Genomic DNA, 144,179 nt, shown 5'->3' with positions numbered 1-144,179 from the left:
GGATCCAGAAACCGTTCTGGCCCTGTTTCACAAGAACTTTAATATCTGTTAACTTATAACTCATATGACCATTTCGTTTCTTCTATATAAAAGTAGATTCATCAAGGTACATTTACATAATTTATTTACTATTTAATACCATTCCTACTATTTTTAGTGATTTTTCAATCTCACGTTACTGGTGCTGCCAGCACCTGTCACTAAAGCAACTATGCCTATTTCATGATTTCCTTTGATCTAACTAGTGATTCATCATACATGTCACAAATCATGATCATGACTAGCCATACCAGAGGCTAATCATTATCCAACATCTCCCTACTACACTATTGCCATAACATGCATTTTAACACCAAAATAATCAACCATGGCATAAGGCATGGAAATCGAATTACCAAGACTTGTGACTTAACATTTGAGAACTAAATCCAACCGAGCATTTATGCCATTTTCGCATGGCTAAAAGTTTACATACCAAAGTTCAACAAAGCATATTAGCCTATACATGCCAAAATGTTCTCCTAAACCGACTACACAAAAAATACCAAAAGTTGCTAGCGGTGTGATGACTCCAATGACGATCACGAGCACGCAAAAAGGACGAGTCCGAGAAACCTAAAATGGCGACAAGCAAACACCGGGTGAGTATATAACTCAGTAAGCCATAAGCACTATATTGCCGTTCAGTAATAATATACCATAAAAGAAAATAATTAATGCGGGATTAAAATCCTCCATCCGCACCCCAAATGGTACTATAATTCTTTAGGCATTTCGGTTTGGTCACATACCAAGCCCTACTTGATATTTCATACATTACGCCATATGACATTGCATGCATTTACTTTCGAGCATAATCACCATATAGATCAAGACTTACCAAACCAAAATTCCAAATATAAATAAAATGTCCATTCCTCATGAGCTCAAGGTGTTTACTCGCATCACTGTCCATGATTGACTCGGTAAGGCCGCACATAGAACATGTACGTTTATTAGAGGATGTGCAATAAGCCCGCACACTTAGTGCTTAATAGTCGAACTCGCACACTTAGTGCTATATAATCAAACTTGCACACTTAGTGCTGTATAATTTGAACCCGCACACTTAGTGCCAATTTGTGATTATAAATGTTTACACCCGCACACTTAGTGCAAAACCGATCATTCAATACATCTCACCTCCTTTCTTTCAATTCAATATTTTTATCACCACATACATACATGTTTATATATATATTCTACCATTCCATTCAGCATCATTACTTGGACATTACGACCCTTTAAATTAGTACAAAATAAGTGCTTAATGACTTACCTTATATCGGATGAAATGATTCCCAATCTACTACTCGATTATCTTTGCTTTACCTTTGCTTGGTTCTCCTCTTTGATGTCTTGATCTAAAATGAATACATTTAGTAGTTTAATCTTCTTGCTGGATTTTTATGTGTATAACTTAATGGTTTTCACCCCATTTCACAACTATCTTTGTTCAAAATATCAAAATCTCAACCAACATTTGTTTAATGCTTCAAGAACGAATGCATGGTCACCATTAAGCTAATCTAGTCTCAAGTATTTTAATCCTAACATACAACATCATGAATCAACTCAACCTTATAAGCCAATATTACTCCTACAACCGATTGTAAGGAGTTAACAAAGAAAATATATTTTTTACAAACATATACACCCATATGGCCGATTTTACCAAATCAAATTTAACCTTACTTATCTCAAATTTTCATTTCATACTATCATCCCCATGACATAGCAAGGTTTTAAATCATGGACTAATTAGAACTAAAACTAGCAACTAAGAACATGCATGAATCTCATGGCACCATATTAAACATACCTTAATCTAGCTACAAGGATGGCCAACCTATTCCAAACCAACTATGAGCAAGGACCCCTTTCTTCTCCCTTGAGATTTTCGGCCAAAAGGATGAAAAAAAAAGATGAACAAAGCTTTTTTTTTTTTTTTTTTCTCACTTGCACGGCAATGGGGAGGGGAGGGGAAAGCCTTCACACACACACTTTTTTTTTTATTACTCATGCACCTTATTTTATTTATTTCAACATAAAACACTCACCCAACATGTTTCATGACATGTCTTGCCCATGCTTCCTTGTCATGGCCGGCCACTAGCACTTGGGGGATTTTGACATGCAAGTCCTCCTTTTGACTACATGTACTATTAGGTCCTTATAGATTAGCCTATCATTTTTCAAAAGTGACATACAAGTCCTACTAACTGAATTCACATGCAATCGACTAAACCGAAGCTTGAAATTTTCACACATTCGTAAATACATATTCTAGACAATAAATATTACGTTCAAACATTTCGGTGACTCGGTTTAGTGGTCCCGAAACCACTTCCCGACTAGGGTCAATTTTGGGCTGTCACAAAGTATCTATTGTAGCAAAAAATATATCCATTCGATAATGATGCTCCACTGTAACATCTTCCTTCTTATTGCGACTACGACCCACAATGTATTGGGCATTCATATCTAGAAAACCCAACTCTCAAGTTTCACAAAAAGATATCACATTTTTCAATAATTCATTCCATCCATCATCTCTCAACTTTTGAATTAAATCTTTCTTTGTCAAAACTAAACTCATGACATTTAATATATCTCGAGAACGACGTTACAGAGCTTGACAAAGGTTATCAGTAATCCCTAAAACTTCTTTCATCATATGCAAAATAAAAATAAACTCAAAAGATCTCAATCTATTGTATACGTTATGAGCATCTCCTCACTGAGAATAGTTAGAACCAGTATTTTTTAGATTTTCAAGAACTGTGCTGGTAGCATTGTACATCTTCAATAAACTAGTAACTGAATTTAAATGGGAACTCCTTCGAGTCTCACCAGGACGCTGTAAAGTGCCAATCTGATTTATTCCTGTTCCAGTTGCTAACTCATTGATGGATACCAAACGAGTTGTTTCAGCTGTTTGGGATTTTTGTAATTCATCGTGTCGTTTGGAAGAAGCCGAAGCAATATTAACAATATCAGACAAGTCTTTAAAGAATTGATATACTTCAACCACCTCTCTAGCTGCTGCAATCAATGCTAATTGAAGACGATGAACAAAACAATGAACATAATAAGCATATTGACAATCATTCAAAATCAAACCTTACAAGCCGTTAAATTCCCCACGCATATTGCTTGCTCCATCATATCCTTGACCTAGGATATTTTGTATGTCAAAACTATGTTGCAAGAGAACATTAAAAATCACATTATTCAAAGTCAATGATGCAACATCTTTAACATGGACTATATCAAAAAATCGTTCTTGTATCTATCCTTATTTATCAACAAATCTCAAAATAATTTCCATTTGCTCTTTTTTTGACTTATCTCCCGCTTCATCCACAATAATGTTGAACTTTCTGTAACCAATTTCTTCATGAATTATATTACGAACTCTACTGGCATAAATTTGCAATATCTCTTTTTGTATTGTTGAAGTATAACTAGTATTTTATGGAGCACTTTTCAGAACATCTTCAACTTTCTCATCATACGATGCTAATAGTGATAACAATTCAAGAAAGTTCTCACGATTTTTTGATCCCGAGCTTTCATCATGACCTCCGAAAGCACACCCTTGAAATGACAACCATCGAACAACATCTATACTAGTTTTCAGACGTAGACGATTAGCTGAAATTTGTTGTGTAGTTTGTCTATCAAGTGATACTTCAATATGTTGAGCTTGATTCATTAAATCTACATAAGCTCGTTGTGCATTGTTATACAGCGAATCCAGATCTTTTCCCATATATGTCAAAAAAGCATAATTGCATCTATCGTGTATCTTTTTCCAATTACTAAAGCCATTCTGAGTAAATGCAGTTGATCCAAAACGACTACTTGAATTGCTATTAAAAAGAAAACAGGGCAAACAAAATACTGCATCTTTAGAAGGTGAATATTCTAACCAGGAAAATTGTTTAAACCATGATGGTTGAAAATAACGAGAATGCTTTTTTGAATTGGAAGCAGGATATTTTAAAAGAATAGGTTGATATGGTCCAACATTAATATAAGCTCTTCGAATTTCATCACTCATATTAACCGGATACTCATATATTTGCTTACGTAACCCAGGTTCACGTTCTAAGTTAGATAAATCAAGTGCCTCATCTTCAACTCTAGGAATTTTAAAAGGACGAGCATCAGAGTTTAAAGGAACAAACGATGAAGGTGGTACCATAATTTGTGACGCTTCTAAAGGTGATTGTGTAGTCTCTGTACGTTTCTTTTTTAAAAACGAATTAATTGTTTTCGACTTCATAACTACAATATCTTAAAAGATATAAAAAATTTAATAACTATAAAATAAAATTAAACTAGAAACTTTAAAACACAATAAAAACAATTGTAAAATTACAAAAAGATGAAAAGAAAAACCTTAGAAGATGAACTCGAAGCTGCGTTTGAAGGACAAACGTTGATGACAATAGTTGTTAATAGCAATAGGAAAATAAACTTCTTTTTTCACTAGTTAACAAATTGAATTTTAACCTAAATTCACATTTAATATTATATTAAAAACTATCATATAAAAAAGAAAGTTAGAAATATATCAATATTACATTTAATGTTATATTAATGTTGATTACAATAATATATTATATAAATATTTAAAGTTAAAAAGTTAAAAATATATTATATGGATAAAATAAAAAATAAAGATTTTTTTAATGTTCAAAGTTGGAAAGGGGCCAAACAACAATTTAAGGGGCCAAAGTTTTCAAATTATAAGAGACTAAAAAATAAATAATTTTTTATAATTTTAAGGGGGGGGGCCATTGCCAACCCTCCAAATTCGCCACTGTTGATATTAATACATAACAACACTAATAGAAAATGATACATCTATTAATACAATATTGATTACCTTAATTCAAATGTATCTGAAATATCAAAATAATTAAATGCGAACTTTGGATAAATTTGAATTTATAAAAAAATATATCTTCAAAACTATATGGCCCTTTGAAGTAAAAGTTACTTATTCTATGAGATCAATTTATATAGAGTTGAAAAAGAATATGGTGGGTAGATTAAGAGTGTTTAAATGGTTGGTTTGGTTAATAATTCGAATTAAATTATCATTAATTGAATTACTTGAAATGTAAAAATCTTTAACCGCTAATTAAATAGAAGTTTTTTTCAAATACATTAATCGAACAGAAAAATTTCGATTAATTCAATTCAGTCGGTTAACCGAATTAACCGAAATTTATATGTTTTTGTCTTTTGGCTAAAATAAATATAAAACATATAAAAAAATACATTGCTAATGTTAATTTTTTTTAATAATTCAAAAAATTTTAATATGAGGTAAAAATAATAAATAAGACATTAGAAACACTACATAAGTGTTAAAAGTTAACAACCAAACACTATATTATATAATATATATTATTTATTTATGTTAATTGGTTAATTCGGTTAACTATCCGGTTTCAAACTGAGTTACCTGATAATCAAAATTTCAAAAAATTATTAACCAACCTCCAATCGAACTAACCACCAACCGATTAACTGAATTAGATCGGTTCGTTCGATTAATTCAATTTTAATTGGATTGTGAACACCCCTAAATTTATCATGGTTTGAATATTAATATTAATATATTATAATTTAAATAATATTAATATTAGTTTTTTTCAAATTATTTATTTTATATATATTGTTAATTTAATTTATTTTAATGTTAAAATTTTAATATTCATTTTTTGTAATTTTATATTTATCTTTACTATACTTTAATCAATGAATGTAATTAACACTCACTATGTTTAAAAATTATAATTTAATTTGATAAATGATATTTGTATGTGTTTTCTTTTAATTATATTTTAAGCATAACAATTCAATATTCATTAATTTTAATATTATAACCTTTAATTTTAATTCAATTAAGTAAAACTTAAAATAAAAAGATAAATAAATTAAAATCAACTTTATTTTCATATAAAACAAATTCTAAAGAAAATTTTTAACTAAAAGGCATGGAGTAACTTTAAAAAAGGGAGGAGTAAAAGAATAATTTACCCAAAATATAGATAAGTGCTTCAAATAAAAAGTGTCATTGCTCAATAAACTGCAATGTCAACATCACTTTTGTAACCTCATATTACTAATGTGGGGTATGAAATCAATCATAAAATAATAAACAAAAAAACTGAAAAGAAGACACGAATAAATTTCAAGCAAAGTTAGGCAACCATTGTGCTTCCAATTTTGCTCATTCTTGGTTGTGGTATGGGAATATAGCCTATTCGGTATTGTATGATAACTTATGTCATGTTTGGTTGGGGGTGTAGGAATAAGTTACAGCCCAAACCGGTGGACCCACTACTAAACCCATGTTTGATTTATTGTAAAAGTTTATTACATCTGCTTTGAAAGCAGGTTTATTCCATGAAAATGCTGAATCCCTAAGCCCTTCACTCACAACTGAATAACGATTCAACACAGGTGAGACTTTCCCTTCTTCTTTTTTCCATTTCCAATTTACCCCTCATCTTTCTGAAACCATTCTCCCTACTCCCTTATTTGCAACTGAAAGCTAAACCAAGGTTTGTAACTCTCTTTTGCTCTCATACTGCTTTAATGTTTATTAAAATTATGACTGATTTTTTTTCCCTTCTAGTTTTTGTAACTCTCTTTCACTGATTTTTTTTCCATGTTTTCTTCAAGTTTTTTTTCCTTCAAAATTGATTTTGAGTGGTTATTTTCATTCTTTACCATGTTTTAGTTTGGTTGCTTTACTTTGATGGTTTTGTATTATTGGATTAAATTTTATGAATTTCTATATTTTAATTAGCTTAAAGTTCCGATTAGAGTTTTATTTCTTGTCTATATTAGAAAATTCAAAACTTTCTGTGACTGCAACTTTCTCTGTTTATTGGTCTGCAACTTTCTGTATTTTTATTCTTGATTTTTATATGTTCTTGGTCTATTGATCTGCAACAAAAGGCGAAATTGGTCTACAGCAATGAGGTTAATTTAGTGACTGCTTTTTGTTTAGTTGTAGTTTAAGTATATTTTAAGTTTTATTTGTAATTTCCATTTCATTTTTTCATTCCCCACAATTGTTTGACAGTCTCCTTTTTTGCACGTTTTTGTTTGCTTTAACATTAAGCACTTGTTTTTTTATCACAAAAACCCATCCTCTATAAGTATTACATCCAATTGCTTCTTTAATGCTTTTGGGAAGCTCAAAACTCTACTTTTAGACCTAATAATCATAGTGACCAAAACGTGAGCATACTCCCACTATACTCTATGAACAATTGTAAATATTGCTTGGCTAGGTTTTTGAGGTAAGCTATTTTGAAGGTAAGCTATTTTCAAATAAAATTAGGAGATGCAAGAATAGGATTGAACATAAAGGAGAAAATTACGCCGTCACATACCTCTCCTATAAATTACACAATTGTATATTTGTTGTCAATTCCAGATGTTCCTTCAAAAACCTAGCCAAGGTGACATATAGTTAGAGCTATGAAGGATAAAAGAATCTGCTATTAGTGAAGTTGCAGCACCAGACATTATTCATTTTAGCCTGATATAAAGGTGCATATAATAGGAAATCATAGTTACAAAGGAAAGGTAGAGAATTTTAAACAGAAAATACCTGAACAATAGCTTTTTCTCCATCAACTTCAAGGACTTGACCAAGTCTGATTGTCCCATCCCCTAAACGAATATTAACAATTTCTTGATATTTGGGTCCCTAGAAAAAGCATGAAACCTCAAACAATTTTGGAAGTGAGAGGGGAAGGGGTGTTCTACGCTATTAAAGCAATCCCTAACAAACATTGCCTCTTATTCTGACCTACATTTTAATTTACTGTAAGGAAATCACAACACACCACAATTGTTTTAACTCAATACTCTCCATTAATGTCATTCACCTTCTGTTGCTCTACTGTCTCCTTTATATATACATTCACATTTTTCCTACACACAACTCCTTGTTTTTCTTTTTCTTTTTCTCAAGGAAGGAGGAGGTAACGAAAACTCTATACTATACATTTGTTTTTTTTTTTTTTTTTGAGAAAACTCTATACTATACTTAATACTAGTAAATTCATTTATATATACAGCAACAACAAGAGGCTTTATATAAATTTATAACTGTTAAATTAATGGCACCAGCCCATCTCTTCGGCTCTTAATTTTCTATCAATTGGAATGACTAATTTCACATTTTTTTTATTTAAATTAATATGTTTAAAGGATAATTATCTAAATTTCTCTAAACTTTTGAAAAAGGTAATTACAATTAAAGAAAATTTTAGATTTAATTCATCAAAATTTAATTATTTTATGAACAATTCTATGATTTTGATTGCTTGATATTTAATTGCTTTGTTTGTACTTTTAAATTTCTTTTAGCATATTTACTGCAAAAGCAGGGGAAAAAAATCTTGATGTATTGATTTATGTGAAATATGGTTAGTGAAAAGAAATGTGATTCTTTAATTTTCACAAACATGTTTGGCCTTTTTTTCTTCTGTTGTTTTCTAGGTAGTTTCTTGGCAATGGTAGCCATTGATTTAGCAGTAGACTTAAAGATTTGGTCTTTGCTGAGTCTTTTTCTGTGCGTGGGTGGTTTAGATTCAACATGACTGATATTTAGACTACTTATAACATATTTCCTTCACTGCAATTTTTAATAATTGAATTATTTTTTTTCGAGATTTACGGTTTTCTATCTCAACAATGCTATCTTTAAAGTTTGAATATAAGTTTCTCCTTAGAAGTATAATGCAGATTACAATTCTACTCAACTCTTATTAGTAAATTCAATTCAATCCCTTTTTTTTTTTTTTTAGAAAATTCGATCCCCTTTTTGGTCCTTATTTGTGCCACTTATGTCATATTTCTAGCTTTGTATATTTTACAAGTTGAGACATAACTGTCAATTTCATTATTTAAATTTTGTTCTATTATTTAAAATTTATTTTATTCTATATTCTATATTTTTATTTTTATTTTGATGTATATAAATACTTTTATTTTAAAAATATTATTTCTATAATACCTATAATTGATTAGCATATTTCCTAAATAATACATACTCACACATTCTTCATGATTTTTTTATTTATTTTGGATATACATATATCACAGCAATTAGACAACAATGAATACCATAAAATAGCATACAATTATACCATGATGAACATAAAATCTAGGGTTAATTCACGCATATCATATTAATTTTAAATATTAATATATTTGATAATTTATATCATATTTACACAATTTAACAAAAAAAATACATCTATTCATGGATTTCCAACTATATAATAGAAACTATCTCAAAAAAAATAAAAAAATATATCTATTCATGGATTGCCAACTCTATAATAGAGACTTCATTGAGTAATTGGTGTAGAACCAGTAGAGTAATCATGGTTCAAATGGGCATTGTTGAGTCTTTTAATTTAGTTATTAAAAACTACACTGAAGGAAATATGTTATAACTAGTTCAAATATCAATCAAGTTGAATCTAGCAATACTTCTTAGGAAATATGTAGTTGTAGTTGTCCATGGCTTCGGACTATTGCTAGGCTAATGATTATGGTGCTTTTTATTAGTATTTATAATGCATAATATAATACATTAAAATAACAAATTAGTTATTCTTTTTAGCTTTACGTTGTGTGCTTTGAAGATATATGCATCACATTCTGTTTTGAGATTAATTTATAATGTTATTTGAAGATATCTAAACACTTTAACATCTTGCAGTAATGGCTCATTTGCCTTTAATAGTATAAAGTGAGAGGCGAAAAAGAATTGGTCTTGCATTAACAGTATGGTTGCAAATGTGTGCAGTTGTAGGTTGGTTCTTAGTTACATTGGGTGTCGTCTCTAGCCTATATACTTATAGACCAATGATTAGATCATATATTTTAGATTTTTATGCACAATGAGATTATGTAAAAAGACTTGTGCATGCCAGTAATGAAACTTGTATTGAACAAGTTAGGATGAAACTTTAGGAGGATTGCAGTTGTCAAAGAGCTTGTTGATGAGCAAGTAGTAATGTTTTTACATATCATTTCTCATCACCTTAAAAAATGAGTTATCAAACATCACTTTAATAGGTTCGGGGAAGCCGTTAGTAGATCATTTCAAAATGTTTTAAATGTTGTCATACGCTTACTAGATGTGTTATTTAAAAAGGAAGAGCCAATTACAGCTAATTCTACAAACCCAAGGTGGAAATGGTTCAAAGTATTGGAGTGAATTTCATATATAGCTCGTACATAACTCAATTGATTTAGATTTAAATATAGTATCTTAACTCAATATTTTATACATGTGATGTAAAATTGCTTAGGTGCTTTAGATGGAACCCATATCAAGATTAAGGTTCCAAAAGTTGATAAATCTAGATTTTGAACGTGAAAAAGTGACATAGCAACAAATATGTTAGGTATTTGTACACCTAATATGCATTTTATTTATGTTCTTTTTGGTTGGGAAGGTTTTATTGCTAATGGACTATTCTTTAAGATGCCATTAGTAGGAGACATGGACTAAAAGTTCTTCATGATAAGGTGTAGAATTTAAGGAATTTGAATTAATTTTTAAAATCATACTTTTTTGGGAAAGTTAACCATGATAAATAGTTTTTTTTTTCATTTTTATAGGTTGTTATTAACTAGTTGATGATGGTTACACAAACTATGAGGGATTTCTTGTGCCTTTTAGAGGACAAAGATACCATTTGAATGAGTGGCGTCAGGGTTACCAGCTAAGTACTCCAGAAGAATTTTTCAATATGAAACATGCTTCAATGCGCAATGTTATTGAAAGATACTTTAGGTTATTAAACCTTAAATAGAGAATACTTAGGAGTCCATCATTTTATCCTGTGACAGTGCATAATAAAATCATTATTGCATATTGTTTGCTCCATAACTTTATTTGAACCTATATGAGTCTTGATCCTATTGAAGCGGAGTTGGGGGAAGGATTAAGTAATAATGTGATAGATGACGATGAACCGAATATCATAAATATTTATCCATCGGATACATGGCTATCGGAGGATGGAACTAGCCAATCAAATGTTTTGAGTGGCAAGAATCTAAAAATTAGTTAGGTTTATTAAAACATAGTAGATGATTAATTTGATAAAGTTATTTCATTTATCTATTTTATGAAGCTTTGGTGTTGTTTAAATTTTCTTTAAGTAATTGTACTAAACTTGTTGAATTACAACATTAATTTATTTCTTTTGATTTGTCATGTGTTATAAGTTTATAAAATGTCAACGTTCTGATTCATAATATTGAACTTAATTCTAATTTGTGTTTTTTTTTTAAGATAATTATGTTAGGTTTTTCACAATCAAGTGTTTCTTCCCAAAATTCTCGAGGAACCAAAAGGAAATGGTTTCTAGAAGAAGATGTTGCATTGGTTGCCTATATGGTTGACTTGTACAATGCTGGAACTTATAACGAGATACGGGATTTAAGGCCGATTATTTAAATGAGCTAGAAAAAATGTTAGAAAATTTTTTACCTCATGCTATATTGAAGGCCAAACCTAATCTTGAATAGATGATTAGGTCATTGAAAAGGGATTAGACAACTCTTTACGACATGCTTAGTGGAAAAGAAAATAGCAGCTTTGGTTGGGACGAGCATAGGCAGATGGTTGTTGCTGAAGATGCTGTGTGGAATTCGTATATAAGTGTAAGAATTATTTTCTATTTTTTATTATATTGTTTTGACCAAACTTATTTCTAATGTGAATTCTTTTTTTTTATAGTCATAAAGTAGTCGGTCAATTCAGACATTATAGTTTCTCTTATTATGATCAACTTACTTCTATATATGCAAAAGATTGAGCCATTGGAAAAGATGCTCAAACAGTTGCAGATATTATTGAAGAAATAGATGCTGAGGGTGTAGCTACTGCAAATAATCTTGATGAAGGAAACAATTACCAGGGATGCGAAGATGATGTTTCCTTGGATGATATAGATGTCTCAGCTACACAACCGCAACCGTCAAAGCCAAACCAAGATAGTTCCACATCTTCAAAGAAGAAAAAAAAAAAGATTTATGATGGAAGTGAACAAATTTCGACTTCAATTACTGGTGCTGCTATATTTTTGGTGAAAAACATATGAACAATTGGCCTTGAAATTAAGTAGGAGCATTGCCTCTGAGAAAGTGATTTAAGAAAGTGTTCAAAAATTATATTCAGTCTTATGTGAAGTAGAAGGAATAATTGAGGATAAGGGCTATCGTGCGTTGAGCAAAATCTCAAACCATCCAACGCAAATGCTAATTTTTTTCAGTTTACTTTCTTCTGTGCAATTGGAATTGGTGAAAAGATTTCTTATTGATCATTAAAAATTATGGTTGTGTTGGTAATATTTTGATAACTTTTGTATATGTAATATTTGGATGGTAAGATGTCATTAGTAGAATGCTATAAACTATTATAACTTTTGATATTGTAAAATTTAACATATAAATGATGGCGAGATAAGTTAATAATATCATGTAACTTTTGTTAATGTATAAACATTATGTTTGGATGTAAAATATAATTTTCAAGCTATTTATTACTTTTAATCTTTTGCTTTTGAGTTTAGAAGATAATTAAAATATTTGTTTTGCTAATCATATTTTAACACATAAAATATGTATTACAAAGTTAAAAATAATAATGTAGGTTATATATTATTTTTCTAATTTTATATATTATATTTTTATTAATTCATATTTTAATAATAATTATATTAAAAATATTATTAAATTATATATTATTTTATTAAATTATATTTAATAATAATTATGTGAAAATATGATTAAATTATTTATTTTATTTTTATTAAATTATATTTAATAATAATCTTATTAAAATTTAACAATAATATTCATCATCTACCTAAAAAATTATGATAAGGATATTTTGATCATTTAAACATTTTTCCTTATGCTATTACAACATTTATCCCATCCAACCAAACATAAGAATACTATTACAGCTCTATTCTATTCCATTCAACCAAACAATTGAATTACTGATGACAACTCTATTCTATTCCCCCAACTAAACATGGCATTAGTGTTGGACTTGGCTTAGATTAAATAGTAATAACTCGTGTTTCCAATGCAAGATCCTCTATTGAGTGCTACTTTGTAATACCTATGAAAAGCTTGTTCAATATTATTTCAACTTTAGAGAATCTCATTCCCTTCTAAATCTCAATGAGAAAAATTGTTAAATTGTTGGAGATAAACCTGGTTAAGTAATGAACGAGTAAAATAACAAAGAAATTGAAAAGATCGAACATAAATATTTTACGTGGAAAACCCCTCCAAACAGGATAAAAAAAATCACGGGCAAAAATAAATTTACTATAATGGAAAAAACAAATGGTACAAAAGATAGAGATGAAATGAAACCCTAAAACCCAAAATAAGAACCCCTAAAACCTAAACACAAAATTCCTTGAAAGCTTGTAAAAGCTAATACTAAATGTGTAATATGAGTTTTATTTTTCTAGAGTGGAAAAGGGTCTATTTATAGGCTAAATTTATAGGTAAAATAATATTAAATTAATGTACACTAATCAGAGTTCGAATGGGACAAATAATCAGAATTTGAATGGAAGAAGAAAATCAAGAAAATTGCAGAACACATTGCCTTGTCGTGACGTGGATGCTACCTCATTGGGACGTCCTTCATCACGTCGACGGGAAGCCAACTCTATTTTGGCTAAAAATACGAGGCATACTCTACAAATCTCCACATTGACTTGTATTTTCATAACGACTTCTTTTTCAAAACCCGCCACAGGCCTATCTCGAACTATACAAGATATTAACTAAGTCGAAGTTGTGCTTGCTTGAAGCTGGAAGACTTTTAGTCTTCGACTTGTGCACTGCCAAATCAAAATTGACTCGATCTTATTTCCACAAACGTAGTGCCCTATTTTTTTAAAACTTGCACCCAAAAGAGAACCTCTCTTATACGAAATGGTCATACCTTTTTCCCTTCTATGAACAAGTTGTATTTGTTTCAAATGAATTGACTTCAAATCCTTAATAGACTAGGGAATACCTGTTTCACCGGTCACCATTGATCCTTCCAGAACATAAAGACTACCAATCTTTTTACCTTTCATCAAAATGAAAGTGCTATGGGATGCCTTCATGTCGCTTAACTCGATGTTAATTCTACAACCTTTTGAGTCCAAATTTCCCAATGAGATGAGATTTCTCTTTAAATCAAGTACATAACTTACATCTAAAAGTGTATTGATTTTCCTTTGTGCATCCTGATCTGAGCAGTACCAATATCAATTACCTTACTAGGTGAACCATTCCCCATACACACAACTCCACCTTCAACTGAACTGTATGTGAAGAACCATTCCCTGTTAGGACACATGTGGAAAAAACACCTCGAATCTAGGACCCATTCAGACTTAAGCTTAGAGCTTTCGCTTGTTGACACCAACAAGAAATCATTGCTCTTGTTATCGGTGAAATTAGCACCAGCTAAATCTTCCTCATTACTCTCATCAACCTTTTTATTTCACAGTTCGTAACAATATGCCTTGATGTGACCTAACCTTTTACAATAACGACATCTCTTGTCTCGCTTCCTTGATGCTACCAAAACTGAGACTTATCTATCTGACTTGCTATTCAAACCAAACTCATTATCAAGTTTGTCTTTACTCAACAGATGTTCATTCACTTCCTCGAATGAGAGTTTATCTTTACCTCAAATCAGGGTCTCCTTAAAAGACTTGTTTGAAGGGGGTAAAGAGCACAATAATAGCATAGTCTAATCTTTATTGTCAACCTGAACCTCAACATTTTTTAAATTATCCAAAAGAATAATAAATAGGCTGATGTGACCTCTAAGGTGCTCACTTTCGTCTATGTAGAACGTGTATAGACGTTGTTTCAACACCAATCAGTTAGCCAGAGACTTTTTTGAGTAGAGGGTTTTTAACCTTTTCCATATGTGAATGTCGTTTTCTCCATCAAAACCTTCTAATGTCGTTTTCTCCATCAAAACCTTCTATAACACATTATTTGTTAGACATAATTGAATTGTGGATAGAACTTTTTTTATCTAACCTATCCCATTTTAATTGATCCGTGTTTGAAGACTTTTTCCTTGTTAGAACCTACTCAAGATAGCTCTAAATTAGAATTGTCGTCATTTGAACTTGCCCCAGATTGAAACTTGTGATGCATCTAATTTACCAATATCAAATCTTATTACTGCCATCTTTGAAAGAGTTGATTGCGGAAATCGACCAAGCTTTAATACTAGTTTGTTAGGGATAAACCTGATTAAGCAATGATTAAGTAAAATAACAAAGAAATTGAAAAGATCAAACATAAATATTTTAAGTGGAAAGCCCCCCGTAAAGAGGATAAAAAACCATGGGCAAAGATAAATTTACTATAACAACAAAAATAAATAGTACAAAAAGATGGAGATAGAACAAAACCCTAAAACTCGAAATAAAAATTCTCAAAACTTAAACACAAAATTCCCTGAAAGCTTATAAAAGCTAATATCTAATGTGTAATATAGGTTTTGTTTTTCTAGAGTTAAAAATGGCTTATTTATAGGCTAAATTTGTATGTTAAATAATATTAAAGTAACCTACAATAATTAGAGTTCAACTGGAACAAATAATCAGATTTTGGCTAAAAGAATAAAACCGAGAATATTGTATAACACGTTGTCTCGTAGTGGCGTGGGTACTGCTTCATCGCGACACCCTTCATCGTGTCATCAAGAAGAGATGTCTCTTCTCATTAGGACGTCAGTGGTCGCGTCGTTGGGATGACGCCTCTTCTTTGCCAGGACGTCAACTCTGTTTCGGCCAAAAATGTTAGGCATACTCCACATAAACCCATAAAAACATTACTTTTTAATTTATGTTTGTAGTTTCCTTTATATGGTATGTAATAGAGAAATTATTTAAATAATTATTTATTCAACAAATACTTTTAAAAATTACAAAAAATCAACTATTACCCTAAATCAACATAACATAATGTTTGCAAACTAAATTTAATTATACGAAAATTGGTATTTTAAAAATTATATTTAATATTAAGTAATATGTGGAAGAATGCCTCTATTCGGCCCAAACAGTAGGTCTTGTTCCAACGAGAAACAAAGTCTCGTCCCGACGATGCGACTCTCTTAACGTCCAAATGAGCAGAGAAGCAGCGCAGCGATGACCAGTCCAAGTTTTTGGTTTTTCTAATCCTTGTTAAACTCTATTTCAGCTTCCCATTTAAACTCTGATTAATTTTGAAGTATTCTAGTCATAATATACTTTGAATTTTAGGCTATAAATAGGCCACAATTATTCTAGGTTAATGACATAACTGAATATTGAGATTAAGAGAATTCTATTCTTTGTTTTAAAGGGTCTATTCTTCTGGGTTTGAGTTTTCCTTTAATTCTCTCCATCTCTTGTACTCATTATTTATTATAGTGGAATCTTCTTTTGCCCGTGGTTTTTTTTCCTAATTGAGGGGCTTTTCCACGTTAAAATTTGCGTGTTGATCTTTTTTATTCTTATTTTCTTCATTTTGTTCGTTGCTTAATCAAGTTTATCCTCTAGAAACTGGTATCAAAGCTAGTTTGATTTTCACAATCAACTCATTCAAAGATGGTAGTGTCAAGGTTTGATATTGAAAAGTTCGAAGGAATTGCAAATTTTGGTTTGTGGCAAGTTTGGATGACGATAATATTAGTTCAAAACGGTCTGAAAAAAGTTGTTATAAGGAAGAAGCCCACAGATATGGATCAGTCAGAATGGGAAGAGCTCGATTAAAAGGCTCTATGCGCTATTCAATTATTCCTCACGAATAATGTGTTACAAGAGGTTTTGGTTGAGAAAAAAATGTTTATGTTATGGGGAACCTAGAAGCCTTATATATGACGAAATCTCTGACCAACTTATTAATATTAAAACAATGTCTCTGCACATTTAGAATGGCCAAAGGTGAGTTTATTAAAACTCATATTAGTTAGTTTGTTACCCTTCTTAATGACTTAAAGAATCTCGAAGCAGAGATTAGTAATGAAGATCAAGTTGTGTTATTGTTATGCTTTTTGCCTTCTTCTTATAAAACTTTCAAGGAAACTCTAATTTTTGGGAGAGGTCATCTCTCATTCGAGGGCGTGAAGGGAAATTTATTGAGCAATGATAAACTTTACAATGAGTTAGGCCCAAACAAAAAGTTAGACAGACAAGCCTCAATTCTAGTTGTAAGAGGCATACAACAATCTAGAAATACAAATCACAAAAGGTCCAAAGCGAGATCCAAATTCAAAAACTATGATAAGTTCTATGGCTATTGAAAATAGAAAGGCCACATTAAGGCAAAATGTTAGAAACTCCAAAATAAAATCAAAAGGTATGCCGAAAGCGACGAGAGAGATAAATAGAAAGCTGATATGGCTGATGCTAGTGTAGGTGAAGATAGAGGTGATGATTTCTTAATGGTGTCAACGAGTGAAAGCTCTCTTCTTACTTCCAAATGGATCCTAGATTTAGGGTACTCTTATCACATATGTCCTAATAGGAGCTGGTTCTTCACGGTTAGTTCTGTTGAATGTGGAGTTGTGCTAATGAGGAATAATTCTCTGTATAAAATAACTGGGGTAAGAACCATAGTTATTCTAGGTTAATGACATAACAAAAAATTGAAATTTAAAGAATTTTGTTCTTTATTTTGAAGGGTTTATTCTTATGGGTTTTGAGTTTTCTTTTAATTCTCTCCATCTCTTGTTCTCATTATTTATTATTGTGGAATCTCCTTTTGCCCGTGGTTTTTTATTCTCAATTGAGGAGTTTTTTCACGTTAAAATTTGCATGTTTATTTTGAGTATGATCCTACTAATTTGGGTTATTTTATGATATTTTATCTTTTAGGGCTAAATTGGAGGAAAAAGGAAATTTAAAGGCAAAAAGTACGAATTTGAAGATATAATGGGCCAACATGCGAAGAAAGAGAGAAGTGGTTCCAAAAATGCAAACATGGAAGACTCAGGGACTAAAATGCAAAAGAAAAGATTTTATAGCACAAGACTCTATTTTAATTTTAATTATATTAGGATAATTATTAAGGATTTTCATTTAGATTTAATTTTAGGATTTATTTTCATTTATCTTTAACTATTTTTATTTGTATTTATCATTTAGTATTTAATTAGGAATAAGTTTTCTAGTATTATAAATAGGGGATGGAGTGGCACATATTGTGGATCTCTTTTTTTCTGTAATCACTCTCTCTCCCAAAAACTCTGTCTTTTGTTCTCGACATCTTTTCTTTAATAAAAATCCCATATCTATTTTATTTATTTCTTTATCAAAAATCATGAGCCACTAAACCAATCTAGCCGAAGGTTGTCAAAATTCCCCAAAAAAGTTCATGAGGTTTAGAATTCGCGCTTAGCCTTCTCAACAGGGTATTCATCGCTTCTTTGCATTACGGGGCTGACACTTCCATACATGTTCCTTAATAGGTGATCTTTTCAACTTGTGCAAGGAACAGCCACTTTGTACGTTTTGGGAAGGTTACACAATCAGTTCGTTGGCTTTCTGCGTCGGAGGTTGGTGAATCCAAGAGACAAAACGGTGTGGTATTCGTCGCTTGGAAGTGGTGATCTAGCAGAAGATAGTCCCACAAAAGCGATTATTGGCTAGAGTCAGGTTCCGCCAAATCTTAAGTCTACATCTTTGGAGTTGGTAGTTGTTGGCGTCCTCTTCCACTATAACTGGCTTATCATGCTCGAGAAGGGTTACCTAAAAGCCAAAGATTGAACCCAAGGCGGAATGAGGCAACCGGAGGCTGGAATCTAGCCACATAAGAAACTTTCCCTTTTCCCAAATCTATTTATTTTTTATATTCCTCATTTTAATTTCTGCAATTTATTTAATTTCGCAATTTCAATTCACTTTAAATTCTGTTTTTATTTTTCCATATTCTTAATTCTATTTTTTATTTCTCAGGAATGTAGGTTTTCTTGGCCAAGAAATTGTCCAGGATTTCAAGAAACGAGCATTCGTACAATCCGGTCCCTGAGGATTCGACCCTACTTCCCTTTTACTTTTATTTTTGCTATTTTATAGGGAGTAGGATATTTTTGGTGCTCTCAATGACGCATCAAATTTTGGCGTCGTTGCAGAAGACCAGTAACGTACTAATCTTGTTTTTTGTTTCTTATGACCAGATCTGGTCCAAGAATTCTTGCATTTGATTCGGAGATTGAAAAGACTGCAAGAGCTAATCGTAAGGAAACAAAGCTAAAGAAAAAGCAGTCAGCGGTGGTTGGGACTCAAAGTAATCCACTGCTAGAAATCAGAATCGACGACGAAGCAGAGTCTAGGGTTAATGAAAACCTTACTCAAACTTTGAAGGCAAAAAAGTAGAAGTCGATTTCTTAGAAGAAGTGCTTAACGCTAGGGTTAACGAAAACCCTAATTTAGCACATCAACATATGGCTCAAATAATTCGACAATTGGCCAAAGATCTGACAGAACAACCGCCACTATGCATCGCGTATCCTACTATGGATACTGATTTTAAATTAAAGTTAGGCTTGATCTAGCTACTGCCAACTTTTCGGGGGTTGCAAAACGAAAATCCCCACAAGCATTTGAAAGAATTCATATGGTTTGCCTTAGTATGAAACCTCAGGGGGTAACTGAGGATCAAATTAAATTTCGTACATTCCCTTTTTTCTTAGCAGATTCTGTTAGGGAATGGTTATTTTATTTACCTCATGAATCTGTAACGACTTAGGCTGATCTGTCTTGTTTGTTTCTCGATAGGTTTTTTCCAGCGTCACGTGCAGCCGAGTTAAGAAGAGAAATTGTGGGAATAAGGTAAAATGATGCAGAGTTTTTGTATGACTATTGAGAGCGATTTTAAAAGTTGTGTGCAAATTGCCCACAACACGGTATAACGGAACAATCTCTTCTCCAATATTTTTATGAAGGCCTGAAACCCATGGAGATGAATATGGTAGACGCCGCTAGTGGAGGAGTGTTGGTTAACATGACTCCCCAACAAGCAAGAGACTTGATCTCCACGATAGCTGCAAATACTCAAAAATTTCGAGCCAATCTTGAGCCCTTTAGGAGGGTTCATCAACTAAGTAATTTAACTTTAGAAGATAAAGTTGATAGCCTTACTAATATTATGAGCTTTCTTGTTGCAGAAAAAGCCAAACCAACCTGAGTATGTGGAATATGTGCTACACCTGAACATACAACTGATGCATGTCCTAGTTTGTATGATGATACTATGGCTCATTTAGATGCTATGAGAAATTTTCCTAGGCCACCATAAAGACGATACGACCCTTACGCTAATACCTACAACCCAGGATGGAGGGACCACCCTAACTTGAGTTATGGGGCCAATCTACAAGATAACCAGCCATACCAAAATCGGGTTCCACAGCAGCCACAAGATTCAGGTAATTCTTTAGAAACTTTGGTCAAAAAATTAGTAGCTAATATGCTTTATTTTCAACAGAAAACCGAGGCATCTATAAGAGAATTTACCATATCAATTGAGAAATTATCGTCACAAACAGAACCTAATCCAAGACAACACGCACATGCAGCGACATTGCAAATTGGAAAGATACTGGAACCAATTCCTGATAGGAATCTTGGCCAAGAAAACGCCCAGGAAAATCCCGAAAATGACGTACAGGTCCAAGCGAAAACTCCATTTTTGAAAATCCAACCTCCATTTTCAGGACGGTTAAATTAGTGTCAAAAAGGTAAAGAAGACAAGGAGATCCTCGAAACATTTAGAAATGTCGAGATCAATTTACAGCTGTTGGATGCCATCAGACAAATTCCACAGTATGCCAAGTTCCTTAAAGAACTCTGCACCAATAAACGAAAATTAACAGGTAATGAAAGGGTAACTGTTGGTGAAAATGTAGCAACAGTATTATAGTGAAAAATGCCAGCGAAATGTAAAGATAGAGGTATATTTGCAATACCATGTAAGATAGGCCATTTGGGAATTAAGAAGGTTATGTGTGATTTAGGGGCCTCCATCAATGTCATGCCTTTTTCCGTTTATGAATCACTTAACGCGGGTTTTTTGACAAAGACAGGTGTTATCATTGAGTTGGCAGATAGGTCCATTGTGCATCCTGAAGGAGTCCTCGAAGACGTATTAGTCAAAGTCAATGGGCTTATCTTCTCTGCAGATTTCTATGCGATAAAAATAGAGAAGGATAACGCTCCTGGTTCTTCAGACATCTTGTTGGGGCGATTTTTCCTTAGTACTGCAAATACTAAGATTGACGTACGAAGTGGAACCCTCACGATGGAGTTTGACTGGGAGATCGTGAATTTTAACATTTATGGCACTATTAGTCACCCAAGTGAAGTCTTGGACAAAAACCATGTCGACATAATTAACTCATCAGTAGAATAAACTTTTGAGTCATCTTATGGAGATAAATCCAACATAATGTTTGATGATTTTTCTGTTAATAAATTATTGGCTCCTATGAATACTAAACTTCTACCTTATGTTGTGCAGGCACCAAATCTGGAATTAAAACCACTTTCTGAGCATCTCAAATGCACATTTCTGGAAAATGATGGGACCATACATTACTCAAAAGGGATTGACCCCTTGATGGGCACATATAAGAATTTCTTGGAGAAAAAAAAAATCAAAGAAAGAGGCGCAAGGATGATTGAACCTAAATATGGTGGATGTGGCAGGAAAGGAGAATTCCCAAGCTCATACAAATGAAAGAATTCAGTTGGAACAGCTCCAATACTAGTTGAGACGTCAAGTTAGTGATGTTAAACAAGCGCTTATTGGGAGGCAACCCAATTTTTATTTCTCTTTATTTTTTTATTTTTTATTTTTGCCTTTATTATTTTATTTTAATTATTTACTATTTTATCTTAATGATTTATTACTTAATTATTTATTTTATTTTGGATATTAATAAAAATTCTCTTCTTCTAATTAGGTAAACTGAAACGAAGATAGGAAGAAAAAATGAGAAAAGACAAAACTTACAACCTAGAATAGCACGTTCCTTCGATGACTGTTGAGCAACACTTAGAGCGCATCAAGGCTCGACTCTACACTTTTGGACAGCAACTAGCCGAACTCATTGCCATTATGCGCGAACAATAGTAACTACACGAGGAGTTCTTCTAAACTTTTCTTCTACCTATTTATTTATTTATTCCACATCGAGGACTATGTGTTTTAAGTGGGGGGAGGCATTCCTTATTATTTCTGTCGTTTTATATGCTATTTTTGTTACTGCTGCTGCTTTGGTCGTTGTCGCCCATATAATTTTTTTTAAGTATATTCTGCTTCTTTTCATGCCTAAGAATTTGACCACAACTTGCCCACAATTTGACCCAGATGCATGCTTCTTGTCTACTAATTTAGTTATGATTTTGCCTGTTTGATTTCATCTCTATTGTTTTATTTCTTTTAGGCTGAATAATTATAATCGATAAAGTCAACCCTATTTTACTTTTAGTAAAATTGATTAAGTCTAAATACAAAGAGGACACTTAATACAATTGCAAGCTTAAAATATGTTCATGACTATTAAGGTGGTTACTGAAACTTATTTTTGACACTTGATTATTTTTCCTAAATCTTCCAAAATTAAAATTTTGTTTAATAATAATAATGTTTCCGTGGTTATGCGTGTAGCTTAAGACGTGACTAGCTGAGTAACCGGGTAGAGTGCTTGGGTTGTCATCCTATTTCGTGTCGAAAGGTTGTGTGACGTGTTAGGTAAAACTCCGCTAGTCGAAATTAATTTCTAAGAATGTGTTGGGCTGAGTAACCAGGGTGAGGTGCTTGGCTGTCATCTCTCTTTGCGTCAACAGGTTCGATATGTTCTTAGGAATAATAAAATTAGGAATGTGCTGGGCTGAGTAACTGGGGTGGGGTGCTTGCGTTGTCATCTCTCTTCACGTCAAAAGGTTAAGTATATTCCTAAGTGAAAGTAAATAAATAACATTGAAATATTAATTAAAAAAAAGAGAGAAAGAAAAAGAAAGGAAAGATGCATTAAAAAAATTTGGAGACTAAAGGGAGAAATAAATAAAATGTTTTGATAGGTTTGGTAAGTTACCTAATTTTCATGAAATAATCCGAGTCGAACCTAATTTTTGTGTGAGTTAATTGGAACACTTTTTCAATTTTACTTAAATCAAACAAAGGGTTCTCTTTATTTTTCGTATGCATTTTTTCTAATTTTTATAAAACTTTGGAGTAGTATTTCTTTCATGACAGGATTTAATTTATACAATAGACGGGAACCATACTTGAGAGCAAGAATGGGATAAGTAGGGGGAATTTGATAATACTCTAGAACGACATATTTTATGTGCAAATTGCATGTTTATTTTGAGTATGATCCTACTAATTTTGTTTATTTTATGATAATTTATCTTTTAGGGACTAAATTGGAGGAAAAAGGAAATTTAAAGGCAAAAAGTGCTAATTTGAAGGTATAATGGGCCAACATACAAAGAAAGAGAGAAGTGGTGCCAAAAATGCAAACATGGAAGACTTAGGGACTAAAATGCAAAAGAAGAGATTTTATAGAACAAGACTCTATTTTAATTTCAATTATATTAGGATAATTATTAAGGATTTTTATTTAGATTTAATTTTAGGATTTATTTTCATTTATCTTTAATTATCTTTATTTGTATTTATCATTTAGTATTTGATTAAGAATAGGTTTTCTAGTACTATAAACAGGGAATGGAGTGGCACATATTGGAGACCTCTTTTTTTCTGTAATCACTCCCTCTCCTAAAAACTCTGTCTTTTGTTCTCTCTATCTTTTCTTCAATAAAAATCTCATATCTATTTTATTTATTTCTTTCCCAAAAATCATGAGCCACTAAATCAATCTAGCCGAAGGTTGTCAAAATTCCCCAAAAAGATTCATGAGGCTTAGAATCCGTGCTTAGCCTTCTCAACAGGGTATTCATCGCTTCTCCGCATTACGGGGCTGACGCTTCCATCCATGTCCTTTAATAGGTGATCTTTTCAACTTGTGCAAGGAACAGCCGCTTTGTACATTTTGGGAAGGTTACACAGTCGGTTCGTTGGCTTTCTGCATCAGAGGTTGGTGAATCTAAGAGACAAAACGGTATGGTATTCGCCGCTGGAAAGTGGTGATCTAGCAGAAGATAGTCCCACAAAAGCGATTATTAGCTAGAGTCAGGTTCTGCCAAATCTTAAGTCTAAATCTTTGGAGCTAGTGGTCGTAGGCATCCTCTTCCAGTATAACTGGCTTATCCTGCTCGAGAAGGGTTACTTAAAAGCCAAAGATTGAACCCAAGGCGGAACGAGACAACCGGAGGCTAGAATCTCGCCACATAAGAAACTTTCCCTTTTCCCAACTCTTTATTTTTTATATTCTTCATTTTAATTTTTGCAATTTATTTAATTTCACAATTTCAATTCACTTTAAATTCTGTTTTTATTTTTGCTGATTCTTAATTCTATTTTTTATTTTTCAGGAACGCAGGTTTTCTTGGCCAAGAAATTGTACAGGATTTCAAGAAACGAGCATTCGTACAATCCGATCCCTGAGGATTTGACCCTACTTCCCCTTTACTATTTTTTTTGCTATTTTACAGGGAATAGGATATTTTTGGTGTTATCAACGACGCCTCAAATTTTGACGCCGTTGTCGAGGACCGGTAACGTACTAATCTTGTTTTTTTATTTCTTATGACCAGATCTAGTCCAGGAATTCTTGCGTTTGATTCAGAGATTGAAAAGACTACAAGAGCTAATCGCAAGGAAACAAAGCTAAACAAAAAGCAGTCAGCGGTGGTTGGGACTCAAAGTAATCCACCGCCAGAAATCAGAATCGACGGTAAAGTAGAGTTTACGGTTAATGAAAACCCTACTCAAACTTTTGAAGGTGAAAAAGTAGAAGTCAATTCCCCAGAAGAAGTGCTTAACGCTAGGGTTAACGAAAACCCTAATTTAGCACCTCAACCTATGGTTCAAACAATTCGGCAACTGGCAGAAGCTTCGATAGAACAACCGCCACTATGCATTGCATATCCTACTATGGATATTGATTTTGAATTAAAGTCAGGCTTGATCCAGCTATTGCCAACTTTTCGGGGGTTGCAAAATGAAAATCCCCACAAGCTTTTGAAAGAATTCCATATGGTTTGCCTTAGTATGAAACCTCAAGGGGTAACTGAGGATCAAATTAAATTGCGTGCTTTCCCTTTTTCCTTAGCAGATTCTGCTAGAGAATGATTATTTTATTTACCTCTTGGATCTGTAGCGACTTTGACTGATCTGTCTCGTTTGTTTCTCAACAGGTTTTTTCCAGCGTCGCGTGCAGCCGAGTTAAGAAGAGAAATTTTGGGAATAAGGCAAAAAGATGCAGAGTTTTTGTATGACTATTGGGAGCAATTTAAAAAGTTGTATGCAAATTGCCCATAACACGATATAACAGAATAATCTCTTGTCCAATATTTTTATGAAGGCTTGAAATCCATGGAAATGAATATGGTAGACACCGCTAGTGAAGGAGCGTTGGTTAACATGACTGCCCAACAAGCAAGAGACTTGATCTCCACGATGGCTGCAAATACTCAACAATTCTGAGCCAATCCTGAGTCCTCTAGGAGGGTTCATCAACTAAGTAATTTAACTTTAGAAGATAAAGTTGATAGACATACTAATATTATGAGCTTTCTTGTTGCAGAAAAAGCCAAACCAGCTTAAGTATGCGGAATATGTGCTACACCTAAACATCCAACTGGTGCATGTCCCAGTTTGTATGATGATACTATGGCTCATTTAGATGCTGTGGGAAACTTTCCTGGACCACCACAAAGGTGATACGACCCTTACGCTAATACCTACAACCCAAGATGGAGGGACCACCCTAACTTGAGTTATGGGGCCAATCTACAATATAACCAGCCATACCAAAATCGGGTTCCACAGCAGCCACAAGATTCAGTTAATTCTTTAGAAACTTTGGTCAAAAAATTAGCAGCTAATATGCTTGGTTTTCAACAGAAAACTGAGGCATCTATAAGAGAATTTACCATATCAATTGAGAAATTGTCGTCACAAACAGAACCTAATCCAAGACAACACGCACATGCAGCGACCTTGCGAATTGGAAAGATATTGGAACCAATTCCTGATAGGAATCTTGGCCAAGAAAACGCCTAGGAAAATCCTGAAAATGACATACAGGTCCAAGCGAAAACTCCATTTTCGAAAATCCAACCTCCATTTTCAAGACGGTTAAATCAGTTTTGAAAAGGTAAAAAAGACAATGAGATCCTCGAAACATTTAGAAATGTCAATATCAATTTACCACTGTTGGATGCCATCAGAAAAATTCCGCGGTATGTCAAGTGCCTTAAAGAACTCTACACCAACAAATAAAAATTAATTGGTAATGAAACGGTAAGTGTTGGTGAAAATGTATCTGCAGTATTACAGCGGACAATGCCAGCGAAATGTAAAGCTAGAGGCATATTTGCAATACCATGTAAGATAGGCCATTTGGGAATTAAAAAGGTTACGTGTGATTTAAGGGCCTTCATAAACGTCATGCCTTTCTCCGTTTATGAATCACTTAACGCGGATTTTTTGAAAAAGACAGGTGTTATCATTGAGTTGGCAGATAGGTCCATTGTGCATCTTGGAGGAGTCCTCGAAGATGTATTAGTCAAAGTCAATGGGCTTATCTTCCTTTCAGATTTCTATGTGATAAAAATAGAGGAGGATAACACTCCTGGTTCTTCAGACATCTTGTTGGGGTGACCTTTCCTTAGTACTGCAAATACTAAGATTGACGTACGAAGCAGAACCCTCACGATGGAGTTTGACGGGGAGATCGTGAAGTTTAACATTTATGGCACTATTAGTCACCCAAGTGAAGTCTTGGACGTAAACCAAGTCGACATAATTGACTTATCAGTAGGATAAACTTTTGAGTCATCTTATGGAGATAAATCCAAAATGATGTTTGATGATTTTTCTGTTAATAAATTATTGGCTCCTATTAATACTAAACTTAGCACCAGATCTGGAATTAAAACCACTTTCCGAGCATCTCAAATGCACATTTCTGGAAAATGATGGGACCATATAGGACTCAAAAGGGATTGACCCCTTGATGGGCACACATAAGAATTTCTTAGAGAAAAAAACAAAATCAAAGAAAGAGGCAAAAGGACGATTAAACCTAAATATGGTGGATGTGGCAGGAAAGGAGAATTCTCAAGCTCGTACAAATGAAGGAATTCAGTTGGAACAGCTCCAATACTCGTTTAGGCGTCAAGCTAGTGACTTTAAACAAGCACTTATTTAGAGGCAACCCAATTTTTATTTCTCTTTATTTTATTTTTTTTCCTTATTATTTTATTTTAATTATTTATTATTTTATCTTAATGATTTATTACTTAATTATTTATTTTATTTTGGATATTAATAAAAATTCTCTTCTGTTAACTAGATGAACCGAAACGAAAATAGGGAGAAAAAATGAGAAAAGACAAAACTTGCAGCTTGGAATAGCACGTTCCTTCGATGACTGTTGAGCAACACTTAGAACGTACCGAGGCTCGACTAGACACTTTTGGACAGCAACTAGCCGAACTCATTGCCATTATGCACGAATGACAGTAACTATAGGGGGAGTTATTCTAAACTTTTCTTCTACCTATTTATTTATTTATTCCACATCGAGAACTATGTGTTTTAAGTTGGGGGAGGCATTCCTTATTATTTCTGTTGTTTTATATGTTGTTTTTGTTGCTGTTACTACTTTGGTCGTTGCTGCCCATATAAAAATTTTTTAAGCATATTCTGCTTCTTTTCATGCCCAAGAATTTGACTACAACTTGCCTACTGTTTGACCCACATGCATGCTTCTTGTCTACTAATTTAGTTATGATTTTGCCTGTTTGATTTCATCTCCATTGTTTTATTTCTTTTAGGCTGAATAATTATGATCGATAAAGTCAACCCTATTTTGCTTTTAGTAAATTTGATTAAGTCCAAATACAAAAAGGACACTTAATCCAATTGCATGCTTAAAATATGTTCATGACTATTAATGTGGTTTCTGAAACTTCTTTTTGACACTTGATTGTTTTTCCTAAGTCTTCCAAAATTAAAATTTTGTTTAATAATAATAATGTTTCCGTGGTTATGAGTGAAGCTTAAGACGTGACTAACTGAGTAACCGGGGTAGGGTGCTTGGGTTGTCATCCTATTTCGTGTCAAAAGGTTGTGTGACGTGTTAGGTAAAACTCCGCTAACCAGAATTAATTTCTAAGAATGTGTTGGGCTGAGTAACCGGGGTGAGCTGCTTGGCTGTCATCTTTCTTTGCGTTAAAAGGTTTGATATGTTCTTAGGAATAATAAAATTAGGAATGTGCTGGGCTGAGTAACCGGGGTGGGGTGCTTGTGTTGTCATCTCTCTTCGTGTCAAAAGGTTCAGTATATTCCTAAGTGAAAGTAAATAAATAACATTGAAATATTAATAAAAAAAAGAGAGAAAGAAAAAGAAAGGAAAGATGCATTAATAAAATTGGGAGACTAAAGGGAGAATTAAATAAAGTGTCTTGATAGGTTTGGTAAGTTACCTAATTTTAATGAAATAATCCGAGTCGAACTTAATTTTTGTTTGAGTTAATTGGAACACTTTTTCAATTTTACTTAAATCAAGCTAAGGGTTCTCTTTATTTTTTGTATGCATTTTTTCTAATTTTTATAAAACTTTGGAGTAGTATTTCTTTCAAGGCAGGATTTAATTTTCACAGTAGACGGGAACCATACTTGAGGGCAAGCATGGGATAAGTAGGGGGAATGTGAGTGTGATACTACTAATTTGGGTTATTTTATGATATTTTATATTTTAAGGACTAAATTGGAGGCAAAAGGAAATTTAAAGGTAAAAGGTGCGAATTTGAAGATATAATGGGCCAACATGCAAAGAAAGAGAGAAGTGGTACCAAAAATGCAAACATGGAAGACTCGGGGACTAAAATACAAAAGAAGAGATTTTATAGCACAAGACTCTATTTTAATTTCAATTATATTAGGATAATTATTAAGGATTTTTATTTAGATTTAATTTTAGGATTTATTTTCATTTATCTTTAATTATCTTTATTTGTATTTATCATTTAGTATTTAATTAGGAATAAATTTTCTAGTACTATAAATAGGGATGGAGTGGCACATATTGGAGATCTTTTTTTTTTTTTATAATCACACTCTCTCCCAAAAACTCTGCCTTTTGTTCTCTCCATCTTTTTTTAATAAAAATCCCATATCTATTTTATTTATTTATTTCCCAAAAATCATGAGCCACTAAACCAATTTAGCTGAAGGTTGTTAAAATTCCCCAAAAAGGTTCATGAGGCTTAAAATTATCGCTTAGCCTTCTCAACAGGGTATTCATCGCTTCTCAGCATTACGGGGCTGACGCTTCCGTCCATGTCCCTTAATAGGTGATCTTTTCAACTTGTCCAAGGAACTGCCGCTTAGTACGTTTTAGGAAGGTTACATAGTCGGTTCGTTGCCTTTCTACGTCAAAGGTTGGCAAATCCAAGACACAAAATAGTGTGGTATTCGCCACTGGGAAGTGGTGATCTAGCAGAAGATAGTCCCACAAAAGCGATTATTAGCTAGAGTCAGGTTCCGCCAAATCTTAAGTCTAAATCTTTGGAGCTGGTGGTCGTAGGCGTCCTCTTCCACTATAACTGGCTTATCTTGCTCGAGAATGGTTACTTAAAAGCCAAAGATTGAACCCAAGGCGGAACAAGACAACCGGAGGCTGGAATCTCGCCACATAAGAAACTTTCCCTTTTCCCAACTCTATTTATTTTTTATATTCCTCATTTTAATTTCTGCAATTTATTTAATTTCACAATTTCAATTCACTTTAAATTCTATTTTTATTTTCGCAGATTCTTAATTCTATTTTTTATTTTTCAGGAATGCAGGTTTTCTTTGCCAAGAAATTGTTCAGGATTTCAAGAAACGAGCATTCGTACAATCCGGTCCCTAAGGATTGACCCTACTTCCCCTTTACTGTTATTTTTGCTATTTTACATGGAATATGATATTTTTGGTGCTCTCAACGATGCATCAATAAAATAGCTGGGGTAAGAACCATAGTTACTCTAACAAAAAATTGAAATTGAAAGAATTTTGTTCTTTGTTTTGAAGGGTTTATTCTTGTGGGTTTCGAGTTTTCCTTTAATTCTCTCCATCTCTTGTACTCATTATTTATTATTGTGGAATATCCTTTTGCCCTTGGTTTTTTATTCTCAATTGAAGAGTTTTTTCATGTTAAAATTTGCATGTTTATTTTGAGTATGATCCTACTAATTTGGGTTATTTTATGATATTTTATCTTTTAGGGACTAAATTGGAGGCAAAAGGAAATTTAAAGGTAAAAAGTACGAATTTGAAGATATAATGGGCCAACATGTAAAGAAAGAGAGAAGTGGTGCCAAAAATGCAAACATGGAAGACTCAGGGACTAAAATGCAAAAGAAGAGTTTTTTCACGTTAAAATTTGCATGTTGATCTTTTCGTTTCTTATTTTCTTCACTTTGTTCGTTGCTTAATCGGGTCTATCCCCTACATAATGACTGAAGAATGTTTATACAAATATATTTGTTTTCGACATAAATTGATTAACATTGTTACAATTTAGAAGGCATTAGATTATTAGGAAAAAATATTTTCAACAAATATGTAAGAAATATTAAAAACATGTGATATAAAAATAATTTGTAAACAACATTAAAATATATTTTAAAAGTATATTTAAATATTTAAATATATATTTTAAATTTTTAAAAATAATTTAAAACTTTTAAATTTTGTATAAAGTTTATTTTAAAATTATTTTAACATTATTTAAAAATGTTAAATTTTATATAAATTTTAAAATTTATTAATTTTATTTTAAATTTAATAGAACTAAAGGTTGGATACAAATAATTAAAAATAATAGAAATTAACATTTTATTATGTTTTTAATATAATTTGAATTGTAATATATTTAAAGTAAATTATAAGAAAACAATAATTTAAATTAATTTCTTAATAATTAACATTTTACTTACTAAGTGACAGATATGTGTTTAATTGTTTTAGTCGATTTAAGTTGAATTGTTTTAATGTATACAGGTAAGAGGAAAATATTCAATTTTTTTTCTTTTAGATCTTGTTTAAATTAATGTAAAAAATGTCATCCAATTTTTTTAATATATTTTTAAAATAAGTATGTAAATTGAAATGATTCTAGATCTATTTAATAAATAGTTTTAAAAATATTTATAATATGTAACAATTTTTAAAATAAAATTAATATATTTATTTTTAATAGATAAATTTGCATGTTTGTATTAGAGGACAATAACAACTAATATTTATGTTTTATTATTTCTAATTTAATCATTTCAAATTTAGGGAGTAATGAATATATTTATATTTTCTTAAAACAAAATTCTAAAATAAATAATAATGTTTATTTTATTTTGATAATATTATTATGATACAAGGGAACCGAATATTTAAACAATATCATAAAGGTTTTTTTTAAATATTATTAATTATTTACTATTTTAAAATAAATGTTTATTAAATTAAAAGAAATGTATTAATTTAAAGGTAGGATATGTAAAGATAAGGTATACTAATAAAGACACTTAATTCTTTAATTGATTGCTTTTATTTATATCATAATTTAAAATCATGATTCCTCAACTTATTGAATGCAATTCCACGTGGAATTAATTTGTAGTGACAAACACTAAAAATTTAAGGATGTCGTACAGAATTACATTCCATAATTATTATTTCAAATTGCTATAATATATATAATTATACTTATTTATGATTTTAAGTGTTATAAATGTGTTTATATATGTCAATTTGATGGATGATGAATGGTAACATGTTGGCTTAAGTTAGGGTTGTTTAGGAGTTCATTTGATTGATATATAGTGTGAATTATAGGTGAAGTTTTCATTCGGTATCGAGATATTAAAAACATGTCTTGAGACATTATGAAAAAAATGATTAAATTGTACATTTTTAGGTGTAGTTCTCGAGACGTACCAAGTAAATCTCGAAACATCATGATTCAAGTCTCGAGCCAACAAAACATTGAAGCTAAACTAGATTTTCTTTGCTTTAAGTCTCGAGACAAGAGCTTCATTGTCTCCAGACATCTAAACATCGAAGCTGAAGGTTTGAAATAGAGAAACTATGTTTGGAGACAAGATTTGAGAAATGAACCCTAATGTCTCAAGACAGTCAACTTTGAAGAAAAAATATGAAAACATGGTTGGTATGTCTCGAGACAAAGTTTCACTGTCTCGAAACACACTGTTGAATTTTGATACTTAGGGTTTGGATTCGAATCCTGACTCCACATATAAACGCATATAACCCCAAATCATTATGTGTGGGTTTGTTTGAATGTGAATTAGTATAGGGGCGAAGTCAGAATTTTTTTTAGGAGGGTTAAAATGTAATTTTACTTTTAGTTATGCCCCTGAATTAGTACATTTTTCCTTTGCATAATAAAAATCTTATAATTAATCCTTATATGCATGAATAATTATTATAAAATGAGTTGAGATATTTTGAGTTGTTTTGACAACGTAATATAATGTTACACATTCGAATTCATCCATGGATTCACATAGCTAGCACAGAATGGATGGCAAGATGGTCCAAGGAGAGAGCTCTCCTAATGCAGCAAGGATCAATTATGTGAATGTCGCAAATAAGCAATTATTACATAGAGAGAATAAAATTAATTGTTGGTCTTGTTTTTGTCTATAGCGAAGCAATGTAAGAAAATGTGCTTTTCATGAATGAATAAAAAGAGTATTTATTAAAATTTAATTTATTCAAATTTCATTTTACAAGGAATAACTTTAGCATTTTAAAAGTTGTTTATAAAAGGCTCTGATGGCGAATTGTGACAACTCTGATTTCTCTAAGGATCGTTCAACCAAAAAAGTCGTTTCAAAAGTTTGAATACTGATAGAGATTCTAATATGGCTATGGATTTAGAACCGGAGTTTACACTTTCATGGAAAGACAGACTTTTAGGGTGTGTGGAAGGTGGCTCTTTGAATAAAGATAAAGATGAGATCGAATTTATGGATGGAGATATTATAAGATCTTTGGTCAATGGAATTCCCACGATTAGCTTTTTTGAGAGGGTCAGTAAGTTATTGATAAAAAATATGGCTACTACGGTGGTTCTAAAACTTTTGGGTATCTCCATTGGATATAACACATTGCAAAACAGAGTTAGTACTCTATGGCGACCTTCATCTCTGTTCTAGTTAATAGACATAGAAAATGGATATTTTCTAGCAAAATTTCAAAATAGAGAAGATTATGAAAAAGTGCTTTCTCAAGGTTCGTGGATCATCTACAGGCAGTACCTTACGGTGCAACCTTGAACTATGGATTTTAATCTGATGCAGACCTATTCAAGTGTTGTTAAGGTGTGGAGCAGACTTCCAGGGCTTCCGGGATTTCTATATAAAAGAAGGATCCTTGAAGAGATTGGAGGGATGATTGGTAAAGTAGCTAAACTTGACTTCAACACATATAGCTGAATGAGAGGGAAAAATTTGCGAATGGCGATCTATGTTAATCTCGATAAATTGTTGGTCTCTCAAGTTACTATTAACGACACAATCCAGCGAGTAGAGTTTGAATCCTTGCCGGTGGTGTGTTTTGCCTGTGGGCGTTATGGGCATATGAAAGAGGTTTGTTCGAGGCATGGTTTAGAGGTTTCCTTGCCGGATAAGAAGGATGTGGCGGAGGAAACGACGATTTCAACAATGACTGAAATACAACATGCGGAAGAGACGACTGCCGATGGCCCTTGGATGCTTGTAGTGATAATAATTTTTTGGTGCCTTGAATTCTAGATATTTAATTAAAGGGGATTTAAGGATTGAAAATAGACTGGTGTTGAGTGGCCAGGAAAAATTAAAAGGAAATTTTATGGTGGCTGATTCGAGGGTTTCAAATAGGAAGGCTAAATATAAGGCCGGCCCATCTAAAATTGGTCAGAAACAAAATTTGGTTGCAGGGCTTGTTGTGTATGTCGGGCTTGGGACCAATGAAGAAAATTGGGCAACGCCAGCCTAAGCCTGGAGAGGAGAAAGCTTCTGGATAATGCATCTAGTAAGCGCCCCAGCGGTAACTATAAATTGAATTCAGCTGGTAGTAGCCTGGCTAAGTCAGACGCAGCCCAAGAAAGTCAACTGTAGGCCGTCACTTCTAATGAGCTACTCCATTCAAATTTTGGTGCTGCTGCCAATTCATTTGGGGAGGCTATTTCGAGAGGTACCAGTCCTAATTCAATGACATTTTCTAACCCAATTTTTGCAAGACCAGCAGGTATGGAGGTTTCTTTGCAAAATGGAGTGCTTGACCAGGGAGACACTCGGTAATTTCCTTTAAGGTAAATAAAGATTCTTTAGATGAAAAGCCAGTAAATAAAAATAATTTGGTTGAAACAATGAAGGGTATCCGTGTTGGTAAAGGTTGTGGGACTGGAGGTAAAGTTTATTCGAATAAGAATGGTAAGGTCCTTAACCAAACTCTTCGGGGTCGTGGAGAAAGGTTCAAGGCTTCTGGAAATTCCTGAGTTCCACTCTCGGATACCATAAAATCCATGGTTGAACTTATTAATTCACAAATTGATGGTATTGGTGACTCAGGAATTCTGATAGGGAATGGGAAAGGAGCACAAAACCCATCTCCCTCTATTTAGTAAGGTTTGGTTTTTTTCTCCTGTTTCTTTTTTTTTTTACTATTATTTTGATATGAATTTGTCAATTTTTTTTCGTGGAATTGTCAAGGTTGCATTGGTATAAATTTCTGTTTATTTTTCGTGAGTATAATTTGGATTATAAACTGGATATCATCAATCTACTAGGGACTAGAGTTAGTGGTACAGAAGCTTATAACATCATTGCCAAATTGGGATTCCATTTTTCGCACTGAGTGGAAGCAATTGGATTTTCATGGGGGATTTGGGTAGGTTGGAAGGACTTGGTTAGTGTTGAGGTTGTTCATAGCCATCCACAATTTATTTTGGTTCGGGTCTTTGGTCAGTCTCTTTGCCAACCTATCTTTATTGTTTTTGTTTATGGCAGTCTTGACAGACAAAAACAGAAATTGCTCTAGGAAGGGTTAAATGCTACTATGCCTTTGGGGGTGCTCTTTGGCTCACTATTGGGGACTTCAATGCCATCTTGTTTGGCAGTGAAAAGAGAGGGGGACAGGTTAGAAGGCGAAGGTGCTCTCTATTTGGTAGTTTTATGGACTCTACTACTTTATATTATTTGGGCTTTAGAGGCCCATCCTTCACTTGGTGTAGATAGGGACTTTTGAGAGGTTGGATAGAATTATTAAGAATGGTGCTTGGCTGAATATATTCCCTAATAGTTTGGTTACTCATCTTCCAAGGCTTAAGTCTGACCATAGATCACCTTTCTTATCTTTGAGACTGGATCTTTAAACTCCTAAGGAGAGACCTTTTAGACTTTTAATTGGTTGGTTGGAGCACTCGAGGTTTCTAGACTTTGTTAAAGATCAGTGGGATTTTAATGGAAATTTAGCAAATCTTTCATCTTTCGAGTGATCTCAAGAAGTGGAATACAACTGTTTATAGAACCGTATGACTACTTTAAAGGGAGAAAATGATGAATGGATTTATGATGCTAAAGCCCTTCAACTAGAAGCTATCAAGTTTTTCCAAAAGTTATACGGCGAGTAACTTGAACTCATGAGAAATCTGCCTTCAAGTTTCTTTCCTAACCTTGAAGATTGTCATATTCAACTTCTAGGAAAGGAGGTGACAAATGATGAAATAAAACCAGTACTTTTCGATATGACTCCTTTGAAGGCTCCTAGGAGTGATGGTTTTCAGGCAATGTTCTTCTAGAATCAATGGAACTTAATTAGACCGAGTATTTGTAAGTGGGTTAAATTGATCTTTGTTGGTAAATGTATTGAGCCAGAATTAAATAATACTTTGTTAGTCATCATGCCTAAAGTTCCTGGTCATGAGAATTTCTCTCAATTTCACCCTATTAGCCTCTGTTCAATGATGTATAAATTGGCGATGAAGGTTATTGCTAATTGATTTAAAATGGTGTTTCTTAACATTTTTGGTCAGGAACAGGCAAGTTTTATTGTAGGATGTAATATTATTGATAATATCCTTATTGTTCAAGAGGTCATTCGTTCATTGAAAAGCAAGCATATGAATAGAAATTGGATAGTTGTCAAAAATGATCTCGAAAAAAGTTTATGACAGAGTTCATTAGGAGTTTATTGAGGCTACTCTTCGAGCTACATGTATTCTTGAAATTCTTATTAATGTTATAATTTCTGCTATCCTGAGTTCTACTATGTAGGTACTTTGGAATGGGAGCCCAACATTGAAGTTTAGACCAGTGAGGGGCATTCATCAAGGGTGCCCATTATAACTGAATTTGTTTTTTCTGTGCATGGAATGGCTTGGACATAGCATTTTTCATGCCATTGATGGTAATTATTGGAGGCCTATCGTTTATCAAGATCTGGCCAATTTCTATCACACCTTTTCTTTGCAAATAATCTTATCATTTTTAATCAGGTATATCTTCAGCAAAGTATGGTTCTCAAAAGTCTCTTAGAAAGATTCTGTGAGTATTCTGATCATTGGATTAATGCTAGAAAAACTTATATTTATTTCTCTAAAGGAGTAGATGATGCCACTGGTTTGCAGTTGAGTAGTGTTCTTGGCTTTCATAGGGTGCATAATCTTGGTATGTATCCAGGTGTGCCCTTCCTTTTTGAAAAGATTTCAAATAGTACATTGCATTTTGTTGAAGATAAGATCCGCAATAAATTAAATAGATGGGATGCTAGGAAATTATCTATAACTGGCAGAGCCACTTTAACGCAGACAGATCTACTATTTATTCCTAATTATTTTATACAGTTCATGATAATTCCAAAAAGACTGTGTGATGAAATCGAGGGGATTGTTAGACAATTTATTTGGGGCTCTTTTGATGGCCGGCAGAAGATGACGTTAGTCAGTTGGGATTCTGTTTGTCAACCCCGTTCTTGTGGAGGACTTGGTTTTAGACACTTGATAGACTAGAATATTTTGTTTATGATGAAATTTGGGTATAATTTAGTCTCCAAAATGGATGCTCTTTGGGTTCGTATTCTTAGATCTAAGTATGGTTTGAAAAAGGTTTTATCGGACAATATATCAAGGGGAAATGCTCTTTTATTTGGAGAGCCATTTCCAAGACTTCGCCCTTACTTCATGAGAATTTGTTGTGGTCATTGGTAATGGGGACACTGTCAGATGTTGGAAGGACCCGTGGATCCCGGATATGGGCCCTTTGATCCATAGAATACCAGACCAAGCTAATATCAATTTGGACTCTTTGCGTAGTGAGATGATTAATGATGAGGGTTATTGGGATTTGGAACTATTTAGTTTTTGGCTCTCAGAGGAAATTATTAAACGTATTGTGGGTATCCCTCCACCACATCCGTTTGCAGGTCTTGACAGGATCATTTAGGCTTAGACTTCAACAGGAATTTTTTCCCTTAAATGTGTTTATTGGAAAATATGAGGAAGGTCATGGAAACCAAGGGATAGAGAGTGGAATATACCGTGGAAATTTGAAGGACCCTATAGAGTCATATTTTTTATATGACTTATTTTAAATCAACATCTACTTACTAACGTAGAACAGGTTAAGTGGGGCACAGGGTCTGATAACTCTTGTGGTTTATGTGGACACCACTCTAAAGATATTTTGAATGTTATCAGAGACTGTCCTGCAACTAAAAAAATTGGAGGTAGGTTCTTCCAGATGAAGCTAGTGGGTTTCTTTGTAGGTGACCTTATTCAATGGGTTAAGTCTAATGTTCACAGTTTTGCCAATTTCGTCATTGGTAAGGTGGCTTGGTGGAGCTTATTTGGTTTACTAGCATGAAGAATATGGAAAAATTGAAATCTTTTTATTTTTCAGGGGGTTTATTGGACTGCAAGTGAGATAGTTAGAGTTTCATACACTTGGGCAAAACAATTCGTTTCTTTTTGTATGAAGGAATTGCCTAGGCAATAGTCACCAGGACCAACAGACCAGATGCTGGAGAATTGGATTAGCCTTTATACTGATGGTGTAGTTCAAGTAGAATTTGGAAAGGCTGTAGTGGGAAGAGTCTGGAGAAATGGAAACAAGGAGTGGATTATGGGATATAATAGGCACCTAGGAGTATGTTTTGTCTTAGATGCTAAACTATGGGGTATTCTTGATGGTTTGAAACTTTCCAAGATAGAAGATATGCCAGAGTTATGATTCAAACAGATAATTTGGAGGTGGTCAAGGCCATTTAGGAATCTTTTCTGACGAATTCAAGCTCTGCCCTTATTAGACTTATCTATTATATGTTGGCGAATATAGGATTATGGGAGTTGCAACATATTCATAGGGACTATAATAAAATTGTTAATTGCATCGCTAAAATGGCCTTTGATACGAACCATAGTTTGAAGGTGTTTATAGAGATTCCAAGGGAGGTGTTAACTATCTCTACTGTTGTTCAAGCAAGAGATAATTATTTTTGCTCAAAATTTTCTTGTGTAATTAGTTTAATTGCTAGCTTGTTTTTCTTTTTACCAAAAAAAAAAAAGAAGAGTATTTATTGAACCAAAACTTTTCCAATAAATTGTAACTTTTTAAAGGAATTAGTAAAAAATGGAATCTCTAAAGGCAATTTTGGATTGGTAATAGTCTCAAAGACTTGTCTTTAAAAACCCCATTTATTATTTTATTTTAATATAATTAAAAATATTTGTAAATAAATATATTTTGATATTTAAGTAACTAAACTAAAATTTGAAATATAATCTACCCTAATATAAATTTATACAAATATGAATGATAAAAGTGATAAATAAACAAAGTGTTTGATTTTTCTTCATTGATCAAATTAAATAAACATGAATTCATAAACATCTTCTTTTAACAAATTAAATATTATATAATTATTTTTATTTTATTCTATTTATTAGTAATATAGTTATTAATATCTATGTTTAATTATCTTATATTTAAAAAGAAACATGTTTATTTATGGTTTGTTTGTTTATAACTCATTAATAGAGTTTTAATTGTTTCTAAACATGTATATATATATATTCATGAACATATCCGTTTAATAGTTGAACATGTTAGTTTAATGTTCATAAATATATTTGTTTAATTTAATAAATAAATATGGACATGTATTTAAAATAAATGAACATTAATACAAAATTTGAAATTCTTAACAAACATGAGTATATTTAAAATAAACAATAAATATTAACAAGGCCCATTCATTCAAACTCAATTCATTTATGGCGTTAATAAAAGTATTATTGTTAATTTTTTTATTAAAAATTGAAAATTTAAATATTTTTAGTATGAGATAAATATTAAATTTATACATTAACTTTGGTCTAATGTATAATTTGATACATGGATTTGTTTTGTGCAATTATACGCATAGAACTTTGATTTTAATTTAAGTATACACATTTAAATAAAAAATACATACATTTATTTTTATATTTGATTAATATAAATTTTGTGTATGCAATATATCAATGTAAAATAGTGTTAATTCGGTAATGTTTTTGTGATTTGAGAAAATTGAACCAAATCAAAATTTTATATATAGAATTACATAAAATCAAAGTTTATGTACAATTTTGATATTTTTCCTTTTATTATTTATAAAATTGATCTAAGTTATAAGTAAAATGTTTAATTTCTTCAAAACATTTTCATTAAAGGGATATATTAATAAATTTTATTCAATTAACGAGTAAGGAGTTTAATTCAATTAAAGAATTTTTTGATAAAAAATAAAATATCGAATTGATTTTAATTTTTAAAAATAAATATTTTTTGTTCGTTTTACGTTTTATTAATGTTATTTTAAAAATAAATTCTATTTGTTAATTTGTCATCCAAAAATAATATATATATACAAATCAATTATAATCCCTAATCATGTGGAGATTATCTCCATTATGAGTAGAGATTTATTTTAAGACAATGCACTAAAATTTAAAAAAAAAGAGCCAAATTTTGAATGAGTCAACCAAAATGAGGAGAACAAAAGATGAGAGTTTTAAAGTGTTACTATAAAAAATAAAATAAAAGTTGAAAACAACAACATGAAACAATCGATGGGAAGCAAAATTGTGTATACAACAATTTTAGTCACAATCACAAATAAGGAAACTCAATTTTTCTTGTGATGATCCTCAAACTTTGAGCTAAACTCTAAAAAGTTTGAAAAAAAAAATGAAACACTAAATGAAATGCCCTAAGAAAAATACATTATCTTTGTCAAAAATATCTATTATTTACCTTTTTTACCAAGTTTAGGATTGCCTTCCTGCATCATGGCTACAAATTCGTTGTAATCAATCCGACCATCCTGAAAAAAAAAAAAAAAAAACCCTAACATAAAATGAGTCAAACATGGAAACCTGTTCACTAGGAATTCGATTACTTTTGCAGATTGAATCGTTCGAAAACACACAAGTTCACATATGAATGTAGGAGAAGTATTAGAGAGATGTTTACGTTGTCTTGATCGACTTCTCGCATTATTTCGTCGAGGTGGATGTCTTGAATACCAAACTCTTGACAAGCTTTTTGAAGCTCATCCAGAGTGATGTAGCCGCTGCTGTCTCTGTCGAAATACGAGAAGGCTGCCAACAGATTGTCTTCCCTCTCAATCTTGTTTAGATGCAATGTTGCAGTTACGAACTCTTCGTAATCAATTGTACCACTGTTATTAATATCTGCCTGTGATTCCCAAAAAACAAAATCATTTCAAATTGGTAAGATAATGGTCTCGATTTACTTCAAGCTGTTAGCATCTATGTTTGGACTCGAGTGTGACATGGATTCTTTATGAAAAAAAGTCAAGAGTAACTTACAGCCTGCATTAGAGCACGGAATTCGGATTCAGCAAGATTAGCACCAAATCTTTTCAATCCTTCTTTAAGTTCATCATAGGTGATTTGGCCACTATTATCAGTGTCTATCATCTTGAACATTTCTTTCAACCCGGCAATTTCTTCTTCAGAAAGCCTTTGGGCGATGACCTAAAAAAAACAATGAAATAATGGAGATTCGAACCAAATAAGTTATCATTTGCAAGTGGGATTTCTGCACTGAAAAGAGTTTCCATTTCAGTATCTTTTCTGGAGGCCGTTGTCAATGAGAGAAACTTACTCTCAAGGCCATTTTCTTGAGCTTATCCATTGCAGAAAATTGTTTCATGCGGCTTAAGACAACGGAATCAAGTGGCTTGTCGGGTGCTACCCCATCAACCTGAACCCAAGGGTGGCCTGCAAGTTACCAAAAACCTCAAAATTCCATAGTGAAAACATAAAAAGATCATCAAGCTTAATCCATTAGTCTCGAGAATTCGGATGATTTTGATTAGTGACATGAAATTATGACCTGCTAATAGCCACACATGACAAGATCAGAAAGGAAGACAAACTGAGATTTTAAGTTTAAACAATCCTTACGTAGTACTTCGTGAGCCTTTATCCGCCTCTTCGTATCTCTGTCGAGCATTTTCGTCACTAAATCTTTAGCACTTTCGGAGATATTAGGCCAGGGATCAGATGAGAAGTCAAGCTCTCCATTCAAAACCTCATTAAATATTTCTTGTTCAGTTTCTATATCCAAAACAAAAAACCCCGAAATAGAACAAATATTCAAAATAAAATTGCTCAAAAAAAGTGAAGAGTTCAAATGGTAATAAGAATATTACATCTGATGAATACTTACCACCCCAAAATGGAGGCACCCCACTTAAGAGAATGTAAGTGATCACCCCAGCACTCCACACATCCGCTTCTGGACCATAATGCTTTCGTAAAACCTCAGGTGCGACATAATACGGGCTTCCAACAACATCGTTTAAGATATCCCCTAAAAAGTTTTAAGACCTTTAAGAAACACAACATAGTGGGGAAGTCTAAAGACTAAACTCTTAATTCCTATAAATGAAGCAGACCATCTAGTGGGCTAAAATTTCATACTAAAATAAAAGAGAGTGGTTTTGAAAATACCAGGCTTGAAGAATATGGATAATCCGAAATCAATGGCTTTAAGAGGTGAATCCTCCTCATTATTCACAAAGAGAAAATTTTCAGGCTTAAGATCCCTATGCATTACTCCCATGGAATGGCAAGCTTCTACAACAGCAACAATAATCCTTGCTATCTCAGCTGCCTTTCTTTCACTATAATGCCCTCTCTTTACTATCCGGTCGAAAAGTTCACCCCCTGCACACAACTCCATCACAACATGAACAGCCATGTTATCCTCATAAGACCCTTTGATGGATATAACATTAGGGTGCCCTGCCAAGTGATGCATTATCTGAATTTCTCTCTTCACATCATCCACATCCTCAGTCGTCGTGAGCTTCCTCTTCGCGATCGACTTGCAAGCGTACTCTTTCCCGGTACCTTTCTCGATGCAAAGGAAAGTCGTCCCGAACTGTCCTTGACCTAACTTCCTCCCCAAGTTATAGTATTCCTTCAAATGACCTGTCTTGGTTTGCAAGACAGAGCCAACCTGCAACCCTGCACATGATTGCCTCTTCACATTATGAGCTTTTCGGGTTTTATTCCCGGTCTTGGACCCTTCCTTGTTAAATCCTGCAAGTTGGGAGGGCTTGGAGTTAAGTCTTTGAGGGTGAGATTTTGATTGTTGTCTTTGGGTCATTTCAGCGGCTTTTTCAGTGGATTTTGATTCTTGTTCCTTCCCTGTTTTGTCTTCTTCCCTAACAATCTTCATTTCTTCCGGAGGTTGTTTCCGAACCGATCCGGATTCCTCCGGTTCTTTACTTTCAGACTGACCCGGATCTTTAGCTTCACCTTCATTACCATCTTGTTTGTTATCTTCATTTTCATCTTCCTCCGTTGCGGCCGATTTGGCACAGCTATTCCCCATTTGACCTCTTAATTTCTCACACTTTCTTCTTCCTTAACCATCCAATAATATCTAAATTCACCCATTAACTATAACCCCATTTCTTATCTCCCTAAAGGCTCTACTTTTTTTGAAACAAAAATAACACCCAAAAGAATAATGGAGCTTTAGCCAATCTAAACCACCCTTATATCTTCACACCAATGATTGAATGATGAATGTAATGAATCAAAGACAAGAATTATCCCTCTAATCTAAATCAATTTCATTAAAAAAAAAATGGGATCCTTTTGAGGGCTTCCTAATATACTAAAAAAACTCCCTACAATAACCAATGATCATTAATAAAAAAGAAGAAATGCCCAATAACCCAATGTAAATAAACAATCAGAATCGACAAATCCTGTGCCGGAACAAGTATTTGAAAATCATAAACAATGGAGAAATATGAATTTGACAAATAATTAAAAACCAAATGAAAAATAAGCAAGATGAATGGATTTGGGTGTTTTTAATAGTAGAAGGATTATATATGAAAAATAATGTACTTGTTCAATAATTTGTATAATCAAAGAAAAGGAAAATGTTGATTTTTCTGCTAATTTTTTTATTTTCTTTCCCCATTCAAAAGAGAAAGAAAATGGAAGGAAAGAGGAAGAAAGAAAAAAGAAAAAGACAGGTTTTTCTGTTAGATTTGTTTCAAACTTTTACGGGTTTAAATGGATTTGATAAGGTATAACTCACGACCAGCCTGGTTTCAGTGGTTATAGCTTGATCATTTACCAACATTGTATTGACGGCTCAGATTAATATGACATTAATGTCTTAGTTGATTTTTTTTTTCTAGAACAGGTAGGGAATAGGGTTGTGTTGTCCACGCATTGAATTATGTATGGAATATTGTCATTTTATTTGATACCTAAATAAATTTCTTCAGCAATAAATTGATTTCTGTTAAAAAATTTCAACTACTTTAATTAACAACAATTAATCATTGCGATAATAATTTTAATATTATATATAATTATAAGGTAATTAGTATATATATGTGGTCCACTTGATAAATTGTAGGAAAATATGGATATAACATATATAATATAATTAATTACATGTTATTATCTACTATCATAAAATGTTAGCCTAAAAGTGATTTGATTTGGTTAAGGTTTATTGAGATTTAGTTATTAAATAAAGTATGGGTCAAATATACGTAAACACTCTAGTAACTAATTTCTAATTGATGATGGACTGATTAGAAATTAAGTTCATGTGCAAAAGTTGGTTATGGTCCCCAAATTACACATAGCTAACTTTTTTATTATCCCATTTTTAGAAAAGAGTCAGCCACTTTCTCAAAATTACTTTTGTGTTAATTTGGAAGATTAAAACTACAAGATTCGTAAATTTCAAGAAATCGATGAATTTAGGTACGGTTTCGCATCTAGTTTTGTTCTTAACTTATTCTTGATGATTTGACATAATATATTCTGGTTTATGATTTATTACGTTTTATATCAAGATTTTAACGATTCTAACAAGTGGCATCCGAATTTCGTTGTATCAAATTATAAAGAATAAATTATTTTTTAAATGAATTGATTTCTTCTTAAAATTTTATGGATTCAACATATTATCTTGATATTTCGAATATTACATGTTGATGATTGAGATTTATGTTTGAAAATTTGAAAATTGGTTAATTATGTATCCAGATTTTTAGGGTTTTCTTAATAATAATAATAATAATAATAATAATAATAACATGAAAGGTTTCGCGGGGAAGAAGCATCCCAGATTCCGCCAAGTTCAAGCAATGGATAGGAAAGTGTTTATATGCTTAAGAATAAAGTGTTTTCATGCTAACCAGTTTAATCATATATTTAGTTTGGAGTTATATGTAGATGCAAAAGCCAAGTTGGAAATATCTTATTATATGCATATACATATCAATGAATTTAAGGAATAACACATGATTTTATTTTGTATGAATTGAAATTAATTTTAACGGTACGGTTATAAACTTTGGTTGAATTTAATTTTAACATATATGGTTTTGAAAAAAACAATCAAACATTAAGGTTTTCGGTTTTTTTATTGCACTATTAAGATAAAATTATTTTGGATTATTTTGAAAACTGTCTTGCAATTAAAATTTTTAGTTTTAACTTTTGACTTTTGGGTAAATTTTAAATTTGAAAATTGATATAATTATAGATATTTTAAAATAACTTAATTGAAATATTAAGTTGCCAAAGTGATCTCCGATATTGAAATTATTTTGTTTTAAAATATAAAAGGTTGCGTGTATCTAACTTAAGCTACGTTAATATTGATCGGCCCAAAGAAAAGTTAATATTTAACAAATTATATGTGCAACTATGGTAATAAACATATGACGATTATTCGGTTTACATGTGAGTAGTAAATCGACCAAAAGGAAGTTTATTGTTCAACATGTTATTATTGTCAGTGTTTGATTACTACAACAAGATATCACTTACAAGTTAATATTTTGTCCAAAGATGAAATATTAATGGAGTATTCGATATCTTGAGATGGGGTTTACCTTTATTCAAATTATTTTGGTTTAAATTTGAAATATTTTGAAGCAAACAATTTCAAATTTTAGCTTTGGGATTTAATTAAGGATGTCTAATATCTTAAATAGATTAGTTGAAACAAAATGTCACCAAAGTGACCTCTTTTACATAGATTAGTTTATTTAAAATACCAAGATGATTATATGTTTTTGTGATTCGTGTGTTTATTAATTGATCCAAAAGTAAGTTACTATTTGGCAGAATTTCAAGGACATATGTGGTGATAAATGTGTGACAATTATAATGTACTTTATGTGAGTAATAAGTTAGTCCAAAGATTGATTCATTGTTTGACATAATTTATTGTCAATGTTTGATTGCTACAACAAGAATATCGCTTACTATTAATATTAATGTAGTGTTTGGTATATTGGGATTGGAGCCACTATTTCGAATTTATTGTTTACTTATAAAATGAATATTTATGTGAGCTTGTTTTTATCTATTTTGTTCTATAATCAACTAGTTCATCTTCTACTGTCATAATATTCATTAGCATCAATTCTATACTCGCTTAATGAGACCAATTTCAAGGAATGGAAAACACACTTACTTGTAGTGCTTGGCTATATGGACATAGACCTTGCACTAAGAGAAGAACAACCTGCATCTCTCACTACAGAAAACACTCCTGATGTTAAAAGGGATTTTGAGAGGTGGGATTATTCAAAATGCATGAGTCTAATGATCATGAAGCATAGCATTCTAGAAGCCTTTAGGGGCACAGAATCTAAAGAGATTACTCAGCCTAAGGGTTTCTTTAACGAAATTGAAAAACGTTTTGCTAAAAATGATAAGGTTGGGATGGCATCACTTCTGGCTTCTTTGATGTTTATGAAGTATAAGGATCAAAAAATGTGAGGGAGTACATTATGGAGATGTTCCATGTTGCTTCAAGACTTAAGGCACTTAAGATCAAGCTTTCTGAGGAATTGTTTGTTCTTATGGTTTTGGTATCGCTTCCTACATAGTTTAACCAATTTAAAATTAGTTACAATTGTCAAAAGGAGAAATGGACTCTAAATGAGCCCATTTCTCATTGTGTGCAAAAGGGAGAAATGTTGAAACATGATAAGTCTGAAAGTGTCCATTTGGCCAGTGCCTCTAAAGATAGCCACAATTAGGAATATTTTTTATACGGGAATTGCAACATTTTTTTAAGGATTTTGAGTTTGGAAAGAGAAATAAGGTTAGAGACATTGTATTTGAGGAGGAATTGAATTTTAACTTAATTCCTACTATTACTTTTAACGATGTTCAAGTTCTCATACCTATCATTGATCAAGAAGTGAATCTAGAACGTCAACAAGACAATGTTGAACAACTTCCTATTCAAGATGAGGTAATTGTTCTAGAAGAACAATCTCAACAACCTCAAAAACGAATGACATTAAGATGATCCACTAAAGAAAGGATTATAATAGCTTTAGTGGAATATTTTAACCTTAAGTTGCATCAAATGAATGTTAAGTTAAAAGTTTCTCAATGATAACATTGATCATACATTTATATGGTTCAACTAGAAAACTTTGTGTTTGATAATACAAAGTTAATGATTTGCAAATTACAAAACTCCATCTATGGGCTTAAGCAGACTTCTCATCAATAGTATTACAAATTTTACCAAATGATGATTATCTTATTCGGTTTAGATATGAATTTGGTCGATAATTGTATATACCACAAGTTCAGTGGGAGTAAGGTTTTATATTTGGTTTTATATGTTAATGACATACTGCTTGTCAATAATAAGTTAAGTCTCGACTAACACCCTAAGAATGATTTTGAGATTAAGGAAATGCATAAGATTTCTTATGCCTCAAGAGTGGGGAGTCTAATGTATGCTTAAGTATGTACACGTTCAGACATTGAATTCATTGTTGGGATGTTAGATAGATATTTAAGCAACCTTGGCATGGACCATTGGATAGTAGCCAAGAGGGTTATGAGGTATCTTCAGAGAACAAAAGTTACATGCTCACATATCGGAGGTCTGATAAGTTAGAGATCATTAGGTATATAGACTTCAATTTTGATGGAATATTGATAAAAAAAATTTGTCACTAGGGTGCAAATTGTGACAATAATTGGTAGTCCTTTATTCCAATAAAAAACAAGAGCACATCAAAGTCAAAGTACATAGACTTTAAGTTCATGGTTGTTAAAGTAGTTAGGTGCCTATAAAGCATATTGGGACAAACTCCATGATTGCGGACCTGCTTACTAAGGGACTACCACCCAAGGTTTTTCATGAGCACACTGCTCATATGGGTGTAATGTCAGTTAATAATATTTGGTTTTAGTGGGAGTTTGTACTTTTAATTGCTTTTATGTTATAGACACATTTTCAGTTATTTTAGTTTATGGATATTAAGTCTATTTTTTGCAGAAATAAAGTTTATTTGGTTTCTTTACAGTCTAATTTTGGTAAAGTTTGATCTCACAGAGGTTAAAGAGGACTAGTTGAAAATATACATGTTTGGATCATATTGCATGTAATTTTCATGCTACACATCCATACTTGATCTATGTCATTTGGTTGTGTTAATACACGTGATCAATGATACATTTAGTTACGATATATGAAACGAAAGTCGCCTTGGTTCTATGTTAACATAATTAATGGACGAGATTGTTTGGAATACATTTTGGATATGGTAGTAAGGTTTTGTGCTAGTAAAGTTATATAATGACATGTAATTATAAGGTAATCAGTGTATATATATGGTCCAAGTGGGAGATTGTTGGAAAATATGGGCATCACATATATAATATAATTAATTACATGTTATTATTTACTATAATAAAAGGTTAGCTCAAATTAAAAGTGATCTGATTTGGTTAAGGTTTATTGTGATTTAGTTATTAAATAAAGTATGAGTCAAATATGTGTAAATACTTTGGTAACTAATTTCTAATTGATGATGGACTGATTAGAAATTAGGTTAGAAATTAGGGTTAATGTGAAAAAGTTATATATTAGGGCTATGGTCCCCAAAGTATACATAGCAATTTGACATGACAGATCCTAGTTTATGATTTATTAAGTTTTGTATCAAGATTTTAATGATTCTAATAGTATTGTCCATGCATTGAATTCTATATAGAATATTGTCATTTTATTTGATACCTAAACAATTTTCTTTAGTCTGTCTCAATTTTAATATTCAATAAATTGATTTCTTTTAAAAATTGAAGTAATTCAATCCATGTCAATTTTAAAGTGAGCAATTAAGTACAATTAACCATGGCGATAATAATTTTCGTCAATTTTACATAAATTTAATTGGTATAATAACAAATTTAGCTATCATGATTTACACATTCTACCAATTTGATCATAATTCAATAAATTTAACTTGCAATATTATTGTAAATGTGTAAATATTGAAGTTAAATTTGTTGATTTTCTTAGAATCAAGACCAAATTAACAAAATATATAAACATCGAGAGCTAATTTTGTTAATATACCAATCACAATTATGCACAATTGACGAAAGACCTTAACTCCATGATTAATTGTCCTTAATTGCTCATATTCAAAATTGACAAAGATTAAATTACTCCGATTTTTTTAAGAGAGACTAGTTTGCTCAATTTCTAAATTGAGGACTGGAGAGGTCTTTTACCACTTTGATATAATTTGTAATGTCATACATAAATTTTAATTTTGTGTGATTTTATACATAAAATTTTAATTTGATTAAATTATCACAAATCACTAACAATATTATCCCGTTAGTATTACTTTACATTAATATATTGTATACACAAATAATTATATGAATCCAATATGAAAAAATACATTTATTTATTTCTTTAAATGTGTATAGTTAAATCAAAATCAAATTTTCATATATACATATGAACCAAAATCAACTTTTACTTGGGATACAATAAGCTTGTACATGCCCTTTATTTATAAGGCTTCAAGTACCATGAATTACAAAGCATTAAGGACCAACATTAAGATACCCTATAAATGACTTAGGGGTTACAATATAATGAATTTAGGGGTTATGGACATTCATTCTTTAGGGATTACAATAGGATAAATTTGAGGGGGTTATGGACATCCATTTATCATGGATTTATAACGCTCACCCTTGGATGTTCATCAATGAAAATGTCTCATAAAAAACTTTATTAGGAAAAACCCTATGGGATAAAAACCTAATGAAGGAAAAGAGTACATAATCTATTATTACAAGCTGTCTCGTTAAAAACCTTTACCAGGAAAACTCAGTGGACAAAACCCTGGTTAAAGGAAAAGAGTACAACGAGTTTTTGACGCCCCTAACGGCAACATCACATTACATATTTAAGTCAACGCATTCCAATCTTGTGTAGTAGTCTTTTAAACATTTAAGGTGGCAATACCTTAGTAAAAAGATCTGCTAAAGTATCACTAGAACGAATTTGTTGAACTTCTATATCACATTATCTTTATATAAGATAGTTGGCATCTTTTCCTATAAAGGCAAATTACATATCTTTTGGATATGTTGGATTCATAACCTTAGTCAAACACACTTTTAGCTTGTCTCATGTATTGCAATTATTTCTGCATGATTTGAAGAGGTGGTAGGTAATGTCTACTTTGAATGCCATGATATGACAGTACCTCCATATGTAAATAAATATTCTTTTTGAGATCGACCTTTATGTGGATTCAATAAATATCTAGCATTAACATGGCTGACTAATAGGGATTTTGAATCATTTGAATAAAATAACCTCATGTCAATAGTCCATTTGAGATATCTAAATATATTTTTAATTACATTCCAATATCTATGTGTTGGAGAAGAACTAAATATTGCTAGCAAGTTTACAGTAAAAGCTATATTAGGTCTTATGTTGCTTGTAAGATACATCAATACCCCTATGAAACTTAGATATGATACTTCAGGACCAATAAAATCTTCATTATTCTCGCAATGACGAAATTTATCTTTATTCACATCTAACAATCGTACAACCATCAGGGTACTCAATGGATGTGCTTTATCCATGTAAAATTTCTTTAAGATTTTTTCCGTATAAGTTGTTTGATGGACATGAATTCGATCTTTTAAATGCTTGATCTACAGGCCAAGATAAAACTTTGTTTTTCCAATATCTTTCATCTTAAATTCTTTTTTAAATAATAAACTACATTTTGAAGCTCTTCAAGATTTCTAACAATATTTAGATCATCAAATATAACAATTATCACAAAATTCGATCCGGACCTTTTTAGAAAGACACACTGAAAAATTGGACCATTTTTATAATCTTTTTTAACAAATATTTACTAAGACGATTGTACCACATACGTCCAGATTTTTTTAATCTAATCGAGCAACTTTCCTTAGAAACTATCCTTCTGAGATTTTAAATCCTTCAGAAAGTTTCATATAAATTTCACTATAAAGTGTACCAAATAGGCTGTAATAACATCCATTAGACGCACGCCAAAATTTTCACGTATTGCCAGAATAATAAGATATCTAAACGTGATTGCATCCACTATAGAAAAATATGTCTTTTCACAATCAATGTCCGGCCTTTGCGAAAATCATTGTGCTATAGGTCGTGCTTTATATATTACGAGTTCATTTTTCTAATTTTGTCTTTGCACAAATACCTATTTATATCTTACCAGCTTTACATCTTTAGGTGTTTGGTCTATAAGTCCAAAAACATCATGTTTAACAAGTGAATTTAATTTTACTTGAATTGCGTCTTTCCAATCTGACCAATCTTTTCTATTTCTACGTTCCTCAACAGATTTGGGCTTAAGATCTTCATTTCATTTGTTATTTCAATAGCAACATTATAAGAAAAAATGTAACACCTCATACCTGTAACCAACGTTGGAGTGGAATACGAGGCATTACCTAACTCGATCTCATGCACACAAACGTTCCCCAAGTCACCAAGACATGGTTTAATTTAGAACTTTTTCAATTTCTACTTTAAACTTCTTATTATGGGCCTACGAGCACCAAATCAACCATTGGAAACTATTCGGGATTAACCCCGGCCCTTAGGCCATCTATAGAAAATTTGTCTTAGAAACAGGGCACACAACCGTGTGGACAATTCGACATGGTCATGCTGATGGCCCGTGTATCTCACACGACCTAAGCAATACGGTGACATGCCCGTGTCCTCCACCCATGTGGAATTAATTCTAAATGCACACCTACAGGGGTTTTTACACAGCCTAGCACACGTCCGTGTCCTTGGCTCGTGTCTTTCACACGGCCATGACACGCTCATGTCCTAGCCCTTGTGCAAAAACCTGGACATTCTGTTTCTGAAGTCAGCAAGCCCAAAATGTTACACGGCCAAGGCACACGCCCGTGTGCTAGGCTGTATCCTTCACATGGCTGAGACACACGACTGTATCTCTGCCCGTGTATTTACTACCATGCATACTGACTTGAAAATTTTACGTACAAAGGACACACGATCGGACCACATGCCCATAAGGCAGACCATGTGTCACACACGGCCTAGACACACGCCCGTGTGTCTACCATTGTGGACAATATAACGCTATTTACCAAGCCTCTTAGCCACCCTTATTTACACAACCTGCACAATGCCAACCAAAACCAATATAAGGCTATCTTATGCTACCAAATCAGCCACAATAAACAACATTCCATTTGTGCATTTTACTCAACCATGAAAATAACATCTTTGCATATAAATCAAAATAAATATTAGCCATCATTTAAGGCTTAATACAAAATGAGGGATTTATCCCAAGCCAACACATTTGGCCAAATTAATAATAACACAAAACACAAGTCTAATTCCCTATACTTGCCATATTAAAAAATATAAATCAAACTATACCGAATACTTCGATTGATAGTGTGATCGATATCTCTGACTTTCGTTGGTCCTTGAGTTAGATAGGCGGCACTATAAGAAAATAGAAAATGAGAAGGAGTAAGCTTAAAGCTTAGTAAGTTGCACATAAATAAATATACAACACAACTTTACCATTCATCAACAAGCTCATAACTTACAAGTGGGCATAAGCAAAACTTACTCATCAATATCCAATACACATCATGTAGTACATATTGGGTTCACATTTTATACATACTAAATAGGTACTTGTATCACTCACAACATGGTTATACTTTCCTCATTAACTAGAAATCATAACTTTCACCGTTGAACCATTTGGAACACTATCGGATATTCTATAAGCCTCAAACATGGGGTAAGGTGCCGATGCCATGTCCCAGACATGGTCTTACACTGACACATTTCATGGCCGATGCATGTCCCAGACATGTCTTACACTGGCTTACATCTTGAGGTCAATGCATGTCTCAGACATGTCTTACACTAGCGCTCGTCTCAATGTCGATACCATGTCCCAGATATGGTCTTATACTGGATCTCATAATGTGGCCGATGCATGTCCCAGACATGTCTTACACTAGCTCACACAAGTGACCCCAAACGTCATGGCATGAATACCCGATTTATTTCTTAATGTTCGTTCGGGAATTTTACTATCTATATTCTCATCACATTTTCTCATTTTCACAATCAAGCAATTTATGCTATAAAAAATTCAATACAATTCAAACACATATATTATCAATGTAGTTGTATTATTTACATACAACTTACCTCGAATTACAAAATGTGGCGACTAGTCGATTTAGTCGATTTGCTTGGCTTTCCCCTGGTCTAGGTTCGAATTCGGTATTTTTTTATCTATAATAACAAAATGTACTTATTTAATCACTTTATCAACATAGGCACTCTACAATTTATAGTTGGACAAAATGACTAATTTGCCCCTAGACTTTTGTAAAATGACCATTTTACCCCTAACCCAAAAATCAATTTTTATCGAATTTCTTCACATCTTAAGCATAGCCGAACCCTTTCTACTCTTATAGTAACTCCAAATTCCCACTATTGCACACACTTATCATCTATTTTACAACTTATGCAAAATAGTCCTTTTAGGTGTTTTCATGCTAACACCTTTCACAAAAGTTATTTATAAGACACCTAAGACTCATTTTATTCCACAAAAATCAGAAAAAATTACAAATCCTTTCATGGAAAAACCCTAAACTATTAATCATTTTGCAAAATAGTACCCTCATTTGAAAGCTTATGCTTTAAGGGTCTCAAAAATGCAAAAATCATCAACAAAGGGTATGGAAATCACTTACTTCTAGAGATGATAAGTTGCTGAAAATTTCAAGCTTCAAAACTCTTCCCTTGGATGATATTTTCGGTTAAGAAGAAAGAATAGGTGAAAAAGATGAAGGCTAGGCAAGTAGGGTATTATTTTATCACATAATATGTCATCACTTACCTAACATTTTGACCATTTACTCTTCTTTGCCTCATGGCCGGCCAAGCTCTTTTAAAAGGGTCTAATTGCCCTTTAAAGACCCCCAAATTTTATTCTCTAGTTATTTGACACCTTTAGCTATCAAATTAGGACTTTTCACTTTATGCGATTTAGTCATTTTACGCAATTAAGCTTACAAACGCTAAAATTACTTTATCAAATTTTTCATGCACTCTTAAAAACATGCTATAATATAAAAATAATAATAAAATAATTTCTATAACTTCGGATTTGTGGTCCCGAGATCACTATTCTGACTAGGCCCAAAATCGGGTTGTTACAAAAAATGTTGTCAACTACTAGTTTTATATTTTGGTTCCATATTTTCCCTATTGACATAACTTATTAAGATCTCTTTATTTTCATTATTTTCATTTTAAATTTTAAGTACTTGAATCTCTTCTTGAGTTTTATAATTAGTTGTGTCATAGGTCTCTTCAGGAACACCCTCGTCTCCACTATATGACCATCTTGAATGTTTTCTCTTCTCTTTTTACGAAAATTTTTATCTTTGGAACCAATAATTATTATGATTTAGGCATGCATTACTTTCGTTTACTTTAATAAATTGTCCTATTGGGACTTCAATTCAAATTAAAACATTAGCCAATGAATAACATTTGGTTATTCTAATTAGGTTATTCTAATTAGGTCAGTAAATGTATCTGGTAGTTTATTTGTAAAATGAATTATTTGTTAAACTTTTGTTTCACATTGCTTTGCATGAGAATTTTTTATAATGACAATTCATTCCAAGTATTTTATTCAACCAACTTTTTATTCTCTCCCCGTAATATTGGGAAATCTATCTCATAATAATCGACAACTCATGTCGTAACTAAATCTCCAATTAATAGCTAAACAATATTTAATAATATAAGGAGACTCATATCATTGTACATTCCGAACCTCCTATAAAGACCCATTTTTGTACATTTCGGTGGAGCAATTGAAACACACACATACAAAAATTTTAGGATGAGAAATATTTAACTCATGACCAAAAGTCAATTGTAACGGGGAGTATTTATAACTTATTGGCTTGATGCATATAAGTGTTGTAGCACATATATCAACATAATTTTATGTTGAAATAGGAAGCTTTATTCTCATAGCTAATGGTTTAAATATTAACTAGAGACGTTAAATCAATAATTTCTTTAAACCATTATACATATAATAATAGACTTTACAAAAAATTTTCAAAGTCATATAAAACAATCAATAAAAGTCTAAGATATAAACTCATCAACATTAGCAAAATGAATTGTTTTAATTCAATAATCTAAAACTAATCATTTAATTAAAACAATTCATTTAAACAAGCAATCTCGCAAACAACAAGTTACGAGTTGATAACACATATGTGACTATTTTGTATATGCATCTACCAAAATCATATAATATCAAAAACATTCATATAGGGATAAATGAGTCCACATTCATTTCAGAAATGCAAGACATTAAATCTCAACTTTAGCTATTGAGTTTTTAATAATCAATTTTCATTGAGAACAAGCAACACATGAGAATTTTTTTAAATTAAAGAATCTTCTAGTTCTTTAATAAATGTTCATTTGAATTCTCAATTAATTTTCACATTATATATGATCCAGGATGATACAGCTAGTCACAACAAGTAGTAAATGTATTTGTATCGATAAACTTTTGGTTTACTTTAATATGTTTTTCAATTGTACTAATAATGTTAATATAAGTTGTGACAATTGATAATTTTATTGTTATTCATTTTACTTTGTATCATTATATAAATGACTATGACATTTAATTTTAGAAATGTCTAAATCAATGTGAAGTCCATAATATCAACAACTCAATAAAAGAAATATAATTTGCAAATGATTATATGCAATATTCGCTTTAAAAATATGCCAAAATCTTCAAATGTCCAAATTGACTTTAATGATCAAAAGTGATTACAAAATTTATTATATTTATTACAAATATTCACTTCAAGGGATGTGCAAAAATAATTTAGACAATAATATAAGCATATATCATATTATTTACCAATAAGATCATAATCATCCGCTTCAAGTAATGATTAATTAGTATATGTCATTGATAATTCTATTCTAAGAATGAACATTTATCAACATTGTGAATCATCCATATCAATACAATAGATTCCATTATCGTAATTGTTATGTATTGCTACATTCACTTCAAGGAATGAAGCAAAACTAGAGGGATAAATATTTTGTTATTTAACCATAAGATAGCATGTGAAAAATTCAAAATACTTTTAAAATCATTTTCGCAAGAGTTTTATATCATTAATTAACTAGAAAGAAATAGCCAAGACATACATGGATTTTATTGTAAATCAAATGCATAGATAAAACTAACATCTAAAATATCAAACCCAATATAACTCTAGTGTTAACAAAAATTTCATAAATCATCGCAAACATGCATGAAATTAACTTCAAAACCCTACATATCATGTTTACTAAAACTTTTCCACTTACAATTGCTCAAGCCATCTCACTAATCAATTGCTAAATGAATAATATAAAATGCATAAAATGCACTTTGCAATAGTAAATATTGTCAACTAAGATCATTCAAGAATTAAAGATTTGGTTGTAATTAAACTTGAAATTCTACAATAGAATTAGCTCAAAAATCAATTAAGACATTCCTCAAAGTTTGTCCTTAAATGGACTTAAAACCATCATGCTTGATGTAAAATAATTTTGATTTTATTAATATATGTAATAATTTTAATCATTGTTGATTAAAAGAATTTTAAAAATATTAAAGTCCAAAATATATAATGTCTAAAATTAAGAATATATATGTATATTCAAATTGAAACCATCAAATAAACACATAAAACAACTATTTTAATGATGACTAAGAATCGATGCAAGGTCACAAATTATGATGAACCTTAGGCCTTAGATTAATAAAGGTGATCGATAATATTATGGATTGTGATTTACAAATTTATCAATTTATAAAATTAAAATTAATTTATCATCATTCATACATAATCATTAAGCAATTATCAAACAATATATATTAAAAAACATTTTTTATGAACAAAAATCTAGATAAAATATAGGCACGTGATATGATAAGTAAATTATAAAAATAGAATGTCGGTAATGACAATATATTGTAAAGAAAAGAGAAATAAAAATAAAGAAAACACAAATTTTTATGTAGAAACCTTTTCGGGAAAAACCATGGGTAGAGGAAAAGAAAATTCAATATGTCGAATTTGAATGATTACAAGAGGAGTAGACTATGTCTATTTATAGGCTTGTAAAATCATATTCTAATAGGGTATGTCTATTTATAGGCTTGTAAAATCATATTCTAATAGGGTGTAGTAAGATTGAAACACCTTATTTTAATCAAAATCAAATAGATGAAGTTTAATAAGGTTTAAAAAACTTTATTCTAAAATAAAATAAAAGAAGTATAGTTCTATATGGATTTTACTTTTATTTTATTTTACTACTTTATTTTATTTAAATAAGGATTCGGGTCACTCAATTCTAACAATCTCCACCTTGACACAAATTCTTAATGAACAAGTTCTTCATCGCGAACTCTTAACGAACAAGTTCTTCATCTCTTCCATAAAACCCCTTAAGGGTCTAACTTCAACAATGAACACCAACAAAGTCTAAGCAATACTTAAACTGGGTTATATGAAGTGACTTAGTCATCATATCTACAGGATTTTCATGAGTACTAATTTTTCTCACAACAATATCACCACGAGCAATAATATCATGAACAAAATCATATCAAACATTAATGTGTTTTGTTCTCTCATGAAACATTTAATCTTTTGTAAAAAAGATGGCACTTTGACTATCATAAAATATTGTACTGATTTGAAGGTCTTCATTGAGTTCACTAAAGAGTCCTTTCAACCAAATGGCTTCTTTACAAGCCTCAATAATCGCCATGTACTCAACTTCAGTGGTAGACAAAGTGACTATGGTTTGCAAAGTGGCTTTCCAACTGATTGCACAACCTCTGATTGTAAAGATATAACCTGTAAGAGATTTTCTTCTATCAAGGTCTCTAGCAAAATCAGCATCAACATACCTAATGACTCCATCTCTAATTCTTCCAAACTGTAAGCAAACATTAGTAATATCTCGTAAGTATCTTAAAACCAACTGAATTGTTTTCCAGTGTTCTTTACCGGGATTCGCCATGTATCTGCTAACTGCACTGACTACATATGACAAATCTGGACGTGAACAACCATAGCATACATGAGAGATCCCACTGTACTAGAGTATGAAACATGTGACATGTACTCAATCTCATCATCTAATTGTGGATAAAAGCTGATGAAAGTCTGAAATGGGCTACTAAAGAAGTACTAACAGGCTTTGCACTCTGCATTTTGAACCTGCAAAGAACTTTCTCAATGTACCCCTTCTGACTTAGGTACAATTTACTTGATTTTCTATCTCTAAGAATCTTCATACCAAGTATCTTCTTTGCTGGTCCCAAATCTTTCATCTCAAATTCTTCACTTAGTTGGGTTTTGACCTTTACTTAGTTGGGTTTTGACCTTTCTTATCTCTCATTTATCTTTTGATACTATCAACATGTCATTAACATAAAGGAGTAGATACACAAAAGAACCATCACTGTTTTTCTTAAAGTAAACACAACTGTCAAAGCTACTTCTTTTGAAATCATGAGAAGTCATAAAGGAATTAGACCTCTTGTGCCATTGTCTTAGTGACTGTTTCAAATCGTAAAGGGATTTTTTTTAGCAAGTAAACATAGTCCTTTTTTTCTGAGACTGTAAAACCCTCTGGTTGTTGCATGTAAATATCCTTCTCAAGTTCTCCATGCAAAAATACAATTTTTATATCTAATTGCTCAAACTCCAAATCATGCATGGTCATAATACCAAGCAAAGCTCAAATTGAACTATGCTTCACAACTGGAGAGAACACATCTGTGAAGTCCACTCCTGGAATTTGACTGTAACCCTTTGTAACAAGCTTTGCTTTATATTTGGGTTCTTCAACTCCTGGAGTCCCTTCTTTTTTTTTAAACACCCATTTACAAAGAACAACCTTTTTACCTTTAGGAAGTTTCACAAGATCCCATGTTCTATTTTTGTGGAGTGATTCCATCTCCTCTTCCATAGCAAACATCCACTTTTCTGAGTCTTCACAACTAACCGTCTCAGAATAATTAAATGGCTCTTGGTTTGCATATATATTTTCAGCCACATTTAAAGCATAAACAACTAAATCAGCCTCAGCATACTTCTTTGGAGGTTTAGTCTCTCTTCTAATTCTGTTTTTGGCGATAGAGTATTGTGGTGAAGAAGCAACTCTATTATGAATTTTTGTACTAGCTTGAGGAATCGGCTCTGTTGTAGATCTAGATTAATCTACTGCTCCACCTACTTTTGATTTTCTTTATTGGAAGAGTCTTTGAGAGATAAGTTAGGTAGCATAACAGTTTCATAAAAAACAACATCTCTACTATCACAACTTTTCTATTTTCAAGACACCATAACTTACACCCTTTTACACCAACTTTATAACCAAGAAAAACACATTTAATTGATCTCGGTTCCAATTTTTCATTATCAACATGAGCATATGTAGGACACCCAAAGATCTTTAAATCAGAATAGTCAGCAGGATTACCAGACCATACCTCTTGTGGAGTTTTTTTCTCAATGGCAACGGATGGAGATCGATTGATCAAAAAACATGCAGTAGAGGCTGCTTTGGCCCAAAATGACTTTGGTAAGTTGGCATTTGAAAACATACATCGAATCTTCTCCATGATCGTTCTATTCATTCGTTCTGCAACCCCGTTTTTCTGTGGAGTATGACGAACTGTCAAGTGTTTCACGATCCCTTCTGACTTGCATAGTTTATTAACTCATCAGAATAGAACTCTAAGCCATTGTCTGTGCGGAGGTATTTTATTTGTTTTCTCGTCTATTTTTCAATCATAGTTTTCCAAGACTTAAATGTGGAAAACATATCGCTTTTCTGCTTCAAAAAGAACGCTCAAACTTTTCTGGAAAAATCATCAATAAAAGTTAGCATATAATTAGCTCCACCTCTCGAAGGCACTTTGGATAGCCCCCACAGACCATAATGAATATACTTCAACGTTCCCTTCGTGTTATGGATTCCTCTATGAATCGAACTCTCTTTTGCTTCCCAAAAACGCAATGCTCACAGAACTTCAGTTTGCAAATTCCTTGCCCATCAAGAAGTCCTATTTTGCTCAATTCTGCCATGTCACTCTCACTCATGTGCCCTAGGCACATATGCCAAATTTTAGTAATATTATCATCTGACAAGGAAGAGGAAGTGACAGCTGCATCACCAGTAACGGTAGAACCTCGCAGAACATATAAGTTGACAGGCTTTCTCTGCACTTTCATCACAATAAGGGAACCTTTGGAAATCTTCAAAACCCTAATTTCAGCTGTGTATTTGTACCTTTTGAATCAAGAGTACTCAACGAAATTAAATTTCTCTTCAATTTCGCAACATGTCGTACGTCACTAAGTGTTTTGGCAACTCCATCAAACATCTTAACTTTAATTGTTCCAACACCTGCGATTTTACACAAAACATTATTTCTCATCAAAACAACACCTTCAGAAATTGTTTTGTAAGTTGTAAGCCAATCCCAATTCGGACTCATGTGGAATGTGCAGCTCGAATCAAGGATCCACTCGTCACTCACTTTAAAATTGTTGACAGAAGCGACTAGAAGTTCACAATCATTGTAGTCTTCTACAACATCAACTTCACCGAAATTTTTTGGTTGCTTTCCCTTTTGATTTGCAGCCTCCCTTTTGATCTTGTTCTGTAACTTATAGCACTCAGATTTAATGTGCCCTTTCTTTTTGCAGAATTTACAAGTTTTACCTCTATTTGACGACTTTAACCTACCTTTAGATTTACCGCAATGATTCCATTCTTATGTCCTTCCACGATCATCATCAGCATTCCGATCTTATCTCCCACGAATAATAAGACTCTCTCCCTAAGAGTCAATTTTAAACAAGATGTTTCATATTATCATATAAGGTCAAAGAATCATAAACCTCATCAACTGTGAGAGACTCGCAGCTATATAAAATCGTGTCTCTAAAGGTTGAATAAGACGGGGGCAACGAACAAAGTAGAATCAACCCTAAATCTTCCTTCTCATACTAAACCTCCATGGCCTCCAAGTTTGAGAGAATTTCTTTAAACACTGTTAAGTGTTCGTGCACAGATGCATCTTCCTCCAAATGATGAGCATAAAGACGTTGCTTCATATACAGCTTACTGTTATAGTTTTCGACATACATATTTGTTCCAGTCTCTTTCATAATCCAACGACGGTCTTCTCCTTCATCACATCCTACAAAATTTCGTTAGACAAATGCAGATGTAACTGTGTTAACATCTTTTAATCTTTGCACTTCTTCTCTTCCTCCGTCAATGTCGAAGGCATCTTATCTACCCCTAGCAGGGCTTCCTTTAAGTCCATCTGTGCAAGAACTGTTTGCATCTTTATTTGCCACAATGCGAATATAGTGTTGCGATCTAACAACGGAATTTCATACTTCAAAAACGCCATTACCGTGATTGAGATGAACAACCCGGAAGCTCTGATACTAATTTTTAAAAATAAAATATCGATAATGACAATATACCGCAAAGAAAAGAGAAATAAAAATAAAGAACATACAGATTTTTACGTGGAAACCCTTTCGGGAAAAAACCACGAGCAGAAGAGAAGAAAATTCACTATGTCGAATTCGAATGATTACAAGAGGAGTAGACTATGTCTATTTATAGGCTTATAAAATCATATTCTAATAGGAGTGTAGTAAGATTGAAATACCTTATTCTAATCAATATCAAATAGATGAAGTTTAATAAGGTTTAAAAATCTTTTTCTAAAATAAAATAAAAGAAGTGTAGTTCTATATAGATTTTACTTTTATTTTATTTTACCACTATATTTTATTTAAATAAGGATTCAAGCCACTATTCTAACATAAATTGACCTTAGTTTCTTATCTTACGCAAAAGTTTCAATAGCAACGCAAACAGTCCATAAAATTTGACACAATCCTTAAAATGTATAAATAGAACAAATTAAATAAAATCATCATAGTTAATCAATAATTAAGAAAAATAAAAATCTCATATGAAAAAAAAACTACTTGCAAATTGTTGCATCTTGTGTATAAAGCTTCAAATGGAAAATTATAGAGGATAAGTCTAATCTTCAATACATAAGATTTTTTTTTTCTTTTGAGCAATTTCGTGCTGACGATGTATTATAAACCAAGAGAATTATAGAATGAACAAAATAAAAGGATAAAAAAAATAAAAGGATGATTTAGCTTTCACTTAGGATATAATAAAATTATACACACCCTTTATTTATAAGACTTTCAAGTGCAATAAATTACAAAGCATTCAAGACCAACATTAACTACCCTATAAATAATTTAAGGATTATAAGATAATAAATTTAAGAGTTATGAACATTTATTGATTAGGAGTTACAATAAGATAAATTTAATGGAGTTATAAACATCAATGGATTTACAACATTTTCGCACTTATTGTACATTATATTACATTATAGATAAGAGAAGAAAATAAAAAGCTTATGGTATACATTATATTAAATTATATTATTCATGGGGATGATTCAATATACGATGTTAGAAAATCCACTCTCAAGTCTTCCCTTTTCTCTGCGGTTCAAAAAGTGGTGCTTGCTGATGAAGTTATCTAGTCCTAGCCATCTCGGTTGAGGCATCAGACCATACATTACCCGGAATTGAAGCCGAAGCAACCTAACCTATGCTTTCTCCGGTTACTCAACTTTTTAACTTCAGTTAGACCATTTTCATGGAACCCATTTACCTCCACAGTTCCATTCCTGTAGGAACTCAAAGCAACCTGGTTAGTCTCAAAGGGTTTCAATACATTTGGCAATGGTGAAACCGTTACTTCTTTGTTATGGTTAGCTTCCCTAGCAAAAGAATTTGAATCTTCATCCCTGCATTACATCCACAGATCGAAACCGGTAAACCCAAAGACAATGCCGATCATTTGCAATTGTGATTTAGTTGACAAGAAAACCCATCGACATAGCCTTCAACAAGTAATGTATGAAACGCAGTGCCATGAGGTCCTTCACGGTACATAACACGGAACTCTTCATTATCGTGCTTCAACTGTCAAAACAAGTTGATAAGGCATTTTCAGAGAAATTTATACAAGAGAACCACAGAGTGTCCATCTAATAGACCATACTTTCCATTCACCATGTGATGTTTCACTGGATTTTGAAACGTTACGATCATCAATACAAGTACTCCTTAACATGTCTAGAAGATTCGATACTTCCCAAGCCCGAGCCCTATTGCCCAGTAAATCTTCACTAAAATCTGTCGGCCAAAGAAAAATTAAAAGAAAATGTGCATAGAGGGACTAAAGGACCCATATCAATTGCAGTTTAAATGCTATTAACCTTCTTTCTCATCCTGTGCATATCATAAAATCTGATTCTTGACTAGGGTTTTAAGCATTTCGGGATCAGTCAGTTCAGTACAAGACAATGTCTTGTCCAGCCTCTCTCTGTATCGAGAGATTGCATTTTTCTTTTCCATATTTACCTCTGTAAATAAACAGTATTCAGCTCCCTCTTAAGCACTTGGAGGAGAAACTAACCTTGCGAATAAAAACCAATTCGATTAAGAACTTCACGATTTTTACGATGTTAAACAAATGAAAATGCAAATGCATATGCATATGCAGCTGTAAGGGACAATGTGCAGAATTTGAGCCAAAGACAAATAAGCCTGAAATCAAAGAAGGTCAACTTACATGAAGCTGAATGAGAATGAAACCAAAACTTTGTTGTCCAATCAGAATTCTGGGAAGAAGCCAGAATCAGAAAAGTAAAAACCCAGCAACCCAAAACGAAAATGCTGCAGATCTCAATGAAACGTAAACTTCACTTCCTCAACCTCCAATGGCTCTCTCTATCTTGATCTTGATAAAAATGCAAAAAGCCACTTGATTTGAGATCCCCCAAAAGCAAAATAAATGAACCACACTCAGCAATAAAATCGAAATTACATCTCTTTGATATCTCTTCTTCTTGAACCGCAAAATACGTGATGTTGGGTGGGTTCTTAGGACAACTGCGAAGAAGGGTCCCACCAATAAAGACATACTTCATGCTTCCGTCTTGAGATTTCTTAGGCCTAATTAAGATTTAATTTGAAAATTCTTAATTCAAATTTAGACAATGAATTGAGTTTGAAATTTATTATAGAAATCAAATTTATTTTATTAAGTAAATGAATTCAAATGATAAATATAAAATATATTTTATGAATTAAAATTAGTTATATATTGAATTTTAACTAAATAGATAATCTTGACGGTTATGGTTTATTTCTACTTCTCTCATTTGGAAACGGTTCTTTTTTATTTATAAGGTATAGTTCCCTAAGTAGTTAATAGCTATACATATATCTCAGAATACATACTCCTTTTAAATTTGAAACATATCTTAAGATTCACACCCAAATATTATCATATGTGCTCACGTGTCCCGTCTCGCAAAGTGGCAAGGAGTGTTTCCATATATTCCTTATTTCACCTTACATAGATTTTAATAAGCTTAATATTTGTGTCATGAACTTTTCATGATACTCCGTGTTTTAATTATTTTATATACTTTTTCATGTTTTAAATTGTTTTGTGTTCCATATAATTTGTTATAATAATTTAATTTTAATTAATTAAATTACAAAATTACATATATTACAAATTAATCTAAATTTTACTTCATTTACCCGAAGCGAAGTGAGGGCATATTCTAGTAACAATAAAATTCAAGTCTTAAATAGATCATGGAGATATCATATTGTTGATACCAATTTCATATTCCCATTATAGATAGAGATAATTGAAAAAAATTGATATTTTAACAATCTATATTGTCAATATATTCATATAAAAATCACCGTAATATCTAAAAAATAACTCATATACAGTCTTTTCTTTTATGTAAAAGGAGTATTTCATAAATTAAAAAAAAAGTAATACGATATTAAATACGACCATAGGCATCGAACTTCAATACGGTCACAACTCGGACACATTCCATTACACTATAAACAAACATGAAGAAGAAAAAACACAAATACATTAATTTAAGTGAATGAGAAACCTGAGGTACCAAGCATGGATGAAAGATGATCTGTTACCACATCCACGTGACGGACTGCTCAAAGGATGATATATATTCAGGTCAGTTAGGCGCATCGATGGTTCTATATCTGATAATCTCAACTCCAAGGTAGTCGAGACAGCCATGAACAGCAACATGAGGCTTCCCAACCTTTACTCGAACTGCAGATATTTGAGAGTGATTTGTGAAGGTTTTTGATGCAATCATTTGAGCCACTGATTCCAAAAGATCATGAGATGGCCCTTCCACAACTTCCTTCACTATCCTATTACATAAAAGTCGCCAAAATTCTCATTAAAACCAATACATAAGCTAAAAGATTCAATTCAATGTCTTTTCGGTTACTCACCGGTAAATATCGGTGTAACTAAGGGTGTCCGATAAGTTGTCAGATTCACCGGCTTTCCGAAGATCCATCCAAGCATCTACATCCACCAAGAACTTCTGACCCAGTTTTTTCTCTTCAGGCTTTACTCCATGGAAACCATGAAATTTCAAGCCCCTCAATATGATTTTGTCCCCGGTTGGTATTCCATTTCCATTACCTTCCATCCTCGTCACCTCCGGCACCCGGACTCTACAGTTCGACACGATCCGACACTGGACACGGATCAGATCCGGCGAAATCGAAAGGAAAAAGAAAGGAAGAAGATACACGGCGGTGGCAGCGGCGTCGGCGATCGTCTACAACCTCTGATAAAGTAGTTGCTGGAGGAAAAGAAAAGAAAAACTGATGGGGAAAGCCCCCAACGGTAATCGGCAGTAAGAGATAAGAAGATCTTCTCGTGAGTTTACTTTTAGTTCCTAGGGTTTTTCTTGTCAATGAGGGAGTTTTTTTTTTTTTTTAAATTCAGATCCAGCCCATTTATTTGACAAAATAACAGTGGGCCAATTGCCAACAGCTATGACTAGGGTTAAAAAATGGTGTTAATAATGAAATACTTCGAGAGCTTAGAAGAGAACATGAAAGTGCTGAACGGAAGAAAGCAAATATAATCGTAACATCAAAATAGAAAACATATTACATGTCACTTCGCCAACGGTCTAATGTAGTTCCGCCTAAGAAAAGGAAAGGAGCTTTGGAGTTGGTTTTCAATGTAGCAGATAAGGATTGGGGTCAAGCATTTTACACCAGTCCCATACCTTTCAATTTTGTAAAATATCATTGATTTCGAAGTTGGGCTCAAAAGTTAGCAAATTCTAATTTAGCCAACTATGTACCTCTTACATTTGATCGACTTCGGATGCCGTTATGAACTCAAGAGAGGGCATCTGTTGATAGGCTTCTTGAACCTATACGAGACACATGGAGCAAAAGAACTTCTATATGTTCTAATGGCCGGTCTGATATTCAACAAAGGCCTCTAATTAACATAATGGCGGCTTCTTTGGGTGGTGCAATGTTTATCATGGCTGTTGATTCAAGTGACAAAATTAAAGATGGCGGAATATATAGCAAGCTTGTTCATCCAGGGCATCGAAAAAATCACACCACAAAATGTCGTGCAAATCTATCCGATTTCAAAAGTACAGGAACGTTAATTGAATAAAAATTTCCTCATATTTTTTGGACTCCTTGAGTTGTTGATTGCTTGAACTTGACATTAAAAACTATCTGTGAGTATTTTGATCAATCATCTCACTATTCGGAATGCAGATGGGTGAATGATTTGGCGGATGAGGTGCGTGAAGTGAACTACTTTATCCTAGACCATAACTTGTCACAATCTATTTTCAATAGATATTCAAATGTGATGTTATTGAAGGTAGCCGAAACTAGATTTGCTTCTAACATTTTTGTGGTTGAAAGCAAAAGAAGCATTGGAAAAACGATGTTGGACCTAGATTGGAAAGGGTTTAGGGTTAATGGAAAAAAAGACCCCATTAAACTGAAAGCAAGAAAACTCATGGATTTATTAGTTAGTGAAACATGATAGGACAAAATTAATTTTCTGTTAAAGTTCACACAGTGTATATGATTGAATTTTTCAGGGAAGTAAGACTTGATAATTAAGACTCAATGATAAAATAATAATAATAATAATAATAATAATAATAATAATAATAATAATAATAATAATAATAAAGAAACAATTTTTTATCATGAAGATCAAGACTTGATAACTGGACACTCAAAGGTTTTTAACGTAATTCAAAAAATTCTTGACACGTTAGGTGGAATAAAAATAATATACCTATTCACTAAATGACTTATTCGCTACTTCCGAAATATTATACTACAGAATGGTTTCAAGGTAGAAGTGGTGGCTTTCCAAGAAAAAGCTCTGAATGAAGACAAAGAAATTACATTGTATAGAGATAAATTGTGCTCTTAATGTACCAATTCATTTTCAATGGTACCAGAAATGACAATTTTAAAATCCTGTTTTTATGATCAAGTCAATAAATATTATTATTTTATATTCACGAGCTTATTATAATTTTATATTGATTTTCAGTCTGAAAATTTTATTGGTCGAATAATTAATTAGGTTATAAAGATTAAATCGTAAAAATTATAAAAATTAATCATTACTGAAATTTTGTAATTAAATGGCTTAAAAAGAAATTGTTCAAGGGTTTATGTGGCAAATAGACCCTAATGTTATGGCATGGGCGATTAAGACATAAATTTTGGCCTTATTTTGTTATGAAAATTGGTTAAAAATTAAGAATTAATAATAATAAACAAAAGAAACAAAAGTGGAAAGAAAGAGAATTTTCTTCTTATCTTCTTCCAGCGTTTCATCACCATTGAAGAGGGAGGAAAAAGCTTCAAATATTCCAAGCATTCGACTTATGCATGTAAGTAATTTTGAGTTACGTTTTTGGTAAATTTTATGTTTTTGAGGTTTTGAAAATTTGATTTAGTTAATTTAGGTATTGAATCGTAAAATTGCTAAAGTTTTTGAAATATTATGGTTCTTGAAGCTTTTGATATTAAATGATTTGATTGTAAGCTTAGATATGATTAATGACTAAATTTCAAAGTGAAATTTGTTAGTTATGAGTATAGAGACTAAAATGAAAATATTACAAAATTGATATGAAATTTCTATAATTATGGACTGTAGAGAGTCTTAGAAGGATGAAATTGAAATAGGTTTGTAAAACGAAGCTCAAATGTAAAAGTTATTGTTATTTTAGTTTTAGGAACTAAATTAAATAAAATGTGAAACTTTAGTAAAATTATGAAAATGAAATTAAATTGTCATATGCAAAGAATGGGTTGTTATCAAGTAATTGAGGTTGATAATTTGAAATGAATTACGGTATAAATCAAGATAGATAATCAAAGAAAGGAAAAAATTGTCGATTAGTCCTTGACACTTCAATTGTCATTAATTTTACCTGGTAAGTTCAAATGTAAGTTGTTTATAATGTGCAAAACAAAAATCTTAAATGTGTTTTTATTTATCAATTTTTATTTGGTGCAAGTGAAAAGTCTTTTGGATTTGTTTTGAAAATAAAGTCAAATTTAAAAAAAATATTATTAAATGTGATCATTAATTTAGTATAAATATTTTTGTATTTACTTTTCAACTAATTTGTATTGGTTAGTTGTGTATATTAAATTTATAATATTTTTATAATATTAGTTTTTGTTTATAATTTTAATGAACTTCTTAAAAAAATCAATAAACTGAAATTTAATGTAATTATAAAATATTTTAAAAACTATTTAACTAATTTAGAATAGATTATGTTAACGTTATTTAATTTTAAAAATATTTAATATTAAAATAATACAAAAATAATCATGGAATACTAATATTAATATAATATAATTTAAATAGCATTATAATTAATTTCTTACAAATTATTTATTTTATATATTTATTTTAATATTAAAATTTTTAATATTCTGTTTTTAAAATTTATATTTATCTTTACTCTAATTTAATCAATTAAAATAATAACTCTTATTATATTTAAAAATATAAATTTAATTTGATAAATGTTATTAATATGTATGTCTTTTTTTAACTATATTTTAAGCTTAACAATTTATTATTCATTAATTTTAATATTATAACATTAATTTTAATTCAATTAAATAAAAGATTAAAAAATTAAACAAAAGCCATGAAATAAAAGTTAAAATGTAAGGAGTAAAAGAGTAATTTACCTAAATTGCAAATAAGTGCATCAAATATAGAGTGTCATGTGTCAAAAAACAGTAATGTGAACATTATTTTTTTAACCTTGTATTGCTATAGTATATATGATTTGTATTTTGTTTTAATAGTTTTATATGTTAATTCAATTTTTTTCATAAATTTTAAAACATTATTTTATTTTCTCACTTATTTTTCAAAACTATTTGGCATTTAGTATAAATTAAATTAATCCTCATTTACTTAGCTCAAATATATATTTGATATTATAAAATATATTATTTAATGAACTAAAAATATTTAAAATCATGTGCAACACACATGGCATTAGAAGTTAGTGGTTAAAAAAATTAAAACTTATACAAATAAGCATAAATCAAATGATAATAAAACTATCAAACATCATATCTATAACATGTATAAAAGTATGAGTTTGAAAAACTTTTGAACTAACAAGAATATCCTTTATTTTTATCGTATTACTAAATTCACATTTAAAATACTTATAATTTAATTTAGAATTATTAGTTATAACTCTATTTAAAATAAGTTTAAAAGGAATTAAATTAAAATAAAAAAGGAAACGAAATCATAGCTAAAAGATGTGGTATTGGGTCATTTGTCCTATATGCGCAAATCAAAATTAAGCGGATCTTTACTCGGAGTAGAGCATAAACCTAGAAGAATTGAATAAAAAATTGATGAAACCCATTTAGGAACAAGAAAATGACATCGTGATTTGGATTGAGTCCCAATGAAAAAAAATAGATCAATGAAAAGTTTGTACGATAAATTTAGCGAATTTTTTCTATATTATAGATTATAGGCGGGCCAAAAACTTATCTTTCTTTAATTTCATTTTATTTAAAAATGTAAGAAAAAGCCCTTTGTTATAACATAAAATTATAACTTGAATAGAAGTCTAAGTATATAAATAGAGATTGATTTTATCTTTTAATTATCACTTAATTAGTGTTGGAGTATATCAATTAAAATTAAAATTTGGGATAAATCTCGAATTATACATGAACATTGATTTAATATGCAATTGTATACATGAACCTTAATTTTGTGCAATTATACATGTGAAACTCTAATTGTGGTTCAAATGTATACTTGAAATAATTTTGATTTAATATACACATTTCAAGAAATAAATACATCAATTTATTTTTATATTAGGTAAATATAATTATTTATGTATGCATTATATAAACATAAAATGATGTTATATCAATAATTTTTATTAATAATTTACAAGAATTAGATCAAATCAAAATTTAATGTATAAAATTACAGAAAATCAAAATTCATTATACGATTGCACATTAAATTATAGTTTATATATAATTTCGGATTTATCCTTAAAATTTAAATCTATAAATAGCATTCATTAGTAGCATAAGTATCTTAAAAATAAAAATTTCGAACGACAATAACACATGTATGTAAAATCATTTTAATTTATTTTTTATAAGTTGCATATTCCATGCAAAGCAAGTACTTTTTTAAAAAAAATTACCTTATTATTATTATACTTGACATCATAAACGGATGAAAGAGATTTTTAAAAGTAAAAAGAATTACCATATAAGATATTGGTAATTAATTTTAATCACTATTATTAAATGTGTTTATTAATTTAATGTAAATATCTTTCATACTTAATTTTATATTATTTCTAAATATTATTTATTTTAAATATTAGTTACATTAAATATGTTATATATATATATTAATTTACAAAAGGTTAAAGTAGTAAAGTTACGTACCATTAAAACTAATAATAATAAAAGCTCCACGTTACTTTCAATTCGATGTCAAAAAACTCGTCTGTACGAAAGTTCAACCCAAAATTTTAGGAAACACGCAAGCCAAAGTACCTTTCTCAAACCTTAACATTTCTATAAATTTGATACCCCAAAAACATTTACATAAATTAATACAATATAATATAATATAATATTTTTATTGTTTTATATATTTTTAAGGATTTTCTTTACCCATATCAAGCACATGTTTACTATTTATATAAATTATTTTGAAATATAGTATGTTTTGTAATATTTTGAATATAATATATCCATAAAATTTTAAACTTAATGATTAGATTTTTAAAGGTTTATATATATAAATCTTTATATTTAAACGATGTTTATATAATAATTAAAAATATTATTATATTTCATTATTGCCTGCAATTATATTATTTTATGATTTGTGTAAAAATTTTAATTTTAAATTTTATGTTTAAAATTTTATTATATTAATTGCAATGAAATCATAGTTAAAACTTAATTAAAAATATAATTCAAAAATAAAACATTTTGAAATTTAAAGAATTATTCCAAAATTCAAAATTTTCATATATGTTGCTGTATTTATTTTATACTTTTAATGTCCGTTTTACGATACTTACTTAAAGTTTGTAATTGTATTTCTTAATAATATGGTCTGCAAAATTTAAATTTAAATTTTGTTTTAAAATTCAATGTCATCATTTGTTGATTATATAAAATATGTATGATTGGTGTTGTATAATGTAATATCGCGTCACTTGAAATATATTTATTTATTTGCGTTATTATATTTGCTTTCCAGGAAAGTTTATGTAAAAGGAAAAACAAACATTAATAATAAAAAATATTATAGTTAGCACGATTTATATGTGAATTTCTAGAATAAGTAAATGGCTTCTAGAAGTGGTCAAATGGATTTGCAGTTAATTATATAAATTCGGCCTTTAGCCTTTGAATTATATATATATTTTTAATTATGGTATCAAAACCTTTTTTTTTCATTTTAGTATTTAAATTATTATTTCCTTGAAGTTTTCATTCAAAAACTTAATATTATTATAAAAATAAGTAATACACCCAACTAATTAGAATATGCCATATGGTAATTGATGACATAGCATCTATTAAAAGATTTTAAAATATATAATATCTAAAAATATATAAAATTAACAGTCAAGTTTTGGTGTTTTTGATTAAGAAGATGTCCTTTGAGTATCTAGGCACACGTGCTACCATTTGTAATTACCATGTGTGCTATTTACTCGCAACATGTATGTATGTGTATGCTATGGATGAGTTTTATCTTTTTTTTTCCTATTCTTCGTTTGTTATGCTTTGTAATAGTTTAAATCTTTTTTTTAATTCAATAGTGGTTTGATTTTTCTTTGTAATAGCTCGACATATAACTTATGCTATATTTGTGATAGTGAAACTTTAAAAATATATAAAATTATAAAAAATTTATTATATTCAAAATTATTTATAATATATAATCCTAAAAATTTTATATAAAATATAAAAATATTAAATTAAAATTTATTGAAATTTAAAAATATTTTATAATATAAATTATATAAAATAAAAATAATTCAAAAAGAAAAAAATGTAAAAATTCTAAAATTCCATTTTAAGAAACATATTAAATCGGTAAGCGATCAATGTCGATCAATGCCAATTAACATTGGTAAACAATCAGTTAATGACCAACAACCACAACATCAGGTAATGGCCATGTCATTAATTATATAGGAAAAAGTTAAACACATGGCATGGTCTCGTTTATTAGATGTATCACCTTTTTTAAACACCTTTAACTTTTTAAACACAAAACTGTTAGAAAATAGTTGTTTAAATACCAAAAAGGGACAAAAAAAAAAAAAAACTTTAGGTACAAAAGTGGGAAACAAGTATAATTTAGAGATTAAATCTTGAAATAAACCTATAAATTTAGATATTTGTTGTAGCTTTTTTTTTGTCAAATATTTTAGGTTAGGTCACTCAATCATTAGAGTTTTTTTTTTTTTGCCACTTAATTATGAAATGTTATGCTTTGGTCACTAGCATTATTAGGTTATACATGGTCACTTATTCGTTAACAAGTATTACACCTTTAATGGAAAGGTGATATAGAATGTTAAATTTGCTACATAAGCGCCACTTAATTCGTCTTCTCTAACTTAATCTCCTTCTTCTCTACTTCGTATTTTTTATTTACCATAAGAAAAATGAAAAGAAATGTATGCTAACAATGAATTATTCCAAAACTCCATATATCCCACAACTTTATTATCTTCACCATTCTCTTACTACCAAACCTTAACTAATCTCATTTCATACACAGCCCTATCATTGAAAAAGTCCTCACCTCATTAATTCACTATTCATCATTATCGACTTACATATGCCCTTTTCATTGATCTATAAATCCTTTGCAATCTAAACCAAAACCTTTATGGTAAGGGAATAGCCCACATTAGGGGAATGCTCTCAATGCACATTAGTGGATCTTTTGAGCAAACAAGGTTGTTGGAAAAATTACATTTTTATGGAAAATTTGAGGCATATTCTCAATAGGTAAAGATAGAGAGTAGAATTATAAAATTATGGTTTCTTATTCTAATCCATGAAACCTTTACTATGGTATATCATATGCTCAAAATGGTTAAGTGATGAATGAGAAATTGATGCTCAAAGTAAGCTACTTGAAAATATTGTTGAGAAAAAATGAAGGCTTAGATCCCACATTGGTTAAATACCAAAGTGTGAGACAGGTTTATATATGTAAACCCTCTTAAAAGATAATTGAATGACTAAGCTTATAACCTTGCTTCGCGCTCAAGTGGGTGTAGGCCCAAACTTGACGGGGTTGAGGCGCATTCGCATGACGTGGGTGACACGAAATGTTTGGACTAATTGAACCCAAATCAACCTACAGATATTTTAAGCCCAACTCGAATTTATTTTCCTCAGCAGACATAATCTGCTTATATATGGGCACTATCTGATTTGATTTAATTTTTAAATCAAATTGATCTTTTGGCTCTTTAATGGCAGATTTTTTTGGTTATTTCCAAATTTTCCACCATCTTAAATGCCTATAAAAGGCTGTGCACTCTGTACAATTTTACACATTCATACTCTCTCACATTGAGACTCTTTTACTCTCAAAACTCTTCTTTTTCCTCTCCGTATTTTTTTCAAACGTTCCAGTGATAGAAAAAAGCAAAGTTCGTTTGTTGATTGTTGTAGAGGTGCTACTACTTTGATCACTGTTGTTGTTGTATCCTGAGAAACATTCAACCAACGTTTCTTCAAGTACCGTAGGAGCGACCAAATCTATTTTAAGGAAATTGTCTTTCATAGGCCTCAATGTTTTGTAAAATCTCGATTCTTGTTTATTTCAATTTCTTCTTTTGTTATGGTTTTATTTAATTTTCGTATTTGATAAATTAATTATAAATAATTCTTTTTATATTTTATTTCATGTGTTTATTTATAATTAGTTATATGTTTGCTAACGTGTGTATTGTCTAACAATCTTAAGACAAAACCAATTATTTTTTCAATTTTTTAATCCGTGACAAACGAGACACCAAGGCAAAAAAAATATTTTTTCAAAAATCAATTTTCTTTTAAAAATTAAATAAATCTGTTTCGGATTTTTTCCAGCCATTCAACATATTTTTTTCCCTTTATTTTTGTTTTTTTTCCAAATGAATATTAAAACTAATAAAATCTATTTCGGGATTTTTACCGCCAATTTACAGATTTTATTCAATTTTGTTTCCAAAATTAAAAGTAAGTAAATTTTGTTTCAGGATTTATTCCCTTCGTTCAATAGATTTTATTCCATTATTTTGATTTTATTTCCAAACGAGAAATTAAAAGTAAATAAAATATGTTTCAGGATTTATTCCATTTTTTTGGTTTTATTTCCAAATGGGAATTAAAGGTAAATAAAATCTGTTTCGGGATTGATTCCCATCGTTTAACGATTTTTTCCAAATTTTTTTATTTCCAAAAACAAGTAAAATAAAATTCGTTTCGGGGTTGATTCCCGCCGTTCAATGATTTTATTCCAAATTTTATTTTATTTCCAAAAATGAGTAAAATAAAATTTGTTTCAGGATTGATTCCCCCGTTCAATGGATTTATTACATTTTGATTTTGTTGCCAAAAAAGAGAAATTGAATTAAATAAAATCTATTTTGGGATTTATTCCCTCCGTTTAATAAATATTTATTTGATTTGATTTTTTGCCAAAAACAAGAAATTAAATTAAATAAAATCTGTTTGGGATTTATTCCTCCTTTTAATAAGATTTTATTTGATTTTATCTTGTTTCCAAATTAAAGTAGAATTAAATAAATTCTATTTTGGGATTTATTCCGTAATTTAACAAGATTTTATTTTATTTTGTTTTGTTTCCAAATTAGAATAGAATTAAATAAAATATGTTTGTGATTTATTCCCATTGTTTAACAAAATTTTATTTGATTTAAATAAAATCATTTGGGATTTATTCCACGGTTTAACAAGATTTTATTTGATTTTATTTTGTTTCCAAATTGAATTGAATTAAATAAAATCTGTTTCAGGATTTACTTCCACCATTGAACAAGATTTTATTCGATATTGTTTTATTTCCAAACAAAAACGTAATCAAATAATTCTATTTTAGGATTAATTCCCGTCGTTTAACAGATTTTTAATTTGATTTAATGATATAATTTTGTTTCGGGATTTTGGAATAAAATTTGAAATAAAATACTAGAATTCAGCTTTTGCAAAACTATCATTAAGCTATGTTGTTTTATAAAACTATAACGAGAGAATTGGGATGATTCTAAATTGGGAGCTATAATGAGAGAATGTATATGAATGAAATGGAAACATTTGATATGACTCTAACTTTGAACTCTAGGTATGTGGCTGGCATGAAAATGGAATGTTTAAGTTATGTTATGTTGCCATATAGTATTTTTCCCATATGACACGCCATTGGAGTACTCAGTATGTCTGAGTTCTGTATATGTCATTGGGCATACTCCGAAATGTTGAGTGATTCTTTTGAAAGACTAAATTGTGATATTAGTATTTTGCATAAGATCTCTATGGAACTCACTAAGTTCTTTTGAACTTACTTCGTTAAACCTTTCCTTCCTAGGTTTACCGTCGAAGGAAGATTTTCTAAAAGACTACACTAGAGGACATCTACTGCTGTAAGATATTTGTTTATCTGTATTTTGCATGATGATAGGGGTAATGTCTAATTGTATTTTTTAGAAGAATTTGTACTTTAGACTCATATTAAGGAATTATGATTTAATGAAGTTTTGTTAAAGTTTATGGAGTGATTTTAAAGTATTATATTTTGGGTTGATAAAAATGTCTTATTGAAATTATATGTGCCAGTTAGCTTATACTTTATTTTCTGTATTTTATTAAAGGTTTATTCCAAACACTATAGTTTTACAAAGATCACGCCAAACTCAGCTTTGAAGATGAATGATTTTTAAATAGTGACATGTCTTACTTGGATCCTTCTAAGGGATTGGATTAAGTGTGTTACAAAACAAGCAAATTTGAATACTCGTATTATAAAATTTATAGATATGCAAACTTACTAGTCAATAGTTGAAGCTTTAATTGCTTTACAATATTAGTTCTCTCATGTGCAGTCTCAAAAATTAACCAGATTTCTCTTGTTATATTGCATTTCGAAACTTTCCTAAACTCTTGTTCATAGCATTAAATGCTTTAAAGTTTCCATTAGTAAACTTGTCTTCTTCACTAGACTAGGTTTTATTAGGTTTGGGAGTTTTGACCCTGAAACATCAGCAAAAAGAATTTCCAACTTGTCAAAATTGAGCGTCGAGCCTTCCTGTCCATGAACTTAATGAAAACCATCATCCTAGGTTTTTGGTATGCATAGTTGTAGTTGTTGACATAGGGCTTTTGTTACTAAAGCACCTTCTATCTCAAACAAAAATCAAGAACATGATCACCACTTGGTGCGTTAAGTGTCTAACTCTAATACCAATTGAAAGATTCTTGAAGTTTGTGTAACACTCCCTATTCGTAACCCATGTCGGAGCAGAATACGAGGCATTACCTAATTCGATCTCATGTACATAAACATTCCCCAAGTCGTCAAGACTTGGTCTACTTAAGAACTTTTCAATTTCTATTTTAAACTTCTTATTATGGGCCTACGAGCCCCAAATCAACCATTGAAAACTATTCGGGATCAACCCAGGTCCTTAAACCATCTATAGAAAATTTGGCTCTGGAACAAGGCACATGCCCATGTAGCCATTAATTCTAAATGCACACCTATAGAGGTTTTCACATGGCCTGGCACACGCCTGTGTCCCTGGCCCGTGTCCTTCACACGGCCATGACATGCCCATGTCCTAGTCGGTGTGCAAAAACATGGACATTCTATTTCTGACGTCAGCATCCCCAAAATGTCACACGGTCAAGGCACACGCCCATGTGCTAGGCCGTGTTCCCCACACGGTCGTGTCTCTACCCGTGTGCTTACTATCATGCATACTGACTTGAAATTTTTATGTGCAAGGGACACACGGCCGAACCACAAGTCCATAAGGCAGACCACGTGTCATACACGGCCTAGACACACACCCGTGTGGACAATATAATGCTATTTAGCAAGCCTTTTAGCCACCCTTATTTACACAACCTGCTTAATGGCAACCAAAACCAATATAAGGTTATCTCATACAACCAAATCAGCCATAATAAATAACATTCCATTTGTGCATTTTACTCATCCATGAAAATAACATATTTGCATATAAATCAAAATGAATAATAACCATCATTCAAGGTTTAATACAAAATGAAGGGTTTCCAACCCAAGCCAACACATTTGGCTAGTTCTTAATGACACAAAAATTAGTAAAGTCTAAGCCCTATACACGCCATATTCAAAAATATAAATCAAACTATACCGAAAACTTCGATTGATAGTGTGATCGATATCTCTGACTTCCTTTGGTCCTTGAGCTAGATAGGCAGTACTATAAGAAAATGAAAAAAAGAGAGGGAGTAAGCATAAAGCTTAGTAAGTTGCACCTAAATAAATATACAACATAACTTTTTTAACCATCAACAAGCATCATAATACACAAGTGGCATAAGCAAAACCTACTCATCAATATTCAATACACCTCATATAGCATATATTGATCTCACATTTCATACATATCATATAGGTACCTGTACCATTCACAACTCGGTTATACTTTCCTTATTAACTTGAAATCATACTTTCACCGTTGAACCATTTGGGACATTATTGGATACTCATTTAGCCTTAAACATGGGTGCAGGTGTCAATGCCATGTCCCAAACATGGTCTTACACAAGGTCTAGCATATCTGTGCCGATGCCATGTCCCAGACATGGTCTTACACTGACACATCTCGTAGCCGGTGCATGTCCCAGACATGTCTTACACTAGCACTCGTCTCAATGCCAATGCCATATCCCAGACATGGTCTTACACTGGCTCTCATAATGTGGTCGATGTATGTCCCAAACATGTCTTACACTATCTCACGCAAGTGACCCAAACGTCATGGCATGAATATCCGATTTATTTCCGAAGGTTCATTCGGGAATTCTACTATCTCTATTCTCATCATATTCTCTTATTTCCAAAATCAAGCAATTCATACTATAATAATTTCAATGCAATTCAAACGCATATATTATCAATGCAGTTGTATTATTTACATACAACTTACTTCGGATTACAAAATGTGGTGACTAGTCGATTTAGTCGCTTTGCTTGGCTTTCCTCCGGTCTAGGTTCAGATTCGGTATTTATTGATCTATAATAACAAAATGCACTTCTTTAGTCATTTTATCAATCTAGGCACTCTAAAATTCATAATTGGGTAAAATGACCAATTCACCCCTAAACTTTTACAAAATTACCATTTTACCCTTAAGCCTAAAAATCGATTTTTATCGAATTTCTTCGCATCTTAAGCCTATTCGAATCCTTTTTACTTCTATAGCAACTCCAAATTCCCACTATTTCATATACTTAACATCTATTTTACAACTTATGGAATATAGTCCTTTTAGGTGTTTTTATATTGACACCTTTCACAAAAATTGTTCATAATACACCTATGACTTATTTTCTTCCATAAAAACTTAGCAAGCATTACAAACCCCTTTATGACAAAACCCTACACTCTTAATAATTTTGCAAAATAGTACCCTCATTTGAAAGCTCATGCTTTAAGGGTCTCAAAAGTACAAAAATATTCAATAAAGGGTTGGAAAATCACTTACTTGTGAAGGCTTAAAGTTGCTGAAATTTTTAAGCTGTCAAACCACCTTCAATGGCTGATTTTCGGTAGAAAAAGAAGATGAAAAAAATGATGATATCGTCTCTCTTTTAATTTCTCCTATTTTAGTCAAAATAAGCCACCTAACCTACCAAAATTTGAAAATTTGACTACCCTTGTCTCCTATGGCCAGCCATGCCTCCCTAAAGGGCCTAATTGCCCTTTAAAGACCCCAAATTTAGGTTCTCTAGCTATTTGGAACTTTTAGAAATCAAAATAAGACTTTTGCATTTGATGTTATTTAGTCCTTCACAATCGGGCTTACAAACATCACAATTAACTCACGAAATTTTTCATGCATTCCTAAAAACATGCTATAACATCTAAGAAATTATAAAATAATTTATTCAACTCTAGATTTGTGGTCCCGAGACCACTATTCTGACTAGGTCCTAAATCAGACTATTACATTTATCCCCCTTTAGGGATTTTCGTCCCCGAAAATCTTACTAGTGATAAGTTCGAATACTAATCTCTCATAGTCTCCTCGGGTTCCAATGCGACTTCCTCGACTCCATGTCTATGCCACAAAACTTTCACGAGTGCAATACTCTTATTTCTTAACTGTTTGACTTCTCGAGCCAATATCTTGACTGGTTCTTCGCCATAAGTCATGTCCGGATGAATCTCAACCTCTGTCAGTGCAATCATATGTGAAGGGTCTGATCTATATCAGTGTAGCATGGACACATGAAATACGTTGTGAATCTTTTCCAATTCTGGTGGCAAAGCTAATTGATAGGCAACAGGTCATACTCTCTCGATAACCTCATAAGGTCCTATGAAACGAGGACTCAACTTGCATCTTCTACCAAATCTGAGGACTTTCCTCCACGGAGATACTTTCAAAAACACCTTATCGCCGACTTGAAACTCAATTTCCTTTCATTTCAAATCCACGTAGGATTTCTGTCTATTCGACCTTTAAACAATCACGAATCACTTTAACTTTTTCTTCAGTCTCTTTGATTAAATCAACCCCATGAATTTGACTCTCTTTGAGCTCAGTCCAAAATAAGGGCGTTTAACATTTTCGCCCATACAAAGCCTCATAAGGCGCCATTTTTAGACTTGTCTGATAACTATTGTTGTAGGCGAATTCAACCAACGGCAAGTACCTTTCCCAACTGCCTTGAAACTTAAGAACACAACACCGTAACATGTCTTCTAAAATGTGAATCACTATTTTCAACTGGCCGTTTGTTTATGGGTGAAATGTTGTGCTAAAACTCAACTTTGTTTTTAAAGCCTCTTGTAACTTTTTCCAAAATCTCGAGGTAAATCTATGATCCCTATCTGAAACAATCGACAAGGGCACCCCGTGTAGTCTCACAATCTCGGAAACGTACAATTCAGCCAATCTCTCAAGAGAGTAGTCGGTACGCACTGGTATAAAATGGGCTGACTTTGTTAACCTATCCACAACAACCCAAACAACATCATTTTTCTTCGGGGTTATCGGCAAACCCATCATAAAATCCATAGTGATCCGATTCCACTTCCACTCATGGACCATTATAGGCTGAAGTAAACCCGAAGGTACTTGGTGTTCAGCCTTCACTTCCTGACATACAAGACACTTAGAAACAAACCCTGAAATATATCTTTTCATCCCTGACTACCAGTACATTTTCTTTAGGTTGTTGTACATTTTTACACTGCCCGGGTAGACTGACAAACAACTACTACTTGCCTCTCACAGAATCTCTTGAATAAGTTCATTGTTCTTGGGTACACAAACTCTATCTCTGAACATTATACACCCCTCGGTACTAATACGAAATTAAAATTCTTTTCCCATCTCGCATTGAGCCATCTTCACTTGCAACTCCTTTCTGAGCTTCACGGACCTCTTGGAGAAATATTGGTCTAGCTCCCAACTCTGCTAGAATTGAACCATCATTAGATACCGTCAACTTAGGACTTATGGCTCTTAAGGCAAACAATGATTTTCTACTCAAAGCATCAGCGACTACATTCGCCTTTCCCGAGTGATAGTCAATTATCAGCTCATAATCCTTTATTAGCTCTAGCCACCTTCGTTGCTGTAGATTCAATTCATTCTACGTCATTAAATACTTGAGACTTTTGTGATCAATGAATACTTGGCATATCTCGCCATACAAATGGTGCCTCCAAATCTTCAATGCGAACACGATGGCGGCCAACTCTAAATTGTGTGTCAGGTAATTTTTCTTATGTTGTTTCAGCTGTCCTGAGGCATAGGCGATAACCTTGCCTTATTGCATAAGCATGCACCCCAAAAAATTCAAGGAGGCGTCGCTATATATCACAAATTCCTTACCCGAATCCAATTGTACTTACACTGCAGCTTTGGTCAACAAAGCCTTTAATTACTCGAAACTCGGTTGGTACTTTTCTGTCCATTCGAACTTGACATCTTTTTGCAGCAGTCTCGTCATCGAAGTAGCTATCATAGAAAATCCATTTACAAACCGCCTATATTATCCGACCAAACCCAAAAAGCTTTGGACCTTAGTCACATTTTGTAACACCCCTCGCCCGTATCCATCGCCAGAACAGGGTTCGAGGTGTTGCCCGACTTAAACTCAGTCAATCACACAAAAACAGTGCTGAAAAATTTCAATCAATTTAAAACTTTTCTTTTCACATGCAATCTGTCCCATATATGGGCTTACGAGGCCCAAAACATCACTAGCCAACACCTTTGGCTAAATTATAATATCACATACTCAACATTAAAACCCTATACATGTCATAGACTCGAAATACTAGGACTTACTTACACCAATAGCATGAGCTCGACAGTGTGATAATATCTCCGGTGAACTCCAACCCGAGCAGGTAACCGAAGTCAACAATCTATAAAACAGAGGAATGTAACAACGGAGTAAGCTTTCATAAGCTTAGTAAGTCTTAAGCAATGCAAACAAATAAACGCAATTATACTTGATTATTCAATTTCTTAAGTGGCCATATTCTAGGTATATTGCCATCGGCGAATACACACAAACACAAAATGCACGTTCAGCATTCTTATCACACTTAATCAATTAAGTATAACATAATTAAATCGAATACTTTCACATACTTTCACACCCGACCCGGTGTATCATGATCATAGATATAGTTATAACATTTATTCACGTATGTATCACAATGCATGCTTATGATTCATTGCAGATCAAACTCACATATGAGTACATAATGCGTACTGCCCACTTAACGTACTGAATGTATTCATTTGTCAACCTAACACGAGGTACCTTAGTCATGGACTTTTCTCAAATCACCGGTATTTCGCCTGTTAGGCTCGAGGCCCGATATCGGTTCACCGTTATTATAGCCTGCTAGGCTCGAAGGCCCGAATAGTATCTCACCGGCATTATAGTTTGCTAAGCTCAAAGGCCCGAATAATCAAGTCAACAAGTTCCATATAACATATTCATATCAATTAAGTACTAACATCATTCGAACGTATATAATTATACATCTCAAACACTTTTCTTTCATCTCATTTTCGCACTTAGCATTTGATAGCTTATGCATAACATTTCACTCACGTTCATTTCAAACTTATCATTCGATTATAAAAGCATATTGCATTTTTACCAACATGTTATACTTGCCATTAGGCCATATAAGCATGATACAATACACTATCATTTCATCTTTAACATTCGCTAAACCTCATCTTACAAGGAACACCGAATTCACATAACATGTCATTTCACCAGGCATTACGCTCGCTAGGCACGAAGGCGAATACACATCACGATGACGAAGCACGCTGAGGCACGAAGGCGAATACACATCACCGGCACTAAGCACGCTAGGCACGAAGGCGAATACACATCACAAGCACTAAGCACGCTAGGCACGAAGGCTCGAATATAATACCAACACTAGGCTCATGATTTATCCGGATATAATACCGACCGAAGCTGCATGGATTTAACCCGAATACACATCAAATATCATGCATATTTAATCATATATTAATACATCTCATTCAACATATCACATTCGTAGTCATTTGCAACATTCGGGTATAAGCTCCATATGAACACCATCGTTTACATTTCGGTTCAAAAGTCATTCATAAATATCACATATCCATTTCACCATTCAAACTTAACCCATAGTGACCATTCGACTATAAGTCATATACATAAATTATTTATCGCACAACTTAATTCAAGTAGAACCAAAAGATCACGATTCATCTAATATATACATATTGCTCATTGATTCACACACAACCTTTCAAATTAGCAATTATAAGATGGTTCCGCACATAGCCCATCCTTATCGATAATTTACGATGGTTTTACCCTTACTCACATATATGTCATAGGCATTTTTACCTATGCTTCGCAATTCACATTCATGATTCAATTCCAATCGATTTAACATGCATAAGTACATATCACATACCTTAATAATTTACTTTACGAAACGAATCCACATATCGTATTAGCCCATAGTCTTATAGCACCACACTTTTAATAGTTTACCTCATCAAAGTTCACATTTAATCACTTTAGTGCCAAGCCATATTCGGCTACCACAAAGGACTAATAATAATAATTTTATACACATCATGGTTTCCTTTAGGTATTTAATAATCAAAAATTGTGATATCTCTACCAGCACATATACGGCACAGTTTATTCATTGTAACACTCATTTAGTGCATCAAATTTCCAAATCCAATTCAACTTAAGCATAATATCCATAATCGGCTTATAGCCTTAAATCATTACATATTCGGCACATTAACTAAATAAAATTTACATTCCCTTTTCCATATTAATTTAACTCTTGGGCATATAAAAATGAATCAAGCTTAAACACTTAAGAACTTACCTTGAATGTTGCCAAACGATTACAACGGCTATTCGATTACTTTCTCTTTTCCCTTATCCGAATTTTGCCCCTCTATGCTCTTGAGCTTAAATTCAAATATTTTAAACTAGTCATTATTCGACTATTCGAGCATTACTTTCAAAATATAATATATACATATATATATTCGACTTTCACACCTACTGATCATAGTAAGCTTATAAGAAATCAATAAGCAACTCATTAACAAATTTTTGTCAATGTTTACCACATAATCATAATTTCACTGCAAGCTCTCTTCCTAAGCAACAGTCACTAAATCATTTATAAGTGGAGCTATGAAACTCCAAATAAAGTGCCGTTAATTTTTCCTAAAGATAGACTCATATATATTTCATCCATAAAATTTTCAGAATTTCTGGTTTGGCCAATCAATACCAGATTTTTCTTAAAGTTTCCCCTGTTTCACTGTTTGACTAATCTGACCACTCCTCACTACGAATCAAATTTCTCAATGTACAGAACTCAAAATATGTTCTCGTTTATTTCATTTGAAACTAGACTCATTAAGGAGTCTAAGAATATAAATTTCATCTTATGAAAATTTTTGTACAATTTATAATGATTTTATAACAATAGAACAGAGGATCTAGAAGTCATCCTGTCCCACATCACTTCAAATATCTTATTATCGAAAATTCTTTTGCTTACACGGTTTCTTTTATAAGAAACTAGACTCATTAAGCTTTAATTACATAATTAATTCAGATTCTAACTCATCTCCCACAATTTATGGTGATTTTCCAAAATCACATTCTTTATTCTTGTCCCAAATGCAGTTTATTACCAAATCACTCTTTCACACATACCTTGCATGCATGTTATTTAAACATGCATATCACCAATCAATCATCACATATCTATAATTTTACTTAAGCATAATCTTCATTTCATCATTTTAAAGCACAACATGTTAGCCGATTTTTCCCTTAGCATCTAAGGCACATGCATGCTCATTTGCTTGGACCTATCTTCCATTTTTCATCAAAAGGACATGAAACAACAACCATTTCCTTCATTTTAATTCATGACTGAATGCTCACAACACAACCAAAAATCAGAATATGCTTCATGAGTTAGGGTAGAATCAAGAAGAACTCATGAACATCTAGATAGAAGCAAACTACCATGAACTTACCTTGGATTTTTTTTCCCCAAGTGACCGAACATTCAAGAGCTCTTTTCCTCTCCTTTCTCTTCTATTTTCAGCTTTCATGAACAAGAATGAACAAAAACCTTCCTTTTCTTCCTTTTTGTTATTCTATTACTAAACATTTTATGACACAAAATAACATATATTATTTGTGCCATACTTATGCCATAACTTCAATAAAAAAATTTGCACATGTTGTCTACCATTAACACCATGGCCGGCCACTACACATAAAATGGGGAGTTTGACATGCAAATCCTCCTATTTTGCACTACTATTTATTAGGCCACTACATATTAGCCTATAGCATTTTCAAAAATTTTCACATAGATCCTATTTCATAATTTCACTCACAAATGGCAGAATCAAAGCATGGGATTTTCACACATGCACTTTCACATGAAATAAACACATAATATAACATTTGATTATTTTTGGGACTCGATTTTATGATCCCGAAACCACTTTCTGACTAGGGCCAAATTAGGGCTGTCACACATTCTTCGGCGGTTTCCATTCAACAATAGCCGAGACTTTACTTAGGTCTACTCTAATCCCATCACTCGATACAATATGTCTTAGAAATCCAACCTCCTTAAGCCAGAATTTTCTCTTATTGAACTTGGCGTACAACTGTTTGTCTCTCAGGGTCTGTAATACAGTCCTCAAATGCTTCGCGTGCTCACTCTCATCACGCGAGTAAATCAATATATCGTCGATAAAGACTACCACGAACTTATCCAGATACGGCCGAAAAATGCGATTCATCAAATCCATAAACACTGTCGAGGTATTAGTCAAACCAAAGGGCATGACAAGGAACTTATAATGCCCATATATTTTCCGAAACACAATCTTCGATACATCTTGCTCTTTCACCCTTAACTGGTAGTATTCTGACCTCAGGTCAATCTTGGAAAATACTGTGGCTCCCTTTAACTCATCAAACATGTCATCAATCCTCAGCAAAGGATACTTATTTTTCACCGTTACCTTATTGAGCTGTCTATAGTCGATACATAACCTCATCAACCCATCTTTCTTTTTCACAAAGAGCACCGGAGCACCTTACGTAGAAAAGGTTGGTCTCGCAAAGCCCTTGTCAGTTAACTTTTGTAGTTGAGTTTTCAACTCTTTTAACTCTGTAGGAGCCATCTTATACGGAGCAATCAAGATGGGTGCCGTACCAGGGACCAACTTGATTCCAAACTCAACTTCCCTCACTGGAGGTAATCTAGGTAATTCCTCCGGAAACACGTCTGTAAACTCACAAACCACTGTTACTGATTCTATCTTCAATTCAGATACTTGAATATTAAGCACAAAAGTGAGATAAGCCTTATATCCTTTCTTCAAATATTTCTCAGCAGTCAAAGACGATGCTATTACAGGCAAATTATCCGACTCATCTGGTCCAACTCGAAGAATATTCCCGTTTTTACATTTCAACTCAATCACTTTTCTCCCATAATCCACTACAACACTATGAGAAGTCAACCAATCCATCCCAAGGATTACATCGAATTCATTAAACAACAATAACATCAAGTTAGCGGAAAACAATAATCTCTAATTGTCAAAGGAGAATTCCTACATACTTGATCCACTAGCATATGTCTGCGTAAAGGGTTGGAGACTTTTACCACAAACTCAATGGACTCTATTATCATGTTCATACGAGGTACTAATTCCATACAAATATAAGAGTAAGTATACCCTGAGTCAATTAAAGCAACAACAGATATATCATGGATAGAAAAGGTACCCGTGATCACGTCAGGAGACTTTACCTCTTCACAGGCATGAATAACATAATTTCTTGCAGGGACTCTGCGCTCGGACCTTACTGCCGCATCTCTTGGTGCACCTCTGCTAGTAGCCCCACTTCAAGAGTTATTTTGTGGTCTACTCTTCAATAGAGTACTACTCGCATTCACTTCTTGTTTTCTTTCTCTTTCTTCCATTTCAGGACAGTCTCGAATGAAGTGGTCCAGTGACCCATATTTGAAGTACCTTTTTTCTTTACCTCGGCACTCGTAGAAGTGGCGTTTACCACATTGCGAACATTCTGGCTTATTTGGTCGAGCACTGTCGACACTCGTGTTAGAGGTGGGCTAGGCTCTAGAGGCCGTGTTCTTTTGGTTCTTGATCCTATTCGTGAACCCCACCGAAGCATTCGATCGAGTAGAGAATTCTTTAGATTTCTTAGATGAGGACTGATGCGATTTCCCTATTTGTCTTTTTCTTGAATCCTGTAACTCAATAACTGCCTTTCTCCCCTCTTTAACCAATTCTTTTGCCTTACATGCTCTTTCAACGAGCACCACAAATTCTCTTAGCTCTAAAATACTAACAAATACTCAGATATCCTCATTTAAACCATCCTCAAACCTTTTGCACATGGTAGCTTTTGTGGATACGCGCTCTCGCGTATACTTGCTGAGTTTCACAAATTCACGTTCATACTCCGTCATATTATTATAACCTTACTTCAACTCTAGAAATTCCTTCCTTTTCTGGTCTATAAACCTCTGGCTAATATACTTCTTTTGAAACTCTTCCTGGAAGAATTACCGAGTTACTCTCTCTCTTGATACCATAGACACGAGAGTGTTCCACCATTAGTAAGCCGAATCTCGTAAGAGTGATACTGTCATTTTACGTACTCTTCAGGTGTACACGACAGTTCATCAAATACCCTGATGACATTCTCTAACCAAAACTCTGCTTTCTCTGGGTCATCATCTAAGTTAGCCCGGAATTCCTCAACCCATTGCTTTTTAATCTTGTCTACCAGTGGCTTCTCTCTTCTAATCAAGTCAGAGCCTTGTGGAGCTATAGGGGCATACTGAGGAACCGGAGGAGATAGGGGAGGTGGAGTGTTCAGATTCACACGAACGAACTCCGTGTACCAAGCGTCCATCATTCGGAGATAGGCTTCTCTAGCCCCTCCGTATTGGCCCATAGCCATGGGCTCACTCTCAACTGGCATGGTCCCTTCAGCGAGAGTCGGCGCGTTACTCTCCATGTCGTCTGCCCTAGCTTTATCAGGATCCATTTACTATATGAAAATACAATTTATAATCGTCAGAAATCGTCACACTATCAATATACAGTTATGGCATGTATAGCTAGACTCGTACTCTCACCAGGTTAGTCTTAGAACAGACTAAACCATAGCTCTGATACTACTAAATGTAACACCCCATACTCGTAACCCACGCCGAAGTGAAATACAATGCATTACCTAATTCGATCTCATGTACATAAACGTTCCCCAAGTCATCAAGACTTGGTCCACTTAAGAACTTTTCAATTTCTACTCTAAACTTCTTATTATGGGCCTATGAGCCCCAAATCGACCATTAAAAAATATTGGGATCAACCCGAATCCTTAAACCATTTATAGAAAATTTGGCTCTAGAATAGGGTACACGCCCGTGTAGAAGGGCAACACGCCCGTGTAGAAGGGCAACACGTCCGTGTAGCATTAATTCTAAATGCACACCTACAGGGGTTTTCACACGGCCTGGTAGACGCTCTTGTCCCTGGCCCGTGTCCTAGCCCGTGTGTAAAAATATGGACATTCTGTTTCTAACGTCAGCATCCTCAAAATGTCACACGACCAAGGCACACACCTATGTGCTAGGCTGTGCTCCTCACACAGTTGAGACACACGGCTGTGTCTCTGCTCATGTGTTTACTATCATAAATACTGACTGGAAACTTTTACGTGCAGGGGACACACAGCCAGACTACATGCCCATAAGGCAAACTGTGTGTGTCACACGACCTAGACACACATCCATGTGTCTACCTGTGTAGACAATATAAGGCTATTTACCAAGCCTTTTAGCCACCCTTATTTACACAACCTGCTCAATGACAACCAAAACCAATATAAGGCTATCTCATATAACCAAATCAACCACAATAAATAACATTCCATTTTTTCATTTTACTCATCCATGAAAACAACATCTTTGTATATAAATCAAAATGAATAATAACCATCATTCAAGGCCTAATACAAAATAAAGGGTTTCCAACCCAAGCCAACACATTTGGCCAGTTCTCAATTACGCAAAAATTAGTAAAGTCTAAGCCCTATACATGTCATATTCAAAAATATAAATCAAACTATACCAAAAAATTCAATTGATAGTGTGATCGATATCTCTAACTTCCTTTGGTCCTTAAGCTAGATAGGTGGCACTATAAGAAAATGAAAAAGGAGAGGGAGTAAGCATAAAGCTTAGTAAGTTTCACATAAATAAATATATAACATAACTTTATTATCCATCAATAAGCATCATAATACACAAGTGGCATAAGCAAAACTTACTCATCAATATTCAATGCACCTCATATAGAATATATTGAGCTCACATTTCATACATATCATATAGGTACCTGTACCACTCACAACACGGTTATACTTTCCTTGTTAACTTGAAATCATACTTTCACCGTTGAACCATTTGGGACATTATCAGATACTTTTTTAGCCTCAAACATGGGTGCAAGTGCCGATGCCATGTCCTAGACATGGTTTTACAGAAGCTCTTTCATATTTGTGTCGATGCCATGTCCCAGAAATGGTCTTACACTGACACATCTTGTAGCCGATGCATGTCCCAGACATGTCTTACACTGGCTTATATCTCGAGGCCGATGCATGTGCTAGACATGTCTTACACTAGCACTCGTCTCAATGTTGATGCCATATCCCAGAGATAGTCTTACACTGACTCTCATAATTTGGCCGATGCATGTCTCAGACATGTCTTACACTAGCTCACGCAAGTGACCCAAACATCATGGCATGAATATCAGATTTATTTCCTAAGGTTCATTTGGGAATTCTACTATCTCTATTCTCATCATATTCTCTTATTTCCATAATCAAACAATTCATACTATAATAATTTCAATGCAATTCAAATGCATATATTATCAATGCAGTTGTATTATTTACATTCAACTTACTTCGAATTACAAAATGTGGCGACTAGTCGATTTAGTCACTTTGCTTGGCTTTTCCCCGGTCTAGGTTTGGATTCGGTATTTTTTGATTTATAACAAAAAATGCACTTATTTAGTCACTTTATCAATCTAGGCACTCTACAATTCATGATTGGGTAAAATGACCATTTTGCCCCTAGACTTTTGCAAAATAACCATTTTACCCCTAAGCCCAAAAATCAAATTTTATCAAATTTCTTCATATCTTAAGCCTAGCCGAACCCTTTTTACTCTTATAGCAACTCCAAATTCCCACTATTTCAAATACTTAACATCTATTTTACAACTTATGCAATATAGTCCTTTTAGGTGTTTTCATGCTAACACCTTTCACAAAAATTGATCATAATACACCCAAGGCTTCTTTTCTTCCATAAAAACTCAGCACACATTACAAACCCCTTCATGGAAAAACCCTACACTCTTAATCATTTTTCAAAATAGTACCCTCATTTGAAAGCTAATGCTTCAAGGGTCTCAAAAGTACAAAAATATTCAACAAAGGGTTGGAAAATCACTTACTTGTGAAGGCTTAAAGTTGCTGAAATTTTTAAGCTTTCAAACCCCCTTCAATGGATGATTTTCAGTGAAGAAAGAAGATGAAAAAAAAGGATGATATCATCTTTCTTTTAATTTCTTCTATTTTAGTCAAAATAAGCCACCTAACCTACCAAATTTTGAAAATTTGACCATTCTTGTCTCCTATCGCCAACCATGCCCCCCTAAAGGTCCTAATTGACCTTTAAAGACTCCCAATGTAGGTTCTCTATCTATTTGGAACTTTTAGAAATCAAAATAAGACTTTTGCATTTTATGCGATTTAGTCCTTATTCACAATCGGGCTCACAAACGTCACAATTAACTCACCAAATTTTTGATGCACTCCTAAAAACATGATATAACATCTAATAAATTATAAAATAATTTATTCAACTCTGAATTGTGGTCTTGAGACCACTATTCTGACTAGGCCCTAAATTGGCGTGTAACAGCCTGATTTTTAGTGGTGTTAGAAACAATGGTTTCGAGACCATAATTTTGATGTGATAATTTGTAAATATTATTTAATTAAGATATTTACGAGGCCTTTAGAGTTTTATTAAATTTTGGTTGAGAAATTTAATCATTTAGATAGTTTAATGAGTAAAAAGGATTGAACCGTAAAAACTGAAAATGTTGAATAATTAAATTAAAGGGGCTAAATGGGTAATTTACCAATGGGAATTAAATTAGTGGTAATTAATGATGATGGACTTGGATGGATGACTTAATTAGGCCTAATCTAGATTAATTAAGGTTTAATTAAGAAAGTTATATTTTTTTACAAAATTACCAAAGTATATATATCAAAGAAAATAAAATTGAAAATTCTATTCTATTTAATTGTCTTCTCCACGAAAATAGAAGAGAAATATTAGGGTTTTCATATTTTTTTATTTGAAGCTTTGATTTGGTAAGTGTATTTATGCTCATTTTTAGTAATTTTAATGTTTTTGAGTTCGTATTGGCTTGATCTAGCTAAATCTAGAACCAATTTGTGAAACTGTTAGATGTTATAAAAGTTTCCATTGACGAATGAAGTTATTTCTTAAAGATTATGGTGAAATATGAAGCTTTGTTGATAGATTAGATTGTTTTGAAAAGTGATTTTTAATGAATTTTAATATTTAGGGACTAAATTGATTAAATGATAAATTGCTTGTACTTGAGGTGAAATTATTGTAAATAGGGGTTGATATAAAGCTATAAAACATTGGTCTATCATGGGTGTTAAGGAAAAATGAGTAATTTGCATGATTAGGGCCTAGAGATTGAATTGAATAAAAATGAAAAGTTGAGGGGTAATTAGGTAATTTTCCAAAAAAGATCAAATTGTATTGTTATTTTAATTAATTGAATGAAATTATTATTTTAGATTAAGAATGCCACGATAATCGTGGAAAAGAGAAAAATGTGGAGTACCCCTTGTACTTTGGAATTTTCTCCAAATCAGTCTTGCAAGCTCGTACATTTATATAATGTTGTATACTGAATGGAGATAAAACGAGCCAATAACAAGTTCTACTGTTATACTGAATGAAGCTCAAGGGAGCGAATTCTTTTGTTATACTAAATGAAGCTCAAACGAACAAATTCCACTGTTATATTGAATGAAGCTCAAACGAGCAATTTCTACTGTTATACTGAATGAAGCTCAAATGAGAAAAATCTATGGATATACGGATATAAAGTTCAATCAAGCAATGTCCAGTGAGTATACTGAACTACTGAATTGGTTACTAATTACTGCTATAGGTTGAGTGTAACAACCTAAATCCGGCCTAAATGTTATGGTCAAATCTGACGATGTCTCATGGTAATGCTTTTTGAAAAGTATGTCGTTACGAAATCCCCTTTTTCATTTAACCCTTTTTCATTATCTTATGTTAATTTCAAATTATGCCGTTCGTTTTCAAAACATTAACCATTTGCAAATTGGTATTCAATTTCCAAACATTTTTCATTGCAGAAGCTTCTAAACAGTTTGCGTGTTCGTAGTATTTTGATAAAACACCAATTTCATTTGAAAAACCGAGTTTTACCTATCACTAGCAGATTTAAGTCATAAAACCTTATAAATCCAAATTTAAACCAAAATCCGTAAAGGTCATAATTATAGCAACATACCTCTAAATAAAAGTAAAATCATGAATATGTAATAAATAGTGTAACAGAAGTCGTGCGGCCACTACTAAGTCCTCCGCTGCACCAACCCGACTATATCTGAGGATTACCTTTACAGATTAAATAGAAGGGGTGAGTTTACGTAAACTCAGTGTCTAATCCCTATAAAAATGAACAGATAGTAGCCAAATAATCTCAGTCTGGGCTTAAGCCTTTTTCGGTATCAGTATCAGACCAGTTTGGGCCTTAGCCCATCTCAGTACAAAAATGGTCATGCCATAGGGCTTCAGCCCCTCACAGTATCAATAGTAGTAACAGATATGCAGTCACAAAATCCTACCCATCCAGCCTCTACACACGATCTCCGTCCAATCCTACACTCCATGTGCGGATATAATCGACCCACCCATCCCTACACTCCATGTGACAGCCCAAAATTGACCCTAGTCGGGAAGTGGTTTCGGGACCGTTAAACCGAGTCACCGAAATGTTTGAGCGTAAATTTATTGTCTATAATATGTATTTATGAATGTGTAAAAATTTCAAGCTTCGATTTAGTCGATTGCATGTGAATTCAGTTATTAGGACTTGTGTGACACTTTTGAAATGTGATAGGCTAATCTATAAGGACCTAATAGTGCATGTAATCAAAGGGAGGACTTGCATGTCAAATTTCCCCCTAATAGCTAGTGGTAGGCCATGACAAGGATTACGGGCAAAAACATGTCATAAAACATGTTGTGACAATGGTGTATGTAAGAAAAAATAAAATAATGAGCATGGGAATTGAATAATGAAAAGGAAGAAAAAAAAAGAGAATGGTGAGTGTTTCCCCCTTGCCGTGAGTTGAAGAAAAGAAAAAAAATTTGTTCATCCTTCTCATTCTCTCTTGGCGAAAATTCTAAGGAAGAAGGAGGAGTTTTTGCTTCATGTTTGGTTTGGAAGAGGATTAGGAAGAGGTTTGGCCATACTTGTATCAAGATTAAGGTATGTTTGATGTTGTGCCATGAGATTCATGCATGTTTTGGTTGCTAACTTGATGTTCTTATTAGCCATGGTTCAAATCCTTGCTATGTCATGGGGATGGTATTCAGCCAAGGTGGATGTTGTGTTAATGCCATTGCATGTTAAATATGAAGCTTGCTAATGATACATGTGATGGTGGATTGATGGCTCTTGGACTTTCTTTTTAGCATTTTTGAGTGAGACATTAAGTTCTTTGTTTAACCATGACCAAAATCGAAATGGTATGGTGTTGTGATGTATTCGGCCATGGTATATCCATAAGTATAATTTATGCTTATTGCATGGTAGGTAAGATTTGTGTTTTGGATTTATGTTCATGTTTAGTTATAATCAACTTTGAGATTTGGCTCTAGCATATATATATATATATGTTTGCACATGATGTATTGGTATGACATATATACTATCTCAAGGTATATATTTACATATGATGATGTTTGGTTATGAAGTAAATGATCGATCGTATTGAGTTACAATATGGAATCGTTAGTGAGTAAAATGTATGCCGTTTATGTGTGGTATTAAGTGTATAATTGGCCTCAACATGGACATGCATATTCGCCACATGAGGGGATTGGTGTGCATGCATTCGGTTAGAGGCAAGCATATTGATGCCTATTCTTGGCTTAGAAAATTCGGCTAAGGAGAGTACTAACTAATGTGTTGAGTTTGATTCATGATTTCCGTACATATGTGACTTTAATGTCTAATGAAAATATGTGGGCTAAGTACCTTGAATTCCTCTTTCGATGCTCAAATGATTAAATCAATTTATTTGTTAAATTAAGCTCAAGAGCAAAGGGGAGCTAAATCCGATAAAGGGAAGGAAAAAGTGGTCGAATAGCCATCGGAATCATTCGACAACATCCGAGGTAAGTTCTTGAGTAATAGAGCTTAAATTATGATTTGATTAGATCATGTCACAAGTAAATCGAAATCATGCTCTTTGTGTGTGGATATTGAACCGAAATGTGCAAGAGTGATAAGTGTATTGTATTTGAGTTTTGCTAATGAAAATGAAATACTAATGTGTCATGATTTAGTGTTAAATGTGCATGTTTATTCGAATGGTGTCCGGGCTAAGTCCCGAAGGCTTTTGTGCTAAGTGACTAAATCCGGGTCAATTCCCGAAGGCATTCGTGCGAGTTACCAAAATCGGGTTAAGTCCCGAAGGCATTCGTGCGAGTTACTAAATCCGGGCTAATTCCCGAAGGCAATTGTGCGAATCACTATAACCGGGCTATGTCCCGAAGACAATCGAGCGAATCACTATAACCGGGCTATGTATATATGTATGGTTTCATGATGTGACTATGGACTAGAATGGAAGTGTTGGGCAAATGATCAGCCATTGGAATGGCTAAATATGATTATATGTGGACCTATGTATGACAAAACTCTAGTTGGTCCATGGAAACCACGAAATAGGTAAAGTTTACCTTGAAAACAGATGCTGACAGTAGAAGTGGTGTGGATTTGAAAAATCACTAAAATTTGTAGAAATGGAATTAAATGGGGAATAAATTATGTAAATGAACCTTGATGAATCTACTTTCATATGGAAGAAACGAAACGGTCATATGAGTTATATGTTAAGAGATATTAAAGTTCTCGTGGAACAGGGCCAGAACGGTTTCTGGATCCCCTGTTCTGACTTTGGAAATTCACTATAAATTAACAAGAGATAATTAGGAGTCATTCCATATATGTATAGATTCCTCTTTCAGTCTAGTTTCTATAGAAACAAACAGAATCAGTATTGAAGCCCTGTACAGGGAGATATCCAAGTCGTGATACGCAAAGGTCAGAGTAGTCAATCCCTATAACAGGGGAGACTTTAACTAATAAAATGTACTAATTGGCCTGACAAAAAATTCTATAAAAAAATATGTAGATGGACATATGAGTCTAGTTTCAGGGAAAAATTACGAAACTGATTTCGAGCTTTGAAACTCAAGATATGATTTTTAAGGCGACAGTGATGCAAGATAACCAAACTTGTCTGGAAATTTTTAAATGGATTTGTGAAAATAATTAAGTTAAGTCTGTGTGCACCTTGTGTTCGACTCTGGTAACGGACTCGGGTACGGGGTGTTACACTCCAAGTAGCACCTAATACAATATTAGGCAGTAGTTTGCAGCTGTGCTGCCAGTAAATTAGGTTTGAACCTTTTAGTACACTTCCTTCAAACAATATCAACCCCCAACCCAATGCAATGCAATATATATAGATATGACATGCTATAACATAATATCATGAATGTAATTAGGGCATACAGTATCAAATTAGTGGGACATCATCATACTTTTTCCATATTAGTCATACAATCATTTTAGTCAATTAGGGGTCTAGGTAATGCTTACTGACCCTATAGTAGGTCTACAGTAGACTCAGGTGACCCGTGCAACCTTAGCAATCTAACAGTGAAAATAGGCCCACAAGCCCATGTTGTTTGCCCGTGTGACCTACACGGTTCAAAAATGGCCTTTGCTGCCCATGTATCACACACGGCCAGCCTCGTCGATCACACCGCCTACCATACGGGTGGCCACATGCACATGTGGCATCGACAGCCTGACTTTCTGGTTTTTTGTCGATTTTCAATTTTAGAGTTGTGTTTGCACATCTGTTATGGTTTTGCAGCAAACACTTCTGAGCTCAGTAGTTCCTAAAATTGATCATTCACATTAATTATTATTCTTAACTCACGAAAGCACAACATCGCAAAACCGAATATACTTCCATCTCAAACGCATGATATCTACCTTGACACTCCAAACGAATATGCTAAATCACCATAGAAGAGAGGCCTCAATCAAAATGATTCCTTGCTGTCAAGACAATATTAACATCCAATTAGCATTTTAATTAGGCACAAATCAAAGTGTCGAAGTTTCACTTACCAAAATAGCGATGAGGACCGAACCACGAGAACAATCAATGACAAAAAAATGGAATGACAAAGTGAAAGAGACAGGAATCGATAATATGAAGGGGAAGGGACAAAAAGAAAATGAATCGACCTAAGAATCAACAATTTAGTAGCAACCAACAGGAACATAAATGAGGTGACAACAAGAAGAAGAAAAAAGATGGGTAGGGAAGTGTGCAAAGCCGAAAAAAATAAAAAGAAGTAGCAAAAATTCACAAGCAATATTTGGTAGAAGAAGAAGAACAGTTGATAGAAAATTGGGAGGAAACAAAAGCTAAAGCCGAATTTTGGGAAAGGAACCAGTTTCGGCACAACTACTGATTACTTCCCTTGATCCACTCCTCAAAACTCTCCTACTATCCTACCACAAATCGTCCATTTTCCCACTACACTTCAAACTCCTTATTTTCTTCCATCAATCCCACAACTACAAAAATTCCTCTCATTATCCTCCTAAAAATTGGCCCCAACATCCTCACACCCCTCAAACACTTAGAATTTCGGTCAAACTAAAACACTCACGGCAGAAGCAGTAAAGATAAATCCTATTTACACAAGCAGGAGTTTGAACTTTAGACCTTCTGCTCCTTTGCTCCCCACTTAACCACCAGACCAGTAAGCCTATTCTGTTAGCATTTTACAAACAATCAAAAATAAGCCTATTGAATCCAGTTAAGGCTTTAATCATCAAAATGCCAAAATTTTCCCAAGTCCAGGCTTGAACTTGAGACCTCACACACACACCCAGAACACTTAACTATGAAGCAGATACACAGTTGTGTCACAAATTCACAAAAAAAAATATAAAATTTTGGGGCGTTACGTTGCGTATAATGGAATTCGCTATGTTTAATATTAGCTAATTCTATGTTCAATCGGAAAAGTTTATTAAACTATAAAATGGACTTACTAAGCTTTAGTTAATCTTACCTGTGTTTGGTTCATTTTATAGATTACATTTTGAAGGCTAAAAGATCGGGTCAACGTTAGAATTCACACTATCCGGGAACCTTGGTAGACTTTGATTCTTGGTTTTGGTATATGACATGTATTAGGAACCCTGTGTATAATTTGTGTCAATTACTTAGTTTGAGTAAAATGCTATGTTATATGTATTTTTGAATGACTTGTGAGAATCTACATGTTACTAGAATATGACTTATTGGTTAAAAGTATAAAATGCTATGTTATGTGGTAATTCAAAGCTTGTAATATAATGGTTATTATGGTAGGCCTAGATAATGTGCTTGAATTTTCATATTAGTAATGAAATGAGATGAAATGTATTAAGGTGTCAATGATGACATAATGGTTGATATATTGGTTGAGTTGGTTTTTAGCCTACGAAATTGTATAAGTGAATGTGTTTAGGTACCTAAGCAAAAAAGGGTGTAATTGAGCATGAAATTGGTCATTTTTGGGCTCACACGGCCTGTTACACGGCCGTGTGAAGCAAACGAGCAACCCATACGGGCGTGTGCCAAGAGTGTGTGTAAAAACATTATAGGTGCAGTTTCCACACAGGCAGACACACGGCCTACGACACAGCTATGTGATGCAAATCAAAGAGTTATACGACCTAAACACACGGGTGTGTGAGGTCGAACACGGGCATGTAGGATAACCACACAGCCATATTGGAACCACAAGGGTTGGGCTTTGTCACACGTCCTGGACACACGGCCGTGTGACCCCTGACTTGAAATTTTTTAATTTCTTCCTAAATGTTTTAAATTGTTTCGAATTGGTCCCTGAATGTTCGTAACTTATTTCTAAAGCTTCGAAAGCTTAATTTAAGATCCAAAATTGAATGGTCTCTTTCATATTGAATATTAATTGTAATCATGAAATTGAATTGATTATTGAATGCTAAACCTTATTAAATGTTCCAACTTGACTGGTAACATTTTGTATCCTATTCTGGCAACGGAATCAGGATATGGGTATTACATGTCGGATATACAGTAAGTTGCTGCTAGACTAAATCTATTGTAGGAAAAATAAAGATGAGCACCAAAAGTTTATTCAATGAGTACAAGCTCTGATTTAAGTCTTACTCACTCTCTAAGAAGCAACCTCATGCCTATACTCAAACTAAATAACTCTACTAAGTTTTCCCCTTGAAAGCTTAGATGTAACTTACTAATTCAACTTATTCTACTTACAATATTTGCACTTAATAAAATAATTCTTTTATGAACAAATGAAGTGCTCTCTCAAATTATATCCTTAGCCTAAACAAGTTGTGCATATATAGACATTAATTAAGTCTTGTTATATTACAATTACTCATTCCACTAAAATAGCTATACAAAATGGCCTTCTATTTATCTTCACAATAGTAGTGATCTTTTTAGTATCAAACTCTTTTCAAGATCCAATCTTTTATATAAGAGAACTTGGATTGGATTGAAAGTTTTCAATTTAGCCTTTACTTAGATTGATTCTTGCACATTCAATCATTACAAATGGGTTGCTAATCCTCTTCAAGATTCAACAATTAAAGATTCAAAAACCATTAGTAAAAAAGTATGTCATTCTATAAAAGGCGATTGATAAATCTAACACTAATAAAATCAAATTTTGTAAACCCAAAATTGAACCTAATTTTTATTTTTATTTTCTTATGTTGGGGACAAACTCGATTAAGCAATGAACAAGTAAAATAACAAAGAAATTAAAAAGATTGAATACAAATATTTTACATGGAAAAACCTCTTCGAAGAAGATAAAAAACCACAGGCAAAGATAATTTCACTAACATAGCAAAAACTAAAAGTACAAAAAGATTGAGATAAAACTAAAACTTGAAACCCGAAATAAGAACCCTCAAAATATAAACACAAAATTCTCTAAAAGCTTGTAAAAGCTAATACCTAAATGTGTTATGGGTTCTTTTCCTAGGGTGGAAAAAGGGCCTTTTTATAGGCTAAATTTGTAGGTAAACTAATATTAAAATAACCTACACTAATTAGAGTTTAAGTGGGAAAACAAAGACAGAGTTTAACTAGGAGAAGAAAAGCCAAAAAATATGAGGCATAACTTTATAAATCTTTACCTTCACTCATATTTCCACAACGCCTTCTTTGTTAAAGCTCGCCATAGGCTTATCTCGAACTATGCAGGATATTCACTAAGTCGAAGTTATGCTTAGAAGCTAGAAGACTTCTAGTCTTCGACTTGTGCACTGTAAAATCAAAACTGACCCAGGTCTGATTTTTACGAACGCAGTGCCCTACCTTTCAAAACCTGCATCCAAAAGAAAAACTCTCTTATACGAAATGATCATATCATTTTCCCTCCTATGACCAAGTTGTCTCTGCTTCAAATGAGTCGATTTTGACCCCCGATGTCCTGTTTCACCGGTCACCGTTGATCCTTCCTGAACATAAAAATTATCAGTCTTTTTACCTTTCATCAAAACAAGAGTCCCACGGGATAACTTAATTTCGCTTGACTCAATGTTAATTCTACAGCTCTTCAACTCTAAATTTCCCAAAGAGATGAGATTTTTCTTTAAGTCAGGCATATGCTTGGCCTCTGACAGTGTTCTGATTGTCCCATCGTGCATCCTGATCTATGAACAGTACCAATACTGGTTATTTTATTGGGTGATCATTCCCCATGTGCACCAATCACCTTCATCTGAATTGTATATGGAGAATTAGTCCTTGTTGAGACATATATGGAAAGAACACCTCGAATCCAGGACCTACTTGGATGTAAGCTTCTAGCTTTCACTTGTTGACACCAAGAAGAAATGATCATCCTTGTCATTGGTCAAATTAGCACCAACTAAATCTTCCTCGTTGCCCTTAGCAGCCCTTTTAATTCGTAATTTGTAACAATTTGCCTTAACATGACCTAACTTCTTACAATAGCGACATCTCTTATCTTGCTTCCTTAATGCTACCAAAACCGAGGCTTGCCTATCTCACTTACTATCCGAACCAAACTCATTGTCAAGTTTTTATTTGTTTAATAGATGACCCTATATATCCTCGAATGAGAGATTATCTCTACCATAAATCAGGATTTCATTGAAAGACTTGTATAAATGGGGTAAAAAGCACAAGAATTGTAACGCCCCAATTTTCAGGAATTCTGTGAATGTTGGCATAGGTTTAATTATGTTAGTGGGCCTCTAGAAGGCCCAAGCTTAAGATAGAACCCGACAATTTTAGTTAATTTTTTTTGTTCCATAAGAAAAAGGGGGTGAAATTATGAAATAGGACCTATGTGAAAATGTTTGAAAATGCTATAGGCTAAATTGAAGTGGCCAAATAAATAGGAGTGCAAAATAGGAGGATTTGCATGACAAACCTCCCATTTTACATGAAGTGGCCAGCCATCATGTTGTTGTAGACAATATGAGCACTTGATATCCATAATTCATGGTACAAATTGATAATGGGTTAGGTAAATGTTCCATGATAATGGATTAGGTAAATATTCCATGATAATGGGTTAGGTAAATGTTCCATGATAATGGTTTAGTTAAATGTTCCATGATGGGCATTTCATGTCTTTTGTATTAAAGAATTAAATTGATGAAATATGAAATTTTATTAAAAGAAAAAGGGGTGAAAAGAACAAAGTTTTGTCCATCTTTGTTCATCATAGCCGAAAGTTAGAGAAGAGAAAGGAGAGGAGAAAGCTCTTGAATGTTCGGTCACTTGAGGAAGAAAATTGAAGGTAAGTTCATGGTAGTTTGCTTCTATCTTGATGTTCATGAGTTCTTCTTGATTTTACCTTAACTCTTGAAGCATATTTTGGTTTTTAGTTGTGTTGTGGGCATTTAGTCATGAATTAAAATGAAGAAAATGGTTGTTGTTTCATGTTCTTTTGATGAAAAATGGAAGATAGGTGAAGTTGAGCCAAACAAATGAGCATGCATGTGCCTTAGATGCTAAGGGGAAAAATCGGCTAACATGTTATGCTTTAAAATGATGAAATGGAGATTATAATTAAGTAAAATCATAGATATGTGATGATTGGTTGGTGATATACATGTTTAAATAACAAGCATGCAAGTTAGGTGTGAAAGAGTGATTTGGTAATAAATTTGCTTGGGACAGCAGCAGTAACTTGACTTTGGAAAATCACCATAAATTGTGAGAGATGAGTTAGAAGGTGAATAAATTATGTAATTAAAGCTTACTGAGTCTAGTTTCAAATGAAATAAACGAGAACATATTTTGAATTCTGTACAGCGAGAAATTTGATTCGTAATGAAGAGTGGTTAGATTAGTCAAACAGTGAAACATGGGAAACTTTAAGAAAACTCTAGTATTGATTGGCCAAACCAAAAATTCTGAAAATTTTATGGATATAATATATATGAGTCTATTTTCAGGGAAAGTTAACGGCACTTGATTTGGAGTTTCGTAGCTCCAGTTATAAATGATTTAGTAATTGTTTCTCAGGAAGACAGCTTGCAGTGAAATTATGATTATGTGGTAAACATTGACAAAAATTTGTTAATGAGTTGCTTATTGATTTCTTATAAGCTTACTATGATCTGTAGGTGTGGTTGGCGAATATTGTAAGGGGTTAATCGTAGTTCGTATTTGAATAGTTAGATTAATGTGTTAGTAATCCAATTGTAGGCGCTTCGTGTGTGGATCTCAATCGAGATATCGTTGCAAACAGTGTGTAACTAACACCCTCTTTCTTAGTCTAGATCGGCAAAAGTCGAAAAGCAAATGCCAAAACCGGTATTTTGTAGATTTGCGAGTGTGCGAATGCTCGTGAGGTAAATCGATTAATGTTTTGGTAAGCTGCAATGTTTGGACCGCAAAGTGCATGATTTACGTGCCTCGATATTTTTGGGCTTAATGGGCCAAAATCGGAATGATGGGCCAACAGCCCAATTCGGTAAGAACCCTCGGTAGTGATTACATTAGTACGTGAAAGGTAGGAATATGCATGAAAAACCCTAAAATAGATAAATTACTGAAATACCTTTAAAAGTGGAAAATTTATAGTTTTACCCCTAGGAGATAAATTACCAAATACCCCTAGGGTTAAATTGACCTAAATACATGTTTGATCGTTGTTATTTACGCATGCCATGTTGTTATTATCGATGCATGAGATGGGATATTGACGAGGAAAAAGTGGCTTGTCCACGTCTTGGAGGCTTTGCCTCAATTCTTTGATAAGCTGAGCGGCAGAAAGTACAATCGTGGAGTGTTAAATTTGGGTGGGTTGAGCTATTCCCCACATGGAGTGTATGGTGGTACGGGTGGAGTGTAGTGGTTGGTGGGTTGAGTAGTCTCCCAAATGGGCTTGCATATGTTCTTGATGTTGTATGTATTTTGAAATGGGCCTATGGGCCATCACATTATCTGAATAAGGGCTAAGGCCCGGTTTATTATGTCTGAAAAGGGCTCGCCCAATATCATTGTTACTGAATGGGCTTAGGCCCAATGGGCTTAAGCGACTTGGGCTTTGAATGGGTTTTCCTTACACACGAGTTTCCCCAAACTCACCCCTTTTATTTTCATCCACGCAGGAAATCCCCAACTATAGTGGGTTTGGAGCTGTGAGGGAATTCAGAGTGGCCACCTATTCTGAAAGTTTGGTTTTCTTCTGGTGAACTGGACATCCTATTATTTACGTTAAGGTTTGGGTTTTTAAATGTAATAAGGCCGTTTAATTATTTTTGATGGTTTTAATATGTGTTACTAAGATAGGTATTACTTATTTTAACTGTTGAAATTGGATAGCTTTAGGGCGCGTTTTCAAAAACTACAATTGATTTCAAAATAATACGACAACAAGCAAAGCTTCCGCAATGAAAGTATTTTCCAAAATTAATCACTTTTCCTAAAAATGACTTAATCAAAATCGGTTTTCTAGAAATATCCATGACGTTAAGGTGTGGCAATGGCGGTATGCATGTCTAGGATTGGATCCGAAGGGAGCTTGGTACTAGCGGTCAGATGGACTCACCACCTCTTTTAGGTTTCCTACGGTGCATGACTTCCATTCACTTTAACCTATAATGAAATTATCTTTTAAAACACTAAGTAAGTTTTTTCTGGATCAACAATATAAAATGTTTTGAACGCTTCGATGTGGCATGTCGGATCCGGTCATAACGTCTGGGCCGGGTTTGGGGTGTTACAAGAATAACATAGTTTGATCTTTATTGTCAATATGAACCTCAACATTCTTTAAATCATTTAGAAGAGTAATAAATTGACTTATGTGATCTCTAATGTGCTCACCTTCGTTCATGTGGAACGTGTACAACCATTGTTTCAGCACTAATCAGTTAGTTGGAGATTTAGCCACATAGAGGGTTTCTAACCTTTTCTATACTGTGAATGTCGTTTTCTCCATCAAAACCTCCTGCAACAGATTATTTGTTAAATATAATTGAATCATGGATAGAGCTTTTTTATATAACCTATCTCATTCTAATTTATCCATGTTTGCAGGCTTCTTCTCTATAAGTGTCTTTTCAAAATTGTCCTAAATTAGAATTTCCGTCATCCGAACTTGCCACAGATTGAAATTTGTGATGCCATCGAACTTATCAATATCAAACCTTGTTGATGTCATCTCTAAATGGATTGATTTCAAAAATTGAACTAGCTCTAATACCAATTTGTTAGGGATAAACCAGTTAAACAACAAACAAGTTAAATAACAAAGAAATTGAAAAGATCGAACAAAAAATTTTACGCGAAAAACCTCTCCAAAGAGGATAAAAAACCACAGGTAAAGATAATTTCACTAAAATGAAAAAAAACCAAGAGTACAAAAGGATGAAAATAAAACTAAACGCCAAAACCCAAAATAAGAACCTTCAAAATGTAAACATAAGATTCTCTAAAAGCTTGTAAAAGCTAATTTATTTTTCTAGGATGAAAAAAAGGGTCTATTTATAGGCTAAATTTGTAGGTTAAATAATATTAAAATAACCTATACTACTAACCAGAGTTAAAGTTTAACTGGGAGAAGAAAAGTAAAAAAATACAAGATATAACTCCACATCTTAACCCCACCAATAGCTATGATTTCAAAAATGGATATTTGTGTGCATTTGCATGTCTATTTGTAAAAAACCATAAACTGTTATGAATATTTTATTAAGTGGATGCCCATCGTTATCAAGATAAAGTTTTAATATACTTTAAATTCTAATAGTTATTAGAATTAGATTTCTACTTCTTTTCTACTTTTTATGCCTATAAATAGAGACTCAGATGAAGCATTGTAATCACCCATTTTGATCAATAAAGTACATTCTCTGTTGCTTTCATATTTTCTTTGTTCTTTATTCTCCTTATCTCTCTTTATTTTATAACACGTTATCAGCACGATCTTGCTCAAAGTGATAGTTCCTTTTATCGACGATCAAATTTATCCTCCATGATTTTCAATTTCTTTGATGACAAGATGCAAAGCTTTTACAGAAAGTTTCTTTTATTTAATGTTTCATATCTGATTATTATTTTTCATTCTTCTTTCATTATATGTTATCATTGTTTTGATTAACTCATTTTACTTTTTGTTCTTAAGGATGGTGAAAGATTTGATATCATTATCCATATGAAATCAAGAATATTTTAGAACTCTCTCATACCTTCTAATGATGACGATGATTTTAAAGATCTTCAAGTATATTTTACTATGTTTTATTTATTGTTTATTATAATTGGAAATCATGACAACATGCATAAATAGATTTTGATTTGAAATCTGACGCATGTTTGTGATGGTAATTATGAAATAAAGAATATATTGGGCTGTTTATAAGTCTGTCCTACTAGGTTTGTTGCATTTCCCGAAGCGGATGTAAACATAAAGAAAATAAAAGATATACTAATGAACCACTAAAAGTGGGAACATAGCAATAAATAAGAGAACAATGAGTTCTCAAGATAACTCTTTAAAGGGTAAAAATAACTTATCAATATGTGATATGAAATATTATTGGCCACATATGTGGCGTAGCCCAAATATTTTGTTTCTGTTAATATCCTTTGACGAATTATATGAAACTGTAGTAATGAATTCTATTATTACAAATAGAAAATATTTATCTTATTTGGTACTGAAACAAACCAATATTATTCCAATATTTGGTAGTACCAAATTAGTTGAAAGCTCTAGAAAAGCTATATATTAATACCTTGTGATGGTTAATCCATTGGTTTTAAAAGATTTTCATAATGGATCTCATATGAAGATTGTAAATTAGGAAAATATTATATTTCATATGATTAAAAAAGGGATTGGGTTATTAATTTATAATTTTTGTGATATTCTTTTGTCATCATCTTTATTAAAGGAGTTGTAAGCAAAATATTCGATTGTGAAAGATCTATTTATGAGTAATAGAATATGATAATTCTACCTAAAGTTCATTATGGTTGGATGCACTTGAAGTTGCAAGTTTTTTAAAAAATTGAATATATACTCTAGAGTATTCAAAATAAGTTCTCAATTAAAATTACATGGAAAAATATTACTGATGAGAACTTGCAAGAGAAACTTATGTATGAAAAGTCACTGGTTATGTACCTGTTGTACACCTGGAAAATAAGATCCACTCTCAAAGTTTGATATTAATAGATTTTTGGGCATTTCAAGATTTTGGCATATTCACTGAAGCGAATACTGTATATAATTATTTGGAAATTATATTTATTGACTTAGTGGCATTATAGACTTCACATTGATTTGGACATTTGTAGTAGTAAATGTCACAATATTACTTATATGTAGATACAAAGAAAAAAAAATAATAGTAAAAGTATCAATTTGTCACAATTTATATTGACATTGTTAGTACAATTGAAATGCATGTTAAAGTAAATCAGAAGTTTACTGATACAAATGTATTTACTACTTGGGGTGACCAGTTACCATCTTGGATCATATATGATGCAAAAATTAATTGAGAATTCATATGGACATTCGTTAAAAAAACTAGAAGATTCTTTAATTTAAAGAATTCTCATTTGTTGTTTGTTCTCAATGAAAATTGATTCTTAGAAACTCATTAGCTAAAGTTGAGATTTAATATCTTGCATTTCTGAAATGAATATGGACCTATTCATCCACTATGTGGATGGTTTTGATATTATATGATTTTGGTAGATGCATCTACAAAATAATCACATATATGTTATCAATTTGCAACCTGTCATTTGCAAGATTGCTCATTTAAATGGTTAATTTTAGATTATGCAATTGAAATAATTCATCTTGCTAATGTTGGTGAGTTTACATCTCAAGTTTTCAATGATTATTGCATGTCAATTGGGATAAAAGTTAAACATCCTATAACTCATGTTCACACACAAAATGATTTAGCTGAATTGTTTATCAAATGCCTCCAACTAATAGCTAAACCATTACTTATGAGAACAAAACTTTCTATTTCAGCATGAGATTCATGCTTGTATTGATTTACATGTTGTACGCATCAATCCAATAAATTATAAATACTCCCCATTTTATTTTATTTTTGGTCAAGAGCCAAATGTTTCCTATCTTAAAATTTTTGAATGTACGGTATATGTTCCAACTGCTTCATCACAATGCACAAAGATGGTTCATAATAAGAGATAGGGAATGTATATTTATATGAGTTTCCTTATAATATTTTTGAGCTATTAATTCGAGATTTAATTATGACATGAGTTGTCAGTTTTCCTAACATTAAGGGGAGAGAAATAATAACTTATTATGAGTTGGGGGAGAGTAATTTGAACTAGAAGTTCAATAAGGATAACTCATTACAAGTTAACTATTAGATGTATTTACGAACTTAATAAAAATAACCAAGTGTTATATAGATTGATCGGTTCCAAAGATGAAAAATTCTTTTAGATGGTCATATAGTGGAGGCGGGTGCTCCAGAAGAGACCCAAGACATAACTAATAAGTAAAACTTCAGAAGATATTCAGCCACCTGAAACTGGATTTTAAAATAATGAAAATAAAAGATCTCGATAAGTTATGTCAATTAGAGAAAATGTGGAATCGAATAATAAAAGTGGTCGATAATGATTTTGCATGCAATATTATTATTGAAATAATGAAATAAAAGGAGGATCTTGAATAAATCTATTGAGAAATATAGATATGAAATAAATTGATCAAAATAGAAAGACGCAACTCAAGTACAATTAAATTCGAGGAGTTTTTGGAATCTAAAGGTATAAAGCCAATGAGGGTGCAAATGAAATAGTTTTGCAAAAGTGGAACAAAAATATAAAGTTTTTCGCGAAGTACTGGTATTGATTATGAAAAGATATAATATTCTTTTGTGGTGGATGCAATAACCTTTAGATATATTATTAAATTGACAATTCATAAAAGATTTAACTTGCATCTAATGGCTGTTGTTACAACATTTATAAATCACTATATAGTAAAGTTTATATTAAAATCCTTGAAAGATTTAGAATGCTAGAAGCATATTGAAATTCTTGGGAAATTATTCATTTATATGAATTGAAATAATTTGAACATATGTGGTAAATTTGAGTAGTTGAAGGAGGATTATAAAATGATCCAAGATACCTATTTGTGTTTTTATATAAGAATCATGATTAAAGTTTGTTATGATTATTGTTGAATCTCCTGAAGAGATCAAAATATATTTTCCCAATTTCCCTCACTCGTGACTTTTAAAAGAATGGTAATATAAATGCTTATCAAATACATTCAAATAATCATTTGAAAAACTAGTATTCAAGATTGAATACGTAGAATATGAGAAAATATTTGATGTTTTCATGAGGGGGAGTAAATACGCGTTGCACTATTTTTTCCTTAATCGAGGTTTTGTTCCATTGGATTTTCCTAGTAAGGTTTTTAATAAGGCGGCGTATTATGCGTATTATAGATTGTGTATTCTTTTTCCTTAATTAGGTTTTTATCCCACAGGGTTTTTTCTAATAAGGTTTTAACGATGCATATTATCTATCAATAGACATTCAAAGGGGAGTGTTATGAATATCTTATTAATTGGATATCCATCATGATTAAGATAAAGTTTTAATGTACTTTAAATTCTAATAGTTATTAGAATTAGATTTCTACTTCTTTTATACAACTTATGCCTATAAATAAAAACTCTAATGAAGCATTGTAATCACCCTTTTGATCAATAAAGTACATTCTTTGTTATTTTATATTTTATTTATTCTTTATTCTCCTCATCTCTCTTTATTTTATAAGATAAACTAAATTATAAAATTTATTTATAAACTATCCAGCATAAACCAATGAAACAGTTTATATCTAACATCATAATTTTATATACACACTATTTGTAGCAACCCCGTGAAAACAAGAAAGCGAATTGAAACCAAAAATACTTTAGTTTACACAAAAGAATCGATAATCAAAATGATGTCTCGCCAACAACACTGAAAAGCTGTAGACGGCCACCGCCATTGTTTTTACCAAGGTCTCACGATGACTAACACGATAATCAAGATGATGACGAGTAGGAGTATGATAGCATAACAAGTCCATTTGCGGGTATTTTTCTGATAATTTCTAGCGGTTTGAAGTCGGGTAGCTCCGTCTCTCACGTACGAATTAGCTCGGTTCACTTGCCTCTCGATGTCGTCCAGTTCTTCACCTTGGCTTTGAACCAGCACCGCCATATCCATGAAAACTTGGTGAAGTTCTTTGAGATTCTTCTCCAAGTCCTTAACAGCATCGTGCCTTTCTTGAATCTCGTTTATTGTATCCAAAACTCTTCCCCTCCCTTGTTCTTGAATCGCTTTTTGCATAAATGTCTCACTTTCCCCTTTATAAAATAATAATAATAAAAGACAAGGTTTTCAAAGTTGAATGTTGAAAAATAATTAATTATCGTATTTGAATAACGTACAAAAATAAGCCTTTAAAAATATTATTTTAAAACACAATAAATCAACATTTTTATAATGTTCAAAATTGTCGAGATTTAAAACTTACATTTCTACTTTAAAATTTAAATGCAAAGGACTTAGTTTTATAATAATAATAAAAAAAGGATTAATTCGTTATTTATCGTATGGTATAAATCTATCCATCCAAATTTTAATCAAATAATTATAAATATTTTTACTTTCAAATTTTTAAAACATGACCCATAAAAATGGGTCTTATAGTAAGATAGTTGAATGGATTCAACTGACCTGTTGAAATCAAAAGATCAAGAGTCTGCACATCTGGGTTTTCGCCGGTGACCGTAAAATACCTTCTCTCAACAGTTTCTCTATACTCAGACGATATCTTTTCTCTCAATCTATTAAAGCTTTCCATCGAATCCTTCAACTTCTTCCTCAACCCGTTGACTACCGACGTCCTCGTCCGGTCCGAAGATGACCCCGGTCCACACCCGGGCATGTTCCGGATTGTGTCGCTGGACCGATCAAGTGCTTCGAGCCTGGCCTTAATAAGCTTGGCCTTCTGCAACGCCATGTTTAAGTCGGAATCCATCTTTGCTCTCAATTCCTTCACGGCTTTCGCGTTGTGCAACGTCTTGCTTTGCTCGTGGGAGGAGGAGAGGTCGCCGTTGAGCTTCTCGAGTTCTTTGAGCTCACCGTCGATGGAGTCGACGTCCTTGAAGAACTTGTGGAGGTGGTCAACGCCGTCGCCGGCGGTGGAGGAGGGTTGAGGAGTCATCTGGATTACGTGGTGATCAGGGGAAAATTCTGAGCTTCGGGATCGAGAGAAAGAGCCTGAAAACAGATCGTTCATCGCCGGTTTATCAACTCAAAATATTGAGAAATGAAGGAAAAAATGGCGGAAAAGTGAGGTATATGAAGGGAATTGTTGATTGCTTTTTGGGGTGGGAAAGATGTAAGAGAATTGAAAAGAGAAAGATCTTGGAAAGTGGAAGAAAAGAAAAAGTCAGATTTCATAAGCAGGAAAAAACATTGTAATTTGATTGAGTAAATTGGAATGTTCTTTATACGTAATTGTTGATTTTGGAATTTGATTTTTCTATTTCTTGGTGCTGAATGACTTGGTGGGAACAATAATATTTTAGGACTTTATTATTACTACTACTACTATTATTATTATTATTATTATTATTATTATTATTATTATTATTATTATATACCTTTAAATAAATCCTGCATGCATTAATAAATATTTTTACATAAATCTTTCTTTCACTTATAATAACTTTAATATTGTCTTTCACATCAAGATTTTACCTAGCTCAAATATAACATAATTTAATATTAAATAAATAACGTCTTAACCTAGTGTAATAATCACTCAATTATATCTAAATTAATCATCATTGGGGCGGGTGTAACACCCCAAACCCGGCCTAAAAGTTTGGCTCGAATCTAGCATGTCACATTGAAGTGTTTTTCGAAAACCATGTTTCCATTAAAAACCTTTCTTAATAATTAAAAACTTATACCCTTTTTAAACCTTGTTAGAAACCTCAGCTGAATAACATTCTTAACAACTTTGTGAAAATATTGGCGATTCTTGGAAGCTTGATTTAAAAACAATTGCGGATCGTGATGTTTTGAACAACGATGAGTTGCTTTGGAAAACCGTGTTCTAATACTAGCAATTATAAGAACAATAAATAAAATTTCAAATTTGAAATCCAGAAAATTACAACGGGTTTACTACAACCCACATAAAAACATTTAAAAGCAATAATCAAAACTATAACATAAACAGTGTGTGTGGCTTCCTCCGAGCCCCTCGCAACTCCGATCCGTTTAAGGCTGGAAATTACCTGAAAGGTTAATAAACGGGGTGAGTTTACGAAAACTTAGTGTGAAATCCCCCTACTATAAAAAGGAACTGTGACAGCCCTAAAGTGACCCTAGTCGGAAAGCGGTTTCGGGACCGCTAAACCGAGTCACCGAAATGTTCTAACGTAATATTTATTGTCTAGAATATGTGAATATGAATGTGTGAAAAATTGAATGTTTGGATTTTGTTAATTGTAAGTGAATTTTATCAAATAGGACTTATGTGAGAAAATTTAGAAATGTGCTAGGCAAATGTAAGGTGGCCTATTAATACATGTGGGAAAATGGTTGTCCTTGCATGTCAAATAACCCCCTTTCCTAAGGTGAGTGGCTGGCCATGACAAGATTATGGGCAAAGGAAACATGTTTCCAACATGTTTTGCTAGTGGTGTATGTAGGAAGCCATAAAATAAAAACTAGCATTAAAGAAATGAAAAAAAAATGAGCATGGATGCCCCCCCCATTGTGCCGTAGCTAGAGAGAAAGTAAAAAAAAAAAAAGAGGTTTTGTTCATTCATTGTTCATTCTTTTGGTTGTTCTTGAAAAAAAAAAGTGAAAGGAAGGAAGATTTACCTAGGTCAATTCGGCAAGTATCTTTGGCTACTAGGAGGTAAGCATTGAATTTGTTGATTTGGTTTTGTAATATGCTAAGTTGAAGTGTGGGTGCACTCTTGGTAAGGTCTAGGAAGATGAGATTTCTCATGTGTATTTAGACAATATGCCGAATGATTAAGTGTTGGAGATAGGAGTTTATTTGCATGTTAAATGATTCCTACTTAGCCCATGCTAAAATTTGTAATTTTTATGGATGATAGGAGCAATAGGCTAGGGTATAAAGGTAGGGATTTTGGTTGTTCATCTAAGTATTGATGAGGAATGTACTATGGAAATAAATCGGCCTTCCCAAGAATACGAGTTGTGAATGTTTATACGTTTTGATTTAAGTAAAATAATTCATGTTTGAACACACAAGGATTCGGCATTGTTCATGACTATTGTATTTAGAACGTGATTTTGAATATTCGAATATTGGAATGTAAGTATAGGTGTGATCGGTCATGGGAATTTGAGATGAAATTAGGTGATTAAAAGATGTTATAGTTGACATTGTATATATATATATACATACATTCGCCATATGGGGTTAAAAAAAAATGGGTCATATGCTCATGAGATAAAATTTTGTGAATTGATGTATTAATGATGATAGTATAGTTGATGTCATGTATATATGTATAAATATTTGGCAAGACGGTTAAACTAGTTTATTTATTGACTAAGCTCAAGAAGCTCGAGGTGGAGAAACAAGCAAAGGCAAAGGAAAGAACATCGAGTAGCCGAGTTGGAACCATTTTGCCCAACACAAGGTAAGTCATTAAGCACATATGTTTGATATTGCTTAAATGATTGGAAAATCTATGCAATTGTGTTTAATGGAATGCTATATATGTATAAATGAAATTGTATGTGTATGGAGTGATGATAATTGTTGAATGTAAAAGAAATAGTGAAATGTGTAGAAAGTTTGCTTTCGACACTATGTGTCTTGAACAATACGTGTGTATGGTGACGAGATAGGCACTAAGTGTGCGTGCTGGAAATATATGGCACTAAGTGTGCATGCTGGAAATATATGGCACTAAGTGTGCATGCTGGAAAAAAATAATACGACCTTTGGGTGTGCGAGCTCGAAGGTATGGCACTATGTGTGCGGGCTTAAATCGCGTGGCACTAAGTGTGCGAAATCGAATATTAAGCCTTGTGTGTGCGTACTCTATATATATGGAGGGTGTGTCTCCATCGAGTTGAGTATGGACAGCGGATCGGGTAAGTATCTCGAGCTCATGACGAATAGAAAATACGTTCATGCTCGGGGTTGAATTTGGTAAGCCTTAAATCTATGTGATGATTGAAATTGTATGATTGTGGTGGAAATGAGTTAGTGTGTGAAAATGCTTCAAATATCTTGTTGTGTAGAATATGAAATGTGGATGTATGACTTGGTATGAGATTGGACCAAAAGGTCAGGGAATTATGGTATAGATTCGATATGGATGAGTACCTAACCTCGTTTATTGTTCATGTTGTAGTAACTTTATCGATGGATTGATGAATGCTTATGACTTCTGAGTTATAAACTCACTCGGTGTTTTCTTGTCACCCATTTTAGGTCTCTCGGACTCGTATTGTTTGCGTGATCGGAACCGTCGTTGAAGTCATCACACCGGCTGAAATATTTTGGTATTGTCTTCGTTGTTGAAGAACATTTGGCATGTATAGGCTATTATATTTTGTTGAACTGTGGGTTGTAAACTTTAAGCCATGTGAAAATGGCCTATGTGGTCGTCGAGTGGGATGCTAGAACCTATAGCCACGAGTCTTAGAAACTTTAATTTTGATAAGGTGGCCATAATTTGTGTCATGTATGATGGATGATTAAGGCCAAGGAAAGATTCATGAAATTGGCATAGTCTACTGCAGTAACTGTTGCGGACAGCAGCAGTGAGGTGAGATTGAAAAATCACTAAAAATAGTATAAGTAGAATTAAATAGTGAATAAATTATGAAATTGAACCTTGATGAATCTAGTTTAATATGGATGGAACGAAACAACCATATGAGCAGTATAATGAGAGATATTAAAGTTCTTGTGAGACAGGGCCAGAACGGTTTCTGGGTCCCCTGTCGTGACTTTGAAAATTTACTATAAATTATCCAGAAAGAATTAGAAGTCATGCCTTATATGTGCAGATTCAATTTTGAGTATAGTTTCATTATAAACAAACGGCACCAGTATTAAAGCCCTGTACAGAGAGATATTCAAGTTTTAACGCGCGAAGGTCAGTGTAGTCGACTCCTGTAACATTGGTGACTTTAACTACTAAACTGTACCAATTGGCCCAACCAAAAATTCTAGAAATAAATCCATGGATAGATATATGAGTCTAAATTCAGGAAAAATTTACGGAATCAGTTTCCGAGTTTTGAAACTCGAGATATGATTTTTAAGGCAACAGTGACGCAGTTAGCTAGCCTGCCTAGAACAGCAATCAGATTTTACAAAGAGAGAAATAAGGGAAGTAAGCCCGGTAACACCACGTGTTCAAATCCGGTGACGGTCACGGGTTTGGGGTGTTACAATTTTATTGGTATCAGAGCTATGGTTTAGTCGGTTCTAGGACTACCATAGAGCGTGTGAGTCTAGCTATACATGCCAAATTGTTAGTGCTTAATAATGTGATGACTTGACGGTTGAAATTTTTGTTTTGATTAGCGATGGAACCGGGATAGAGAGACCCTTGGCGGATGGCGTTGAAAGTGTAGCGGCTGCTCTGCGCAAGGGACACCGCCTGTTGAGCCTCGGTCATCCGCGAATAATCAAAATGAAGGGCGAAACAAGCCTTCTTCACCATGATGAATGAGTGGGTCGCATGAAGATGCCCGAACTAATCCATTGTCCAACCATTCCCGAATTTAAATAATCCACCCCAAGAGCCCGTGATGCCATCGATTCTTGATCCTGTGAGGCTGAGTAAACCACCTGTGGACTTGATTAGGAAGCGTGGGGCCGAGGAGTTTAAGGCCATAGTTACCGATGATGCCGAAAGGGCCGAATTCTGGCTTGATAACACCATTAAAGTGTTTGATGAACTGTCATGCACACCCGATGAATGTCTTAAGTGTGCTATATCTTTGTTACGAGACTCGACCTACTATTGGTGGAGGACCTTGATTTCCATAGTCCCAAAGGAACAAGTTACTTGGGATTTCTTTCAAACGAATTTCGGAAGAAATATATTAGTCAACGGTTCATCGATCGAAGCGTAAGGAATTTTTGGAGCTCAAGCAAGGCCGTATGACAAGATGTCTGAATCTGAACATGAGTTCGTAAGACTTAGTCAAGATGCTCGGGAGTGTGTGGCTGATGAGGTTGCTATGTGCAAAAGATTTGAAGAAGGATTGAATGAAGATTTAAAGCTACTAGTGGGTATTTTGGAGATAAAGGAGTTCGTAACACTAGCCGAACGAGCACGCAAAGCGGAAGAACTTGGAACGGAGAAGAAGAAGGCTGAATTTGAAGCAAGAGATTATCGTAAAAGATCGTGAGTAAAGCTCCGTTCTCGACCGTAAAGAAATTCGGGAGGACACCCGATGAAGTCGAGGCGATGCGGGAATTTCCATTAGAGCCCGACCGTCGACGGACTCCGAGCTACTTGGTAGCTAGTGTGGGCAATAATCATCGAGAGAGACTGAATGCCCCCAATGTGGAAGACGACACCTAGGTGAATGTTGGGGTAAGTCATTAATAGGGCTGTTATGGATGCGGTTCAAGGACCACTTCATTAGAGATTGCACGAGCTAGATGAGAAGAATAAGATGCAAGGTGCAAGACCTAGTGGAACAATGGCTAGAGGTAGGCCCCAGAATTTACGGAGGTAGGGGTGGCAATCGAGAGAGAGCCTCGATCACACTTTGTTCGATCCGAGGCCAGCGCTCTGCTAGAGCATATGCCATCCAGCGCACAAGAGGAGGCCGGTACTTTCACTCTTTTCGATACTAATGTGATTGCTTTGATTGACCTGGTTCTACTCATTCTTATATATGCGAAACCTTAGCATCCATAGAAGACTTTGCCTATTGAGTCTCTGAGTTTGTAATTCGGTGTCAAACCCTTGGGTCATTACGTGCTTGTCAACAAAGTGTGTAAGAAAAGTCCCTAGTATTTCGAGGTTCTTGTTTTCCGGCGGACTTGATGCTTTTGCCGTTCGGCGAATTCGACGTTATTCTTGGTTTGGATTGGTTGACCATGCACGATGCGGTTGTAAATTGCAAAAGCAAGACTATCGATCCGAGTGCGCGAATAACGAGATAATTCAGTTGAGTCTACGGACTTAAAGGGGTTGCCGGTGTAATATCGCAATGTTGGCCCGAAATATGTAAGAAAAGGGTGCGGCGTACCTTGCGTATGTGCTCGATGACAAGGAGTCGAAAAGAAACCCGAATCTGTGCGATGGTTTGCGAATACCGGATGTTTTCCACGAAGAATTGCTTGGGTTTGCCACTGTTCGGAAATAGAGTTTGGCATCGAATTGGTACCGGTACCACTCCAATTTTGATAGCTCCGTATCGTATGGCACCAACGGAATTAAAGGAGTTAAGCTCGATTGCAAGAATTGGTGGATAGAGGTTTTGCTCGCTTGAGTTTTTCGCCTTGGGTGCGCCGGTGTTGTTTGTGAAAAGAAGGATGGAACCATGAGGTCATGCATCGACTATCGTCGACTTAATAAAGTGACGATAAAGAACAAATATCTGTTACAGCGTATCGATGATTTGTTCGATCAAGCTGAAGAACCTCGGTGTTTTGAAAATAGATCGAGATCGGGCTATTATCGATTCTTGAATTCGAGATTCGGACGTACCCAAGGCGCCTTGAGCGAGATATGGTCACTCGAGTTCCTAGTGATGCCGTTTGGGCTTACTAATGCCCTGTTGTATTTATGGATTTGATGAATCGGATCTTGGACCATATTTGGATCGGTTCGTAGTTGTCTTCATTGATGACATTTTGGTCTATTCGCAAAATGAGACCGAACACGCCGAACACCGAGGATAGTGTTGCGAATTTTACGGATAAGCGATTATATGCTAAGTTCAAGCAAGTGTGAGTTACGGTTGAGGAGGTTAGCTTCTTGGGTCATGTGGTATCTGCATTGGGTATTCGAGTCGACCAATAAAATTTCAGCCATACTTAATTGGAAGCCTCAGAAATATTCTTGAGGTTCGGAGCTTTTTGGGGCTTCTTAGGTTATTACCGAAGCGATTTGTAAAGGTTTCTCAACGATAGCCACGCCAATGACGGCTTACTCCAAAAGGATGTTAAGTTGAATGGACGGAGAAATGTCGAAGAGTTTCGATCAATGAAAACTTATTTGGTGAAGCCCCAATCCTAGTGCAACCCGAATCGGGCAAAGAGTTTGTCATTTATAGTGACGCATCCCTACTTGGGTTGGGTTGCGTATTGATGCAAGAAGGGCGAGTTGTGGCCTATCGTCGAGACAATTAAAGCCACATGAGAAAAATTATCCGACCCATGATCTCGAATTGGTGCCATCGTATTCGCCTTAAAGATATGGCGACACTACTTATTTGGTGAGAAGTGCTGTGTGTATTCGGATCACAAAAGTCTCAAATATTTGATGACCCAAAGAGACTTAAATCTGCGACAAAGACGATGGCTCGAGTTGTTAAAAGATTATGAGCTCGTCATTGATTATCACCGGGAAAGGCTAATGTGGTTGCGGATGCCTTAAGCGAAATCCTTTTTTGCTTTACGGTGATGAATGTACACTTGTCTATCCTACCCGACAATGTGTTAGTAGCGAATTAAAGGCCAAACCATTGTTGGCTCATCAAATTCGGGAAGCTCGAGAAAGTTGATGAGGAGTTGCTTGCAAAACGAAATGAGTGTGTTACGAACAAGGAATCGAGTTTCAAATTGATGATGACGATTGTTTGAGGTTCGAAGTCGTCTGTGTGTTCCAAAGAATTGAGCTTATTTCAATAATTCGAATGAAGCCCATTGTAGCCGAATGGCAATCCACGGGGAGTATGAAGATGTACAACGATTTGAAGCGTCGGTTTTGGTGGCATGGTATGAAACGAGACATCTCGATTTTGTTTGAGATGTTTAATATGTCAACAAGTGAAAGCGGAACATCAAGTGCCTTGAGGATTACTTGACCGATCACGATACCCGGTGGAAATGGGATCGAGTCACAATGGACTTTGTATCCGGACCGCCATTGTCGACTAGTAAGAAGGATGCGATTTGGGTCGTTGTAGATAGATTGACTAAGTCGGCTCACTTTGTCCCCGTGACGTACGGATTTTTCAATGGACAAACTAGTCGAATTATACGTTTCTCGATTGTGAGACTACACGGGTGCCTATTTCCATTGTGTCGGATAGAGATCCGAGATTTACCTCGCGATTTTGGAAGAAGTTGCAAGAAGCTTTGGGTACCAAGTTGCATTTCAGATCGCCTTTCACCCCAAACCGATAGTCAATCGAGCGGATAATTCAAATACTCGAGGATATGTTGAGATGTTGCATCCTTGAGTTTAGTGGTTCATGGGAGCGGTATTTGCCTTTGATTGAATTCGCTTACAACAATAGCTTTCGGTTAAGTATTAAGATGGCGCCTTACGAGGCTTTATACGATCGTAAATGCCGTACCCATTATTCGGACTGAACTTAGTGAAGGTAAATTCTTGAGGTTGATTTGGTTAAGGATGCCGAGCAAAAAGTTTGAGTAATTCGTGAAAGTTTGAAGGTCGCCCGGATCGCCAAAAGTCGTATCTTGATTTGAAAAGGAAAGACATTGAATATCGGGTTAGAGACAAGGTATTTCTCAAAGTCTCACCACGGAAGAAGGTGCTTAGATTTGGCCGTAAGGGCAAATTGAGTCCGAGGTTCATCGGTCCGTATGAAGTATCTGAACGAGTTGGACCAAGATGGCGTCGATTAATTTTACCCCGAGCTCGAAAAGATTCTAGCGTTTTCCATGTTTCAATGCTTGACGATATAGGTCGACCCGACACACGTAATTACTCCATCCGAGGTCGAGGTTCACCTAATTTGAGTTATGAAGAAGAGCGGTTCGCATTCGATGCGTGAAGTAAAAGAGCTACTGAAACAAGAAAATCCCATTAGTGAAGGTGTTGTGGCATAAACACGGGATGGAAGAAGCTACTTGGGAACTTGAGGACTATATGAAAGAGCGATACCCGAGCCTATTTACCGGTAAGATTTTCGGGGACGAAAATTTCTTAAGTGGGGGAGAGTTGTGACAGCCCTAAAGTGACCCTAGTCGGAAGCGGTTTGGGACCGCTAAACCGAAGATCACCGAAATGTTCTAACGTAATATTTATTGTCTAGAATATGTGAATATGAATGTGTGAAAAATTGAATGTTTGGATTTTGTTAATTGTAAGTGAATTTTATCAAATAGGACTTATGTGAGAAAATTTAGAAATGTGCTAGGCAAATGTAAGGTGGCCTATTAATACATGTGGGAAAATGGTTGTCCTTGCATGTCAAATAACCCCTTTCCTAAGGTGAGTGGCAGCCATGACAAGATTATGGGCAAAGGAAACATGTTTCCAACATGTTTTGCTAGTGGTGTATGTAGGAAGCCATAAAATAAAAACTAGCATTAAAGAAATGAAAAAAAATGAGCATGGATGCCCCCCCCATTGTGCCGTAGCTAGAGAGAAAGAAAAGAAAAAAAAAAAAGGTTTTGTTCATTCATTGTTCATTCTTTTGGTTGTTCTTGAAAAAAAAAAAGTGAAAGGAAGGAAGATTTACCTAGGTCAATTCGGCAAGTATCTTTGGCTACTAGGAGGTAAGCATTGAATTTGTTGATTTGGTTTTGTAATATGCTAAGTTGAAGTGTGGGTGCACTCTTGGTAAGGTCAAGGAAGATGAGATTTCTCATGTGTATTTAGACAATATGCCGAATGATTAAGTGTTGGAGATAGGAGTTTATTTGCATGTTAAATGATTCCTACTTAGCCCATGCTAAAATTTGTAATTTTTATGGATGATAGGAGCATTCGGCTAGGGTATAAAGGTAGGGATTTTGGTTGTTCATCTAAGTATTGATGAGGAATGTACTATGGAAATAAATCGGCCTTCCCAAGAATACGAGTTGTGAATGTTTATACGTTTTGATTTAAGTAAAATAATTCATGTTTGAACACACAAGGATTCGGCATTGTTCATGACTATTGTATTTAGAACGTGATTTTTGAATATTCCGAATATTGGAATGTAAGTATAGGTGTGATCGGTCATGGAATTTGAGATGAAATTAGGTGATTAAAAGATGTTATAGTTGACATTGTATATATATATATATACATACATTCGCCATATGGGGTAAAAAAAAAAATGGGTCATATGCTCATGAGATAAAATTTTGTGAATTGATGTATTAATGATGATAGTATAGTTGATGTCATGTATATATGTATAAATATTTGGCAAGACGGTTAAACTAGTTTATTTATTGACTAAGCTCAAGAAGCTCGAGGTGGAGAAACAAGCAAAGGCAAAGGAAAGAACATCGAGTAGCCGAGTTGGAACCATTTTGCCCAACACAAGGTAAGTCATTAAGCACATATGTTTGATATTGCTTAAATGATTGGAAAATCTATGCAATTGTGTTTAATGGAATGCTATATATGTATAAATGAAATTGTATGTGTATGGAGTGATGATAATTGTTGAATGTAAAAGAAATAGTGAAATGTGTAGAAAGTTTGCTTTCGGCACTATGTGTCTTGAACAATACGTGTGTATGGTGACGAGATAGGCACTAAGTGTGCGTGCTGGAAATATATGGCACTAAGTGTGCATGCTGGAAATATATGGCACTAAGTGTGCATGCTGAAAAAAAAATAATCTGACCTGGGTGTGCGAGCTCGAAGGGTATGGCACTATGTGTGCGGGCTTAAATCGCGTGGCACTAAGTGTGCGAAATCGAATATTAAGCACTGTGTGTGCGTACTCTATATATATGGAGGTGTGTCTCCATCGAGTTGAGTATGGACAGCGGATCGGGTAAGTATCTCGAGCTCATGACGAATAGAAAATACGTTCATGCTCGGGGTTGAATTTGGTAAGCCTTAAATCTATGTGATGATTGAAATTGTATGATTGTGGTGGAAATGAGTTAGTGTGTGAAAATGCTTCAAATATCTTGTTGTGTAGAATATGAAATGTGGATGTATGACTTGGTATGAGATTGGACCAAAAGGTCCGAGGAATTATGGTATAGATTCGATATGGATGAGTACCTAACCTCGTTTATTGTTCATGTTGTAGTAACTTTATCGGTGGATTGATGAATGCTTATGACTTCTTGAGTTATAAACTCACTCGGTGTTTTCTTGTCACCCATTTTAGGTCTCTCGGACTCGTATTGTTTGCGTGATCGGAACCGTCGTTGAAGTCATCACACCGGCTGAAATATTTTGGTATTGTCTTTGTTGTTGAAGAACATTTGGCATGTATAGGCTATTATATTTTGTTGAACTGTGGGTTGTAAACTTTAAGCCATGTGAAAATGGCCTATGTGGTCGTCGAGTGGGATGCTAGAACCTATAGCCACGAGTCTTAGAAACTTTAATTTTGATAAGGTGGCCATAATTTGTGTCATGTATGATGGATGATTAAGGCCAAGGAAAGATTCATGAAATTGGCATAGTCTACTGCAGTAACTGTTGCGGACAGCAGCAGTGAGGTGAGATTGAAAAATCACTAAAAATAGTATAAGTAGAATTAAATAGTGAATAAATTATGAAATTGAACCTTGATGAATCTAGTTTAATATGGATGGAACGAAACAACCATATGAGCAGTATAATGAGAGATATTAAAGTTCTCGTGAGACAGGGCCAGAATGGTTTCTGGGTCCCCTGTCGTGACTTTGAAAATTTACTATAAATTATCCAGAAAGAATTAGAAGTCATGCCTTATATGTGAAGATTCAATTTTGAGTCTAGTTTCATTATAAACAAACAGAACCAGTATTAAAGCCCTGTAAAGAGAGATATTCATGTTTTAACGCTCGAAGGTCAGTGTAGTCGACTCCTGTAACATTGGTGACTTTAACTAATAAACTGTACCAATTGGCCCAACCAAAAATTCTAGAAATAAATCCATGGATAGATATATGAGTCTAAATTCAGGGAAAATTTACGAAATCAGTTTTCTAGTTTTGAAACTCGAGATATGATTTTTAAGGCAACAGTGACGCAGTTAGCTAGCCTGCCTAGAACAGCAATCAGATTTTACAAAGAGAGAAATAAGGGAAGTAAGCCCGGTAACACCATGTGTTCAAATCCGGTGACGGTCACGGGTTTGGGGTGTTACAGGAACAGTCAGTCATATAAAAAAATTAAAAGTCTGGCCCCAGCCTTACTTACAGTTTCAGTATCAATTGGGCCTTAGCCCACTATAACAGACAGACAGTACAGATGGGCTTTAACCCATTACTGAGAATAAGAAACATTATCGAACTAGAATCGAATCGAATCGAAATTAGGTGACGAATCGAATCGAATCGATGTCGTGCAATGAATCAAAATCGAAATCGATGTCGTATATGAAATCAAAAATCAGAATGTGAATGCAATCCCAACCCAATCTAGCATATAACCAACCGCTACACTCCACCCGTACCAGCCCTACACTCCATGTGGGGAATAGCTCAACCCACCCAGCCCTACACTCCACAGTTGCATCATTGCTGCTCAGTTATCAGATATTGTGGCAGAGTCACCAGATACAAATATTGTGGCAAAGCCACCAGAACAGATATTAGTGGCATAGCCATTAGAAATAGATAATGTGGCAAAGCCACTTAACAGAATACGTGGCACAAGGCCATCGATAACTGCATTATGTTAGGCACATAGCCATCAACTAGAGTAATATAACCGGCACACAGCCTTAAGTAAATGTGATCGACACAGAGTCGTCAATAACCATATATTGGCACATAGCCTTAGGTAAATACGTTTGGCACACAGCCATAATCAGGTTGGCACAGAGTCATATGTAGGTTGACACAAAGCCATAATCAGAAGGCTTTAAGCCATTGGTAGTTGTATCATGTTAGGCACATAGCCATCAGCGACAATAATATAGTCGGCACACAGCCTCGGGTAAATATGATCGGCACTCAGCCATTGATCAGTCCACAGTCTTCTTGGGTGACCCGTGCGACCTTATCAAATCAGTACAAATATACAGCTCTTAAGCCTTCGGTGGATCCACAGTCGTCAAGCAACCATGCAATCCTAACAGATCAGATCTTCCTCGGTACAAAATCCCAACCCATGCAACATGTCATGTATGCAGAATGTCATGCCCATTTTTGAATCAAACAATCACAGTCAAGTCATTCATAAACCAATATATATTCACAATCAAATTAAATCAACCACACAAATCCAAGTTAGTCACTTGGCCACAAGGGCAAAATAGGTCATTTAACACCTTAGGGGCAAAATGGTAATTTTACCCCACAAGGTATCTTGGTAATTCCACCCTACAGGGGTATTTTAGTAATTCTACCCTACAGGGGTATTTCGGTAATTCTACCCTACAGGGTATTGCGATAATTCTACCCTATAAGGGTATTTCGGTAATTCTACCCTACAGGGGTATTCGGTAATTCTACCCTACAGGGGTATTTCAATAATTCTACCCTACAGGGGTATTCCGGTAATTTTACCCTACAGGGGTATTTCGATATTATACAAATCGAGAGTGTTTTGATAATTTCACAAATTAGGGGTATTTTGGTAATTTTACAAGTCAGGGGTATTTTAGTAATTTTACAAACCAGTGGTATTTTAGTAATTTTACAAACCAGGGGTATTTTGGTAATTTTACTGATCGAGGGTATTTTGGTAATTTTGTAAACTAAGGGTATTTCAATAATTTTGTAAATCGAGGATAAAACAGTAATTCTGTAAATCGAGAGTAAAACGGTAATTCTATAAATCGAGGGTAAAACGGTAATTCTGTAAATCGAGGGTAAAATAGTAATTCTATAAATCGAGGGTAAAACGGTAATTTTGTAAATTGAGGGTAAAACGATAATTCTGTAAATCGAGGGTAAAACGGTAATTCTGTAAATCGAGGGTAAAATGGTAATTCTATCTTATTTCAGTGATTTTACAAATCAAGGATATTTGGGTAATTTTATAAATCGGGGGTACTTTGGTAATTTTACAAGTCGAGGGTATTTCAGTAATTTGGTAAACTAAAGTATTCTAAACAAGGATAACAATACGAATGGGCCTAAAGCCTATTCTCGGCCCAAATGGGCCCACACGCTCGTGTAGCCCTTTTAGCCCAAATCTAGCCACAGATATGAGATTCACCTAGCCCAGTCCAATATTTACTACACAATCAAACAACTTATCCAATTGGGCTCGTAGGCCCATTGGGCCCACATGACCCTTTCTGGCCCATCGCGGCCCGAAGTAGCCATCCTATAGCTAGAGTAGTGAGAAATACACACCTGATAGGAGACTGGAGTTAATCCACGCTCCGAGCACTCTTAGTCGACGCCCAACCCAAACGAGCACGCCATAAAGCGAAAGGGATCAGCCAAGAAAGGTACCCTACTCTCCTCATGGTTCTCTCCATTTAAAGCCAGCTTCGCATCCACTTTTATGTTAGCTTCCCGATGTGGGATCCCTTCAACATCAGAGTTTAAATTCAACACCAACTCTTGCCACCCCCTGTTAGCAAAATAAATGCTCTTTGCTTGCCATAGGATTCGAACCCATGCCTCCCCTTAAATGCTCCACACTCTACTTGCCACTAAGCCACAAGGCTTTTTGTGTCACAATTTCTCCAACAATATTCTTAAGGCCTACCTACTACACCCAGGGTTTGATTCACCTTAAACCAAAATTTTTGCTAGAGTCTAGGTTTGAACCCGGACTTCTCCAACACTTCTCAGCACACTTAACCACTAGAACAAGCCTTCATTAATGAAATTTTCACGCACAACAGAATATTATAAGCTGCCTTCAACCGCTCCCATGCTCAAGGCCCAAAACTTCTAGGCCCAAATTCAGGGTGTTACAGCGGGAGCAATTAAAGGTAAAGCTTTCTCTTCTCCTAATTGTAACGCCAACCAGACAAATCTAAATATTAACCAACATCTTACGATTTTATCTCAAATTAATTATAAAATTAGATAGGAGATTTAGTTACTCATTAAAAGAATTATATGTAACCAAGAAATAAATAATAAGACTGTAAAATAATTTTGGCAGTATGGTGGTGCCTTCTACAACCACTTCCCGCACAAAACAATGGAAATTAGCTAAAACCTACTTGGTACTACAAATATGTTAATTGTGCACAATATCAATTTTCTAGGTGCAACAATTCTGTAACAAGACAGTTTAAATTACTAGATCCTTATAAATGATTCTAAAATGTGTCGAATGAGCTTAAAAGCTTTAAATAAGTTCACAAGTTTATGGAAGGGATTAAAAATCTTATAGATTTGAATACAAACCTTCTAAAGCTCTAGAGTCTTCTAAGATTGTAAAAACATTATCTTAATTGTATTTATTGGATTAAAAAAGACTTCATTTTATTGTACACTTATATTAATTATATCTATTGGATCAAAAGAGCCTTTTTCCTATAAATAAGGAACCACCCTCCCTCATTGTAAGGTAGAATTTGACTTAATAATACTTTTATGTTATAAAATAAAATGATAGAAAAGTAAAGAATAAAGAGAATGAGAAAGCAAAGAGAGTGTATTTTATTGATTAACCAGAATATTTACAAAGCTTTTCTAAAGTCTCTGTTAGAATACGTCATTAGTAAAGAATCTATTAGGTTGTCTTAACGTACTCAGTTGAGAAGTAAACTGACTTCACTTTTTCCCTTTCAAAAGAAGAATAAACCAAGTATTTAATATAGAAAGTCATTAACTAACTGCTAACTAACTAAACATTTAACAGCTGAACCCAACTAACTATCTTAACTAACTTTTACAATTAATGCTTATTATATTCCATAACATGCCCCATGCTTATCGACTTCTCCTGCTTCTTCATGTCATCACCTCCTATGGAAACAACTCTAAGCCTTCTTCTAAATTTGTTGAACAACCCTACTGATAAGGGCTTGGTCAAGATATCAGCAATCTGATCCTGTTCAAATACATGACCTACTTGAAAGGACCGTACTCAGTTGAGAAGTAAGCTGACTTCATTTTTTCCCTTTCAAAAGAAGAATAAGCTGAGTATTTAATACATAAAGTCATTAACTAACTGCTAACTAACTAACCATTTAACAGCTGAACCCAACTAACTATCTTAACTAACTTTTACAATTAATGCTTATTATATTCCATAACAGGTTGTTAGTATGGTTAATGAGCCGTTCACAAGTTGTTAGTAGTAGTTATCTCTCTAAAATTGTTTATAAATACACTAGTTAAAACTATATTAAGGTAGGTAATAATAAATCATTTTTCAATTCATTTCAGTCATTTCATTTTCTATTGATTTCCTTGTATACACTTACATGGTTTCGCCTAAGTCTTGGAGACTTGCTTGTGCTGCGCTTTTATGGCTAACTCAACTGAGTCCGTTTTTGCAAACAATGGTAATCCGTCCAATGTTCTATCAAGTTTTCAGTTAGTTCAATGTTTCCCTCGACATGACACTATCAAATTAAATGAAGGCAACTTTATTCAGTGGAAACAACACATAAAATTGATTGTTGAAGGGTATGAGTTAACAGGTTTTATTGAAGGAACCTTACTTGCTCCACCACAGTTTGTTCCATCTCCAGAAGGTCCTCTGGTTCCGACTCCAGAGGCATCGTTCTTTCATCAACAAGATAAGTTGCTTGTGTCCTAGTTGTTGTCCACAATAAGTGGTACTCTACTTTCTTGTTTTACATATGCAAAGACTTTGTGCGATGTCTGGAGTAACGCAAACTGACTGTTCGTCGCCGTGATTGGAGCCAAATTGTCTCGCATTAAACATGAGTTGTGTTTGATTAAAAAAGGTAATATGACAATTAAAGAATATGTAACGATCCAATAGTCAAGAGTGTCGGAAAGTGTATTTTTAGAACTCCATTTTAGTAAACTAGACCCGTAAATATTTTTATTAAATATTACGGGGTTAGTTTAGTAGCTAATTAATTTTTAGATTAATGAATTTTGTGAAATTAGGAATTACGAAAGTTCAATGAATAAATCGCGTAAAGGGTAAAAGTTAATTTATAAATTAAAATAAACTAAAAGGACTAAAATAGCAATTAAGCAATTACTTAGTGTGGTGGACGGCACTAATAATGTATGATGTATATATATTACTTTATATATATGTATGTTATAATAAATGATATAAAATATATGTAAATTATATTATATAATAATAGTTATAATAATAGAAAGAAAGAATAAAGAAATAGAAAGAGGAATGCATGCAAATTAAAGGAAACAAAAGAGGCCGACGGCTCTATGGGTTTCCAACTTCCAAATTTTAATTGGTTAGTCAATTTAGTCTTTTATACTTGTAATTTTTACGTTTTTAGAATCTCGATACCTAGGGCTACTCGACCCATGTTGTAATTTTTAGTATTTTTCAAGATTTTAGATGTTGACATTGTTGAATAGCTTAAGTATTAGGAATTAAATAGATAGATTTTTAAGTTAGAAATGGAAAATGGCTAAATTGTGGAATTAATTGTTGATTTTGAACAATAGGGACTAACACCACGTTTGGTTCAGTGGAATGGAATAGGGTTGTAATGAAATAGGGTTGTAATGTAATAGAGTTGTAATGAAATAGAGTTATAATCAGTAATTCAATTGTTTGGTTGAGTAGAATGGAATAGAACTGTAAGAGTATTCTTCTGTTTGGTTGAATGAAATAGAGATTGTAATAACATACCAAAAAAGCTAAAATGAACAGAACACCCTTAGCAGAATTTTGTTAAGTAGATGATTATTGTTATTGTTATTAAATTTTAATAGGATTATTATTAAATATGATTTCATAAAAATAAAAATAAAAAATATTTAATAACATTTTTAATATAATTATATTTTTATTTTTATAAAAATATTATCCATACTAATTTACTACTAAAACATTTCTTTTCATTCTCAGATTCATAATAATTTCTCTTCTCTTACTCCATTCATTCTTTTTCAATTTTACCCATGTGCAAAAGCCTAGAAAATAAAAAATCCAAAATCAGCCTTCGTCCGTGGACTTGCCTTCATCTTTGTCCATTGATAGTCATGAATTGATAATGATTCTTCTTTTCTCTTGCTTAGCCTCACCCATTCACTCCTCTTTCTATCTCACCCATGTGCAAAAGCCCGGAAAATAAAAAATCCAAAGCCATGCTTCATCTGTTGCCGTCATCACTATACACCAATATTCATCCTCTCCCAGTCTCCCTCTTCTCTTCATCTGGAATATGAAATCTCACCTAAGACCTAAGGAGATAGAAAATCCTTCATTTTTAGAGAATCCTTAATTTTTCTCTATTTTTAGGTGTTTTTAAGTTGACTAATCTTTTGGGGAGTTTTGATTGAGTTTTTTTCTTTAAATTGTGAGTTTTAGATGATTTGTTTTTTCATGGGTAATATGGTAAAAAAAAAATTTCCCTCATTCGGAGTATTTGCAGAATAGCCGTTCAGACATGAGTGTACTAAATAGCTATTACAGGACTTTGTTGTTTAGTCCCATGTTAGGCAATTTTGCGGAATCACATTCAATCAACCAAACGTCTGAGATTATGTTGAAAATTGAATATGACTGGAATGGTTCAGGCAAACCAAACATAACGTAAATTGTGAAAAATTCGAAATTAAGGGGTCAAATTGGAAAATAGGAAGCTAAATATGGTTTAGAGTGAAATTAGTATATAAATATAAAGTTAATTGTGAAGATTAAAATTAGTCTCGATTTAGGGACTCAATTGAATAATAAGCAAAATATAGTGTGAAAATTAAAATTTAATGTGAAATTGAAATGTATAATATTAATGTCATTTAATTGTTTTATTCCGTAGATAACGTTGTACTGAAATCTTCGAATAAAAAGGGAGGGAAGGATAAAATCGAAGACAAATAGCTCAGAATTCACAGTTTGTGTTTCTATAATCCAAATTAAATAGTAGATTATTGCATATGTAATTGTTTACATATGGTAAGCAATTGAGGTGAGCAGCTTGGTACTTTGGGATGAATTAAATTCATAATTGAAATGAAATGGATTGATTTTGTATATTACGAAATATATTGATTATGAATATATGTGTATTGAGAAAAATGTTATTATTATCAAATTAATTATATGCTTATATTAGATGATATACATTTATGAAATTGAGACATTGGTTGTATTGAAAAGTGAAATGAATCTCTATTAATTGTATCGAACTGAGTCGGATATAGATGGCATGCCATAGGATAAGAAGAGTTCAGGGATTACTTCGACATCAAGTCGATGAGGCACTGAGTGCCAATTTGCTTCGGTTAACCGATGAGATACTGAGTGTCAATTTACAGCTATTACTTCGGATTTATCTGATGAGGCACTAGGTGCCAAACTGGTGTGCTGGTTTGCATTCGTGTATCTGTTCGAGTCCATGTCATGTTAATAGGGGAAAGTAAAATAATAATTTATGTGATTGATATTGAAATGGAAAAGATGAGATGAGAAAATATTGAAATGGAAAATATGAGATATGATTACGAAATGAGAAATGAGATAAGAAATGATGAATTGAGATGTGAAACTTGAATGAATTCAAGTATTGATCAAAGATATGAATCATGCAATTGCATGAGATGATGTATTCAAATGTTAAATGAAATGTCATTGATATATACTTATATATTTGAACATGTGAAAATCTTAGCCGATGTGAATAAGGAATGAGCAAAAATTATACTATTGAATTGAAATACATGAACATAGATTAATTGTTGCATATTGCATGTTAAATAATTATATCAAGTTTATATTATTCGATTATAGAAATATCACCGAGTTTTACTCAGCGTGCGATTTTGTTTTATGTGCGCGATCTAGGTACTGATCAAATTATTGCTGACTCAGTATCAAATCACAAATCCCAAGCTCAACTGTGGTGATATTTCATTTTGTAATGACATGTACCTAGGGTGTTTTTTGTTGATATTGTCTATAAGGTGTGGTTATCTTTGTTGCTAGTGAAATGATGCTTAAATGTATATATGGTTGTAGTTGAGGCTATGTTTGTATGTTAGCCTAGTTTATATTTGGTATGTGTTAGATTAAAGTTTAATAGCTTAAATAAATAAGTGATAGTCCAATTATGGTAAATGTGATATAACTGAAAGTCTTGAATGTTGGATGTGTTGTTGATGTATTTAAACATATAAAATGTGGTACCAATGAGGATACATTGGTTAGGCATATTTGGTGATGAATTTGATGTATTTTAGGCATGTTTAATCGTGTTTTGAAGAGGTTAAATGGTTGAAAATTGAGTCGCATATTGCCTACGTAAGTAGGAAATGGTAAACTTGAGTTTTAAGGTACTTTTACGTGCACATGGCCTGACCACATGGGTGTGTGTCACACACGGGCAACACACAGAGGCATGTGTAACATACGGGCAATGCACATGGGCGTGTGATCCAAGTCGAAGAGTTACACGGCCTAGCCACACGGGCGTGTGTCTCGATTGTGTGAGGTACATGGCCTGGCCACACGGATGTGTGACCTTTGTAATCAAAATTTTTTTAGTTATTTCCTAAAATTTTAGAATTGTTTCAAATTAGTCTCTGCCTATTTTTAAACTACTTTTAAGATCTTGTAGACTCGAAATAGGGGCCGTAAGAGTAATTTTTACTCTGTATTAGGGTGGATTAGCAAACCTAAATTAAGTTCATTATACTAAAATCATCGAAGATAAATTAAAAAGGTAATCGTAGACGAAGTATGGACCAATACTCTGATGCTAATAATTGGAATAGTCTTGTATGACGTGTTAGCAATGCCCGTAACCCTAATCTGATGACGGAGAGAGGTTAGGGGGTGTTACATTTAGTGGTATCAAAGCTACAAGTTTAGCCGATTCTCACACTAAATCGAGCCCAGAATTGAGTCTAGAGGTATATGCCAAAGTTAAGTCGAGTTGAGTTGGGATTTGGATGTTGGTTATAATTGTTTTTGTTTTATAGTTAAAAGATGGTAAATGAATCAGATAATGGAGTGGAACAAGAGTTCTACTTTGTGATGTCCATAGTGATGATTGTAAGGCAATGAAGTTGGTAACTCCAAATGTTAACCTAACCGGTGCTCAACGACCTAATATTGAGCGAGATGATATGATGGAGCAGGTGATTCACAGTTACTTAGAGCTATAGCTGATGCACTTCAGCATGTTCCATGAACTACATCTGCTACAATGCCAGCACCTATCATTCGATGGGCTCCGATAAAAGAACTGCGAAGATATGGTGCGACTAAGATTTTGGGGTTGAAAGGGGTCGATCCTTCAATAGAAAAAGTATGGATTGAATCTACTAAATGTGTTTTGTAACAACTTGAATGCAACTCGCATGAAATTTTGATTTGCACTATTTCTCTACTGCAAGGAGAAGCATATACATGGTTGCAGTCAGTAACACGTCACGTGCCTATTGAGTAGACCTATTGGGAATTCTTTCAAAAGAAAAATGTCGGAGAGTTGTACATAGAAGATAGAAGGCAAGAGCTTCTACTATTAAAGTAAAGTGGGATGTCATTGGCCGATTATGAACAGGAGTTCGTACGACTTAGTAAGTATGCTAATGAATTTATACCATCTGAAGTTGAAAGTTGTAAGCGATTTCTACGTGGGTTACGAGATGAATTGTGGCTACAGCTTGTATCGTATCGAATTACAAAATTTTCTGATCTAGTTGAATGAGCAAAGATGGTAGAACAAGCCTTGGTACTTGATAAAAAGGCTGAGGTTGCTCGCACTACTGGGAAGCGGTTTGGAGCTGCTAGCTCACATCCATAATCGAAATAAACCAAGGAATTTTGCGGTTGTTGGAAATCGACTTTTAAGTTTGACAGGTCTGATAGAAACTGTGATCGACAACCGACTGTGTCCACAGGTAGTGTGCAAGGTCCGACCGGAGATACTGGTAATTCGAATTGTGAACATTATAGGAAAAAGCACTATGGTGAATGTTGGGCATTAACTCGAGCTTGTTTTCAGTGGATCTATGGAGCATTTTGCTCGAGAATGTTCGACGAATGAGAATGCTACTCTTGTTTCTTCTCAAAGGTCTGTACTTGTATTTAGGGGCTGCAGAACAAGTCGTGGCGGTTCTTTTACTAAAGATGGTGCTAGAAAAGGAAGAGATATTGTTACTCATCGGGCAGAGGCCAAAACACTAGCACGAGCTTATGTTGTATAGACACGTGAGGACGGTGATGCTACCGACGTTGTGGCAGGTATCTTTTTATTGCATTCAGTAGCTATTTATGCTTTGGTAGACTCGAGATCTTCACACTCATATGTTAATGCTGACATAGATAAATCAGAATGTTTAAAAGTTGAGAAGTCTAAAGTATCGATAGTTGTGTCAAGTCCTTTGGGACAATTCGTAATAGTAGATCAGGTGTGTAGGTGATTTCCGTTAGAAGTATAGAATATAACCTTCCCTGTTGATTTATTGATAATTCCATTTGGTGACTTTGATTTAATTTTGGGAATGGATTGGCTTACTGAGCATGGAGTGATTCTTGACTTTCGTAAAAAAAAAATATTGTGGTTCAGAATGGAGACGATAGCATAATTGAAGTGAATGGTGTTCAAACTGGTGAGTCAACTCGTATCATTTTGACAATTCAAGCTAATAAGCTTCTCAATCAAGGCTGTGAAGCTTTTTTAGCCTATGTTATCAATTCGAATTCTAGCAGCAATAAGATTCATACCATTTGTGAATTCTCTGGTGTGTTTCTCGAGGAGTTACCGGGATTACCACTGGATCAAGAGGTTGAATTTGCAATTGTAGTTTCCTGGGTACAGTTCTGGTGTCCATGTCTCTTTATCGTATGGAACCCATAGAGCTAAAAGAACTAAAGGTGCAATTGTAAGATTTATTAGATTGCGGCTTTATACGTCCTGGTATATTGCCCCAAGGAGCTCTAGTGTTATTCGTTAAAAAGAAAGATGGCTAGATGTGACTCTGTATAGGCTATCGACAATTGAATAAGTTGAAAACTAAGAATCGATACCCCCTACCTCATATCAATTACTTGTTTGATCAACTAAAAGGAGCTTCTGTCTTTTCTAAGATCGATTTGAGATCGGGTTACTATCAGTTGAAGGTAAAAGATAGTGACGTACCTAAGACGATGTTTCATACACGTTATGGCCACTATAAATTTTTTGTGATGCCTTTTGGGCTGACTAATGCTCCAGTGACATTCATGGATTTCATAACTGAATTTTCCAACCATACTTGGATCAATTTGTAGTAGTTTTCATTGATGACATCTTGATCTATTTGAAATCCTAATCAAAGCAAGAACAACATCTCAGAATTATTTTGCAAGTGTTACAAGAGAAACGATTATATGGAAAGCTTAGCAAATGTGAATCCTGGTTATCAAAAGTTTTATTTTTGGGTCATGTTATCTTGGCAGATGGAATTAGAGTTGATTCTAAAAAGATCAAGGTCATTGTTTAGTAAAAAGCATAGAGAAATGTGTTAGAGAATCACAATTTTCTGGGGCTAGTTCGTTATTACCGAAGATTTGTAAATGGATTTTCAAATATAGCTTTACTGATGACAAAGCTATTACATAAGAATGTTCAATTTGTTTGGGATGACCAATGTCAAGAAAGTTTTGAAAAATTGAAACAAATGTTGATGGAGGCGTCGATTTTAACTTTACCTAAATCGGGAAAGATTTTGTGATCAATAATGTTTTTGTATTGAGTGGCCTCAGTTGTGTTTTGATACAAGACAGAAAAGTGATTGTGTATGTATCTCGTCAACAAAAAATGCATGAATGTAACTATCTGACGTATGGCCTAGAGTTAGCTTCTGTGGTCCTTGTTCTAAAGATCTAGAGACACTATCTACACAGTGAAAAGTGTTATATCTATACCGATCACAAGAGTTTTAAATACCTCCTATCACAAAAGGAGTTGAATTTGAGACAACGACTTTGGGTCAAGCTTCTAAAAGATTACGATTGTGTTATTGATTATCATCTTGGTAAAGCTAACGTCGTAGCTGACGCATTGAGTAGGAAAACAACCATTGAGTTGTGAGAGATGTTTGCTCAACTTAGTATCAATGATGATGTGAGCTTGTTGGCTGAGTTGAAGGTCAAGCTGGTATTGTTTGATTAGATTAAAGTAGAACAGTTAAATGATGTCAAGTTAGCGAAGAAAAGAGACTTGGCTTAAAATGGCGCACTAGAAAGTTTCAGTATTGATGATTGTGATTGTTTGAGATTTCAAAATTGAATCTGTGTTCCAAATGTTGCAAAATTAAAAGAGTTGGTACTTCGTGAAACTCATGATAGTCCTTTTGCTCTGCATCTTGGAGGAACAAAAATGTATCGCGACCTGCGAGAGGGGTGTGGTGTCGTCAAGGTCAACGTGTTGGGGTGTCGAGAACCGACGTCGATAGTTGTCAATGATGAAAGAGGGTTCAGCGGTAGCGCAACTCCTAGTCCTAGCCATGGTGGTTTGAAAATCGACATTGGGGGTAGAGTGGAAGGGGTAACGACAGCTTGAGGGAGTTTTGTGTGAATAAGGGTGAAAAATTAAGGTTTAGAGAGGTGAAAATGTAAATGGAAGGGTGTTTGGCTGTAAGGTGGGTGTTTGGGTGTAGGTTTGGGTGAGGTTAAAGCAGGGATGTGTTATTCCTACCTGGATTTGGGTAGAATATAAGGTTTTGCTAAGTTATGCCAATTCCTTAAAGATGTCGTTCCAATTTTAATTTTTTTCATCGGTTCTCCTAGACATAAGAAGAGAAATTTATTAACATGAAAAAGAAAGAAAAATAAATAGTAAATAGTAAATAGTAAATAATATAAATAAATAATAAAATAAAAAAATAAAAAATTTGGGTTGCCTCCCATCAAGCGCTTGTTTAACGTTGTTCGCTTGACGTCCCGATCAGTATTATGAATGTTCCAGCTGAATTTTTTTAACCGCATGAGCTTGAAAATTCTTATAAAATGGCTTCAACAATTAACCATTTACTGTGAACCATTTTCCCGACTCTTCACTTTCTATTTCAACTGCACCATATGTGAATAATTTGGTTATAATAAAGGGTCCTTACCATCGAGACTGAAGCTTATCGGGGAACAATTTTAGCATAGAATTGTAAAGTAACACCTTTTATCCTATTAAGAAATGCTTCCAGGATATTTTCTTGTCATGGAACAATTTTGTTTTGTCCTTATAGATATGAGCATTCTCTTTCTGCAGGTTCCAATTCCATGTTACACTGTCGTATAGCCCAGTAGGCCTTATGTTCTAATTCTACCGGAAGGTGGCAAGCCTTGACAAAAAAAAGCCGATATGGGGTCATACCAATTGGTCCCTTATATGTCGTCCAATAGGCCCAAAGTGTGTCATTTAACCGACAACTTCAATCCTTTCAATTAGGCCGAACCATTTTCTCCAAAATGATCTTGATTTCTTGGTTCGAGGCTTCCGCTTGGACGTTCGTCTTGGGGTGATAGGTTGTAGCTACACGTAGGTGAACTCCATATTTTTTCATAAGTGCCTGCATATCTCTATTGCCAAAATGGGTTTCGCGATCGCTGATCAAGGCTTGAGGTGTGCCAAACCTAGAAAAAATAGTTTGTTTTAGAAATTCCACGATAGTTTTACCATTATCATTCCATTTAGAAACATAGTCTACCGTAAGAATTATAGACACATTTCTAAATGAAGAAATAAACAGACCTATGAAGTCGATGCCCCACACATCAAAAACCTCACATACATGAATTGAGGATAGGAGCATTTGATTTTGCTTAGTTATGTTACCTGTATGTTGGCATCTATCACAAGGTTTACAGAAATTATATGCATCTTGAAAAATTATGGGCCAATATAGCCCACTCTACAGTACCTTATTAACAGTCTGTTTAGGGCCAAAATGACCTCGACAAGCTTGGGTATGAAAAAAAGTAAGTATAGAAGCTACCTTGGTTTCTAGAACACATCGTCATATTACTTGATCCGAGCAATGTTTCCATAGGTATGGGTCATCCCAAATATAAAATCGACCTTATCTTTTCAGCTTGTCCTTTATGGGATGAGATAACCCAGTCGGTAATGAACCTGTAGCAAAGAAGTTTACCATATTCGCATACCATAGGAAATACGCTTGGGTTGAAAATAGGCCCTCATCAGGAAACTCATCCTTTATAGGAGTGTCTTCACAAGGTGTTTTTAACCTACTCAGCTGGTCAGCCACCAAGTTTTCACATCCCTTTTTGTCTCGAATCTCGATGTTGAATTCTTAGAGTAGTAAAATCCATCTTATGAGCCTTAATTTCGCTTCCTTCTTCACGATCAAATACCTAAGAGCTGCATGGTCAAAAAAAATAATCACTTTAGATTCCAATAGATAAGACTAAAATTTATCCAAAGCAAATACAATAGCCAAAAGTTCTTTTTCTGTGGTAGTGTAGTTACTTTGTGTAGTGTCTAGGGTTTTTGAGGCATAACAAATGACATGGGACTCTATCTATCTTTTTCCCCAACACGACCCTTACACTTCGTTCACTTGCATCGCACATGATTTTAAGGGGATAGTTCCAATTTGGTGCTTGTACTATAGGAGTAGAGACCAACTTCTACTTGAGCGTGTCAAAAGCCTCATTGCATTTTGGACTGAACTCAAATTTCTTATCTTTTAGCAATTATTTGCACGGTGGTTCATATACTTTTGAGAAGTTCTTTATAAAGCACCTATAAAATTTTGCATGACCAAGGAAAGAACGAATTTCCCGTACAGTTGAGGAATATCGCAAAGAATTTATAATATTAGATTTTGGCCTTATCGACCTCAATCCCTTTAGCAGAAATTATATGTCCTAGAATTAAACCTTTGTCTATATGAAATGACATTTCTCGTAATTCAAGACAAGATTAAATTCTATGCATCTACTTAAAATTTTTGTGGGGTTTAAGGAATTCATCAAAAGAGTGCCCATGCACAGTAAAATCATCCATAAAAACTTCGATAATGTTTTCTACATATTCAGAAAATATAATCATCATGCATCTTTGAAGGTAGTCAGTGCATTAAAAAGTCCAAATGGCATCTTACTATACGCAAATGTTCCGAATGGGCATGTGAAAGTGGTCTTTTCTTCGTCCTTAGGTGCAACTTGGATTTGGAAAAAACCTGAATATCCATCAAGATAGCAATAATGAGTTTTTCCAAATATACGTTCAAGCATTTGATCTATAAAAGGAAGAGGGAAATTGTTTTTTCTAGTATAAGGATTCAACCACCTGTAATCAATGCAGACAAACCACCCATTTTGCACTCAGGTTGGTACTAGATCGCCCTCAGCATTTTTTTTACTATCACGCCTGTTTTCTTGGGCACTACTTGCACCAGACTTACCTATGTACTATCAGAAATGGGATAAATTATGTCAGCATCCAAACGCTTAATTACTTTATTTTTTACCACATCTATCATATTCAGGTTCAATCGCCTTTGCGCCTCTCACTTTGGTTTCGTGTTTTCCTCCAAGAAAATCTTATGTGTGCACGTCAAAGGGCTTATCCCTTTTAATTCGGCGATGGTCCAGCCAATTGCCTCCTTATGGTTTTTAGTACTTGTATCAAACTTTCTTCTTCAAGCTTAGAGAGTTTATTTGAAGCTATGATCAGTAAGGTATTATCTTCCCCCAGAAATGCATATTTGAGATGCTCGGAAAGTGGTTTAAGTTCCAAATCTAGTTTCTGCACAACAGATGGTAGAAGTTTAGTGTTCATAGGAGACAACAATTCATTAACAGATTCACAAATAAATCTTGAATCAAAATTATCATTAAACAATGTTTCAAGTTTATCTTTATAAGGTGACTCAAAAGTTTCTTCACGATTATGTCGACACGGTTTACGTTTAAGATTTTACTCGAGTGACTAATAGCATTGTAAATGTTAACTTCATGATCTCTCCGTCAAACTCCATCGTGAGGGTTACGCTACGCATGTCAATCTTAGTACTTGTGGTCTAAGGAAAGGTCACCCTAACAAGATGTCTGAAGACCCAGGAGTGTTATCCTCTTCCATTTTTACCACATAAAAGTCTGCTGGAAAGATAAGTCCATTGACTTTCACCAATACGTCCTCAAGGACTCCTTCAAGTTGCACAATAGACCTATCCACCAATTGAATGATAACATCTGTTTTCATTAAAAAAAACTCACGTTAAGTGATTTAAAAATGAAAAAAGGCATTACATTTGTGGACGCTACTAAATCACACATAGCTTTTTTAATTCCTAAGTTCCCTATTTTGCATGGTATTGCAAACATGCCTCTATCTTTACATTTTACTGGCATCCTCCACTGCAACACCGTAGATACATTTTCACTAACAATTACTCTTTCATTTCTAGTTTATTTTTGCTTGTTGGTGTAAAGCTCCTTAAGGAACTTGGCATATTGCGGAATTTGTTTGATAGAATCCAACAACGGTATGTTGATTTCAACATTTCTAAATGTTTCGAGGATCCTTTTTTCCTCTTTACCTTTCTGATATTGGTTCAACCGTCCTGGAAATTGAGGTTGAATTATGGGCAATAGAGATTTCTTTCGGACCTGTTCACCGTTCTCCTGCTTTTCTTGGGTAGAATCTTGATCAAGATTCTTGTTAAGATTTGGTTCCAATTGTTTCCCACTTCAAAATGTCACTACATTTGCGTTTTGTCTTGGGTTAGGTTCTGTTTGTGACGACAACTTCCCTTGTGAGTTCATTTTCTCAATTGATATTGTCAACTTTTTTATAGACGTCTCGGTGCTCTATTTAAAATCCTCTATTTTTTTTTAGAAATCAATAGTTTTTTGTTGTATTTACTGTCGAAAATCAAGCACATTAGCTGCTAATTTATTTACCATGGTTTTTAGAGAGCTACTTGAATCTCGCATTTGTTGTAAAAACTGATTTTGGTATGGCTAGTTATACCGTGGGCTAGCCTCATAACTCAAGTTAGGATGGTTTTTCCATCTTGGGTTATATGTATTAAAGTAAGGATCATATTGCCTTTGGGGTGGTTCAGAAAAGTTCCCTACAACATCCAAATTGGCCATAGTATCGTCACACAAACTAAGGCATGCGTTAGTTGTATGTTTGGCTAGTGCACAAATTCCATATAGTCGGGCTGGTCTTAATTTTTTTTTCAAAAAGAGAACTCACAATATTGTAAAGTTTTTCAACTTTATCTCCTAAAGTTGACATGCTTAGCTGGTGAACCCTTCTAGTGGGTTCAAGATTGGCTTAGAATTGCTGTGTATTTGCAACCATCGTGGATATCAAGTCCCTTGCCTGTTGGGGGCTCATGTTAACTAATGCCCCTCCACTGGCGGCATCTATATATTCATTTTGATGGGCTTCAAGCCCTCATAGAAGTATTGGAGCAGAGATTGTTCTATTATCCCAGGTTGTGGGCAACCTGCACACAACTTCTTAAATCGCTCCCAATAGTCGTAAAGAGACTCCACATCCTTTTGCCTTATCCCAACAATCTCCCTCCTTAACTCAGCTGCGAACGATGCAGGGAAAAGTCTATTGAGAAACAAACGGGAAAGATCAGTCCAAGTTGTGATAGATTCAGGAGGTAGATAAAATAACCATTCCCTCACAGAATGTACTAGGGAAAAAGGGAAAGCACGTAATTTCATTTGGTCATCAGTTACGCCTTGAGGTTTCATACTAAGACAAACTATATGAAACTCTTTCAGATGTTTGTATGGATTTTCATTTTACAATCCATGAAAATTTGATAGCAACTGTATTAATCCTGACTTAAGTTCCAAATTAGTATCCATAGTAGGATATGCAATGCATAACACCTGTTGATCTAGAGGAGCTTCGGCCATTTGTCGAATCGTTTAAACCATAGGTTGTTGTGATGGATTCGGGTTTACGTTAACCCTAGCGTTAGGCACTTATTTGGTAGATTGACTCTTATTTTTTCTTTCTCTAGTGTTTGACTAGGATTTTCGTTAACCCTAGACTCAACTTCATTGCCTACTTTTATTTCTAGCGGTGGGTTATTCTAAGTTCCTACCACCTCTGACTATTTTTTTCGTAGCTTCGTTTCCTAGTGATTAGCTCTCGCATTCTTTTCTATTTCTAAATTGAACGCAAGATTTCCTCAAGCAGATCTATTCATAAGAAAAGGAAACAAGATTAGTACGTTTCTAGTCTTCGGCAACGGTGCCAAAATTTGATGTGTCTTTAAAAGTACCAAAAATAACATATCCCTAAGAAATAACAAAAAAGAATAGTATAAGGGAAGTAGGGTTAAATCCTTAGGGACTGGATCGCTACAACTTCTTGTTCCTCGAAATCCTGGGCACAGTCGTGCCCCAGAAAAGAGTCTGACCTGAGAGAAAAACATAATTAAAAATATTGACGAGTTGAAATTGAATAAATTGAAATTGCAATTGTAAAAAGAAATAGAGTTGAGGGAAGGGGTTTTTCGATTTGAGGGATTCCAGCCTCTGATTATCTCAATCCTCCTTTGGTTCAAGCATAGGCTTTTAAGTGATCCTTTTCATAACTGAATAAGCCAGTTATACTGGAAGTGGACGCCTACGACCATTAGCTCCACTTAGGCTATAACCTTATGATCTAGAGGAACCTAACTCTAGTTAACCGTCACTTTTGTGGGATCGTCTTACACTAGATCATCATTTCTCAATGGTGAATACCACGCCATTTAGTCTCTTGGGCTCAACAACCTCTAATGCAATAAGTTAGCAATCTGACTGTGCAACCTTCCCAAAACATACAAAACGACCACATTTGCACAAGATGAAAAGATTACTTTTGGAAGACATGGACGGAAGTGTCAGTCTAGTAATGTGGAGAAATGATGAATACTCATAGAGAAGGGTTAAGTGCGGGTTCTAAGCCTCATGAACTTTTTTAGAGTAGTCTTGATAGCCTTTGGCTAGATGAGTTTAGTGGCTCATGCTCTTTGGGAAAAGACATAAGTTTAATGTAATGGAATTTTATTAGAAAATAAAAGGAACAAAAAGGCTAAAAGCCTTAGGGGAAGGAGTTTTTTTTACAGAAGTGATGAGTGAATATTCATGTCACTCCATCCCCTATTTATAAAACATAAAAAACCTAATTTATTCCTATTTAAACTCTAGGTGATAATATTTAAAAAATATAATTTGAAACTAAATCTAAACAATATCATAATAATCCTAACAATAATCCTAAAAATAAAATTCAAATTTAAATAAAGTTTTATGTTCATAAATCTCTTCTTTGAAAATTTACCCTTAGTCTTCCACATTTTGTATTTTTGGCACCACTTCTTCCCTATTTCGTATGCTGACCCGTTTTTTCTTTAAATTCACGTTTTTTGCCCCTCAAATTTCTTTTTACCTTCAATTTAGTCCCTACAAGATAAAAAACCATAAACAGCCCAAATTAGTAGTATCATACTCAAAATATATATGTAATTAACACATAAAAGTATGTCATTTTATATTATCATTCGTTGGTTGGAAGTCTTCATCTCTGCCAATGTAAGTATATTTTGGATCTTCTTGATAGAAGTTCGTTAGCTAATGCCAAGGGTGTCCACACACCCATGATCAGTTCTTATATGTTGCCTAAAGATGAATGAGTTCTTCTAAATGTACCTACCGAATATAGAAGTCTTGCTGGTGCATTGCAATATATGATTCTCACTCTGCCTGGCATTGCTTATGCGGTCAATCGAATTTGTCAATTCATGTATTCACCCACTAGTGTTCATTTGATTGCGTTAAAATGAATCTTACGATATTTGAGTGGCACTATTGATTATGGGTTGGTTTTTCACCCCTCTAACAGACTGGCTCTGGTTGGCTATGCTGACGCTAACTCGGGCTTGGACTTTGATGATAGACAATCAACAACTAGCTACTGCGTGTATTTTGGAACTAATCCTATCTCCTGGTGCTCTAAGAAGCAACAAGGTGTGCCATGCTCCACTGCTGAGGCTGAGTACAGAAGTTTGGTTTTTGCATCTTCTGATGTTACTTGAATGAATTACTATTGTGCTCTGTTGATACTCCAACTGCTAGTGTGACAACTCTAGTGCTGTTACGGTAGCTGCTAATCCAATTTTGCATTCTGAGTTCAAAAATGTTGAGCTTGACTTTTTTTTTGTTTGGGATAAAGTGGTTTATGATTTTTTTTTATTGTTGGTGATGTTCCAGCCTGCGATCAAGTTGTCGATATTCTCACAAAACCTTTGTCCGCATCCATGTTTGCTTGTTTTCATCATCTTCTTCAAATCTTTCCAGTCGAAAAGTTGGGTGAATATTAGAATACGTCGTTAGTATAGAATCTGTTAGGTTGTTAGAATGGTTAGTGAGTTGTTCACAAGTTGTTAGTAGCAATTATCTCTCTGTAAATTGTATATAAATACACTAGTTAAAACAGTATCAAAGTAGGCAATAATAAATCATTTTTCAATTCATTTCAGCCATTTCATTTTCTATTGATTTCCTTGTATACACTTATTTATAGGAAAAAGTAGTATAAATGAAGTAGAAATCTACTTCTAATGACTATAAGGAATCACCTCCCTCATTCATAAGCTAAAATTTGAGTTAATTTAATATTATTATTTTATATTTGCATTATGTTTTCTTATCGTGCTTGTCGAGACTTAAAAGTATATGTGAGAGTAAACTTTGTTTTCTATTTTATCTCATTTGATTCCCCACAAAACAGAAATATCATATTGTAGATTTTATGATCAGAAATTATAATTATTATGATCATAAATTATAATTTATAATTACAAATAACAATAATAATTTAAATTACTCTTTAATTTTTTTACAAGATCACTCATTTTATGCTTTTAATTTTTACCATAAAGTGTAGACATTGATATTCATGGCAAACGCAATAGCTTGCGCATGTAAATGCTTAATGAAATTTTTATTATAATTTCAATTTTTTCATTTTGAATTTTTGATTAAAATATATGAGCTTGAAAATGATTAGATGATTTAAAGTTACATGATGAACTTTTCACCTCATAAGATTCAACTTTTGCATATATGAGTTTAATTA

At 33.4% G+C, this 144,179-nt stretch overlaps 4 protein-coding genes and 2 long non-coding RNA genes across 10 annotated transcripts; 2 read left to right on the top strand and 4 right to left on the bottom strand.

Moving 5' to 3' along the window:
- The first annotated feature begins 6,234 nt into the window (after nucleotides 1–6,234).
- Nucleotides 6,235–12,461, top strand: LOC108480255 (uncharacterized). Of its 3 annotated transcripts, none has more exons than XR_008283412.1 (2): nucleotides 6,235–6,525; nucleotides 11,415–12,461. It is a non-coding gene; the product is annotated as an uncharacterized LOC108480255 (long non-coding RNA). The 3 variants fall into 3 exon arrangements; XR_008283411.1 differs by having other exon boundaries at nucleotides 6,235–6,626; XR_001870585.2 differs by having other exon boundaries at nucleotides 6,235–6,626; nucleotides 11,402–12,461.
- Nucleotides 12,462–40,385: 27,924 nt separating this feature from the next.
- LOC108481195 (calcium-dependent protein kinase 1-like) lies at nucleotides 40,386–43,915 on the bottom strand. Of its 2 annotated transcripts, XM_017784358.2 has the most exons (8): nucleotides 43,013–43,915; nucleotides 42,353–42,892; nucleotides 42,069–42,212; nucleotides 41,804–41,956; nucleotides 41,502–41,617; nucleotides 41,204–41,371; nucleotides 40,845–41,069; nucleotides 40,386–40,695 (listed from the first exon to the last, which is right to left on the bottom strand). In XM_017784358.2, exons 1-8 carry the CDS (start codon nucleotides 43,239–43,241, stop codon nucleotides 40,618–40,620), a joined length of 1,653 nt encoding a protein of 550 aa, XP_017639847.1. In that variant the 5' UTR covers nucleotides 43,242–43,915; the 3' UTR covers nucleotides 40,386–40,617. The 2 variants fall into 2 exon arrangements, with proteins under 2 accessions (XP_017639847.1, XP_052875376.1); XM_053019416.1 differs by having other exon boundaries at nucleotides 42,353–43,915.
- An 18,801-nt stretch (nucleotides 43,916–62,716) lies between these two features.
- On the bottom strand, nucleotides 62,717–64,482 carry LOC108482496 (uncharacterized). The gene is made up of 4 exons (XM_053018602.1): nucleotides 64,104–64,482; nucleotides 63,775–63,942; nucleotides 63,531–63,664; nucleotides 62,717–63,451 (listed from the first exon to the last, which is right to left on the bottom strand). Exons 2-4 carry the CDS (start codon nucleotides 63,884–63,886, stop codon nucleotides 63,323–63,325), a joined length of 375 nt encoding a protein of 124 aa, XP_052874562.1. The 5' UTR covers nucleotides 63,887–63,942; nucleotides 64,104–64,482; the 3' UTR covers nucleotides 62,717–63,322.
- A 730-nt stretch (nucleotides 64,483–65,212) lies between these two features.
- On the bottom strand, nucleotides 65,213–66,532 carry LOC108481996 (dihydroneopterin aldolase 2-like). Its single transcript, XM_017785102.2, has 2 exons — nucleotides 65,831–66,532; nucleotides 65,213–65,746 (listed from the first exon to the last, which is right to left on the bottom strand). Exons 1-2 carry the CDS (start codon nucleotides 66,031–66,033, stop codon nucleotides 65,542–65,544), a joined length of 408 nt encoding a protein of 135 aa, XP_017640591.1. The 5' UTR covers nucleotides 66,034–66,532; the 3' UTR covers nucleotides 65,213–65,541.
- Nucleotides 66,533–68,154: 1,622 nt separating this feature from the next.
- On the top strand, nucleotides 68,155–104,187 carry LOC128280831 (uncharacterized). 2 transcript variants are annotated; one of them, XR_008271013.1, is made up of 3 exons: nucleotides 68,155–68,286; nucleotides 95,335–95,418; nucleotides 103,997–104,187. It is a non-coding gene; the product is annotated as an uncharacterized LOC128280831 (long non-coding RNA). The 2 variants fall into 2 exon arrangements; XR_008271018.1 differs by lacking the exons at nucleotides 95,335–95,418; nucleotides 103,997–104,187 and adding an exon at nucleotides 76,566–76,787.
- Nucleotides 104,188–109,745: 5,558 nt separating this feature from the next.
- Nucleotides 109,746–111,480, bottom strand: LOC108482470 (syntaxin-121-like). Its single transcript, XM_053019359.1, has 2 exons — nucleotides 110,643–111,480; nucleotides 109,746–110,269 (listed from the first exon to the last, which is right to left on the bottom strand). The coding sequence occupies exons 1-2, from the start codon at nucleotides 111,205–111,207 to the stop codon at nucleotides 109,914–109,916; spliced, it is 921 nt and encodes a 306-aa protein (XP_052875319.1). The 5' UTR covers nucleotides 111,208–111,480; the 3' UTR covers nucleotides 109,746–109,913.
- Nucleotides 111,481–144,179: the final 32,699 nt, after the last annotated feature.

The sequence above is a fragment of the Gossypium arboreum genome, chromosome 1 (assembly GCF_025698485.1).
Source record: "Gossypium arboreum isolate Shixiya-1 chromosome 1, ASM2569848v2, whole genome shotgun sequence".
NCBI classification, from domain to species: Eukaryota; Viridiplantae; Streptophyta; class Magnoliopsida; order Malvales; family Malvaceae; genus Gossypium; species Gossypium arboreum.
The sequence above is the reverse complement of the archived record's forward strand: the minus strand, read 5'-3'. Positions and strand labels throughout refer to the sequence as shown.

Excerpts from the sequence above, each read along its gene's own strand:
- LOC108481195 (XM_053019416.1), bottom strand. The coding sequence starts at position 43,241 with ATGGGGAATAGCTGTGCCAAATCGGCCGCAACGGAGGAAGATGAAAAT. Across the intron at positions 42,213-42,352 it reads ATCCATATTCTTCAAGCCTG|GGGATATCTTAAACGATGTT; the intron begins GTATTTTCAAAA and ends AAAACTTTTTAG. Across the intron at positions 40,696-40,844 it reads GAGAAGTCGATCAAGACAAC|GATGGTCGGATTGATTACAA; the intron begins GTAAACATCTCT and ends TTTTTTTTTCAG.
- LOC108482496 (XM_053018602.1), bottom strand. The coding sequence starts at position 63,886 with ATGGAAAAGAAAAATGCAATCTCTCGATACAGAGAGAGGCTGGACAAG. Across the intron at positions 63,665-63,774 it reads CCTAGTCAAGAATCAGATTT|ATTTTAGTGAAGATTTACTG; the intron begins TATGATATGCAC and ends TTTGGCCGACAG. Across the intron at positions 63,452-63,530 it reads CATCACATGGTGAATGGAAA|TTGAAGCACGATAATGAAGA; the intron begins GTATGGTCTATT and ends TTGTTTTGACAG.
- LOC108481996 (XM_017785102.2), bottom strand. The coding sequence starts at position 66,033 with ATGGAAGGTAATGGAAATGGAATACCAACCGGGGACAAAATCATATTG. Across the intron at positions 65,747-65,830 it reads AGTTACACCGATATTTACCG|GATAGTGAAGGAAGTTGTGG; the intron begins GTGAGTAACCGA and ends TTTATGTAATAG.
- LOC108482470 (XM_053019359.1), bottom strand. The coding sequence starts at position 111,207 with ATGAACGATCTGTTTTCAGGCTCTTTCTCTCGATCCCGAAGCTCAGAA. Across the intron at positions 110,270-110,642 it reads TGATCTTTTGATTTCAACAG|GGGAAAGTGAGACATTTATG; the intron begins GTCAGTTGAATC and ends TATTTTATAAAG.